The 121,896-nt window shown below is 43.2% G+C and overlaps 4 protein-coding genes and 1 long non-coding RNA gene across 17 annotated transcripts; 2 read left to right on the forward strand and 3 right to left on the reverse strand.

Moving 5' to 3' along the window:
- Positions 1 to 7,007: 7,007 nt before the first annotated feature.
- LOC131828799 (uncharacterized) lies at positions 7,008 to 14,867 on the reverse strand. 2 transcript variants are annotated; one of them, XR_009352579.1, is made up of 4 exons: positions 14,739 to 14,867; positions 13,978 to 14,088; positions 12,207 to 12,313; positions 11,100 to 11,473 (listed from the first exon to the last, which is right to left on the reverse strand). It is a non-coding gene; the product is annotated as an uncharacterized LOC131828799 (long non-coding RNA). The 2 variants fall into 2 exon arrangements; XR_009352580.1 differs by lacking the exons at positions 11,100 to 11,473; positions 12,207 to 12,313 and adding an exon at positions 7,008 to 7,798.
- Positions 14,635 to 22,315, forward strand: COMTD1 (catechol-O-methyltransferase domain containing 1). Of its 2 annotated transcripts, none has more exons than XM_059169821.1 (7): positions 14,635 to 14,846; positions 15,002 to 15,129; positions 15,391 to 15,496; positions 15,586 to 15,704; positions 15,798 to 15,852; positions 16,126 to 16,259; positions 17,195 to 22,315. In XM_059169821.1, exons 1-7 carry the CDS (start codon positions 14,753 to 14,755, stop codon positions 17,264 to 17,266), a joined length of 708 nt encoding a protein of 235 aa, XP_059025804.1. In that variant the 5' UTR covers positions 14,635 to 14,752; the 3' UTR covers positions 17,267 to 22,315. The 2 variants fall into 2 exon arrangements, with proteins under 2 accessions (XP_059025804.1, XP_059025803.1); XM_059169820.1 differs by lacking the exon at positions 17,195 to 22,315 and adding an exon at positions 16,485 to 16,737 and having other exon boundaries at positions 14,637 to 14,846.
- Positions 18,923 to 31,451, reverse strand: VDAC2 (voltage dependent anion channel 2). The gene is given in 11 exon segments (XM_059169819.1): positions 18,923 to 19,246; positions 19,248 to 19,309; positions 20,813 to 20,870; positions 23,206 to 23,356; positions 24,033 to 24,260; positions 24,864 to 24,916; positions 25,010 to 25,162; positions 29,025 to 29,074; positions 29,869 to 29,934; positions 31,045 to 31,099; positions 31,299 to 31,451. Coding segments are annotated over 10 exon segments (1,026 nt in total). The 5' UTR covers positions 31,076 to 31,099; positions 31,299 to 31,451; the 3' UTR covers positions 18,923 to 19,072.
- Positions 31,452 to 50,988: 19,537 nt separating this feature from the next.
- Positions 50,989 to 102,846, reverse strand: SAMD8 (sterile alpha motif domain containing 8). 6 transcript variants are annotated; one of them, XM_059169824.1, is made up of 7 exons: positions 102,592 to 102,721; positions 83,975 to 84,027; positions 75,208 to 75,800; positions 64,257 to 64,352; positions 62,148 to 62,265; positions 56,063 to 56,213; positions 50,989 to 55,666 (listed from the first exon to the last, which is right to left on the reverse strand). In XM_059169824.1, the coding sequence occupies exons 3-7, from the start codon at positions 75,783 to 75,785 to the stop codon at positions 55,362 to 55,364; spliced, it is 1,248 nt and encodes a 415-aa protein (XP_059025807.1). In that variant the 5' UTR covers positions 75,786 to 75,800; positions 83,975 to 84,027; positions 102,592 to 102,721; the 3' UTR covers positions 50,989 to 55,361. The 6 variants fall into 6 exon arrangements, with proteins under 6 accessions (XP_059025807.1, XP_059025806.1, XP_059025805.1 ...); XM_059169823.1 differs by lacking the exon at positions 83,975 to 84,027 and having other exon boundaries at positions 102,625 to 102,835; XM_059169822.1 differs by lacking the exon at positions 83,975 to 84,027 and having other exon boundaries at positions 102,592 to 102,834.
- A 1,794-nt stretch (positions 102,847 to 104,640) lies between these two features.
- LOC131828801 (dual specificity protein phosphatase 13) lies at positions 104,641 to 117,653 on the forward strand. 6 transcript variants are annotated; one of them, XM_059169829.1, is made up of 8 exons: positions 104,641 to 104,837; positions 106,838 to 107,045; positions 108,982 to 109,185; positions 110,194 to 110,288; positions 113,795 to 113,968; positions 115,669 to 115,889; positions 116,583 to 116,789; positions 117,293 to 117,653. In XM_059169829.1, exons 1-7 carry the CDS (start codon positions 104,692 to 104,694, stop codon positions 116,783 to 116,785), a joined length of 1,251 nt encoding a protein of 416 aa, XP_059025812.1. In that variant the 5' UTR covers positions 104,641 to 104,691; the 3' UTR covers positions 116,786 to 116,789; positions 117,293 to 117,653. The 6 variants fall into 6 exon arrangements, with proteins under 6 accessions (XP_059025812.1, XP_059025811.1, XP_059025813.1 ...); XM_059169828.1 differs by having other exon boundaries at positions 116,583 to 117,653; XM_059169830.1 differs by having other exon boundaries at positions 108,982 to 109,086; positions 116,583 to 117,653.
- Positions 117,654 to 121,896: the final 4,243 nt, after the last annotated feature.

Genomic DNA, 121,896 nt, shown 5'->3' on the forward strand with positions numbered 1-121,896 from the left:
TGAGCTCAAGACCTGAGCTGAGATCAAGAATTGGATGCTTAACTGACTAAGTCACCCAGGTGTCCTTTAACTTTCAATAAGAGTGTCAAGACCATTCAATAGTCTTTTCAATAAATGATACCAAGATAATGGATACCCACACGCCAAAGAGAAAAATGTTGAATCCCTACCTCACACCATATACAAAAATTAATTCAAGATAGATCAAAGACTTAAATGTAAAATATTAAACTATAAAACTCTTAGAAGAAAACAAAGGAGTGAATTTTCATTACCTAGCATTTGGGAAAGCATTTTCAGATATGAAAAGACAACCCAAGGCATAGGAGAAAATATTTGCAAACCATGTATCTGACAAGAGACTTACATTATCAGATATCTATAAATTTAGAATTACTATTTTCTCCTGGTGAACCTAAATCTTACATATTGACCTTTTTTTTTTTTTTTGAAACATTTTATTTAGAGAAAGAGAAAGAGAGAGTGCAGGGGGAAGGCGCAGGAGGGCAAAAGAGAAATTTAAGCAGACTCTAGACTGAGCCCCGAGCCTGACACAGGGCTCAAAGTCATGACCTGAGATCACAACCAGAGCTGACCCCTAACTGACGGCACCACACAGGAACCCCATATTGACCTTTGTATCACTATACCTTCTATAGCCTTTTTGCCTTCAATGTATTCTGTCTGATAGTAATATAACTATGCCAATTTTCTTTTGGTTACCTATTTTTCTGATGTTCCTTCACTGTTTTGCCTAATTTTTTTTTTTTTAAATCTGTCCTCATGTTCTAGAGTTATCTCATCCAAGCAGCATTTGGCTATTCTTTTGAAAATCCAATCTGATAGTCTATGCATATTAACCAAAAAGTTCAGTCTATTTAAATCTATAAAGATTACAAATATATTTTGCTTTATTCCTATGATCTTGTTTTGTGTGTATGACTATGTTGTTGTTCTGTCCTGCTTCCTAAGGATTTTTTTCATCTTCTTTGTTGGTTTGGAATTGAGGTTTTTGACCCACTCCATTTTCTCCCCATCTGCTAGTGTGGAAGATAGGCATTCTACTTCTTCTTTCTTTTCTTTTCTTTTTCTTTTTTTTTTTTTTTAAAGATTTAATTTTTAAGCAAACTGTTCACTCAGTGTGGGATTTGAACTTACAACCCTAAGATAAAGAGTCACATTCTCCACTGACTGAGCCAGCCAACTACCCTACTACTTCTTTTTTTTTTTTTTAAGATTTTTAATTTATTTATTTGACATACAAAGACAGAACAAGCAGGGAGCGTGACAAGCAGAGGGAGAGGGAGAAACAGTCTCTTGCTGAACAAGGAGCCCGAAGTAGGGCTCCATCCCAGGACCCTTAGATCATGACCTGAGCTGAAGGCAGCCGCTTAACCAACTGAGCCACCCAGTCGCCCTCATTTAAGAAAATATTTCAGGGGGTGCATGGGTGGCTCAGGGGGTTAAGCCTCTGCCTTCAGCTCAGGTCAAGATCTCAGGGTCCTGGGGTCAAGCCCCACATAAGGCTTTTTGCTCAGCAGGGAGCCTGCTTACCCCTCTCTCTCTGCTTGCCTCTCTGCCTACTTGTGATCTCTCTCTCTCTGTGTTAAATAAATAAATAAATAATTTTAAAAGAGAGAGAGAGAGAGAGAAAATATTTCAGGGGCACCTGGATGGCTCAGTCAGTTAAGCATCTGCCTGTGGGTCATTTCATGATCTCTGGGTCTTGGGATCGAACACTACATCCAGCTCCTTGCTCAGCAGAGAGCCTGCTTCTCCCTCTCCTTCTGCCTGCTCATCCTCTCCCTCTCCCTCTCTCTCTCAGTGCTCTCTCTCAAATACATAAGTAAGATCTTTAAAACAAAAAAAAACAAAAAAAAAAAAAAAAAAAGAAGAAGAAGAAGGAGAAGAAGAAGAAGAAGAAGAAGAAGAAGAAACTATTTCAGTCTTACTGGGAATTGAGGCATACAGTTTTTGGTTGGTATGACTTTTTCAAAGTCCTTTAAATCTACTCCTCTTCTTTCATTGCTACAACATTTACGAACAACAAAAACTTTTTCTTGCTGTCTTTTAAAGATCTTTTCCTTATCCTCGTCTTCCTTCAATTTGACTCTGATGTATCTATGTATGGACTTATTTTTATGTATCCTGTTTGGGATTCACTGGAATTCTTGAATTTGAGGATTCACAGAAGGTTTTTTTATTTTTTATTTTTTTACAAATATTTTTGCTTGTTTTAATGAAGGTGGTACAGACAATATCCATTTAAGACATATCCCAGGCCAAAAAGTACAAATAAAATTTAAAAAAGAGCAAGGTTCTGCTGAATATACTTCTGCATGAATAACTTTATTAACTGCTAATGAAAATTAGAACTTTTCTAGATCTCCTGACAAGACTTTTCTTTAATCTTAAAAACGCTTTCTCTTCAGTGAAGCCATCTTTGGAACCAGTCATTACTCTTACCATCTGTCATCTCGACTCCAGGCTGGTATTTCTCATCTTTTAGTCCAGACCCTTAAATTTTAAAAGTAGCTTCAAGTTAAGGAGAGGTCATTTTCTCACAGTTCAGTTCCCTGAAAAACTTCCATCTCCCTCTGGAAGTCATACTCCCAGAGGGAAGCAAACATGCCCAAGAACTTCAGGGTCAATGGGAAAGTCATTGTGGACACTTGTGTTGGTCAGTCTTATTAGAAACTTGAAAATACAATCCTGGAAAACGTGGCCTCTCTGTGCACACATGTAATTTTTTAAAAAGAAGAGGGTGATATGAAGGCGGCTGAGGTTTGACCATCAAAAATCAGCACAATGAAAACAAGGGATAATGAACAATGGGCACAAGAATTCAAATTACTAGATGTTTTAAGGAGAAGGGGGGGCCAATTTTCAATTCCATATTGAACACCACATTACAAAATAACTATTTTTAAAAATAAAAAAGGATTGAGGGTGAAGAAAAAGATAAAAATAAAATCTAAATCATTTATGACCCCCTTTCTATTCCTGATAAACTTCAATCACATCTTCTTCCTCCATTCCCAGTCCTTTGTGTGATTATCAGCAATTCTCTGACCTTCAAAGAGAAACCTGAGTAAATTCATTGAAACTCCCTGTCTTCGGTGGTACAATTCTTTTTTTTTTTCTTTAAGATTTTATTTATTTCTTTGTCAGAGAGAGAGAAAGCACAAGCAGGGGGAGCAGCAGGCAGAGGGAGAAGCAGGCTCCCTGCTGAGCAAGGAGCCTGATGAGGGACTCGATCCAAGGACCCTGGGATCATGACCTGAGCCCAAAGCAGATACTGAACCAACTGAGTCATCCAGGCATCCTGACATTTCAATCCTTTGAGTTTCTTGAGATGTGTTATCATTTTCACTTGGAAGTGAATCTCACTGCTATCCTGTCCAATGACTTTGAGTTCAATGTATTCTCCTTCCTTCTTATCCCCGAAGTCCTAAGTGGAAGGTTTTGCCTACTGGTGATGGTGGCTTCACCCAGAGTCTCCGCATGGCAGCAGGCTTGGATAGACAGAACCTCGCTCCCGGGTTGACAAATCCACCTGCCTTGTATAACACCATGGCCACAGGGATTTCTGGGCTGCCTCACTTCCCGAGGACTCATTTTTTAAATAATCATGACAAATTCTCAGCTACTATCTCTTGAAGCATCTCTCTCCCATTATCCTTGCTTTCCAAATGCTGACTAGACAGATCTTCGAGCTTTGCATTGCATCTTCCATGTCTCTTCACCTCTCTTCCATTTTTCGTTCTGTGCTGAATGATGTGTAGTATTTTCAGATTTGTCTTCCAGTATGCTAATTCCCTCTCCAGCTGTGTCTAGTATGTGCCGGGCAGGAATGCCCACTTGCTAAGCATCTGTTACGTCAGTACTGCACCCTCTGTCCTTGCCAACCTCCGTACAAGGGAGATGTTCCCGTCTACTCAGTCACAGGATGAAGAAGCTGAAGTTGGAGGAGGAGGGAACATTCTAGTCTGTGCCCGAGCTGAGGTTCATCATCACGTTTGTCTGAACATTTATCTCTGAAACCTACATCCTTGTTGTCTCCCTTCCTCCTACCCTCCTCTTACCCTCCTTCCACCTCTCTCACCCTCTTCTTCCCCACCTCTATTTTTTGTGTCTCTAGGCTCCTCCCTCTCTTTTGCTGTAACACTTCCACAAGGGTCTAGGACTGTTTAAAAGTTAGAATTATCTCCAAAATGGGTTTGACCTTCTCTCCAGTCTTTGGCCCCCAAATTTGGCCACACTCGTTAGGGAAACTCCAGGAAGGAAGGAATGGTGGCTACCCGCCAACTCCTTCTCCCCATCCCACTTTTCCCAGGTCTCTAAGCTAATACCCAGGGTGGGATGGATGGAGGAGGGAATGACCAAAGACCAGAATGGCAAGGAAGGGGGCTTATTCCCTGGGGTCAGACTACAATCGGACACACAGGGCAGAGAACACAAAAATTAAAACTCTTACTAATAATTGAAGTTCCTCCAAACTTGAAAGGTCCAGGTCAAAAGAAAGCTGTCATTTGCCAGCTATGTGACCGTTATTATGTCACTTAACCTCTCTGAGCTAATAGTCATCCCTAATTTACAGGATTGTTATTATAATATAGTGTTGATTTGTTTGGAATGTTTTGGGCAGCAAATAACAGAAAAGTCAACCAAGACGTCCTTGAGCAATCAAGATAATTCTTCCATACACTGAGATTTTAGAGGTAGATATTTTCAGGTTTTATGCAATAATTGAGGACGTTACTGGAAACCAGTTTCTATATTTCTGTTCACCATCCTTATTACCTTGCTCTTTATATTTCATGCTGTTTCTTCATGGTTCAAAGATAGCTGCTGCAGCTCCAGACATCACATACCACATCCAAATGGCCAACAGACACATGAAAAAGTGCTCCACATCACTCAGCATCAGGGAAATATAACTCAAAACCACAGTGAGATACTACCTCACACCAGTCAGAATGGCTAAAATTAACAAGTCAGAAAATGACAGAGGTTGGTGAGGATGAGGAGAAAGGGGAACCTTCCTATACTGTTGGTGGGAATGCAAGCTGGTGCAGCCACTCTGGAAAACAGTATGGAGGTTCCTCAAAAAGTTAAAAATAGGGCTACCCTACCACCCAGCAATTGCACTACTGGGTATTTACCCTAAAGACACAAATGTAGTGATCCAAAGGGGCATGTGCACCCCAAGTTTATAGCAGCAATGTCCACAATAGCCAAACTATGGAAAGAGCCCAGATGTCCCTCAACAGATGAATGGATAAAGAAGGGGTGTGTGTGTGTGTGTGTGTGTGTGTGTGTGTAATGGAATACTATGCAACCATTAAAAAACCCGAAATCTTGCCATTTGCAATGACATGGGTGGAACTAGAGGGTATTATGCTGAGTGAATTAAGTCAATCAGAGAAAGACAATTATCATATGATCTCAATGATATGAGGAATATGAGAAACAAGACAGAGGATCATAGGGGAAGGGAGGGAAAAATGAAACAAGATGAAACCAGAGAGGGAGACAAACCATAAGAGACTCTTAATCTCAGGAAACAAACCAAGGGCTGCTGGAGGGGAGGGGTGGAGGGCTGGGGTGGCTGGGGGATGGACACTGGGGAGGGCATGTGCTATGGGGAGTGCTGTGAATTGTGTAAGACTGATGAGTCACAGACCTGTACCCCTGAAATAAATACATTGTATGGTAATAATAATATTTTTTTAAAAGGATGGGGGAGGGGGTATTACTACTAATAAACACCCTTTCAGGCCCCGGATTCCATTGCAGATGATCTAAGGATCCACCTTGAGAGACTCTGACCAGCCTGACCTCCTAATGTGAAACTCATCCTCGTCTCAAGATGCTTTAGCATCTTAAAAGTCCTGAGAAAAGGCGATGCCCCAGTAGTAGGGCTCCATGCACGTGTGGGGATAGGTACGGGCAGGAGAGGGCTTCTTGGCATCTCAGGTTAGATCATAGACCTTCAGAGCTGGGAGGGACCAGAGGGAGCTTCCCCTGACCCCAAACATGTAAATGGGTAAACCGAGGCCCAGGGCACAGAAGTGATTTCTTCATCGTCACACAGCAGAGCCTAGCTAAAGGGCCAAACATTCCTGGCTCTGAACCCCTCTTAGCACTCTGGGAGAAGTCTTCAGAAGGGAGGGTTTGGACCAGGAAATGCAGGGTGTCTTACATGGGTTCCCCAGAAGCACAGCCTGAATCCAGGATCCCTATTCAGAGGGTTTACTGGGAGAGGCTCTGAGGAAAGGAGGGGAATCACCCTAGGGCAAGGGGAAAAGCTAATGATGAATGTGGTCTCAGCTGGGGTGTAGCCGCAGTCTGGTCCCACTGAGGGTTCTGGAGCATGGACGACATCACAGAGCTAGTCCTACCTTGAGGCGTGGGGTGGCTGGCTGTACCGCATCAGCCCGCCGTGGGCCACAGTCCACCCAGCTTGTGTGAGCCGGTGTGCAGCCTTCTGGGTGGCGCTGCCCTCGGCTGCCCTGGAATCACCTCCCGGGAAGGGGCAGCTGTGAGCCATTAGCAGCAATGCTCCAGCAGCTGGGGGAAGCGCCCACCAGCGGTCTAGAAGGAAAACAAGCAGGTCTCGTCCCCAGAGCCCTAAGTCATCCCCGCATTCCCAGCCACAGGGCTCAGGGTGGAGAGAACGGGCTCACCCCTCCACCGCCTCAGTTTCCCTGGTCATAAAACGGGCGTGCGAGACCAAGGGCTACTGATCTCCTGGCCAGCTCTTCCTTCCCAGCTTCTTCGGTTCCACTTCTGCCTCGCCGCGAAGTTCCAGCCGGGCAGCCTTGGCCCCCAGACTGGCCCCGGGCAGTGGAAGCCAGCGAGAGCCAAACAGGGTCTCCACTGAATCGGGCTTGAACCCCACGAGGCGGGCAGAGGCAACCGTTTCTTGGCATCTGTACGTCTCCCGCCTGCTGAGCCGGCTTGGGGAGTCAGTATTTCTTGAAATGTAAGTACCGAGACCACACTGGGTTGTCAGTAAATTCATTATCCCATTACGCTTGCCTGAATTATTCAGCGCTCTTGAGGCCGCCTCAGGAACGTGCCTGAGCACAGTCGATGCCGGCATTAGTGGGATGGATGGAGTCAGGCCCGGGGCATGGTTGGTGCCAGGATGACGGATCTGGGCCCGGAGAGGCTGCCAGTGCTTGAAGGCACAAGGGAGTGTCTGGAGAGCAGGACTTGGGCCCTGGGTGTTTCTGGGGCCTAGGAAGGGGAGAATGCACATATCCACAGTCTTCCTCACCATCACCCACCCCAGGAAATTGGCAGTGTGTGTCTTTGGAGCCCCATTGGTTCCACAGGGGCCAGGGACAGAAGGTCCAGGCTTCACCTTTTCCTGGCTGTGTAACCTGGTTGTTTGTCTCTCTGAGCCTCGGTTTCTTTATCTGTAAAATGCAGCTCAGTGTTCCCAGTACCCATTCTCCCTTTCAAGTTTAATGATAGAACTGATTTTTCTCTGAGAATATAATGATCTAGAATAAAGACAATTTCTAAACTGAAGTGCGGCCATATGACTAAGTGCTGACCAAATAATACAAGGAGTATCCTTCAGGAAGTATCGTTAAAGGAAAGCCGTGAGTCCTATTTTGTCCTTTTCTTTCTTCTGAAAATTAAGGTGAAGATGTGATGGCTGGAGCTCAAGCAGCCAACTTGTTCAATGAGGTGAAGCCACATGATGAGGATGGCAGCACAACAAGAGTAGAAGCTTGTGTCCCTGTTGGTCCTGGAGCCTCCTTACTACCTCCAAGTTGCAACTCTATAAAATAGAAATCAAATTCTCTCTTGGTTAAGTTGCTATTCTTTTGCATTTTTCTGTCACTCACACCCAAACCTAACCTTATCTTTTTGCACAAGTCTCAGGGTGAAATAAGACATTACAGGAAAAGTAGCCACCTCAGTAGGAATTTCCTTTAGGACACCTCAGTGATTAAGAACTGTAAGCCCTGAAACCTTAGGATCAAAGATGAAATCCTATCCCCTCTACCACTTATATGTTGTGCAACTTTGGGCAGGTTGCTTAACCTCTCTGTGCTTCAGCTTTCTCATCTGCAGATGGAGATAAAAAATTACACCTTGTCCCTCAGAGGATTAGTGTGGACTAAGTGAGTTAATATGAAGTTACAAGAAGTAGCTGGAGCACCATATGCATTATGTAAGTATCAGTCAGTATCCCATTTTACACATTACAGGGATTCCCTGTGTAGCTCAGGGACCTGGGTCCCCATAGCATCTGCCAAAGCATCATCTCAGCTTGGCTTTTTGCCTCAAGGTGACTGTGTTCTAAGGGCAGTGAGGCCAATGGTGTTCTGAGCTTCAGCATGATGTGAACAGCTTTGCCCCAAGGGAGAGGACCCCAAACTGAGGCCATAGCACCAGGCAGCACTGGACTGCTGTCCCCTAGAAGGAGGACTGCTCTCCAGGATGCAGATGAAGTTCTTACTCGGGAAGAGAGAGAAAAAGGCTCCCTTCCTGGCTACGTACCGTGCACAGATGCCCCTCCTCTCTGGGCCTCCAGAGAACCATTAAATCAGAAGTCACACAGCTCATGAGCTAGCAGGACAGAGAGCAGTAAGAGATACAGGTGAAATGTGCTGGGTTTGAGGCAACAGGGAGTGGTGTAGACCAGGGCCAGGGCCCCAAACCACCGGGGACCAGCATGGCCCAGCGCCAGCTAACCTGTCCAAATGGGCTACCGTTGTCAGGCCTTCTGCCTTTTCAAAAGAAATGGAAATCAAATCTGAACTCCTTGTGACAATTTCTGATTGTTTAGTGTTGGCTCCATGCCAACAAACAAAACACCGATAAAGGTAGTGTCCCTGGACCAGCTTCCGGCCGCCAAAGCAGTGTCCTGTGCAACGAGTCTGAATCCTCAGGTCCCAGGCTGCCCCTCCTAGAGCCCTGGAGGAGGACGCGCTGCCACTGAGCACCGGGCAGCTGGGCGGGGAGACAGCTGCAGGACACTGTCCTTCCCAGGGAGGCAGGTGCTGTGGGGGCTGTCCAGGTTCAGAGGGGCAGGGATCGTGGGCAGAGGTGGGGGGTCACCTGCTGCCTCAAGAAACACTCTGACCCCCAGAGCTTCATGTGTTTCCTCTAAGAAGCAGAGGAACCCAGCTCCAGCAGGAAGCAAAACACAGCCCACCTGCCTGCTGAGGCCCTACCTGAGGCACAGCCCCTGCGCCTACAGCTTTGGGAACACCCCAAGAGGAGTCCCCATGGGGGGGGTACCCACAGGGGTCCCACAGGGCCACTTGGGACTTATGTGTAGATGGGACCACTGATCCTGACTCTTCCTTTTGCCACCGTAACAGGATCGCACCCCCACACCCTTTGCCACGTGACCCCACAGAGCCACTCCCCAGAAGGGGCAGACTGCACGCCCTCTCCCCGGACTCAGGCCTGGCCAAGTGGCTTGCTGTGGACCCTGGAACATCCACAATCCTGACCAAGGCAGAGGCTTGAAAACCACTGTGTGGTCGGTATCTTGCCCCTGTCCCCTCCACTGGGTGCGAGCCTCCTTAGGCAGCCACTGGCCTCCAAAAGCTCTGAACCCACAACCCGAAGCAGAGGCCTTGCAGGTAAGCTGTTGACCCAGGAGAGGGAAGCGCATGGTTATTCTGGAAGCCACGGACACTTGGGACTGCTACACAGTACTTCGGCAGCAGAAACCTATTACACCAGGAGAACAAAGGCTTCCCCAACCCCATCCCCGGCTCACTGCACAAAATCTCCCACCCGGTCTGGCCATCATGCATTGTCACAGAAGCCGCTGTGCCCCTGCCCCTGAGGCAAATATAAAGACTCCCTCTGGAGTGGGGAGGTTCCCCAGGTTGTGCACCAGGAGGCCTTGGAAGAGTCATTTCCCCTAAGAGTCACCTATAGGGCATGGGTAAGCACACCTACCTCACCAGGGATCAGGAGGTGTCAGTGGGATACCACAGGTCTGTGAGGGGACGCGGAGTAGGGGATGGCCAGTGCTGGTATTTGCACTCATCAGGACAGGGGTGGGCTGGGCCTGGACATGGGAGATGGGGCAGCTCCTCTGAGGAAGCTCACCCCTGTGGAAAATGAGGCCTCAGATTTGGAGAGCATGATTTTGAGGAAAGTAGGGAATCTGGCACTCTAGACTGAAGAAAAAGCAAACAGGGTTATCTGAGTACCAACTCTACACCACTCCTGTGGATACAGGTCACACTGTTTGGAGGCCTGTATCCAGAATGCTTTTGAACTTTAAGTGAAAGAACATAAGCTAATCATGGCTTAAATACAAAGGGTTCCTTTTTCTCTTGTAACAAGGAATCTGGAGGGAAATGGTGGGTGGTGTTGGTTCAGTGGCTAAACAATACCTTCAAGGACCAACATCTCATCTTTTCCTCTTGCCATCTTTACTGTTTGGGTTTTTTAATCCTGAACATTATTACCTCACAGTCGCGAGAGGGCTGCTACGGTTCCAAGCATTTCATCTTTATACAACCTTACCTTTCAAGGTAAGAAGCAGCTAAACAAGAAAAAGGAGAAAAAAGTCCTAGGCAGCACCCCTTTTATCCCAGACCAGAAATTCGCTGAGGGTGAGAAAGCAAGTTATCTTCAAAAAAGGACTATGTTGGTCATGACCATCTGAGCTGGCTACATTGCCCAAACAACAACAGGTTCCTGTTAGCAAGGCAGAAAGAAGCAGAACAGCTCCGAGGTCGATCAGATAGCCTGTTAGCAGGGCCCGCTGGAGGTGGGAGAGTCAGTCTCGTAGAAGAATGGTACCAGGCCAGACTCTTAACTGCAAACCTTCTAAGCTGTTCTGTGACAAATAGCAGATTTCACTTTGTTGCAAACAACAGAATCCACTCTGTTGCAAATAGTGAATTCCACTCTGAGGCATCGCCCACCTCAGCTCTGCAGCATCTCAGCACATGGAGACCAGAGCAGGCCATGGCTCTCCGTCCTCCCAGCTTGCCTGAGGAGCCCCAGAAGCCCCTAACTCATGGTCTATCTGCATCCACCCGCTCAGCCTGAAGCACCCCCCCCCACCGCCCCCAGAACCCTTGGAGTCAGGGCACTCCCCCGCCTCCACCTGGAAGGCATAGGTTAACAGGTACCATCCTCTCTGGGGAGCTTGGCAAACCTCCCCCACATGTGGTCAGACTTCAGGCTGCAAGCTTCTGTGTGGAGAGGCCTACAGAAGGCAAGACCTGGAGAGAGGGTCAAAGGTGCCTCCGGAGAGCCCACTGAGGGTGGGAAAGGGATGGAGGGCCCAGAGGTAGGAAGAGGATTCCTGAGGTGGGAGCAGGGCGGAAGCGGAAGCGTCAGGCAGCCCCAACGGATTCCACTTCTATGTCTTAACTTCTCTGATCCATGCTCACAGTCAGAGGAAACAGTGGTCCCTTGGGCCAGATCAGACACAGAGATCAAAGAGCTATTCAGTTTGGCTGATGAAGTGCTAAAAAAAAAAAAAAGTCTATTCCAAATGCTTAAAATTATAAGGTTTCACATTACCGGCCAAATTTCAACCTTTCTTGAAAAATCAGCAGCTCTGGCCATACTGCACCCATCATCCCATACAATGGCTTACGCTACAGCCTAGTGGCGGTCATGTCTTCAGATGGGGCTGGAGCGCTACAATCCTCACTGCCCCCTACTGCCTCCTCTCACCTACCCTTGCAGCCTGGGAACACTTCCCCATTCCAATCCTTTAGGCCTGACTTGAATCTATATCCCTACTCTTCTGCCCCTGCCCTGCGCAGTCCTGGGGACCTCTGGGGGAGAAGACCCAGCCTGTGTGATCTTAGCAGGAAGGAGAAGTAGAAGTTGGGGGGGAGGTCCCATGATAGAAATTCTGGGGCCTCTTCTAGACCCATTTCTGTGACCAGCTGCTTCCAGTGGCCTAGTTTGGCTAAGAATTTGTGGGGGGTCACAGCCCTCCCTTCCTGGCATGGATGGAAAGGCACGCCTGGACTCCCACTGTCTCCGCTCTCCTGAGCCTGAGCGTTCCTTCCTTGATGCCTAGTGGGGCATTTGACCTACATTTGACCAAAAAGGCAACTGAGAGGGGTAGAAATGGTCTCCCCCTCCCCAGCCCCTCCTGCGGGCAGCTGCCCACATCCTCACGCTCTCTGGGGAGGCTGAGCCCCCCCCCCCCGCCCCCCACCACCACCACAACCACCACAGGGCACCTCTGGGAAAAAGACGCAGAACAGACTGTTTTCAGCTGCCTGGAAAAGGCGCTGTAGGATCCTGGGGCGACACTTTGCTCCCTCCATTGTGAGCTGAGACACGGCCACTACAGCACAAGAGACAAGAAATGAGTAGCAAACGGGGGAGGGAGGTGGAAAAATTAAATTTTGCGTGATCAGCAAGGTTTCAAACAATCGCTCGCCAACTGAAGTGGGTGCCACGTCTATAAGTCATTCTGTTTTATAGACCATTAGGATCTCCAGAGAGAACCTGCATGGAGACCACTGCTTTTTGTTGAAATTAAAATGTCAGAGAAAAAGAAATAGAACAAAACAGGGAATCTGCAATTAATTACCAGGCCATAAAAATTCAATAATCAGGAGGCAGAGCGGCCGCGGGCCCAGAGGTATCAGAGCCAGCGTAACAAGAATGGAATACATTAATCTTTTCAAATTAGTTTTTTAATCTGACGGGGATATATGGTGACATGCCTCCCCTCCCTGCCGGCTCCACCCCCAACCCCCTCTCCGGAGCTCTCGAAGCGGGGCTCTCCGAGAGGGAGGTTCGGGTATGAGCTGGGGGCCTGCCCAAATCCGGACCCCCAGACAGGGGACAAAGTGCTGGTCTGCGGCCCAGACTGAGCCCAGGGCCCCAGGCCGGTGGCGGGTGGAGGAAGGCCCGCGGAACTGCCAGAAAAGCGCTTCTTGGGAGTCTGGATCCCGCGGGGGCCCAGTGCACCCAGTCAGCGCGGACAGGGCGCCTCTCTGAGCTTCGGTTTCCTTCTCTGCAAAATGGGAATCCTAACCCCGCCTCACAGGCAGGCTGGATGCAGAAAGCCGGGCGCTCTGCAGAAGGCCCCTCCGGTTACTGTGTTGACTGGACTGGCAGCTCAGGCAGCAAGGAGCCCGACGACGCAGGCTCCACCACAATATTCAGAGAGCAATTATTTAGCATTTGCTGTGTGCTCAGCGCTGGGAGAGACCCGCAGCCTCAGCTGTTATTCCGGGGAATGAGACCCCAAGTCAGAGAAGCATGCACTGGGCCGCCCGGTAAGGGGGAAGGCGCTTCTTCTCCGGGCAGGGAGCCAGCGGGGCCCACGGGGAGCTGGGCGGGCGGCCACATGGCAGCACCCTAGCCCAACCCTGCCCCTGCGTCTGCAGCGTCTCCCGGACACTTGATCGGAACTGGGCGGCCTCCCAGCGGGGGTGGGCGCCGTGCACGCAGTTTCTGCCCAGCTCTCGGCGATCCTCCGCCCCCCGCCGCCGCCGCTCCCGCACGGACCGCCCCCCTCCAAAAACCTCACAAACCCGCCTTCAGGTATCGGAGTCTGGGGGCCTCGCGCCTGCTGAGCCTCCCCTGGGCAGCCCCGGGTGGAGCTGTGGTCCGGACACTAAACGGGCTGGGGGAGCAGCCACCGGGTGGAGGGGATGACCTTGAGCAGCAGGTCATCGGATGACCTGTCCTTTGCACTCTGTAATTGTAACAGGTAGAGACCGCTCGGGCCGGCCCTGTGTAAGTCCTTCACCTGGATTTTCTCATTTCCTCCCCTGTGAGGGGGTAAGGGGGACTATTAATAACCCCATTTTGCAGAAGAGGAAATTGTGAAAGTGGAGTTGCCCCCCATTTGTGTGTGTGCTCTGCTCCCCGAATGCAGCTTCCCTAAGAATACGGCCCGCGCGGCTTCTGTCCCCTTCCCCACTTCCCCACGCCGCGTCACAGTGAGCGCTCCACCTGTGCTCGCCGGATAGGGTCCCTGCGAGCCGACCTCACCTGCCATCACTTTCCTCCCCAAAGGTCTCCACTCCAACAGCGGCCATTTCTTGAGCACCTACTGTGTGCCAGCTCGTGGGATCTGATGCCATTTGCATAAGACTGCGGTTCCTGTTATACACAAAGGAAACAGGCTGAGAATGATGGCCCCCATGGTGGTCCACGTCTGTCTGGCGCTCAAGGGGAGGATTCTAAGAACCCTGCCTCAGAGCCCCATCAACGAGAGTCTCAGGACTCGCAAGCCCCACCTCTGGGTTTGTCCCCAAACCAGGTCCTTCACTCCTTCAACCGGATACCCCTACTCTCCTGCCCCCAGGATCCTCCGCTAATTCTCTCACTCCCTCTCAAGCTCCTGTCATTTCTAGCACCTCGTACTCATTGCTACCCTGTTACACCCAGGGCCCACCCACCCACATAGGCCGCAGGGTCCCAGCAGAAACAGCAGCGATAAGCAGCAGCCTACCCAGAAGGGCCATCCCATTCTTCCTCCCTGACCCAGGATGGTAGACCTGAGGGGCGCGCAGGGAAAACCGAGACGCCACACGCAGGGTTTGCGCCCTTCTCCGGGCGCAGTTCCCAGTACAGCCACCAGATGGCGCCCGGCTCGCTCCAGCGGGGCTTGCAGTAACGCTGTGCGGTCGCCAGATGGCGGTCGAGACCGCAGCTCCGCGGGCAGTGCCGGAACAGGGCGGAGACTGGAGGGCAGGCGGGTCTCAGTGCGGGCCCAGGAGCCCCAGCCAAGTGACCCCGTACTTCGCTACCTCCTGGCCGCATCATGATCCATCCCGCACCCCGGCTCTCGGTGCCCGCCGCGCTGGCCCTGGCCTCCGCCGCACTGGGCGCCGCTTTCGCCACCGGCCTTTTCCTGGGTGAGTAGGGCGGGGCCTGCGGTACCCCCAGCAGAGCCCCCGCAGGCGGGGCAGGTGCGGGAGCCGAGCCCGTGACTCCGCGAGGCGGGCTGCGGGTGAAGCTCCGCCCTAGCGCCCCGGAGTCCCAGGCCCTGACCGGGACCCCTCCGCGGCAGGAAGACGGTGCCATCCCTGGCGATCCCGGCGAGAGAAGCGCCTGCTGCCCCCTGAAGACGACCCCCTGTGGCAGTATCTGCTGAGCCGCTCCATGCGGGAGCACCCGGCGCTGCGGAGCCTGCGGCTGGTCAGCAGGGCCAGGGGCGGAAACAGGCGCCCACCTCAGACCCAGCGGGTCCCACGTGCTTGTGTGACCTTGGGCTGGGCCATGGCGCTCTCAGGGCTTCCGGGACTCCTTGGGCTGGGCGCGGTGGGCGTTTCCTGAGAGCGGGTCCCCACCACCACCACGCCCACGGCCGCGCACCTGGAGGGGTTTGTGGGCCGGGGGAGGCGCTGGGTGACTGGCAGTGCTGGCGCGACCCTTTTCCCTCCCACCACCGCGACACAGCTGACCCTGGAGCAGCCGCAGGGAGATTCGATGATGACCTGTGAGCAGGCCCAGCTTCTGGCCAACCTGGCGCGACTCATCAAGGCCAAGAAGGCACTGGACCTGGGTAGGGCTCACAGCCAGAATCCCTGGGGGCCGAAGTCACGGGGATGTCTCCCCCAACTCTGGCCCGAGTCCATATCTCTTGCCCCCCAGGTACTTTCACAGGCTACTCAGCCCTAGCATTGGCCTTAGCGCTGCCCCCGGCCGGACGCGTGGTCACCTGTGAGGTAAATCCGGGGCCCCCGGAGCTGGGGCGGCCCCTATGGAGGCAGGTGAGTGTCCCACACATTTGAGGCCCTTGGAGCCTGGCCACTCCCAGCTCCAGGATAAAAGACTTGCTGGCTCTGACCCCACTCCTTTCGCAGGCTGAGGAGGAGCACAAGATCGACCTTCGGCTGAAGCCTGCCCTGGAGACACTGGGTGAGCAAACGGAGTGGAAAGGGCCTTGGCACCATTTTCCAAGTGGGGCCACTGGGCGCGCGCTAGTGACCAGGTCCACAGGGGGGACCTTGAGGCAGTGACAGCTCCCCTGCCTCCTGGCTTCGCAGCTGCCATGTGGCCACATGCTGGGTGGCACAGTGCCCCTCCAGGCAAAAGTCCCTTGAATGGTCACAGCGCCTAGTGAGGCTTGGGCAGGGGCTTCTGACCGCTGGGGCTGCGGACTCAGCCACATCTGCCCCCCCCCCCCCCCAGATGAGCTTCTGGCCTCTGGGGAGGCCGGCACCTTCGACATGGCGGTGGTGGATGCGGACAAGGAGAACTGCACTGCCTACTATGAGGGATGCCTGCAGCTGCTGCGCCCCGGAGGCATCCTTGCGATCCTCAGTGTAAGGGAACCCCACACTGTCTCCGTCTTTTCACTTGGCTACTCCCTGTGCCTCGCCCCAAGCCACAAAGCTGCACCCAGTGCACGCCTGTAGGCTGCCCCTTCTGGTCCCCTAGGCTTGCCCCACCTGCGGTCTGCAGTTGCCACCTCTTGCCCTGCTCGCTTAGGCACCTTCCCTCTCCCCTCTGCTACTATCCCCTCGCCCCCATGTCCCACCCCTCCGCAGGTCCTGTGGCGCGGAGAGGTGTTACAGCCTCAACCACGGGACAACGAGGCCCAGTGTGTGCGAAACCTGAATGAACGCATCTTGCGGGACGCCAGGGTCCACATCAGCCTCCTGCCTCTGGGCGACGGCCTCACCTTAGCCTTCAAGATCTAGGGACGGCCCCCAGGGCATGGTCTCAAGGGAAGGGATGTGGGAACCCCAGACATCAACCCTGACTTTTAAATTCGACAATAAAGTGGGGTCTGGGACACGATCTTCTGAGCCTCCATATTTGGCGCTAAAGTGGGTAGGGAGGAGGCCCAGCACTGGCAGGTTCTAAACCAAAAGGGGGCCCTGAGGGCACAGATGTCATCCCTTCCTTGGCACAGTCCTGAGCGCCACCTGGCACCAGGTCTATTGCCAGCTAACTGGAGGCAGGATATAAAGTTCTGACTGACCTGGCCACATACATACAGGACCCCAGCTCCTCAGGTCTGCCGCCACGCCACAGGATCTGAGGGCTAGCTGCAGGGTAGAGCCCCCACCCGTTGGTCTCCCTCCTACTTCACTTCCTAGGAGGGGCAAGTGAATGAAGGTCTTGTTTGGTGCAGCTGGGACTGGCTAGGAAACCCTATCTGGAGTTTAACAGGAAACAGGCCTTGCAGCCAACCAGGTTCGCCACTGGGCGCTTTCATAGGTTATGCCAGTTCTATTTGCCCATGTCTTCACAGAACTCCGCTCGACCTCACCTCTGCAGTGGAGGCTCTGCTCAGTGGACATCACCTCACAACCAGGCCACTTGACCTAGACCTGAGGACCTCAAGGTTGGAGTATATATCCTGTCCTCCCCCTGAAGTCCTGGAGGAAGGTGAGGGACTGGGTGGGATCACTGGCCAGAAAGGAGTGAAACAGACTGGCCTATAGGTAGGAGACTATCAAGTATGGCAGTTTTTAAAAGTTTCCCACAGGAAGATGAAGTTAGGCTTTCCCACACCAACACCTATGAGAGGAGGTGGACAGGGAGCCAGGCCCTTCACTCCTCTCATTTGGACTTCCCTAATCCCAGTCCCACAGAAGTCCTACAGGAAGATCTTATCTCCACGTCACAGGTGAAGGTCAAGGCAGATATTAAGTATTCTTCCACTAACTGCCTCAGCCTAGAATACAGTTAGGTTTTGCAACCAGGGTTAGGCCTGGGTCCTCTAAGGCTGGAGACTGTTAGAAACAAGGCCACAGGAGCGCCTGGGTGGCTCAGTGGGTTAAAGCCTCTGCCTTCGGCTCAGGTCATGATCTCAGGGTCCTGGGATAGAGCCCTGTATCAGGCTCTCTGCTCATCGGGGAGCCTGAAGTTTCCTCCTCTCTCTCTGCCTGCTTCTCTACTTGTGATATCTGTCAAATAAACAAAATCTTTAAAAAAAAAAAAAAAAAAAAAAGAGAGAGAAAGAAAAGAAAACAAGGCCACAGGGGCCACAAGGGCCCACAGGTGTCAACTTCCATCATCCTCCATCTTCTTGGACGTACCTAGAATTTTATGCAACCCTCAGGGCCATGGGTGTGATCCAGCCTTCGCTCTCCCGCATGTTAAAATGCTGTTAAGATGCACCTGGGTAAATATGTCCAAATTACTCTTCAATGTATCTTTGACCAAATGGCAATTCACTTGTGCCACACCCCAGTCCTGAGTCCGGGACCAAGTAATGTCCAGCCATAGCTGAGGGAAGGCCACCTGTTAGCTCTGAGGCAGTAGGCAACCAGGGGCCACAGCAGCTACCAACCTATGACCTCCCCACAAAGCGGAGTTGCAGAAATGTCTGCTGCTCTACTTCACACCTCTCTTGAGTATCCCAAAAGCAGATGTGCTTTCACACCCAACCTGCAGACATCTTTTCCTGTTTGTTTGACCTAGCAAAAGATCCAGACTCCAGCAAATTGGCTCAAATTCCAGCTGTCTGCCATTAAATCATGTGTCTTATTCACACAGGCCATTCCTGCCAGTCTCAAAGCACTGTACACACTGGTGAGTATGTACAGCCTTTCTTTGCCTGGGGTCAACAACAATCCAATGGATCTCTGGACAGACTTACAAACTGAAGATAAAAAGGCATATATCCTCTTATTTTATTGTAGTCCAAAAAGGTCATGGAGTTACTTTAGGGACACAGAGGACTTTGACACAGATTTAGGTAAAAAGCAAAACACTCCCCAGAAAAATAATGTGCTAGCTAGATACAAGGGAGATCTGACCCTGGCAAGTATTTAAACTCTGCAAATACTTGGAGTCATTAATTATGTATACTTCTTTTTATTCATAATCTGTAATGTTTAGGGATACCAAAAGTAATTCTAAGGATGGCTGAATTTAACAAAAAATCTTTAACCTCATCTTAAAACTTCCACTGATCCATCTCGTTCAATGGCAATTTTCAGTAATAGGAACATAAAAACAAACATGCACACAATTGCACAGTTTTCATAAAGGTCTATTTCATTATTGGTGGGTAGCGCATTTAACAGTTAAATACATTTAAATAATGTATAGGTGACTGCACCACTGCAGCATTGGTAACTAGATAACCAATTCAACTAGGAACCAGCTAACAAGTGACTGTCTAAATATTTAAAATACAGCTCTTGTTTAGATCATCCTTTGTTTTGATCACCTTCTTGGGGGGAGGGAAAGCCTGCTGGTCACACTGGAAATATATTAAGGCCAAATCTTCTGATATCCATTCCCAGAGGTTTCTTTCAATTGGATTAAGCCTCCAACTCCAGGGCAAGCCCAAGTTTGTGGCCTCCAGCATTAATGCTCTTCCCGTCTACCAGAGCAGACAGTGTAAGCTTGACACCTGTAAACAGAAGCAGGTAACCATGATTTGCCTGAAACACCTCAAGAGTCTGCAGTCTTTAATAATCAGCCCAGAGCCTGCCTGTCCCTCCCTTAGCCTGTGAGATGACCTACTAGTGCCAGCCACCAGAGGGCACTTGGGAGTTCCAGAGATACTGGAGAGAATTCAGGTGGCCCTATCCTAGGTTAAGGATCAAATAACAGCACTAAAAATGTTAATTAAGTTCAAAGTGCTCTAGAAAATACAGTAACATTCAAAACACTATTCAGACTGTAAGACATTAAAAGACAATTGTATTTGCACCAGGACAACTATAATAAAGAGATAAGTGGGGAAAATTGAATGTAGACTATGTATTATGTATTGCTCAACTAACAGTAATTTCCTTAGCTGCGACAGTGGTATTGTAGTTATGAAGAAAAATGTCTTACTCTGGGAGATGCATGTTAGGGAGATGTGTCTGCATGTCCGCAAAACACACATTTAAATAACTGAAAAGGGGATGTGGAAAAAAAGGAGTATGTATGCAGATATGCAAGAGAGAACAGATGTAGATGTTAATTAGTGAATATGGGAAAGGGTATGCAGGTGTTTTTCATAAAGAAGGCTTTTCATAAAGAACCTAAATTCTTTAGGTTTCAAAAAGGCCAAATATGGAAAGTTTGGGGAAATATCCCTATTTGAAGGGAGAAAAAGTTCCAAGTGCTTTAGAACTTGCTATTCAAGTGTTGGCAAGAACCAGTGATGCTGGGGCACCTGGGTGGCTCAGTTGTTAAACAGCTGCCTTCAGCTCAGATCATAATCCCAGGGTCCTGGGATCAAGACCCACATCAGGCTCCCTGCTCAGCAGGAAGCCTGCTTCTCCCTCTCCTACTCCCCCATTTGTATTCCCTCTCTCGCTGTGTCTCTGTCAAATAAATAAACTATCTTAAAAAAAAAATACAAAAAAACTAGTGATGCTGGCATCACCTAAGAGCTTGTTAGAAAGACAAACCCTTCACCCCAAGATGTACTGGATCAGAATGTACATTTTATAGCAAGAGTCCCCAGGTGACTCAGGCACACTGAAGTCTGGTAAGTACTGTTCTAGAAAACACAGCAAGCCTCCAAACACCAGATAAAAGAGACTACAGAGACCAAGCAATGAGTGAACCCTGATTAGAGAAATAAACATCACTAGAAGGCATTTCAGGTACAAGTGAGGAAAGTGACTACAGAATGGACAGTATGGACTATTAACTTTCTTAGGTGTGATAATGGTATTATGGTTATGCAAGAGACCAGACCTTCTTATTTCAAAGTAGACGCATGCTGAAGCATTTAGGGAGGTGTCAAGATAGCCACGACTTCCCAAGAGCCCAGCAAAAGAAAGGGAAAAAAAGGAGTAACAAAAAACTGTGGCAAAAGGTAAATGTGTTCACTGTACTTTGAAAGGTTTACGAAGAAGCTGAGAAATGAAAAATAATTTTTAAAACACCAATCCTACTTGTCAGGAATACTTACCAGGCCTCAGAGTCTGAGTGTAGCCCACTCCAATTAAACTAGAGTTGTTGACTTTTGCCTAAAATAAAACACAAAAACAGCTGTAAAAAAAATTTCTGAATGGAGAGAGGAGAGACAGCCCCTGCAGGTTTCCCTATTATGCAAATTATGAACTATTCCGCTTTTTTTATTCACATGTGAGATAATAAAATTCACACAAACCAAGAGAAACTCTGGACTCTGGAAACTGAGGGTTGCAGAACGGAAGGTGGCTGGGAGATGGGGGAACTCGGTGACAGCACTGAGGACACACGATGTGATGGGCACTGGGTATTATACGCAACTAATGAATGAATGAACACTACATCTAAAACTAATGATGTACTGTTACACTGGCTAACTGAATTAATTTTTTTTAAAGACTTGTATAAAATAAAGATTTCGTAACATTTGGGAAAAAGTACAATTTAATACTATTAAAATTTAACACTGTTACTAAGCCCAACAAAACCCAGGTGCCACTTAATTCTTATCCATTAAACTCCAAGTCAAACTGTCAGTACGACACAATATTCTTGGTAGTAAAAAGGTTGACAACTTCTGACATCAGAACAGATTTGGAAATTATTTGATGTCTTCACTCTTTTATAATGTGTAACATCGAAATAGTCCAGAGAGAGAAATCATATAACAGACAGAAATCACAGGAACGGCACTTGGGTTCACACGGCAGTAGAGCCAAGTCTTCTGAAGCTACCAAGGACCAAGTAAGCTATAAATCTAAGGAAGAAATGAACCCCCAGTGACCACTCTGTGCCCAACAAATTAAGAGCCTCAGACTATTGGACACAAGTTTCTCCTATTTTAGAACAGAAGTAAACGATGAAACTGTGATAGGACATTAAGCAATACTTCAGGGTGATGCTTAATTGGGGGCACAGAGCACTACTTAGGTGGGAAATGCTGGATACATCTCCAAACAAATCCCCAGAAGTCACTCAAAGTCACTTTGGGCACACGGACCCAAAGCTGCCTTCCCATTTTAGACTATGAGACCACTACACTGGCTGGCACGAAAGCCATGCTGCTGCTGTAGACGAACATTTGAAAAGAACAGCAATGCAGCTACCAGGGAGTAGCATGCTGTGTGAATCCTAAGGTTTTCAGTGCCACAGTGCAATCAGAAACAGAGAAGGGAAAAATAATAAATGAATCACTGCCTTACCAACCAATGGGAAAGCATTCCAGATGCTTCTTACACTCCCTGATTACAGCTGCTAACATAAGAATGGGGCTAAAGCTTAACTGCCCAAATTATCAAAAACATGTTCCCACTTTATGTAACAGAAATAACTCCTGTGGAAAGTTTAACTTTCTTTAATTCCCAGTACGTACAGTACAGGCCGTGCCTGACATGCAGGAACAGCTGCTGACCTGCCTGAAATCAGAGCCGGCATCTCTACACTGTCAGACACTGCACTCCCTCCTGCCCCAAAACTCACTAGGGCTGAAAGAGGAAGTAGCGGGGCGCCTGGGTGGCTCAGTGGGCTGGGCCGCTGCCTTCGGCTCGGGTCATGGTCTCGGGGTCCTGGGATCGAGTCCCATATCGGGCTCTCTGCTCAGCAGGGAGCCTGCTTCCCTCTCTCTCTGCCTGCCTCTCCATCTACTTGTGATTTCTCTCTGTCAAATAAATAAATAAAATCTTTAAAAAAAAAAAAAAGAGGAAGTAGCAAAAAAGCCCAAGGACATGAGTAGGGTGGCCATCCACCCCCTACAAACCCATGATAGGCGGGAGGGAGTCCTTAGGGTGCAAGACTTTTAATGTTAAGGCCGGAACAGTCCCAGGCAAAGCAGGATGAGCTAGCTGGTCACCCTAGACAGGAGGGAAATCAAGACACGCAAGCCCGATCCTGGCTCTACCTCCTTTCTTCTCACTCTCCTTCCCTGGCAGTGATCTAAGTCCTTTCTCTTCCAAGCTTTATCTCCACCTGCAAAATGGCATTTGTACCACTGACCCCTAAGATCAAATCTAAAAGAGATTTTGTAAGCCCTAAAGACAAAGTAACAAAGTATTATTATTCCACAAAGAAAGACAAAGTAACAATTAAAACACTATTACTCCTGGCCCAGGCCGAAACACTGGCTTCCCTGGGCTTAGACAGGCTTGGAGCTCAGGGTTATTATCTACACTAACTGAGCAGCTTTAAACAAACTCCTGTGACCTGGATATCAAAGTTCTAACATTGCCTCCACAGAAAATGCATGCAGCATTACAAATTCTAATCCCATTCTGTGAGTAAACTAGGGATTGTGGGAACCACAGCTCAAATTTTCAGCACAATTCAAAATACCCAAAGATGAATTCCCACAACCAAAGACCCCATTCTAAGCCCACAGTAATAGCCAGTACTCACAGAAATGGAAGCAGTGGGATCCAACTGATATTTGGCTGCAATGCCAAAGCGAGTGCTGTTGGTACCTGATGTCCAAGCAAGGTTTACTGAAGTGTCAAGATCTTCACATACTTTTTGATAAATTGATCCTCCAAATTCTGTCCCATCATTGCTGTAAAATATTATAAATTTGTAAATCTAAAACAGACAATGTAATGACGGCGGAACTAGGTCGATACTGTAGCAGTATAGTTAAATAAAAAGCACTGCTCACATGGGAGTGTAGTATTCCACTGAAAACGTGAAGTTTTAAAAGGGTCTTTATCCCAACCTATGCCCCCAAATAAAGGGTCATATAAATCATGATACATCCATCCAGTAGAATTCCCAAACAGCCACTAATAATCATGTTGTAGAATACATAGCTATAGTAAGATAATTAAAATGTACTAAGGAAGGAAGGAAAGAATTATAAGCCAGCCTTTCTGATATGTATTTTATACACATACACATATATAAAAAAGATGAAACTCCCAAACATGAACTAACAAAGATTAATTATCTAGGTGGTAGGATCCTAAGAAATTGTGGTTTTCTTCTTTGTCCTTCTGTTATTTACCAATGCTTTATTTTATGGGAAAAAAATTCTTAAGTCCTTTTCACATGTAAAAACACCAGACATTTTAGGCAATCCCACCAACTCAGTACCTCACGTTATCAAAATTAAGAATGATAATCTTTTTGTGTTAAGAGAAATTGACTGTACTCAGATTAGTAAGAGATGACAGGTGACATCAATATCATTCCCAGGTCCTACATCACAATAATCCCAAAAAATAAATACTCACACATTAGTGTGTAGTTGGAAGTCCCCAGTCCTGTAGCCCACTGCAAAGTTATTTCTTGTCAGCTTCGATTTGGCACTGTCAAAAGTCATCTGGTACCCAGCAAGCCAGCCTTCGTAACCAAAGACAGCTGAACCATGGATTGCAGGTCCAGCAAAATCAAAGTCAACATCACAACCAAGGTTTATACATTCCCTCTTGTAAGAAGACTTGATTTTACCACTTTTCTTTCTGGAAAAAGAACAAACTGACTTAAAAGTGATGCCACTGAGAAAGACTTACATACATAACTTCTGGACGAAGGACACAAAACAGATTTATGAACTGCAGTAAAACAGGAGTAAAAGCAGTAGCAGGATAATCCTAAGAGGTAAAGAAAATATAGCTCAATGAGCTAAAAAACAAGGGTACTTGGGGTTAATGGACTTCCACCACCATGAGAAGACTGCTTTTGCAGGACTGACCATCAGTCACAAAAGCCCATTAGAAATATGTTAATTACCCAAGTTAGTCCCACAATGAAAAGAGGCAAATATTTGAAGGGAAGCCAACAAGAACAACCACAGTACTCCTCTCCAAGGCAGAAATAGAAATTCACCGCAAGGTAGTTAGGTAAGCTATCAAACAGTAAATGTGCATCTTTCCTGAAGAAACAGAGAGAAAGGCTTTTAAATTTAAAGCAGATAAAGGGGCCCCTGGCAGGCTCAAGTTTGTACAGCATGCAACTCTTGATCATGAGTTGATCTTGGTCATAGGTTCGAGCCCCATATTGGGTGCAGAGATTACTTAAAGATAAAAATCAAATTTAAAGCAAACAAAAAAGTCCACGCTTACCCCGTGTTTGGTGAAAAGGTGGTATCAAATGTCAGTTTCAAACCTTGACAAATCTATTTTGAAAGAAAAAGAATTTGTTTTCGGCTGTATTCTCCTTTTGAAATACAAAAATAAATTAATACTAAAACGCATGTTCAAAATGTTACCTGGTCTTCAATTGCGATTTCTGTTCCCAGAGTGTTATCAGTGTTCCATTTTTCTGTGAAAGTCAGACCATACTCACACCATTTATATTTGGTCTCCAAGGTTCCAGTAACTTTACCAGTGTCTGTATTAGATGAACCAGACGTTGAGAACTCCTAAGACAATAAATGACTTCATGAGCTTTCTTGTAAACCCAGAAGAATCACTGCCTAACTTACCCACCGAAACACAGTAATTTCACTAACCCTTTTTATCCCATTTCCCAAATACTTCTACAGTCTGCTACTGAATATACAAATGAACTGCCTGTCAGTTACTAACTGCCACCTTACTTACACTTACATTTTCAACCAAACAATGACAAGTTAACTTGTATGTAATTCTCAACGACAAACTGTACACCTCTTAAGGAAACTTCCGCAAGGTGATTATTTTGGAATTCAAGAATCAGTGTAATAGGAAGGAATGAAAGGCGAGGAATTAATGTTTCAGCACTGTATCCAATCTGCCTAATATTAAATAAAACACTATAAAGGTCAGTATGGTTAATCACAGAGCCTCATCACTAAAATGGGCATTCAACAGTAACTGAAACACTATTCGGAAATGTTCCCTGAAAATTCCTTTTCTTTTTTTTTTTTTAAAGATTTTATTCATTTATTTGAGAGTAACAGACAGCAAGAGAACACAAGTGAGGGGCAAGGAGAGAGAAAAACAGGCTCCATTCTAGGGCCCAAGGATCATGACCTGAGCCAAAGGCAGATGCTCAACGGACTAAGCCACCCAGGTACCCCTGCCTCCTGAAAATTCTTAAAAGGGAAAGCACCCCACTGCAGGAATTCATGCCATGAGAAAAGATTTAAAAATCTTTGGTAACCCCAATACTGTTTTTCTGAGATAAAGACTCTTCACCAGATTTCATACCTTCCCAACCATCTTTTACATTCTCGTTTAAAAAGAAAAAAAGGGGACGCCTGGGTGGCTCAGTTGGTTAAGCAGCTGCCTTCGGCTCAGGTCATGATCCCAGCGTCCTGGGATCGAGTCCCACATCGGGCTCCTTGCCCTCTGCAGGGAGCCTGCTTCTCCCTTTGACTCTGCCTGCCATTCTGTCTGCCTATGCTCGCTCTCGCTCACTCTCTCTCTGACAAATAAATAAATAAAATCTTTTTTAAAAAATAAATAAATAAATAAAAAATAAAAAGAAAAAAAGTAGGGAAAAGTAATTATAGCAGATTTACTCTACAGCTGGTTTATATCGTACATAATGTAAACTATATTAAGTACAACAGATAATATCAGTAGAAAAAACAATCTAATACAAGTATCAACTTGAAGTGCATTATATAATCTTATGTTTATACCAAATACAAGTAACTTGCCAATCCCTAATTGCATACCAAGTGAAAAGACGTAATAAGAAGGCCTTATTAAAATTTAAAATCTGCTACAAAACAGCTAAAACTCTACTAACCTTTCAAAGCTTGGCAGATAGCCAAACCGCCAAGACAAAAGAGTTTAAATACCCTCTGAGCATTCTGATTCACAATTTGTCTGCTAATGATGGTTACATACTTTGGCCACTGAAAGCCAAATCTAAAGATAGCTGATCTGAACTAATAGAGAACTTGACCTGAAATTGTGATGCCTACAAGAGTGAGAAAGTATCAAAAACTGTATCAACAGGAGAAAAAGCCAATCAACCTTCACTTAGAAAATAGAACATTTCTACAACTATTGCTCTGCAATGAGACAGACTCAGTATCTTGAAATAAGACACTTTAACAGGAATTTCAAGTCAAAGCTTGGCATTCAATGACAATATTAAAAAGAGCACAGAATTATGTCAGGAAAAAAACACCGGATATAAAATTAAGAGTCCTGGCATCCAGTCCTGGCTATCGTTTGCTAATTGAGTAACACTGAGAAAGACGTTGGAACTCTCCTGGGTCTCAGTTCCCTCAAGTGTAATAAAAAAAATCTACCTCTGGAGGATTAAGTTGGAGAGACATGAAAGCTTTGCACATTTTCCAACGCTTTATACAAAAGAAAAGCATTATTAAACCAATATATACAGAGCATATTCTTCTAGCAGGTACCTGGAATGGGGAATGTGTAGAAGTAGGTAATTTTTAATCCTGAGTGACAATGATTAATGACTCTGGAGGCCCCAACCCCTGCTACCCAACAGCCTATAGATAATGAGCTAGCCTATATACACTCAAGACACAAAATCAAGACACAAGAACCCTCAAGACACAAAATCAAGATCACACAGTGGAACCAGAACTAGACCAGATGACAAGACTGGCCAAGCTTACACCCTTCACTCCATCACCAACTACTCTGTCTTCTACATTGTGGAATGAACTGGACACCTCTGCAGTTTAGATGAGAAAACGGAACTAGCTGTTAAAAGGACTTATTTGGGACCAGGTACATATATAAGATCAATACCACGTTGAGATATACATTAAATAGAAACCAAAAAAACCATATGGAATCCAGATCATATACTTCCTTCATAATCTCAAACCTAATTCCATGAAACCTTAACCCTGTCCACAAAAAGCCTTTCCTCTTCAACAAAGGTTTTGATTAAACAATCTAGTACTAGATATACTTCTCTGAGTGTTCTCCAGTTTAAAATTTATTTTTTATCTCCAACCAGCAAGTAATAAGCTTTTTAAACACAAGGGCTGAGTCTTCCCTTTTTTGGGGAAGGCCTTTTGTGTCTCAACTGGTGCACAGCAAGAGGTTAAGAGTGGGAACACAAAAAAACAAACACAAGTCACTGCTCTGTACCTGGAGCAAGTAAGTTGCTCAACCACAGTGAATATACTCAGGCTTTCTTCCAGACCAAAGAAGCCAAATGGCAGATACAACTACAGGAGTTAACAATTACAGCAAGAATTTATCAAAAAACAAACAAATAAACAAACAAACAAACAAAAAAAAAAACCCAGCAAAATTCAATATTCACACACTATACCCATACTCAAAACAGTCTCAAAAGAAAAAATTTTTGAAGGAAAAAAAAAAAAAATCCCACGAAATTAAGTTTTATTCTACTTTGAGTGAGTTAGGCAGAATCAAGGCATCCAAATACCAACTTCTTTAAAAATACTCAAATCAGGGGCGCCTGGATGGCTCAGTTGGTTGAGCGACTGCCTTCAGCTCAGGTCATGATCCCGAAGTACCGGGATCGGGTCCCACATTGGGCTCCCAGCTTCTATGGGGAGTCTGCTTCTCCCTCTGACCTTCTCCCATCTCATGCTCTCTCTCACTCTTTCTCTCTCAAATAAAAAAATAAAATCTTAAAAAAAAAAAAAAAAAAAAAACCTCAAATCAGGACTCTATAAATTCACAAAATTAACATGAAACTCTTCCAGAGCAGGCTGCTAGAATACAACCTTTATATAAATGGTTAGTACACTCAAATTAAGAGTTACTGAGTACTGAGGCACCTGTGTGGCTCAGTGGGTTAAAACTCTGCCTTCGGCTCTGGTTATGATCCCAGGGTCCTGGGATTGAGCCCCACACTGGGCTCTCTGCTCAGCAGGGAGCCTGCTTCCCCCACTCTCTCTGCTTTCCTCTGCCTACCTGTGATCTGTCAAGTAAATAAATAAAATCTTAAAAAACAAAAAAAGTTACTGAGTATTTTTATGCTCAGAACTCACAGTGCTTTTAAATAGGCATAATAGGCATAAGAAGGATCATAAAAATGTTTAACAGGTTCCCTGATTTCAAGCTTGTAATCTTACTGAGTAAACAGTCCCAAATAACCAGTCTTTTCTGAGTTTCTTGTGCATACACAGTAATATGGCAAAAGACCACCTGAAAATCAGAAATCATATCCAAAGCCCAAGTAAATCAAGTTTCATGCAAATTCCTTAAGGCAAAATTAACTTTGCCTCTTCTTCAAGATAAAATGGGTAGACATTTTTCAGTGGTGACTATTTCATGGGCTGAAAAGTTATATAAAGGCTCATCAGAATTTAGTAGATATCTAACACTCACCACACCACTGCATGACTTTGTTTTCACATCCAGTTTCACCAAACCAAAACCTTCAAGTAGAGAGCAAAAGATAACAAAATGAATTTCTTGTATAAGAAGCAGCATACCAATAGCTGACAACACATAAAAAAAACTAAGGGCTTCAAACATTCAGAGGGGCATAAAAATGTGGCTTGATACACCATATTTAAATGAAAAAATTTTAACTATTTTATAGAAACTAATATACACAGCACAGAACATCTCTATGCAGCTTTGCCTAGTGTTCAGGTGTACATGTGGCCCAAAAAAATTTGCTTTCAAACCATTTTAAAACCTAAAAATCAGATCAGAAAATCAACTCAAATCTCAGAATAGCCAACAGTTTATTATAATAGTCATTTAAAACAATTATCCCAAAAAGATATCTTCCTTTGGGATTAATAATCTGAGTAACGAGGAAAATAATCTAAAGTAGAGGGAGTTTATGTGGAATAAAACCCGCAAGAAGAAAACGCAAATTCATTTTAGAAAATTCACTGACCCACTAGGAGTCACCACAAAAGCAAAAGAATAATACATCAGAATTCTAGCCAACCGATGCATAAGCTATGTATGAAAGAAATGAACACAGGTGTTTTTTTCTTACAGGTAAATCGTTGAAGTAGTTTGAAAAAAACTGGAAAACGCTGGGCCAGAGGAAGATGTGGATTATTACGGTAATATTTTAACAAAAGTTTTATACAAAATCTATCTAATAAATTACAGAGCAAGGTATTTGCAACTTGAAAAAGTTGTTAACCTCCCCCAAGCAATCCAAACACATTTTCACTTCTGATCTGAAAGGAAAAAAAAAAATTCTTACCAAATCCTTTGTTGAAAATATCTCTGGCAGCTTTGCCAAGGTCAGCATATGATGGAGGAATACACACTGCTGGTGGGAAGAAACATTCCAGTATTAACCTTCCAGTTCTCCCACTTTCTTCTGTCGAGGAACTAGAATATGATCCACTACTACCTTTAAATTCAAGAGCTCCAACTTGAAGAGGTTTCTGATACTAGGAGGAGCTACAGTAAAACTAGACTTTAATGATCCCTATAATATCACCAATAAAGATTTATTTCTAAAATGGATAACCACCATAGGTGACTACACAAACTTGGGAGAGTGCTTCCAAAACACAAAAACACACTTTCTATCCCTAAATTTACACAGTACCTACAGCCTTTCACCTCTTAGGACCCAACCAGTACAAAGAATCAAACACATGCACGTAAATATATCTATACTGTGCACCCAGAGAGATCACAGATATATCCAAATGTCACTGGAATGGGCTGATTTAACCAAATGACATAAAACCAAAACCTAAGACAAGGTCCTCTTCCCTAACAGATCTCTTCGTATCCTCATTGAGTTCTTAAACCAACATTCTGGAGTGGGAAGAGAAAGATAATTAACACTTGGGGTCATTTAAATGTTGGAACTTAGAAAAAAACACGACCATCTAGGTTTCACTAGTGTCTACATCAACTAAATATCAAAGAGCACTTTGTTAATACGACATTCAAGTCCTCGGCCAATGCTCTGCGGCATAAGGGCAAACAATCTGGGTGGTAACACCAGCTCATTCATTCTACAGAACACGTCCACGCCCTTAGGAGCACATGTAATGACCTTGCGCTCTCCCAAGGGGAGTTACTACTTCCTCTAAAAAAGTGATCCAATCCTCCAAAGGCCGAATCCAAAAGTTACAAACTTTTGGCTTCTGAGTTCGTCAAAGGCACGTCCAAGAACTAAAGGCGAATGCGGCCAAAGACCAACTCCCCTAGCCTAGACCCTCCATCCGAAATCCCGCAGCCCAGCCCCTCCTCCGCAGAGCGAGGGGGAGGGTGGGCAGACCATAGAGTGCCTACCTAAAGGGGAGAACTTCCAAGTCTTTGGAGAGATCAGGGAAAAGAAGTTGCGGTTTTCTGGTCGACAGGCTTCGACTGTCCAGCCAACCCCGCCCCATCCCGCAGAGATCGCGGGTCTACTTACGCCGCGCGCAGCTCTGTCCGTAGGTCGCCATGGCGAGGCCACAGGAAGAGGTGATCTGCGGAGTGACAAGAAGTGCGGTCAGCGGGGGTCAGAGGCAGGTCAAAGGGCCAGAAAGGGGGTCTCAAACACACGCAGGCGAGAAGCCGCGGGGGCAGCGCGGCCATCTTAGGGAGCCAGGGCCGACCCCGAGTCTGGTTCGGGCGTCCTGCTTGGCCACCGGGGCCTAGACAGCCAAGTGACGCGCCGCAGCGTACCTGGTGGTCTCCTGAGAGGGGCCGCTACCGCCGCTCCGCTCGCAGCTGAGGCCGCTAGGCTCGCTCAGGGCCAGGGTGCAACTACCCCAGCTGGAGGGCGAAGTGAAGGAGACACCGTTCCGCCCGCCGCAACCCTGTCCTCCCCCCGCCAGGACCCCGCCGATGCCCCCGCGGCTGTCCGCCGCGCCGGCCCCCGCAACGCCGCCTGCTGCCCACCCCAGCCTGCTCCAGAACGGCCACGAGGACAGAAGGCACCCTCGCCCCCGAGGTGAGCTGCGTCTCTCCGTCGGCGGGGGCCAGAAAGATAGAAGCTGCTGGACCTCGGGTCAGGCAGCGACGAGGGCAGCCCCAGAGGCGAGGGGGGCGGGGAACGGCGGAGCAGCGCGGTAGGGACTGCGCGTGCGGGGGGATGGGACGGAGGCCCCGCGCGCGCTCCTCGGGGGCGGGGTGGGGCGTCAGGCGCGTGCCCGCGCGGAGCCGGGCGCCACTAGGCGCGGCTGCGCACTACGGGGGTCACGTACTACTCCTGCGGTGGCTCCCGTACTCTGCTTAATCAGTCTCGGTACGGTGTGTGCGGAACGAGTCAGCTGAGCGTTACCCGGTCTACCCTGAGCAAGTGCAGCGTGCACTTCTGAAAGACTCTCTGCCAGGCCCAGGGAGAGCGAATGCGGCCGTGGGGCGCCACCTCCAGCCCCACGTGCACTGGTTTCCTTCGTCCACCTCCCATCGTAATGGCCATGCTGGGCCGGGCTCGGCGGGAGAGGCTCACCTGAAGAGGCTGCCCCTCCCTGAACAAACCTGAGCCTGCCTCAGGGTACCCCGCCCCTTCCCGCTCCATGCCTTAGGGTTCCTCTTCGGCCGCTTTCTCCGGGGTTAGGGGATTGGACTGCTTTGCACACGCACCCAGACCGAGCTGTCTTGATGAATCAAGCCTGATAGAAAATTGAGGAATCTTGCTGACCGGGCATTAGAATGTTGCACTCGAGTTCCCGAGTGTGCACTAAGAGTGAGGAAGCTAAGGGAACAAGAAAAAAATGAGCCGTCCTAATGAGAAATAGGGTCAGTTGAAGCTCTGGAATCAATCGCCAATCTCGGCATTTTATTCTTACTGTAATCGCAGTTTCCTCATCAGTAAAACGACATATTTAAATGAGACGCGGTGGTCTCAGCCACACGAAAAGAGCAAAACTTCTCCCAACCCCCATCTCTTCCAGCTCTGAAAGCCTTCTCAGCTCAAACGCTGCTGAGGTTCTCAGAAAGCCTTCTCTGCTCAAACGCACCTTCCTCCTAAACCAGACGAAAACTAGGTAAGATTTCCACAAGGCAAACCCAGATGAGAGGTGCATCGTGGTGGACTCCCTCCCCTGTGCAAACCCAGCCGGTAACCTTGTCTGGCCATGGTTGGAATTACCCCTGTAGCAGATTAGCAAAGTAAGGGTCTTTGCTCAGGCACCAGAAACACTGATTAATTCTTCCTTCAAGCTCAGACAGGTGGAGCTGAAATCAGCCTGGCTGCGCTGGAACTTTTTTCTCTGGCCTTTTGTGAAGCTAATGGCAGAGACTGACGTCTTATCTCAGATGCAGTATAACACAACCACCTTCCTGGAAAAACCTAGACTATGCTCAGTTACCTACATTACCTGCAGTAGGGCTTATCCACTCTGAGAAATACCTGTAGCATTTTTAACCCCCAGAGAATTTCACTTTGCCACAAAACACAGACCTAAGGCTTTAGCCTCTAGGAACACAAGGAATGTACACAATACCCAATAACCAGGAGAAGAATGATGGTGATTTATTTAAAAGTTGGATTCAGGGGGCGCTCAGGTCATGATCTCAGGGTCCTGGGATGGAGCCCCGCCCGCATCGAGCCCCGCCCGCATTGAGCCCCACATCGAGCCGCATAGAGCCCTCGGCAGGGAGACTGCTTCCCCCTCTCTCTCTGCCTGCCTCTCTGCCTACTTGTGATCTCTTTCTTTCAAATAAATAAATAAAATCTTAAAAAAAAAAAGTTGGATTCAGTAAATATATTCTAGTGCTTTCATTCAAAGCCCTTTTGGGGTGCCTAGGTGGCTCAGTCAGTGAAGCAGCCTTTTGGGGGCACCTGGGTGGCTCACTCGGTTAAGCGTCAGACTCTTGATTTTGGCTCCGGTCATGATCTCAGGGTGGTGAGATCGAGCCCCACTTTGGACTCTGGACACTTGAGTTGGGCAAGCAGCCTGTTTAGGATTCTCTCTCTCTCCCTCTGCCCCTGCCCTGCTCCTGTGTGTGCTTTCCCACTCTCTCAAAAACAAATACAAAAACAAAAACAACAAAACCCCCAAACATCAAAGTCTTTTAGACCAAAGCAGCATTAGTAGCAGCCCTCACTTACAGAGCAACTACTTGTGTCACCCACAGGGGAAGCAGAATCCACTCAGCTGTACTTCCTGCTCTTAAGGCACTTCCAGTCCAGTGTGTGTGGAGGTGTGAAGAACTATGAAGGCTCCAAGATTTTGCCATTCTTGCAAGTTAATCTAACAAATTAGTCTGCCTTAGTTTCACAGGTTCATAAATGTTGGCAGAAGACTCGAGACTCGAAGGCCAGAGACAAAGGACTTTATTATTTGTAGCACAGCAGGTAACATATGATTCACGGTTGACTTAGTACCCCTTGCCCTCTCTGTCCCCAGGAGTAATTCAGAACACCCTACATAGAAGCTGTGCACACTATGTGTATGTGTATGAGACATACTTCTCAGGAAATAAAATCTGCTCTCTGCCTCAGAGAGACACACTACCTCTACCTTCCAAGGCTGTTTGCTATGCAGACATCTTGAAAAGATAGTTTGGCATAAAAGCAGTCGCAAGACATGTCGAAACTCCATGGAAAACTGTCTCATGGCAAAGGATGAGGAATTCAGGAATTGCAAATACAGGGCTAAATGCAAGCACAGAGATTTGTGGGCATTGTCAGACTGAGAAGACACTTGCCCTAAAGTCTGAAAGGAGAGGTTATAAATATTAAAAAGCTTATTTAATATTTAATATAAATTTAATTTAATATAAATTAATATTTAATATAAATGTTAAACAGATCAAGGACTGGAAAAGCAAAATTCTAGAAAGAGGCATGTGCAAACCCATACATGTTTCAAGTGGCAAGAATTCTTTGGAAACTACAAGTAATTAAGTAAAGATGGAAAAACATGCAGGAAAGGTTGAGAGATTAGTCTAAAGATGTTGGGTGGAGTCAGATTCTAAAGGTCCTAAAAGCGGCACGTGAAGAGGAATCTGGGATGCCTGGGAGCAACATTTCTGACCTGAGCAACTGGAAGGACAAAGATTCCACTCAGTGTTGTAAGGGCTACAGGAAGAGGGACAGGTGTGAGGATGGAAGATGAGGGAATCAAAGGAAAGAGATTGATTCCATTTCAGATAAGGATGGGGAGCCAGGGGCCACATCAACATGGAGTTGTCCGGTGGACAATTATGAAGCCTAGGAGAAAGGATAGGAGACACTGCCATGAAAATTTTAGTTTTAATTATGACTATCCATGGGTGTGATTAAAGTCAATAAGAGATAGGATAGCAATGAAGATAGCAGAAGCTTTTAGGAGTATTGCTATTCCAAGTGCACAGTGAATGGCCAGGAGACTAAAAGAAAATTCCGGAGGGAGTAATTTCCTGGAAGCCGAAGGTGAGTGGAAGCCAAAGAGCAGTGAGTGGAATGTTGTAATATCTTAAAACAACAAAACATTTTATGATCTGAAAGTTTCTGTGGGTTAAAAATTGGCCTCGCTGGATGGCTCTAGCTCAGGGTCTCCCATCGAAGTTGCGGTCAAGATATTAGCTGGGGCTCCAGTCATCTGGAAGCGATCTGCTTCCAAGACGGCTCCCTCATGTGCCTCTGGCAAGAGGCCTCAGTTCTTCACCATGTGCATTTCTCCCTAGGGCTGCTTGAGTGTCCTCATGAGATGGCAGGGGGCTTCTCCCAGAGCAGGTGATCCAATAGAGAAGATCAAAGCCTCAGTTTCTTCCTTTTTTTTTCTTTTAAAGATTTTATTTATTTATTTATTTATTTATTTATTTATTTATTTAACAGAGATCACAAGTAGGAAGAGAGGCAGGCAGAGAGAGAGGGGGCAGCAGGCTCCCCACCAAGCAGAGAGCCCAATGTGGGGCTCAATCCCAGGACCCTGGGATCATGACGTGAGCCGAAGGCAGAGGCTTAACCCACTGAGCCACCCAGGTGCCCCAAAGCCTCAATTTCTCATGTGATCCATTGTCAGAAATCACACTGTCATTTCTGCCTTATTCTGTTTGTTAGGAGTTATTCAGACCAGTCCATGCTCAAGAGGAAAAAAATTAGGCTCCATGTTTTGAAAGGAGTGTCAAAGAATCTGTGGATATATTTTAAATAAATAAATACACACACACATATGTGTGTATATATATATACATATATGCATATGTGTATACATATATACATGTATATACACACATATATGTATTGTGTATGTACATATATACATATGTATATATGTGTGTATATGTATGCATGTATATATGCATGTATATGTATATACATATACGTATATGTATATGTATATATGTGTGTATATGTGTATGTGCATGTGTGTATATGCATATACATGCATACATGTGTATATGTATACATACATGTATGTGCAAACATATATACGCATGTGTGTATACATGTATATACACACGTGTATATATGTGTGTATACACACATATGTGTGTATATGTGTGTACGTGTGTGTGTATATATATGTATATATGGATATATATCCAAAGTCTGGTCACATTATTTACATTTCTCCTACATGGAAAATATATTAACTCCCTCCCAAGACCTCCCCCAAACCTTTGCAGCCTTTACAGCACCAGCAAGAGGCTTCTCAGGTATATTTCCTTAAGTACAGCAACTTCAGCACACTTCCTCTTGACTTAAAGACCTATGAACTAAAGAGACAAGCTGTCTGCCCCCCAACACATACATACATCTAACACACATGGGGTAGGATAGGTACAGGATAACTGCTAAAGATACCCCTGGTCAAAAAGGGGGAAATCGGGCATACACAGGAGTCCATAACAGTTCTGAAATCCAGCCAGGCAAATTTCAAAGGTTTCCTTATTAGGAGTCAGTCCTGTTGCTGCCTGTACCAGATGAGGTCACATAGGGAGAGACAGCCTGAGATTCACAGTCTTTCTTTTCCTGCCCCAGCACACAATGTGAGGGGTACACCCCAACCCACACATCCATCCCCCCTCACATACACACAATCCTTGACCACTTTGTGGACTTAAGGGTGTGTCACTAGCAGTTCAGTTCATGCTCAAGAGAAAGGACTCTGGGAAAGAAATCCATGCAGGCCCGGAGCAAGCTCAGGACTGTTCCAGTGGGAAAGACAAAGCTTCTGTATCCAGAGTCTGGTCCAGCTACGGAGAGGGTGATCATGTGGGCATGTTTCTTTGGCCCTGCAGACTCCTCAACCCATAAGAATAGGCAGAGTCTGAGAAGGTTTTGAGTGGGGCCCTCTAAAGTAGGAGGCCCATGGGGTGCCTGGGTGGCTCAGTGGGTTAAGCCTCTGCCTTCAGCTCAGGTCATGATCTCAGGGTCCTGGATCGAGCCCCTCATCGGGCTCTCTGCTCAGCAGGGAGCCTGCTTCCCCCACCCCCTTCTCTCTCTGCCTGCTTGTGACTTCTTTCTCTGTCAAATAAACAAATAAAATCTTTAAAAAAAAAAAAAAAAAAGTAGGAAGCCCAGGGTGGGAGAGCCCTTTTGCCCAGGTCTAAGGACAGTGTTGGGGCTAAGAACTGGGAATCTTCATGTGATTGAAACAAACACATACTGAGATGAGAGAGAGTGGGGGAGGATTGAAAGCTGTGGTTATGGTTAGAATGTGGGATATTGAGATGGAAGGTTTAGCAGTTGAGCATTTGGGGTGGCGAGTAGCCATGGAAGGGTGGAGTGCAAGGGAGATTCACTGGAGTTGAAGAGGTTAAAGATGACAGGTGAGTCTAGGTTGTTGGAGCTAACTGCCCCACACACAGTCAATACACAATGGTGGGATAGGCACAAGTTACCGGCAGGGATACTGAAGTCACCGGGATGTTGCTACGATAAAAGGTAGAGAGGAAAACTGGGAGTCAGGTGCTAAAGTCCTCAGGGAACACAGGGGAGTAACCAGGAAGCTGGTCATAAAGGATAAAGAGTAGAGGATGGTAGAACTGATGATGGAAGTAATTTCATAGGAGGGTGATTTTATAGGAGGGCAGAGGAGTAAAACAAAGTGGCCACCCTGGGGCGCCTGGGTGGCTAAGTGGGTTAAGCCTCTGCCTTCAGCTCAGGTCATGATCTCAGGGTCCTGGGATCGAGCCCCGCATCATTGGGCTCTCTGCTCAGTGGGGAACCTGCTTCCTCCCCCAACCTGCCCATTTGTGATCTCTGTCTGTTAAAAAAAAAAAAGGGGGGGGGGCCACCCCTCTCAACCCTATGTCCAGCCCTTGAGTGCAAGAGGGCATGGGAGAATGAGCAGGCTTCCCTCTGGGAAGATGGAACATCTGTGGGTAAATGTCCTTTTTTGCTAAGGTGAGAAGAGTGAAAGCATTCAGCAGTGAAGCTGAAGACTTAGGGTAGTTTATTTACATTAGAACAAGGTTCTAGAGGGCATCAAGGGAGAGGGTAGCAGGGAGGCCAGCAGTGAGAGGACAAAACAGAAAGAAGGAAGCACAGCTAGTACCAGGGTGAAAACTAAGGAGGGTAAAAGTGAATAGAGGAACTTAAAATATTTGGGGGAATTAGGGCCCATTGCTGGAGGTGAGGGGCATGCTGGGAGTAACTGGGCTCAGGAAAGTCAAGCCAATACCTGTGAAAAATCCCTGAAATTGTGCATAAAGGACAGTGTGTCTGGTTTTGTGCACACAACTTTGGGCTATTATTCTCAGGTATACCAAAGCATGAAAATCACTGATCTAGACTGCCTGTTAAAGCCCAGCAGTGACTAGGGGAAGGAGAAGCATTCTACAGCTCTCCAGATCACATGCATATGCTTTTAACCACCATTCCCATTGCCTCCCCATGGTCAAAGCCTTACCCACTGAGGAAAATTAATCATTTTTGCAGAAAATTCAGAGACTCCACTGCTTTGGACCATCCTTGTCATAGTGCATTAACAGAGATAGTTGGCTTCAAAAATTTCCCTGGTAAATTTATAGTAGGGGTATGAACTTCCAGTGAAGGGAGAGGAGACCTGGCTTCTCCACAGACTTGTCACTGGGTCACTGCTGAGAATGTCTCATGACTCAGATCTCACGGCTGCCTGCATCCACTGTGTGTTTGCCCTGTATCTCTTGGGCTGGTGTGGGAGGCAGTGGAAGGAGGGTGAAGAGTTCTGAAGCCTGGGAAAGTCACAAGGACAGCTTGGCTGGCAGCCACCTGGACACTCAGTACAGAGGGAAGCTGGTGAGGAAGCCAGAGGCACAATAGGCCATTATTTCTGGCCGTAGGAGGTTGGTCAGTTTGCTACTGGGTGACCCACCATTCCTCCCACCAGTTGAGTTCTCCTAGACTCTTGGTTGGAAATAGCAATCATATTTCAAGAGATTTAAAGGGGACATCCTGAGGCTCATATGGCTGTGAGTACTCAGGGATTAACTCTGAGGACCACCCTCTTGCTCCAGTCATCACTACACATCACCACCAGATACCACAACTGAATGCATGACTCCCCTCTTCAGAACCCCTCCATAAAGCCACCAATGCACCGGGTTAAACAGGCTACAGCCCTCCCAAGTATGGCCTAACCTAACTTTCTAAACAAGCACGGAGTTCTCAGAGGTTTTTTTTGGCCACTATTTATCCAGCGCAGTAACAGAATTACATACATAGAAAGAACTATAGAATTTACATATACAGGAAGAACTCTGTGATCAAACAGATTTGGGAGCTGTTGGATTAATGAACCCATTCTTCAGGTGGAACTTCTCAGAGCTTCAAATTAATGTGCATGATAAGAAAGGAGAATGTAATATGTTCCCAGTCTAGTTTTCTCAAAAAGTATCTCAAGAGACTAGTGGTTCTATAGAAAGCGTTCTGTCTCAACTGTCATTCTCAGCCTAGCTATTCCCAAAATTTAACCAATTCTTCTAAGCCTCTCATGGCAGCCATGAAAACGCCCTATTCAGATCTGCTGTGTGCAGAGCACAGCAGACTCGCCCTTCTGGATCCAGTAAGGTCACACAGGTTCTGCCCAGCTGGTGAAGCAGGGATCCTCATACAGATCCATCCCTGTACAACGTGGGACTCCTGGCTTCAGGATGTCCCTTTGGCCTGGCTGAAACTTTCTGGGAACAGTGTTGTCATCTGTGATGCTTCCTACCCACTCTTCTTTCCTGTGTTGAAATCCAAAGCTTCTGTTTTTTCTCCTTTGTCTGTCATCAGGCATAACCCTCAATGGATCTCTTGCACATTTAATTCTACCCCAGGAGCTGCTGCTCAGGAGATGTAGACAAGCCCACCTACCTCAAATGTGTTTCCAGAAACTTCCCAGGTTCAGCTCCTCCTTGGAAGCTCACATCACTGTTACGGCATCTGCCTTTGTGATCTGCAGAAGGAGGTCTCCTGACACAGTAGTGTAGCTCACAGAAGACACTCTTGGAGATGTTGACCCAGGTCTGAATCCCAGCTCTGTACTTACTAGCAGTATAACCTTAAGGAAATTCCTTGACAGGCTATAAATGGGGGGATGATACCACTATTTTACAAGGTTTGCAAGGATCAAATAGAACATTATATTTAAAGCACCAACATATAACAGGTGCTCAAAAATGGAATAATGATCGTTTACAGTCATTTTGTGTTTTTTTTTTTCTACTTTCCCCTATCAAATTATAAGGACTTGAGGGTGGGCAGTGTGATTTGCATCTCTCACTCCCCCAAAGGACCTGAGATATAGGTGTTGTTCATAGTGGATCACCAAACAGCTGTTAAACGAAGTGGGAAGAAATGCAGAAGGAGAGGGGCATCTCAGAGAAGAGGGGCAGAAGAGCCAGTTGGGAGTGTCAGCCAATGATATAGGAAAGCAAACATGCAAAAGCAGAAATGTTTTTATATGTGCTTATATACACATATATGGTGCTATATATGTTTTAACATACATTTATATTTAAATATATAGAAGAACCATGATTTCAGAATTCACTGCTTAGAAAAGGGCTAGGAAGACTAAAGTTGTGCTCCCAGACCCGTTTGCAGAGGGTTGCACTCTAAGCCCTGTAAACGTAACCTGGAAGGGCAGGTTAGCCCTGAAATCTTCATACCTAAGCTCAGTGCGATTAGGAAAAAAATGGCAGGAATGCAAAGGAAGGACATTGCAAAGATGAATGAAAAACAGTGTGTCAATGAAGAGACACAATTGGAATATACAGAACCAGGGGGTTCCATCCAAGTTCAGAATATTGCCTTCTTGTTCAGTTCAGGGTATCAAGCCACCTTGGTTTTAGTTTGGCTTGGAGGGGGAACCACAGCCGTGGTGGCCCCCAGAATAATCTGCTGGGCTACTGGGGAAAGGAGAAAGGAGGAAGCTCCTGGAATTCCTAGATCTTATGTCACATGCCCAGCTATGGCTCCACCTCTGAAGCTCAGGAAAGGACATAATCTGTCTCAGGAGCCCAACATTGCTTTCTGATGGGAGAGGAGGGCTTCATACTCACCTCAGCTTTCCCCAAAGCCTCCCATACTTCCTTCTGTGTTGATTCTTTAAAACCCCAGCTCCAGGACATTTTTAGTAAAGTACAAAAATCATAGCTGGAAGAAATGTCTAAGGCCCTGTTTGTGGAGCACCACCCAGCATTAATCGCCTCTTTGCTTTCCCAAAAGACATGTGTTCATGTGTAGCAAGATCCTCTCCCCAGGTAACCACCTTCTGTTCTAACAGGATGACCTTCCATGACTGGCCTTTTATTTTCTTCATTTAAATCCCTTATGCCACAGGAAAGGTCTGTGGGTATATGTGTATACAAGTTGGCTTTCTATTACCTTTTTCTTTCCATCCTTCTTTCTTTTCTTTCTTTCTTTCTTTTTAGGACAAGGAGGAGGGGCAAGTGTCTGTTAAATGTCAGGGCTGTTGCTACAGCTCCCCTACAACTAGTATGTCACCAAGCTCATTAAGCTTCAAATCTAGAGGCCAAAGTATATCAGGGACATCTCCTTTATCTCGTTCAAAACGGCATTAGGTTTCTCTGTGTTTCCAGTAATTTTATGAGACAAGCTACAAAGACACACCATTTGAATGAATCACTCTGCTCTTGATCTGTAATGCTAAGACTTCAAATATAGTTAATTCAAATTAACTAGGTCCCACTGACAAGTGTTGGCTTGACTGAATCATAAAGCATATTAAAAGAAATTCAGTTTTATTGCCTTCAGGAATCTAGTGGAACTATGCTAATAAATTGCTCCTCAGTACAGATCTTCAGGGAAATCTGTTTTAATGAACAGACGAGAGTATTTTCTAATTTAGTCCATCAATCGTTTATATGGAAAGGGTTACTTGTCAAGTGTATAATGGTTACCTGAAATGCTTGGTCTTCTTTGTATCACAGTATTTAAGTTGAACAAACTCTGTTGATCAATGCTATAAAATAGAAGATCCAATTTGTTATTCCTTCAAAATTAGCAAAGTCCCAATTAATGCCGCCATGGCTCTGTTAGCCATGATATCAAGCTAGTGTTTTCATCACTCAGAAGGAACACTCAGCTTTTGCATGAGCTCACCCTCTAGCCCTGTGGACATCCCTATCCTTTCAGATTCTGTGATACACGTTCCTTCCTCCCATACTTCCTTCTGTGTTTATTAAGCAACTAGTGTGTGTCAGACACTGCAGTGGAGACTAATCTCAGTCTAGAAAGGGAGACAAACATGAATGAGTATTGTGAAGCGCTGTAGGCACAAGGACTGCTGTATCAACAAAGGACCATGGATTATGGAGTCAACTCACTCTGAGAGCATCAAGAAGGTTTCAGATCTAAACAGAGTCTTTAAAATGGAGGCCGTGTTTACGTTGGCTAGCTAGGAGGGAAAGGGCAGCACCTAAGGAAAGATGCCGAGGCATGATAGATCGTGGAATGTGCAACAAACTGCAAATAATATGGCAAGAAAGGTGCAACAGATGGATGTCAGAGGAGGAAATAGTAGGAGGAAGGGTTACTTAACGAGGGAAGGCTAGAGAGGTCAGCAGAGGCCAGATCAAGGGGAGTATGGGCTGGCTGTCCTCAGTACATCACTTCTGGAGTATCACATCTGGAGTATATTTAGCATGATGGTGGCAAACTAGGGGACAATGATGAAGTGAGAGGGTAAATCTGGTCCCTATACTCTACCTTGGCCACAGGCAAAAGTCTAAGATCACAAGTCTGTGATTTCTTAATAAAAAAAAATTCTAAAAGCCTATGTGTTGATCCATTTAATTCCAGGCAAAGCCAAGTAGGAATGCATCAGTGACTCACCAATGAGATTGCATTTAAGATATACAGCCTCAGAGCCAACATGAGCCCTGTGAAAATAGACTTCAGGACAATACGGAACTGAATATTGGCCGAGGCGGCTGGAAAAACACATTCTGACCTCATAAAAAAGGCAGGCCTTTCGAAATATAGAAGACCAGTGGGAAGGAGGATTAGGAAAAAAAAAAGTTAGGTATATGAGTTATTTATTGCAATCTAACAAGTACATTAAAACTTCGTAGTTTAAAATGGTTTATGTCTATGATTCTGCACGACTGGACAGTTCTGATGTCTGTTGGGCTTACTCATGCAGCTGTCTCAGCTAATGGGTCAGCTAGAGGCTGGGCTCAGCTGGGTAGTTGGATCTGCTGGGCCTCTCTCTCCTTACAAGATATTTCATGCCAAGTTCCTTTATGGCACAGCCTTTCGGGCCAGCATCCCAAGAGGGTGAAAACGGTATCCTCATGTCAGCACTTCCTCCGCATTTTATTAGTCGGCTCCTATAAAAGGGGTGGGGAAAAAGACTTTGCCTCTTGGTGGAAGGAGCGGTAAAGTCATATTACAAAAGAGTAGGAGTCTACCCCAGAGGGCTTGAGCCCTACTGCTAAAACATCTGTATGATGCGGGTGAATGCTGAAGGGCTGAAAAGCAGAGAGCGCCTTCCCCCATTTCCTGACCATGCAGAGACAGAACGCTGGAAAAGCTGAGTGGCCATGCCCAAACTTCAACCAAAGCCTTCAGTGAGTACAGCTTAGAGGGCCATCTAGCAGAAGCAGCTAATCAGGGGAAACATAAAGGCTATCAAGAGAACCCTGTATCAAAAGAGGGCATACTGTTTACCCTCACACCCTGACTCTCCCACAGAACTCAACTTTTAGGGAGGTTTGGTTCAGGTATGGTAATTCACCTAGTATGACCTTATACTCCAATAATACCTTTTCTCTTTCATATCTGGGTCTATTACCTCACTGTCTTCTTTCAAGCACCTTGTGAAGTCAGAACAGAACTCCTCTTCTTCTTTTAGAGATAAGGAAACTAGGGCCTGGAGGGACTATTCCTCCAGTCCTCCAGAAGTTTGGCACAAGAGTCGGGCTTCTCATGATTCCCTCTCAGTTCTCTACCCTATGCCAGGGCATGTCCTTTTCCCTGATGCCTATTGAGGTCTCTCTCCCCAAAACCCCTCCCCCTCTATAATGAGGACCTCAGTCCTTCATGCCAGTTTGTGGACAGAGCAGTCACCCAGACAAGGGCAGCTACAACTCAGATACCTGACCCACAAAGGAACTCCTGGCTTAGAGTGGCAGGACTGTGCTAAAGGCTAGATTCTTCCCACTCCTGGCTACAACCTAATCTCCCCACTGTAGGAAGGCAGGGTTCTACTCTCTAGCTCTGGCCAATAAAAACTATTTCAAGGCTAGGTCTCTCACATCTTAGGGCCAACACACTTCTCATTATTTCAGATGTCTTTCCCCTAAGCATCCTCAGTGGTCACCTAGAACTCAGAATACTGTCAATTGCTTTGTGACTTGGTGTGTTAACTGCTCTTGAATATCATGACAGAATGGGGGTCAGTAGATCTAGTTCTGGCTACCAGAGAAACAAGAATTCAAGTTTGAATGGGGGAAGGATAAAATGGTCACTACTCATGGATGGATGAGATTGTCTAGGACTATGCGCAAAATCCTAAGAAATCTACAAAAGAACCTCTAGAACTAATACAGTACATGAGCTTGTCAGGGTCACAGGATAAAACGTTAACAGCCAAAAGTCAATTGATTTCTGTACACTTGTAATGTACAACTGGAAACCAAAATTAAAAGATGGAATGAGAGAACAAAAAAAGCTAAGCGTGACGCTTATGGCAACTATTTTGTATAGAGCTTCATGGACAGGCTAAGAGGAAGGAGGACGGAACTAATGCAGGAACATTAATCTTTTTTTACAACTGTCTGAGAGGGAGGGAGGGAGGAACTAAAGCAGGAACACTTGCCTTCTCACTCCACCCCATTCTGAAATGCCCTTAGGAGAGGGCACCTCAGATTGTTGAAAGGCTCTTCAGGGGATTCCTATCACCTCCAGAAAGAGAAACTGACTGGGAACATCAGCATCTAAAATCTTCTGCATCTAACCTGGGAACCTGTTAGAAACAGAGGAAGGGGGGAAGGGAAAGCCAGGTGATTCCGATGCACACACTATGTTCAAAACAGCAACTTTCAGACTTCATTCCGTGCCTGAGACCTAAGGCATCCAGGCTGTTCAGGTTTATAGCACCCTCTGCTGGTGCCCATCTGCAAAGGCCAACCTCTGAACCAAAAATAAGGCTCTCATAACTAATTTGCCAAACTGAATTTTTTATTCAAGTGAAGAGACGTTAAGAAAAATCCGGTTTCCTATTACATCCACTGATGCTTCATTCTACACAGGATTTCTGAGATTATGGTGCATTCTCCTTTGGTTCTTCTGTGGCTTTCATTTCCTTGTGCATCTTTCCTTCTTCCAGACTTCTAATAAAGGACCCAGAAGAGTTTGATGAAATTTTCAGAGACAACTGTCTCCAAGGCCAGGCCAGTCACCCACGTAGGTCTTCTCTGCCTTAGCCTAAGGGCAGTGTCACTTTGGCTAAAATGGAGATGTCACTCTCATACACACAAACCCAAAATCTCTCAATGGCTTCCTATGACTTGAGGCAAAATCAATCTTCTTCACCAAGACCTTTGAGGCTTGCATGCTTAGAGCCCCGGCTACTTCTAAGTTCACTTCCAATCATTCTTCCCCTTGCTCACTCTTTTTTTATTTTAAGATTTTATTTATTTATTTGACAGACAGAGATCACAAGTAGGCAGAGAGGCAGGCAGAGAGAGAGGGGGAAGCAGGCTCCCCGCTGAGCAGAGAGCCTCGATCCCAGGACCCTGGGATCATGACCTGAGCTGAAGGCAGATGCTTAACCCACTGAGCCACCCAGGCACCCCCAGGCGCCCCCCACCCCCACCACCTTGCTCACTCTTAAGCTAAACTGGCCTCTTAATTGTTTGGAGAACATGCCAAGCCTATTATAGAGGTCAGTCTGTGCACTTACTTTTCCCTCAACCCCTAGATATCCACATGGTTCCTTTCCCATTCAGGCCTCTACTCTAATGTCTGAGTAGAAGGCCTTAAAAGCGCTGTCAGATAGCAAGTGCTCCCTATCACTCTCTATCCTTTTATCTGTTTCCGTGTGTGTCTGTGTGTGTGTGAGTGTGTGTTGTATTTGTGTATCCACTTTTGGCTACCAAGAACCAATTCCCACCAAGCAAAGATCATGGGGTAGGAAGGGGCACACATTAGTCACAGTTTTTTTTGTTTGTTTTTTGTTTTTTTAAAATTCACATAAGCAAGAGAGACAAAACACTATTGAAAAGAATAGGAAAATTCAGTAAGAGGGTGTCAGGAGCAGCTTGCACAGGATTTGGGCTTGAGTTAGGAGTTGCTGCAGAGGGTTCCAGGAAACAAGGAGGTGAGATGCTATTCTGGATTGAATGTTTTTAGAAAACTGGGACAATTCAGTATTTTAGTTACTCATATTAATAGGGAGATGGGGTATCTGGTTATTTTTTGTGTTGAATATGTCTACCCAGCTTTGTTTATGAGTGAAGATGGTCCATCACAATCATGCAGAGCCCTCACCTGATGTGATATTCTATAATACTGTCTATGTTCAGTAATGGAACACCACTGCCAGTTACTAGTTGACACCTGTCAGGGATGCTTTTCTTTTTCATATATTACTGTCTAGAAGGTGAGGTTCCTGAAGGCAAGGACTTTATTTCTTCTACCACTGAAGCACCAATGCTTAAATAGTGCCTGGTGGGGCGCCTGGGTGGCTCAGTGGTTTAAGCCTCTGCCTTCGGCTCAGGTCATGATCTCCGGTTCCTGGGATCAAGCCCGAATCGGACTCTGCTCAGCAGGCAGCCTGCTTACCCCTCTCTCTCTGCCTGCCTCTCTGCCTACTTGTGATCTCTGTCTGATAAATAAATTAAAAAAAATAGTGCCTGCCATATGATAGGTGCTCAATAAATGCTTGATAAATATTCTTTCAAAACATCTTCCATGCTTCAGGCCATACATATCTAAAATGGAGCCCTGTATCTGGGACAGGGTAAATTCAGATCCTTGGAATGTCTCATAGGCCATGGCAGAGCTGCTGGTGGGCAGGCAGGTATTAACATCCACCCTTTACAAAACTTGAAATGGAAAGCAACTGAGTTCACCAGACTCTCCCTTAGACTGAACAGGACTTAGCTTCCTTTGGGTGCTTGGGAAGACAATTATCAACATCCTCACCCCCGCCCCTGACTCAGCAGTGGCAGGAGATGGTAAAGACAACACTATAAAAAGTGGGAGAGACCCTTCTCAATCTGTTAAATCATCTTTGTTTTTTTTTTAAGATTTTATTTGTTTATTTGACAGATTAAAAAAAAAAAAAAAAAAAAAAGAACACCAACATATGACAAGGAGACCTGTGACCATGATAGACCAAGATAAAAACAAGGCTATCAATAATCATGTCTGAACACAGATTAAAAACATGAACATTACTAAACCACAAAACCCACTAAACGTCCTTCTATCCCAAGTGATTTCTGTTTCTTTACTAATTATAACATTAAGCCTCAATCTATTCCTTCTGTCTTAACATTTATTAAGGCACCCAATTATAAAATTGGTCCAGCATCCTGAAAATATCCAATCCAGAGCTTCCTTAAAACTTTCCTCCCAGGGCACCTGGGTGGCTCAGTGGGTTAAGCCGCTGCCTTCGGCTCAGGTCATGATCTCAGGGTCCTGGGATCGAGTCCCACATCGGGCTCTCTGCTCAGCGGGGAGCCTGCTTCCCCCTCTCTCTCTCTCTGCCTCTCCAACTACTTGTGATTTCTCTCTGTCAAATAAATAAATAAAATCTAAAAAAAAAAAAAAAAAAAAAAAACAACAAAACTTTCCTCCCAACCACCTAATCCAAACGCAATCCTGTAAGTCCTTTCCCAACACCCTCCAGCTGAGATGCTCTGTAATTGACCATGGTGTGCATTCTCCCTCACTGCAATGAACAATAAATCTAACTTATTTAACTAACGTGTGTTCTTGGAGGGAAGGCATTGGTACATGTTAAGTGAAATAAATGAGGTGCAAAACCTTATCTATATATGCTACAATTTGTTTAAATAATATAAACAGAAATAGAAAAAATATGTATTTGTTTGAATATGCATGGAATGCTTCTGGGAAAACATACTATTTAAAAATGATAGTCACTTGGAAAAAGAACTAAAGACTGGGCACAGGAATGGGAAGAAAAGTTTTCAGTTTATACAGTCTGCTACCATGTTCATTAATTACTCACAATTAATAACTTTTTTAAAAAGATACTAAGAGTCATGGGTACCTGGGTGGCTCAGATGGTTTTCACCATGTTGGAGTCCCTCAAATCACATCACCTACACTGCCAACTGCTCTCCAGCTAGGCCTCCAAAACAGTCTTTGAGGAAAAACAGGATCAAATTTCAGATACACTGACAACTTATTGATGAAGGCTGATTAGTCTGTATTGAAAAACCATTAGGGGGCATCTGCCTTTGGCTCAGGTCATGATCCTGGGGTCATGGGATCGAGCCCCACATTGGGGTCCCTGCTTGTCAGGGAACCTGCTTCTCCCTCTCCCTCTGCCTGCTACTTCGCTTGTACACACTCTCTCTCAAATAAATAAATAAAATCTTAAAGAAAAGAAAAAGATAAACTATTACATACATGTGTTTTCTTTAGAGTGGGATCCAAGACCCTTAAGGCTAGAATATGAATGGTTCATGGTGGTTTCATACTTGTAGCTCTCCTAGGGGGCCCTTTAAGCTGAGAACATACAGCATTTAAATATCCATGCTGCTCTAACAGAGGCCTTACAGCTATCAAGTGGTCTTCTTCCAAGTTACTGCTGATGGTGGTAACTGAGCTCCTCTGAGGCATTCTCCTGCCCCAGCACTCTTCTCAAGTCTCTGACAGAGCTGTTCCCACTCCACATTATGCCTGGCAGCCCAGCACTTACCTTGGACAGGTAAGTGAACTGTTTGACCATAAAATAGACAATTTTGGATAAAGGGTATATTATATCCTACAGTCACATTACATAATCCAGTAGCACTTGGCAGGTCATTTTGGAATGTCTTGATCTTCCTTGGTTAGGTGTAGAGGCTTCCTACAAGCTGTGCCCAGGCGTGGGTTCCATGACCTACTGACTTAGCCTGTAGCCTTTCCTTCATCTCCCATTTGATCTTTTGTGTACTTTCCATCATCCTACCTCTCTCTTTTTGACTTACACTTGTGCCCTTTACTAACTCCTGATTTATAAAACTACTTATACGTGTCCTAACAATTTAGACCCTGGCAACAGGTATTCCAATGGTTGTATTAAAAACATATACCCTGTCAGAGGTGCCTGGATGGCTCAGTGGGTTAAAGCCTCTGCCTTCGCCTTGGGTCATGATCCCAGGGTCATGGGATTGAGCCCCGCATCAGGTTCTCTGCTCAGTGGGGAACCTGCTTCCTCCTCCTCTCTCTGCCTGCCTCTCTGCTTACTTGTGATCTCTGTCTTTCAAATAAATAAATAAATAAAATCTTAAAAACAACAACAACAAAAACAAAAAAACATATAACCTGTGAACATGCCTGGGTGGCCCAGTCAGCTAAGAATCTGACTCTTGATTTCAGCTGAGCTCATGATCTCAGGGTTGTGAGATCAAGCCCCCTGTTGGACTCCTTGCTCAGCAGGAGTCTGCTTAAGAGTCTCTTTCCTTCTGCTCTTGCCCCAACTCCTACTCTCCCCCTCTCTCTCAAACAAATCTTAAAAAACAAACAAACAAAAAAACCCACATACCCTGACATCAGTTCTCTAACACATACACAAATCCAATTTTTTACATTAGTCTTCTAAAGCTTTCATCATGTTCTTATGAATTTTTTTCTTCAGGGAAGGCTCAGTTCAAGTTTTACATGCTTAGTAAATTCTGCATGGACCCTCAGTCCCCACTGAGCCCTTCCTCTCCCAAGCTACCATTAAATGAAGACAGTAAAATTTCTATTGACTCATTTATTTCCAAACATTTCCTTCTCCTATCCTCAACTCTTTTTTCAAAGGGAAAACCTATAAGGAAAATCAAATATGTAAAACAGTAACTTTGTATGAAAATGGTACAAATTCCCCCACTTCCCTTTCCCCATCCCTGAAGATATTCAACCAGGCAGTTTTTTTTAAAACTGTGGGTTGATTTCCCCAATGAATGTTTCATGTCAACTTCCCTGCTAGATTATTAATTTCCTGGGGGCATCGGCCATTTTATTGACCTAAATTCAACTAGTATTTCAGCATTATGTACCAGCTACTAAGACAGCAAGGGTAGAGTACTTTCGTATCTGGCCTTTAATACAGGAGAAAGGCATTTTTTTGCACCCCTTTTTAAACATAAAGTTAGGTGGAGCTGGAAGAAAAGACCTAATTTAATCAGTGGCAGAGATGCAACACCCAGGCCTTCAGAGTCTAAACCCAGTGCATTTTCTATTCCACCATGTAGCCTCTAGGTCCATTCTAGACTATTCTTTCCCAGAGTTCCCGAGACAGAGACTAGCTGGAGCCACCAACAGATTAGGAGTGGTCATGAAAGTTAAGTTCAGTCACGGATTAAATTCAGATGGTCCTACAACAATGCTTAGTGTTTCAATTACTCCATGGTTTTGGGCTACTGTGCTACCCACTAACAGCTGTTTTCCCTTCTTTCCCTGTTCATCATTTTTTTCCAAAGCTGACTTGCCAGGATTATGGCATCTTCCCATATAATTCACAATTAAATGAAAACCAACCAACCGAACAAAAACTTTAATGTGTTTTTTGCATCTTTTCCCTCCCTTTCATCTTAATCCATAATTATTCTAATACCCCAGGAAGATTACTTTTCTTTCCTAGTTTACACAAAAGAAAGGAGAAAGGGCAAATGGCTTATCTAAGAGACAACTAAGCATTAGTAAGAGCCAGGAACTAGATACTATATTAAAATTTAAAGTTGCTGGGCCCAATCATTTGCAAAAATAAAAATTTCCTGTAAAAAAAATAGACAAGCTGCAGTAGTAATGCAAAGACATTCAAATAAAAGACTGCAATTCAACTTTGAAATGTTTTATTTTTAGTGTTTTTAAACATTTTAATACAACAAAGATATAAAATAATATATTAATTAAATCTGGATTTAATTTAGAATCAAGATATTTACTTATATACAACACTGTGCTTCAAGGTATGGCTACCACAAGAACATTCACATCTTCAAGTAATACTAGTTTCTCTGTGGACAGAGTTACATTTAGGTAGAGTTCTTAAAACAAAACATGCCCACTTTAGTCCAAGCTAAATTTGCTTCCCCCACTAAGTACCAGTTTCCACTTCCTTTGTTCCATATCAGAAATACTTCAATTGTCCTAATAATCCATAGATTCTCTGAATAAAAAATTATTAAAATTAAGCATTTTTAAGATGACATTAATAACATGGCCTGGCTACCATTCAGACAACTCAGTAGTTCATATTGAAAGAGACTTGAAATAATAATGAGATTATCATAGTATTCCCTCTTCCTTCCTATCAGACACAAATCTTCCTTATGCTTAAATATGGAATACACTGAACAAAAAGTCTATTGGCTAATTTAGAGTAGAACATATTCTAAAACCAACCTTACTGGTCGCTGAATTATGGTTTACAGATTTCATAGATACTTTTATTGAACTTGACGTAAAGTAATAGGCCACATTTTAGTTACTTGAAATTGGTGGCATTCACTAGGTGTGAGCAGTAGGTGCGAGGGAGACCAAAACCTACTTTCATAGTAATTTCAGTCATTCAGAGCCACTCAAACACAAAGAGGGAAAAACCCTCAACTTCTTTCCTTTCTCACTGGTCACCTGAAGCAGCCTGACTTTTGACTTACTAACAAGTCTCTACAGAGGTGTAGGGGTAATTCAGGCTCACTTTTTACAAATGCAAACCACCTTAACTGCCAAGTGAAGATGGCATTGAAACTGACATGCTTTGTTGGCTTTGAAACTATCTAAAAGAAACCAATACTGTTTAAGAAAACTATTGGACTATTCTAAAAGAGAACTTTCTTATCGCAAATGCCTGAATACCTTAAAGAACTGACACATGACTATTACTGCTAGTTACTCTTAGTAAGGGATAACTTAAGTCTACAAAAAGACTATCAAAGAATTAAGTTTATTAGATCACAGAGTTTAAAACAAGAATATGGTTAACGTTCTCAAGCATTTTGGACCAAGAATGTTTAAAAAATGTTTACTATAAAACTCATGATGAAATTACCTTTTGCGGAATACACTCCAAGCAAGTTAGTGTTATGAATATGACTTTGAATATATAAGTAACACTTTCCAAACAGATGTCTCTAAAACAGACTGTTTCATATAAACTATAAAAGAGTTTGGCTTCTCTGTTCTCTGTTTGTAAATTATAAGATTTTTGGAATTCTGAGTAACAATACTTCAGCAAGTACAGGGCAAGAAAGAACACCACTTGCGGTGTCAGAGTTATAAAACCAGCAGGTCTTCACTCAATAGATTCTTTCTTGTGAACAGCCCACATTTCTTTGGCTGACTGGTTCTAAGGCTACTCTCATTGCTTTCTGATTAAAAAAAAAAAAAAACAGTAACAACTAAAAAACAGACCCAGCATGTGGAAGTTGTATTTTTACTCTAGCAATTCTGGCCACTGAGAATGATGGAGAGGACAGCCATTTGAAAATTCTGCAGCATAGCCAAAAAGTTTCTCCCAAATTATTCAGTGATAATAGCTTATTTGCCATCTTCAAAACCTCCTTACTCCCTATGAACTTCAATACCCTTCAGTAACAATGCCCTGCACAGACATTAAAAAAAAAAAAAAAGAAAGAAAGGAAGGAAAGAAAAAAAAAAAGGCTACACTGCCACCAGAATTATAGAGAAAGGCATCAAGAACTTTCAATGTAACTTCTAGTTTGTATCCCCAAACCAAAAACCTTCTTGGTTCCTTCTATACTAAGGTCTCAGTATTTAAGAATATAAGCCTCTCCTAAGTCTTCAACTGTAGAAAGGAGAAAAAAATACATATGTAGCTTCTCCACCTAGGCCCATTCACCCCCAAAATGTGAATATAAATACTACTCTTCCAATGGCTTACATTTTAACAAGAAAAAAAAAAAAAAAAAAAAGACAAAATCTGGAAATTTCTGGACAAAACAACAACAAAAAAAAACAACTAAAATACAGGTTTCATATTAAAAAAAGAAATGGAAAAGAATTTTGTATCAACACTTTCCAAGAGACTTGGAGATGATGAATTTATGTAAACACTGCCTTGTATTAGTTATGACAATAAATTATAAATCTAGCTTACCTTTTCCTCAAATCAGATATGATAAATGCGAGGCTGAAAACTTATTTTACAATCCTCATTGCAGATTGCTGTTAGGCACTCTCGATGTCAACAGCTCTGCAAAATTACTTGAAATTTTTTTCTATTTTGTTCTAGAATAGAATCCATATGAAGGAAAGAAGACTGATGTTAGCAAGTTTACCATTAAGCAGCTATCTAACATTCCTGACTTAATGTTGCCACAGATTTTTTTCAAACATTTTTCCAAAAGCCAACACTCGATCGTCCCTAGCTAAATATGGTCTTGCTCTGTCACTTGTAAAGAATGGCAGTTACACGGCTTTGACCTCAAGGGTCAAAGTACTTTAAGTAGTATAGGAAACATCCCTCACCCTTCATGATCATGCAGTTTCCTTAGATGAAATCTTGACATTTTTGTCCCAGGCATGTATTAGAATCAATAATTTAAGATATTATAAGATTCTGAAGTATGAGATTTACAAGCATAATAAAACTTGAATTGCCTTGTGCCATTTCTCAGGTGAGAAAAAAAATAATATTCAGAGTCGACTCAAATTGAGATCATTCAGCACGGGCTGGAATTTGTTTGCATAATATTCTTCTCCTGCCCAATCCATTCAGGCTCCTCTGTAGCTTATACAGGGGTGGGAATATGACTTAAAGTGCAAAAATAAAATATTTCACCCACATTAGGAGTGGGTCTCTGCTAAGTGGCCTAATTTTAGACCTCAATATGCCAGCACTTTTTCTAACTCCTTGCTTTAAAATGGAATGTAAAAACCATGCAATTAATATTCCAAGTAACTAAGTTCAATCAGTTGGGGCTCAAAAGCCAATTCCATAACCATTCTGTCATAACTACTAACCAGAATCATTAAAAGTAAAGTGACAAATGTTACCACAAAGGTCAAATTACTTAAGGTACTAAATTTCTAGTGTTGTAAATGGCAACTAACTATATCACTTCCTGACTGCCAAATTAAGACTAAGTAGAAAGAATGTATGTACACAACTGTATTTAAAAAAGAAAAACAACAAAACCTTTTTTCCACATCCGAATATATCTGAGACTGTTTACTTTTGATGGCCAAGAATGACAAATTTCAAAAACCAAAAAGTTGTATTATGCCCGCAACCGTTATAAATTTCTTTTCAAAAACAGAAAAAATATTCTTTGCATGCATACCTCCCTACTTATAGACATAAGAACTTTATCTGACATTTGGTAACACACTCCACTATTTAGCTAATTAAGTAACATCATTTAAAGGCATAAAATTGGGCTGTCATATGTCTAAATAACAACTGTAGCACAAAGTTGTTCCAGGTACCTATCTCACTAAAATTAAGCCAATTTTATTTTTATGGATGCAGCCATTTTTCCCTTATAAACACTAATGACAGTCATACTGAACCCTCAGAACAAAAGAGGAACTGCATCTTTTGTTGCCTCTTTGGTGAAAAATGCCAATACTATATTTGTACTTTTGTCACCTCATGGCCCCTTCCATTCTCGTCTTGTTTCAGGCATCCTGGTAATGTTCAGTATACTTTTCTTAAAGTTGTTTCAGAGGCAGAAATTATTTGTTAGTGACACAGATCACTTTCTAGAGTTGCATTTTTTTAAAAGACAGAAATTAGTTCAAAGAACAAGTACTGCTCATTTGGTAGGGGTTTTTCCTTTAAGATAATAAGGACCTAGAAAAAATTATTTCTTGACTAGAGTCCTAATGAAGTTAGAAAAAAAAAAAAAAAAAAACATTCAATCACCAAATTACTTAAATTCAATAAGCAAGTTCTCAACAGGTGAGGGTAACAGCCTGACTTCAATCACAACATTAAGTCTGCTGAAAGAGAAGGGTCAGAAACATCTACTTAAGCTTCCTACTCACACGGATATGTAAGGACTCTTCATTGCTCTTTCTGGATTTCTACAATCATAGCCTTGCTCAGAACATGGAACTTCACTTTGTCAACATATAAGCCAAAATGCAAGGCATCCGGGAACAGCTTAGGGGGAGAAAGCAAACGTTATTCACTTTCAACAACTACAGCATATTTAACCATGAACCCATTACAAAGATAGACTTTAGCCAATCAATCTTTTCATTATTGCTGGTTTTGAAAATGGCCAACAATATTCATTAGGTACTGTACCATTCACATTGCATTCAAAAAAAGAAAACATGGGAAACCAAATTCTTGCTCTCCTACTCTGCTGATATGCTCTGGTATTGGCTAGAGTATGGTAGTACAAAAAGAGTCTTGTCGTGATATAAAAGGCAATAAACACATCAATGGAATAATGTTCATGAGCAGCCAAAATGAAGAAGATTCCAAAGAGGTTGAGAACCCAGGATAAAGTATGTAAGAAATTCCAGCTTCTTGGTGTATCTGGGAAAAGGACAGAAAGATCATTTTATTTTATTTTATTTTTTTTTTTTAAAGATTTTATTTATTTATTTGACAGAGAGAAATCACAAGTAGACAGAGAGGCAGGCAGAGAGAGAGAGGAAGGGAAGCAGGCTCCCTGCTGAGCAGAGAGCCCGATGCGGGACTCGATCCCAGGATCCCGAGATCATGACCTGAGCCGAAGGCAGCGGCTTAACCCACTGAGCCACCCAGGCGCCCAGAAAGATCATTTTAAAACCACATTCTTTCCAATGCTTCTAAGTCACATGTTTCTTAAGTCAGTCTGCTACTTTCATTCTTCATAGAACTTGACACCCTTCCCTCAGCCTACCCTGTAGCCAGTCATCTAATACATGGAAGCACTAAAGAGATACTTACATTCAGTGACAAAGAAATTCAGCATAGTTAGGACGACTGTGTGGCCACTGAACATGTAATCTCCACAAGTGTGAACACCAGTTAGGGTCATACCAAAGCCACTCCAAATGGCAAAGGCCCGGTGTAGTTTCTCCCATACACTGCCATATATCTATAAAGAAAGCTACAAATTAGTGCTTTTAATGTCTAGAGAGGTAGGGGCTTCCAAACATCCCTCACATTGAAATTCAAATGCCGAATGACTTAGAAATAAGATCTGAACAAATGCAACCAGCCTCGCAGTCTAATTAATTCATTCTAGACATCAAGAAAGTGTGGTCAACTTGTAATTACCAGAATATTACCAGAAATATTACCTTTACAATGAAAAGGTCACTATTACACAAAATATTTTCAAGTTTTTCATCCAATAATGCAATAGTATTTGCTGGTTGTTCTTGCCATTAAGAAAGAGGCTATGACAGTATCTATTCTTCCCTTCTTCACTGGTAACAGAATGTCTACTTTATTTGACACAGCGATGAACTCAACCAAAACACTGCATTTCCTAGCCTCCCTTGCAGGTGTGGTTTTGTGACTAAGTTCTATAAAATAAGATGTAAATGAAAGTGTAAAAGAGTTGTGGGAAGGCTATTTATAAAGGAAAAAAACAACTAGGAGGAAGTCTTTTTCACCTTTCCTTCTTTGAGCCTACAACTCAGACATGATAGCTGAAGCTCTAGCAGCCATCTTGGACTACTAAGTGGCCTTGAGGATGCAAGCCAAGTGTGAGGACAGGAAAGTACAAAGAAGAATCATGGGTTTTTGAGAACTCCATATAGAAGTGTTAGGATAGGAGAGGATAAAGACAGAAGAATCGTGGGTTTTTAATAAGTCCATATGGGTTCACATGACCTAATTTCATATTTCTCTTATGAGGTAGAATAAACCACTATTTATTAAACCATGCCATCTTGAATTTCCTATTAACAGCCAAACCCAATGCCAACTCCCATATATAAGCTTAAAAAAGCCATCCATTTGGAGGAAGAGTTTGAGTAATGGTCCTTCTTTCAAAAAAAAAAAAAAAAAAAAAAAAAAAAGCAAGCATTTAACACATAGTAACAGTACAAAGAATTCCTAAAATTTTACATGTTTTTACTATGTGAAAGACATGCTGCTAAGTGCTTTATGTATTACTGTATTTAATTTCCACAACAATCCCATGAAGTGATTCAATTATGCAGCTGAGGAAATTGGTTTAGAGAGGTCATACAGCTGGTAAGTAACATAACCAAGATGTGAATCCAGGAAGTCTAATTCCAAAGTCCTATGTCTTAGAGGGCCTCTCTACTTCCTAGGGGTGCTACCCAATTCATGAATCGTTCAATAAAGTCAATTAGAGCTTTAAAGAAAATAACCTTACAAAACAAAACAAACAACCAAACAAAAAAACAAAGGCCTATGTTTTATTTAATTGATTTATTTTTTAAGATTTTATTTATTTATTTGACAGACACAGATCAGAAGCAGGCAGAGAGAGAGAAAGGAGGAAGCAGGCTCCCTGCTGAGCAGAGAGCCTGGTGTGGGGCTCGATCCCAGGACCCAGGACCCAGGATCCTGGGATCATGACCCAAGCCAAAGGCAGAGGTTTTAATCCACTGAGCCACCCAGGCGCCCCTAAAGGCCTACGTTTTGAAGTTTCTACTATGGCTAATTAACAACAGAAACAACCTCATAACACAATTTCATTAGAAATCTCACTTGCTGATTATGTACTACCCAGCTTTCCCTTTCTGCCTTATTGAAGGGCAAGATAGGAAAAGGGATCTATTATTAGAGAAAAGAAAAGAGATGTTGCTAAAATACATACAGTTTGGTTCTTAGAGCTGGAGATGGTACTCTTGTGAAAATAATAAATCAGGCAGTGAAGAACAGAGACTGCTAGGAAAATACCTCTCAGACAAGGGCAGGAAACAAGTGATGCCAGTCAAAAGAAAACAATAATTGCTCAGATACCCAGTCTCCTTGTCCCTTCCAATTTTAAATGTCCCAAATATTCTGTATTTTCTTTCCTTAAGGTGGGTCCATTGCTACATTTCAAAAACAGGTAGGTTCTTGGTTTTGTCCCTAAACCTCCTACTTCTGGGAATGAGATTTCAAGCAATTACTTTATTTCAATGAAAATGCCCTACGGAGTTTGCTGTAAGGGACTTGATTGCTAGTTACTATCACCTTAACTTTCTATTTTTAACAACTGCTACAAATGATACAGGTCAATAAGTAGGTTATATTATAATATAAAAACAATTAACAGTATTTAGGGCATATTTGAATAGAAATGTCCATATATAACTAACTGATAATGAAACACAGTCATCAGAGACAGAAAGAGGGCTATCCATACTGTAGAGGAATGGTATCTAATTTATTTTTGCAGCACACATTAGAGCCCAATGCACATATAACATTCTCGTTAGTGGCTGACCCACAATTAAATCCCTCTGCTACAGAAAATTCTCTTTTCAGTATAATAAGCTTATATTTTTATTCTTTAAAATATCTTCTAATCCATTACCATACTAGCCGGGGAAAACTATTCTATCTCTACTTCACATCATGTGCAGAAATAAATTCAAATGTTAAGAAATTTATATATAAGAAATTTATATATATAAGAAATATAGAACATTAAGACTGTAGGGGCACCTGGCTGGCTCAGTGGCATAAGTGTCGACCTTCGCCTAAGCTCATGATCTCAGGGTTCTGGGATCAAGCCCAGAGGTGGGCTCCCTGCCCAGCAGGCAGCCTGCTTCTCTCTTTCCCTCTTTCACTCTGTCTCTCTCTCTCTCCCTCAGCCCCTCCCCCTGCTCATGGTCTCTAAGAAATAAATAATAACCTTTAAAACATAAAACTGTAAAAGTCTCATATCACCATCTTTCATCAATCAGAATGGCAATGACTCCAATAATTGATAGTTGAGTAGTGCTGGCACAGGAGTGGGAAAACTGACATGAATACAGTATTGGTAGTAGTGATAAATCTACTTTTTCTGCTGGGTATTTGTGCAGTATGTATTTAATGTACATATTCTTTGATTTCATAATTCTACTTACAGGAATTTATCTTAAGTAGATGATTAAATAACAGAAAATGCATAAGTGCACAAGAACATTTACGATAGCATGATTTATAAATAGTAAGATTTGGAAAAAACATAAATGTACATGATTTAGAAACTGGTAAATCATACAATGGACACTGAAGCTATTAAAAAGATGAAATATAGGGATGCCTGGATGGCTCAGTGGGTTAAAGTCTCTGCCTTTGGCTCCAGTCATGATCCCAGGGTCCTGGGATAGAAACTTGCATTGGGCTCTCTGCTCAGCGGTGAGCCTGCTTCCCCCCCACACCTCTCTCTCTGCCTGCCTCTCTGCCTACTTGTAATCTCTGTCTGTCAAATAAATAAATAAAATCTTAAGGAAAAAAAAAAGATGAGATATAGTCATATGTATTTCTTTAGGAAGAAAGTAAACAACATACTATTAAATAAATATAAACCGAAGAACAGTGTCTGCAATATAATCTTATCTTTTATTTAAAAAGTATCTACTATATAAACTTATATGAATGTGTGAATATGCTTAAAAACAGTCTATGTGGAGGCGCCAAGGTGGCTCAGTCAGTTGGGTGGCTGCCTTTGACTCACGTCATGATCTCGGTAAGGGTCCTGGGATCGAGACCTGCACTGGGTTCCCTGCTCAGCCGGGAGTCTGCCTTTCCCTCTCCCCCTGACCCTCCTCCTTGGCTTGTGCTCTCTCTTGCAAATAAAATATATATTTTTAAAGATTTTATTTACTTATTTGTCAGAGAGAGAGTGAGAGAGAGCACAAGCAGGCAGAGTGGCAGGCAGAGGGAAACACAGGCTTCCTGATGTGGGACTCAAACCTAGGAGCCTGGGATCGTGACCTGAGCCAAAAGCAGATGCTTAATCAACTGAGCCACTCAGAAATTCCTCAAATAAAATCTTAAAAAAAAAAAAAAAAAAATCTATGTGGCTATATACCCAACTGTTAACAGGATTATTTATGGGATGGGTGAAAAGAGAGGGAATATGATGTTTTTTCTTTTTAATTTATATATTTTCAGAAAAATAAAACACTGTCTTCACAATAAATCCTAAGTGTCATATTAACCCTTCTCCTTTGCTTACTGGTCAGTCTCCTAATACGGAGAAAGTTATGTCACCCTTAAGCTCAGGGCTGTAGTTTTAGTTATTGATCCTTTGGCTGCTTAATCTTCCTTGTTAGCATTTCACCTATTTATATTGTAACAGAAGAGCTGACACATAATTTTGTTTTACACATATACAAACAACATTAAAATTACAACAAAGGCGCCAACACAGATATCTGAGTATTTGGCAATAAATAGCTAAAGCACGGAGGCTTAGAGAAATAGGATAATAAATTCTTTTGTCCAAATTTAATGAATCACGAAGGCCAATTTTGTATGTAAAATACAGATGATTTTCAGGTTTTAAAATTTTTTTTTTGTTCCCATCTGCATAATCTCTCCTCTCGCAATTTAATCAGAAGAGAAGATATTGTCTATAATGTACCAAAACAAGCTACAAAATTTAAAACAAAAACAAGTTGGCCATTATTTAGTATATCCCAGCAAAAAGTGAGGTTTAGAATAGTGTGTACTTTAAGTGGAATATAGTCAAATGGAAAACTTTTTAAAAAGAAGTGATAAGGACATCAAAGGGACCACTGTCATGTTATATTTATATGGAGAACAAAGGCAAAAGAAAAAAATTAAATTTCCTTACAACTTACAGCCCACTGACAGACAAGTCCTTGAGCCATGCAGAGTGACCCTCCTCTAGGAACTCAGGGGCCTCGATGTTAATACTTTGCTAAGGGCAAAAGGCAATTTTAGCTTAACATTATCCTGACCTCCAAGATCCTATAAGTCTCCTTTAACATATAAAAATTCCTTCAGAGGGGCATCTGGGTGGCTCAGTGGGTTAAAGCCTCTGCCTTCGGCTTAGGTCATGATCCCAGGGTCCTAGGATAGAGCCCTGCATCGGGCTCTCTGCTCAGCCCTGCATCGGACTCTCTGCTCAGTGGGGAAGAGCCTGCTTCCCCACTGCCTCTCTCTCTGCCTGCCTCTCTGCCTACTTGTGATCTCTGTCAAATAAATTAAAAAAAAAAAAAAAAAATCCTTTGGAAACTTCCTTTATCTCTATCCCCCAAGATATGGCAGTAGCCATCCTCCAAGATAATGGACCCCTGATATACATCTGAAGGGTGTCATGACTAAGGTTTTACTAGACAGTAATAAATGACCTTGTCCTAACAATAGCTAACCCCCTCAAGGCCCTGGAAACCTTGTTTCCACAATTCCCTAGAGACTTAACGCTAGTCCCTAAGCCCTTCTCAGTTTGAACGTTATAATCAGTCACCTGTGACAACCCCAGTGCAGATCTCTCCGCTCATGGGTCCTGTCCCTGTGCTTTAATAAAACCACCTTTTTGCAGCAAAGTGTCTCAAGAATTCTTCCTCTGCTCTGAATCTGAACATTTCCACATCAATATGAGGAACTAAAGATGCTCATGATGGTGAGAAAGGGAAAATGATAATTGAAAGAAACTTGTTTTCCATAGCTCCACAGCAAAGAACCAGTATCAATGGACATATGTAAAAAGGAGGTAGATTCTGGCTTAAGGATTCTACCGAATTATTTCTAGAGGTTTATTACAGATATTAAAAATGCTAAAAAGGACATTTCAAACATTTTATCTATCTATCTATTTATTTATTTATTCTTTAGAAAGGAGAGACAGGCAGAGAGAGAGGGAGAGAGAGACAATCTTAAGCAGGCTCCATGGCCAGCATAAGCAGATGCTGGGGGCTCAAACTCACAGCCCTGAGATCATAACATGAGCTGAAATCAAGAGTTGGACACTGAGCCAAATGATCCACGCATGCACCCCTAAAAAGCATTTTAACACTAAAAGCAAAGTTTTAGCCCTGTTACAAATATGGTGCCATCAACCCACCAAGAATAAGCAAGAATGATAAAGAAGGTAGCAGGCTACCTTTCCAGTACACTGCAGGTGCTGTCCTGGCACGGAGAGGGAGGTCACAAACATGGTAAAGCAGCGAAGCAAGAATACCGTGCCCATCAGACTACAGAGCCTTCGGAGAAGTATTGACCTGTGAACAGAGTGACCAAAAAGAGAGAAAGATCAGAAGAAAGCAAACCAAAAATCTCCAGGAATCAAGTGTTTACTTAAAGGGAGAGCAGGCAGGAAAACTACCAGAACTAGATTCTTTGAAGAAGACAGAATTCTTAAAGAATCTTAGATCTGAAATATCACTGTCTAATAGAACTTTCTGTAATGACAGAAATGTTCTATAACTGCACTGCCCAATAAGGTTATCTACATGTGGCTCTTGAGCACTCCTTTACCAAGGAGGTAAATTTTGACTTCATTTCATTTTCATTAATTTAAGTAGCCACCTGTGGCTAGTATCTGCCATGTTAGACAGTGCTCACCTAAGAGCATCATTTCATTGATAAGAAGATATGGCTAAGAGAAAGTAAAGGAACTATCCAGGAAAAGAAGGACTAGTACCTACCCTGACTCTTGGCTTAAAGTTAATGCTGTTATTCATATATTGTTCTTTAATTATTTACTTCATGAAAGGTAAAATTAAATAGGGTTTTAGGGAATTTTTGCTGAATAATAAAATTGTAAATTGGTTACTGATAGTAGCTATCTTAAACATTCTCTAACTTTTTAAAACTTAAAGTATAAAAATACTAAATTTTTTAAATACTAAGTTTTATATTAAATATACCTAGCAAAAATTTTGAACTGCATTGTGATTTCACTTGTGCTGTCATATTATTTTTTAAAATGTCCAAACCAAAACAGACTATAATAATGTAAAGCACAGGGACTATGATTTACATGGTTTCAAAATGCTCTTCTCACCCTCAAGGAAGCAATGAACACAAGAGATCTCAAATTTTAGTGTGTACATGGATGTGTGGAACCTAGGAAACCACATTTTAACAAAAGCGAGGTGATTCTAATGAAAGCAGTACAAAGGCCAAACATTGGAGAGGAACACTTTCTTTGACCAATTAAAGACCAAAACTTGTAATTAACTGGCCACTGCTGTGCTTTGCTAAACCTACCAAAATTTCCTATATGGTAAATTCTTTCTTGTTTAGAAGAATGGAAAATTCAAATTCATAGGGTCTTGTGAGCCAAAGTTAAACCACAAAGCAGCAGTGATACTACACATTTTTAAGCCACCTCTGTTTTTAAGCAATCCAGAGTTAAAAAATATTGCTGGAAAATGGAAACGAAGCAAATGATAGCCTACCAGTATGACAATAGCAATGATCAACCTTTCTTTTCAACGTCAAAGCAATGAAATAACTGCTGCTTGGGACCTAAAGCCCATCACTGGTTTACCTCAGATCCTTCCTGGTGAGGAGGAGAGGATAAAAAATTCAATAAAGTGTCCCTGTTCTTCATCAGTGTTCACAGACAATGGAAACCAGATCTATAAACTACATAGTTTGTAAAATTTTTTCATTATGCCTTATTTTTTTACTTAATCAAGTAATTTCCCTGCATTAAAGTAGAAAAGAAGCTTCCCCTTACACTTCATTTTAATAAAAAAAATTCTCTCCTTTATATTTCTTAGTGAAAGTGCCAAAGAAGCCCTTTCCCTATTCAGCAATTTCCTGTATCATCTTAAGCAAACCACACTGACTAGATGTACAGGGTATGCAAAATAATCTCTTTTCTAATAGGCCTCCTCCAAGCAGAGAATTTCTTTCATCCAAACACTGTCCATGACCAAAGACTGTCCTTGGAGGAGTTTCTATTCTTCCACAAAAACATTTCTGATTTTTTTTCAAAGAAAGTTACAGCTAGACTATCAGCGGTTGATTGGCTCATGGCTGAACATCACCATCTCTGATCTTTGCCTGCAGAATATATTCAGAATACAACTAAATATGTAGATATTACCTCACAGTGACTTTTTTGTTGATCAAACCCGAAACATTTTCCATAACGACTAAATGAAATTAACAAGGAAACTTCAAAGGGAGAAACAAGGTTTGATGAACTTTATCCAAGACAGTCGAAATATTTTGTCTTTTAATGGCATAACTGAGGTACCTGTGTTTGTGAAGAAGAAGAACCAGGAGCCAAATATAGCACAAAATCATGCCACATACTTCTGTCATGGCAAAGGCCCATGGGATTCTAGGAACACTGGAACAGAAAAAAAATTACATTTTGGACTGACAAGAAGTGTATGTATGTAATTGACACCCTTTGCAATAAGATACTCTTCTCATTGCTTCCTAGTAACTTTTATCTCTTTTAGGAGATGGTATTCAAAGAAATTGGGGGGGAAAACCTGTTTCATGAAGTATTCCATTTACCAAAACCTCTTTGCTGTCTGTGATTCCCAATTAATGGTTCTCTGTGAAGAGGTTAAAAACCCTTTTCTTCTTCTCTGTAGCATGTTGACCTGGATACAGAATTGTCCACAAACATCAATGGGAAAAGTTTCACTTCATGCATGATGTGCTAACTGAAGAATCAGGGCTTGAACTTGACTCTTTTTTTTTTTTTTCTTAGAACAAATTTGGTTTTGTTTTAGAGGCAATAGAGTTTTTGTTTTGTTTTACTCCTTTATTTCTCTGTGCCCTCCTTTGTTTTATATCCCTATTTTCTTCTCTCTTTTCAATTGATTTCTCTTTCTTCACCAAATCCACAGCTCCCGTGATTATTCATTAGTGAAGTATATGTCACATTTCTAAATTTAAAAAGAAAGAGAGAGGGCACCTGGCAGGCTCAGGCAGTTGAACATGCGATTCTTGATCTCAGGGTTTTAAGTCTGAGCCCCAGACTGGGTATAGAGATTACTTAAAAATAAAATCTTAGGGACGCCTGGGTGGCTCAGTGGGTTAAGCCACTGCCTTCGGCTCAGGTCATGATCCCAGCGTCCTGGGATCGAGTCCCACATCGGGCTCCTTGCTTGGCAGGGAGCCTGCTTCTCCCTCTGCCTCTGTCTGCCATTCTGTCCGCCTGTGCTCGCTCTCTCTCCCTCTCTCTCTGACAAATTAAAAAATAAAAAAAAATAAAATAAAATAAAATAAAATCTTAATAAATAAAAACATACATAATAAGAGGAGGAGGAGGAGAAAAAGACGACACAGGAAGGAATAGGGTAAATGTGAAAATGAGTTAGTGCAAACAGGTCATCTGGTAGGATTATTGTCTTATTTTTATTCTTTGTACATTTCCACTAAGAATTCTTGTACAATAATGTGTTCATTTTATAAGAAAATAAAGGTATTTATTAAAAAGAAAACATGAAATCTGAATGAAAGATATTAATAGTCCATTGCAAACCTTATTCAGAGTTAGTGAAGAGAGTCAATCATCTTTAGTCAGGGACTTACCTTTTATTTGTTACCTCAGAAAAAAGACTTCTCTTTTTTTTTTTTTTTTTTTTTAAGATTTTATTTATTTATTTGTCAGAGAGAGAGCAAGCGAGAGCGAGCACAGGCAGACAGAGTGGCAGGCAGAGTCAGAGGGAGAAGCAGGCTCCCTGCGGAGCAAGGAGCCCGATGTGGGACTCGATCCCAGGACGCTGGGATCATGACCTGAGCTGAAGGCAGCTGCTTAACCAACTGAGCCACCCAGGCATCCCCTCTTCTGTATTTTTAATCTATTACGGCCTTATTTATCTGGCATTACTGGGGAATGGGTTATTGTATCATATTGTATTGCATCATATATTGTACTGTTTCATGTATTGTATTGTATCACATATCAGAAATTTTCAGATAAAAGAAAGATTCCTGAGGTGCCTTGGTGGCTCAGTCAGTTGAGCATCTGACTCTTGGTTTCAACTCGGGTCATGGTCATGGTATCGGGCTCTGTGCTTAATTAACATGGAGTTTGCTTGAGATTTTCTCTCTTTCTCCCTCTGCTCCTCCCCCCTCAAAAAATACATCTTTAAAAGAAAGATTCCTTTAAGTGACTTTTAACCATATAAACATTTAAAATGAACATTTTAAAAAACCGTATTTGTACCTATACATATACATGCATGTCCAAAAATATGTGTGTGTGTATACATATATATATATAAAAATGTATGTAAAACAGTTTTACAATGTTTAGGATGAAATTAAGTTTTCTGTCCCACCCCCTACCTAATTCTTGCTCCCCAGAGGTAATCACTTTCATCCTCATGTCTTATTTAGCATTGTATATTTTAGTTAGCCCCCCTCCTACCACCCACTCCCATTTTCTCTTCCCTATTCTCAATATTGTTGCACAATTTTTTTAAAAATAAATTTTGCGGGGCGCCCAGGTAACTCAGTGGGTTAAAGCCTCTGCCTTCGGCTCAGGTCGTGATCCCAGGGTCCTGGGATGGAGCCCCACATCGGGCTCTCTGCTCAGCAGGGAGCCTGCTTCTCTTCCCTTCTCTCTGTCTGCCTCTGCCTACTTGTGATCTCTGTCAAATAAATAAATACAAATCTTTAAAAAAATAAATAAATAAATTTTGGCTTTTACTTAACGTAAGTTTGTAAATATCATTTACAACTGAGTCAGTAAAGAATAATCCCTTTCTTTTTTTTTTTTTTTTTTTTAAGATTTTATTTATTTATTTGACAGAGAGAAATCACAAGTAGATGGAGAGGCAGGCAGAGAGAGAGAGGGAAGCAGGCTCCCCGCTGAGCAGAGAGCCCGATGCGGGCCTCGATCCCAGGACCCTGAGATCATGACCTGAGCCGAAGGCAGCAGCTTAACCCACTGAGCCACCCAGGCGCCCTGAATAATCCCTTTCTTATAGCAGAAATTCTTAGAACTCTCTAGAGCTAAAATACAGCTTTTTTTGGTTTGCTCTGTTTCTTATATGCCTATCACCATTCATCTTCAAACTATTCTATCAATTTCAATTTTTTCTTTTGGGGATATTTCTTCTAGAGCTCCCCCCCACCCCCCAATTTAGTATGGTTGCATTTTCTAGTCCTCCTGTATGGCTCTTTTTTGAAATAAAACTTGACCTTCGTCTTGGAAATTCACCTTTTCTGTATTAGATTCTTTGGCTCCTGAATCCATGTTCTCCTCTTTTTCAATTTATTCCTCAGTCTTGATGATGTATATCCTCCAGTCATTTTCTAAGAAACATAGGCGAAGGATAAACTTGGTTGTTGTTGTTGTTTTTAAGGGGTGGGCAGAGAGAGAATCTTAAGCAGGCTCCGCACCCAGTTTAGAGCCTCATGCAGTGTTCCCAAACAACCCTGAGATCATAACATAAGCAGAAGCCAACAGTCAGGATGCTCAAATGACTGAGCCACACAGGTACCCCCTTAACTTGTTTTTAATGTTAATTTTACTGAGGCTTAATTAACAACCAGAAGAGAATCATCTCTGTTGGGTGTACAGTTCAATGAGTTTTGACAAACATATTCAGTCATATAACCGCCACCACAATAAAGATAAAATATTTTCATCACTCCAAAAAGCTCCCCTGTGCCCCTTTATAATCAATCCCCTCTCTCATTTCTAGCCATGGGGCAACCACTCAACTGATTTCTGTCCTATATAGGTTTACCTTTCCTAGAATGGCATATAAATGGAATTGCACAGTATTTATCTACATACCTTTTGTATCTGGCTATTTTCACTTGTCATAATATATTTCAGATTTACCCATGTTATTTCATGTGTAAGTCTTTATCCACTCTTTATATGATTTCTTTATCCATTCACTGGTGGATGTATATTTTGGATATATGATGGATATTTGGATATATCCCGTTTTGGGTGGTTTTGAATAAAAACCACTATACATCTTTGTATGAACATATGTTTTCATTTCTCTTAGGCAAACACTTAGCAGTGAAACTGTTTTGTCCTATGTTAAGAGTATGTTTAGCTTTTTAAGAAACTGTCAAACAGTTTTAAAAGCAGTTCTGTCATTCTGCATCCCTACCAGCAATATATGAAAGAGTAGGAGGTGCTCTAAATTCTCATCAGGTTATTATACATTTTTTTTTCATTTTAGCAATTTTAGTTAGATGTGGGGTTGGAAAGTTTGCAATATTTAAAGACTTACAAACTTAAGAATTTCCTTGGTTCTAGCCTTATAATTAACTGGTAGTTTGCCTGGACAGAGAATTCTACGTTAGACCTTATTTCTCTTAGAAAGTTAAAGATAACTGCTCTCGTTTTCTAGCTTCCACACTTGCAAAGAAGTTTGATTCTATCTGGATTTCTAATCTTTGTATGTTACTTGATCGGTCTCTTAAGAAGCTTTTAGGATTTTCAGCCTAAATCCAGTGTTTTGAAATTCTCCATTTCTTGTACTGAGTGCTCAGTGGGCCCTTTCAATCTGGAAAGCCACATCCTTTGAATTTGGGTAATTTCCTTACATCCTAAATAATCTTCCCTTTTTCTCTATGTTTTTTGTTTACTGTTTTTGTCTGCTATTGGGTCAACTGGATGATCTTACCTTTTCTCCTCTTTTTTTTTTTTTTTTTAAAGTAATCTCTACGCCCAATGGGGGGCCTCAAACCCACAACTCCAAGTTCAAGAGTGGCATGCTCCACTGACTGACCTCTCCACTACTTTTCATTTGTTCTACATACTGGGCAATTTCTTCAAATCTGTGTTCCAACTAGTCTACTGGATTTTAAATTTCTACTTCCATTTTTTATTTTCCAAAAGCTTTTCTTTCCTCTGAATTTCTTTTTATAGAAATTCTGTTACTGTCTCGTAAAATGCAACATCTCTTATCTGTGAGAACATGCTTATTTTTTTTTTGAAGTGTTCTTCTGCTCTCCATTTTGTATTTCCTACTTTGCTTTTTTCCTGTTTGCATTGTTCTGTTTTACTTAAATGTCTGGTCATTCTTGATTGACCATTCATACTTGATAGTGAAGTACTAAAAAAATAATAATTTGATGCTCTGTATACATGGACTGGGCTTGTCATGTTGTGGGTTTCACTGCAGAGTGATAGAGCAGAGGTCTGGTTGAGGAGATAGAGATATCTCCCCTACCACAATATCTAGAGTCCTCTTCTCCTGTGCAGGTTTTCTAAGGAGAGAAATCTGTTTTCTGCTTAGAGAACTGGCTCCGGGTAGGAGTAGGGATGGGAAGTCTGGCTACTTAAGGATGGGAGCTGGAAGTCTCAGTGATCAGTATATAAATTTATAGTAACCACCTTGAAAACATACTGAAAACACCATCTGGGCATGGTATCCCAGAGTCCCTCACATTTAACTGGTCTGGAGAATATTCCACCTATCTTCTGTTGGAATAGAGGTCTAAAAGCTTTGAAAGTTGCTTTTCAACCAATTCTCCCATATTTATCTGTACATGGTTATGAAAGATGCCTGGTGCCACCTGTTTTAAGAGTTTTTCTGGAGCTCTGAAATACAAATAAACTCACCTCTTGGACACTGCTAGTCTCCATCCCCAATTTTACAATAGAGACTCAGCGTTCTACTTTCCAAACTTTCAGCATTATCACTGTTTTTGCCTTCATGGGATTGTAGGGTTCCCCCTTATCTCCTTTTACTCTCATTTTAGTGAAGTGTTGTAAGGAAATGTTTATTCAATATCTCATATTTATTTATTTTATTTATTTATTTTTTAAAGATTTTATTTATTTATTTGACAGACAGAGATCACCGGTAGGCAGAGAGGCAGCCAGAGAGAGGGGAAGGGAAGCAGACTCCCTGCTGAGCAGAGAGCCTGATGTGGGGCTTGATCCCAGGACCCTGGGATCATGACCTGCACCAAAGGCAGAGGCTTTAACCCACTGAGCCACCCAGGCGCCCCCTCATATTTATTTTGATGCAAAGTTTTCTAAAATGCATTACACATGGATATGCCTCTTTTTTCAGGATAAAAATTTAACTTTCTTTGGCAATTTAGTCATGATTGTGAACACTGATTATTGCACTGAACGTGGGAATGACTTCAGGGACTACGGAGGAATGAAGGCTAAGCTCCAGACTAGAGTAGTTTTTCCTTTAGTTATGTTTGCTTTTGAGTGCTTCTGGTTCTTCCCTTGTTATTATGGCTATCAGCTAACCCCTCTCACTGCTGTTAAGTGGGCCTGCCTACAGAGGCATCCCTTTCTCCTTCTAAATTTCTATTTATGATGTGCTAAGGTTCTTGGGATTGTTGACATAAGCTTTAGATGCAGACTTTGAAACAAAGATCAGTGTGAAAGTGAACAGGAGTGTTCCCAAGAGAAACCTTAGTGTAGTAAGGAAATGAGATCAGGAAGGCAAGTAAGCAAGGCAAGGGTGAGACATAAAACAAAGCCTTGTGGAGTAACTATGGCAAGGGTTAAATATGGCTCAATCCTGTGTGGAATTTGAAAGACAGTATAGGTCTGACCAAAAAGTTGTTCCAGGGGCGCCTGGGTGGCTCAGTGGGTTAAGCCGCTGCCTTCGGCTCAGGTCATGATCTCAGGGTCCTGGGATCGAGTTCCGCGTCGGGCTCTCTGCTCAGCAGGGAGCCTGCTTCCTTCTCTCTCTCTCTGCCTGCCTCTCAGTGTACTTGTAATTTCTCTCTGTCAAATAAATAAATAAAATCTTTAACAAAAAAAAAAAAAAAAAGTTGTTCCAATTAGAGTGAAGAGAAACAAAATATGTATACCCAATCTCATCAGTCATTGGCTAAGGGTTGTTGCTGGTGGGATATAAAGTCCTAAGCATGTTTACCTCGATTTCCAAGCATATAAAACGTGTTCAAGAGCTCAGAAGCAGCTCTTCAACAAAGACACATTTGCTGGATGTTGGGAGTATCCATGTGCAAGAAAATGAAAAAGAGATCTGAAAGTACATAAGGAAGAACACTGACACTACCTGCTACCATTCTCCTAAGAGTAAAGCTTACATGCTTAAGAGCATAAAGATTTGTAGTAGGAGGCACTACAAAAAGGCAAAATTTGTCTTCAAATCCCCACTGCAAACTGAAAATCACATATAGGTCTAAACAAAATTTTGTACATACATGTTCATAAGCAACATTATTCATAGTAACCAAAAAATGACAACCATTCATCAACTGATGAACAGATAAACAAATGTAGTATATCCATACAATGGAGTATTATTCTGTAATAAAGAGGATACATATTACTGTATGGATGAATCTTAAAGACATTATGCTAAATCAAAGAAGCCAATCAGGGGCACCTGGGTGGCTCAGCAGGTTAAGCCTCTGCCTTCAGCTCAGGTCATGATCTCAGGGTACTGGGATCAAGCCCCGCATCGGGCTCTCTGCTTGGCAGGGAGCCGGCTTTCTCTCCTCTCTTGGCCTGACTCTCTGCCTACTTGTGACCTCTCTCTGTCAAATAAATAAATAAAATCTTTAAAAAAAATGTTTAAAAACAAAACAAAAAAACAAAGAAGCCAATCATAAGAAAAGGCCACCTTTTCTTTTATAATTCCAGTTACATGAAATGTCCAGAACAGACAAATCCACAGATACAGAAAATAGATTAGTGGTTGCCAGGGAATGGAGGGAGGAGGGAATGGAATGGGACTGATAATGGGACAGGGATTTCTCTCTGGGGTGATGAAAATGTCCTGGAATTAGTGGTGATGGTTGCACAATTGTAAATATACTAAAAACCACTGAACTGTAAACTTTAAAAATAAGATCCTCATTTTTCTTCCAGGCCAGTCTTCCTCCTTGCTCCCACTATGCCTTGGTTATATAGTCTATATAGAACCTCAGCCTCAGAACTATTCCATGTTCTGGATTTGTCTGATAAATTCCTCATGATTAGATTCAGGTTATATTTTGGGAGGGGCAAGATTTTAGATGATGAACATCACATCCAATGCACATAATATCACTCTGTCCCACAGTAAGGCTGTATTTGTTCATTTGATTAAAACGATGCATATCAGATCATGCCATCATCAAGGTACCTTATTCTCCCTATAATTAATACGTGAGATATTTTCAGACTATGTGAACATCCTTGACCTTTCACCTAATGATTTTAGCATCAACTGATGACTTGCCTGAATCAAATAATAGGTTGGATATTGCAAAATAGGCCATCTACATTTATTCATATTATTCTTGAAGAATATCTCCTCTCACCCCACCATTTTTTATCACTATGGATTCACAGACTCTCTTACTCAATATATTAGAATCATTATCATAATTATGTTTTTTTTTAATTTTATTTATTTATTTGTCATAGAGAGAGAAGCGAGAGCAAACACAGGCAGACAGAGTGGCAGGCAGAGGCAGAGGGAGAAGCAGGCTCCCTGCTGAGCAAGGAGCCCGATGTGGGACTCGATCCCAGGACGCTGGGATCATGACCTGAGCCGAAGGCAGCCGCCCAACCAACTGAGCCACCCAGGCGTCCCATAATTATGTTTTTGATGTTCCAATTGTTCCAGTTTGCTCAGTGCAAGCCCCTTCAACCTGACTCGTACACTCTTTTGACATGCTTTCATTGGTTTTATGCACTCCCATGGTTTACGGAACAAGAGCCGTTTTACTCATTTTATACTTTCCTTGCCCCACACTTAAAACCAGTTCATATCAGTTCTTAGAAATCTTCCTCACTCTTCTTTGATTAAATAGTACTCTGCTACATAGACGTACCATAGTATATTCGATCGGTTTTCCATGGATAAGCATTTAAATTTCCCATATTTACAATTACTACAAATAATGTCACATGAATAAATCTGTACATATGTTGTTTCATATTTGTGGAGATATATCTTTAGCTAAGTTCCAGAAAGTCTCCTATTCTCTTCTGAATCCTAACAATTAGCTTTTGTTCCTACTGACTCTTGTAAAGGTCACAGATGACCAACACTTTGCTAAATCCAGTCATCAATTATCCACTTTACTTGATCCCTCAGCAGAACTTGACACAGTTAACTATTAATTATTCCTGCCCTCTTACTCTTTTTTTTTTTTTTTTAAGTTTGCTTCCAGAATACTACTTTTTTTCTGCCCTAACATTTTCAGTTGTCTTTGCAGGTTTTGCCTTACTTCTAAGACTTCCATTACACTGTTCTTGGGCTCCATCTTTAATCTTCTTTCCTCTTCCAAACTCATTCCCTAAATACTTTATCTCACATCATGGCTTTACCTTCATCTTTCTGTCTCTTATGTCACATCTGATCTTGTGTAAAAGATATCTCAAATTTGACATGTCCAAAACCAAATCCTTATTTTTGCTCTCCAAATCAGCTTCTTCCATAGTCTTCCCATCTCTGTAAAGGGCAACTCCAACCCAGATGCTCAGGTCAAAAATCTCAAGAGTAATCCTTGACTTTTTTTCTTTTTCTTACACCTTACATACAAATCCACCAGCAAATCTTGTCACAGTGCTTTCTAAATATATGAATAGAACTTGACTCTTTCACACATCTCTCCCACTATTATTCTCATCCAATTCACCTCATTTCTGTCTAGATGAATTCAATTAATTTAATCCCTACTTTCCCACACCTAGGCTATTCTCAAAACAACAACCATAGTTACCTTTTATTTATTTATTTTTAAAGATTTTATTTCTTTATTTAACGGAGAGATACACAGCGGAGAAGGAACACAAGCAAGGGGAGTGGGAAAGGGAAAAGCAAGCTTCCTGCAGAGCAGGGAGCCTGATTCGGGGCTTGATCCCAGGACCCTGGGATCATGACCCGAGCTGAAGGCAGAAGCCTACGACTGAGTCACCCAGGCGCCTCATAGGTACCTTTTAAAATGGAAGTTAGATCATTGTACTCTTCTAAAAACTTTCTAATGGCTTCCCTTTTCATTCAGAATGAAAGCTAAAGTCCAGAAAACAGTCTACAAGTCACTATACAATCTAGATTCCTGTCTCCTCTCAGACTTCATCTCCAACAGTTCTCTCCATCTCTCACTTGCTGTTTCTTGAACATGCTAAGGATACTAACAATTCAAGATTTTTTGCACCTTGTTTTCTCTGCCCAGAATACTCTTTCCCCAGATATCCACATGGCTTTCTTCCTTACTTCCTTAGGTTCTTTTGTTTATAGTTGGGAAAACTGTAGGGAATAGAGGAGGAGATATAGGGATCTAACAGCTTCTTAAACAGTTTCCCTAGATTCTTTGTATTTAGCACCACCCTTTTACCTGCAATATCCAGAACTTTGAGAAATCTGCAACACAGACTGGGTTGGTTCTGTTTTCCTAACTGCTGTTTAAGAATTAAGTTATTTTAGGTCTGTTAGTTGCCACTCAAACATCTATTTTCAAACTTCCAAAAATGTATGACTGTTTTTTCCTCTCTTATCTGCCCTATCTTTGTAGGCTTTCCACTTAAACAAACAAAAACCTCTTTACTATATTTTTAGTCAGGGTTTGAGAGAAACAAAATGTGGTATGTATGTCATTCTGACATTGTAGTATGGATACACTGATTCATTTCATTTTAAAAAACACATACTACAAGGTAGTTTCAGAAAGGTAAAACGGTTTATAAAAACAAACAAGAAAGCTCTACAAACTATAAAAGCTTTAAAAATCACAAACATAAAAGCTAACAGTTTCGAAATTTGTTCTATTCTTATTTTTCATATGCATATACTATATTCTTTATTATTCACTCAGCATTTCATAAAAACAAGATACTATCAATGAATCAGTATTTTTCAGTACTATTTGTGGTAATTCCAATTTATGTGGTAATATAGGAGTCCTCCCCCTACTTCTGGAAAAGCTGAACCCTGTTCATCATTAAAAAAAAAGGTAACCAAATTTCATTTATTACAGACAACATTCCATGAAACCCTTTTATAATCTCAAGTGCCCAACAAGCTATGATGTAGCTACAAAAAAAAAAAAAAAAAAAAAAAAAAAAAAGCAGTGCCCTGTCCCACTCACACAGGCTTAATGTCTAATTTACTCCAGGACAAAAAGGCAATTTCAAAGTATATCTGCATATATTACCAGATAAAGCAAACAAAGTGTGCATCAACCAAAATAATAATAAAAAACACAATTATTATAAGTACATTATTATCACCGTGTTATAGCAACTTTCTACAAACTTGGCAACTAGAAATAAAACTTACCTGTCTAAGAAGATATCTGGGAGTGGTGGGTAGGTCTGCATATCAGGCACTCGCTCGTGGACTATAACCATAATGAAAGATGTAAACCCAAATACTATAAAAACATATATACAACTCAATATGGTCTTCCAGTACTCTGGGTCCAATCTTCGAATAGAATGTTTGCTTTTACCATTCATGTATTGGTACTGATCAGAATTCAAATCAGTGATGGGACCATCACAGTCATGTGAAGGCTCCCCATTACAGAGCCACTCTGCGCTCTGAAGAGCACTAATGAAAGGTGTCATGGAACCCATGGGACTGTCACTGTTGTATCCCATTTCTTCTAAAACATCAATATGTATTTTCTGCAATTTTCGGACTGAAAGCATTAACCTTTTAATGTCCCCTAAGATTTTGATCTCCAGAGGAGGAGACCGGAGATCATATTCAGTCAATGTTAATAATGTGATTCCATCAAGTCGATGCTTATTACATAAAATGTCCACATATTCAAAAAAGCCTTCATCCTTCAGCCAAACAGCTACATGCTTGGTTGTCCAGCGACGAATGCAAAGGTGATTAGGAAGAGCCATTTCTTCCTCCACTGCCTGTCCAGGGAAAATAGGAAAACAAAACAAAATCTTCAGTGTGTCCTAACAACTCCGTTAAGACCAAAAACATGCAAACATACCAGAAACAACAATTTATTTACATTGATCTATTAACTTCTAGAAGAGAATAAAAGGAATGAAAATTACTCAGTGATTGGTTTTCAGTAGATTAACATTCTAATAATTTTATGCATATAAACCCACAGCAAAAGGAAGACTAATGACTAAACATTTTTACAAAAAGTTACTTTACAAATGGCCTTTCCACACCATAGCAACCATAACTTAATTAGAAAAAGCCTACTGTTGAGAATAATTGAGAAAAATCCTGTATTAATGCTTTTCATAAAATGAGATAAAGATATGTAATACATAAAAATAAACCAAATTTCAGAAATCTTCATGTCTGATTAAGTATCTCCCACTTCTCCAAAATGAGAAAACAAAAACAAAAATAAAACACAAAGGCAGACAGATAACTAGTTTTAGGAAACTCCTTAAACATATTTCTATCTACTATAAAAATAACGATTTCTACAACAGATATAAAGCCTGTAAACGAGATATAAATATCTTTTTTTTTTTTTTAAGATTTTATTTATTTATTTGACAGAGAGAGATCACAAGCAGGCAGAGAGGCAAGCAGGGAGAGAGAGAGGAGGAAGCAAGCTCCCTGCTGAGCAGAGAGCCCGATGCGGGACTCTATCCCAGGACCCTGAGATCATGACCTGAGCCGAAGGCAGCGGCTTAACCCACTGAGCCACCCAGGCGCCCAGATATAAATATCTTTAAGTATCTTAATAGCTCAGTTCCTTCTTTCCACACCTTGAATATACCATTTTAGAACTGATTAAGCAATTTCCATCTTAAACTACCACTGAGATTTCAGTGACAAAATTTTTAAAAGAAAACTGTCATTTTGATGTACTCACAAATTTGAAGACCCAAACTTTATGCTGGCTTATAGAAGGCCAATAATGTACTGTTTCAAAAAGTACTAATAATTTTTACTACTTTGATCCATACAGTTCTTTTTATATTCTTTTTCCATTTTAAAACTTTCAGTAACTTGGATCTGTATAAGGTTTATAAGATACACAGGAGACAAAGGCCTACATTAAAAAAAAACCCTATTTCCCTAAAGTACTTTTCTCAATTACTAAAGCATGTGGGTTTTTCTGGCATTTCCCAGATTTCTAAAGATCCTCTTTCCTTCTGAAAGGATTCTTTAAAAAACACAGTAGGCAAACTTCAAAGCATAACAACAACAACAACAGCAAAGAAAGATGCAAGAAATACCCATGTGCCCATTACCCTGCTTGAAAAAATATAAAATAATTCCAATAATTCCAATTAAACAGATGCTCTGTTTCTTTCTTTCTTTCCTTTTTTTTTTTTTTTTTTTAAAGATTTATTTATTTGAGAGAGAGTGCGAGAAAGCATGAGAGGGGAGAAGGTCAGAGGGAGAAGCAGACTTCCCACAGAGCTGGGAGCCTGATGTGGGACTCAATCCCAGGACTCCAGGATTGTGACCTGAGCCGAAGGCAGTGGTTTAACCAACTGAGCTACCGAGGTGCCCCTAGATGCTCTGTTTCTTAATCTGGGTATCAGTATATAGGTATGTTCACTTTGTAAAAATTCAAGAAGCTGTATACTTATGGTCTACACTTTTCTCTATGTATGTTAAACTATATTTTAAATGTTTGTTTTAAAAAGCCAAAAACAAAACATCAATACAAGCGAATGTCCCTCTCTGGTATCATCCCCTTCCTTTCCTTCCCAGATGAAATAACTCTTGATTTTGGTGTTTATCATTTCCTTATAACATGCATATTTGGCTATGAAAAACTTTCTATGCTTATTTATGCTGAGAAAAGTAAAAACTGCTACTGTCCTATTCTTCCCCTATCCACACAAACTCTTGCCATGAAGACTCATAATGTTACTTAACTACATGAGCACCACTTACACCATCAGAAATATTCAGCCAGCAAGAAATACTCACTAAATATTCCTTAATTCCTAAAAAACAGTATCCTAGTTTTTGGAAGCCTTAAATCATATTTTGTTTCCAAACAGAGTTTTTCATATTATCAATCCACAACGGCTTTTCAGTTTTAGGAAATTTAACAGCACATCCACCTCTAAGTACCTGTACGTTTTAAAAGGCTAATTCTTATATACTACAGAGCTATAAGAACTCTCTCTTACTCAGCTCTTTTTAGCTACAACACCATCCCTAAGGCCAAGGAATTACACATTTTATACAGGTTAACACGGAATTTTATACACATTAATGTATATTATTTAGAATAAGTTATTACATGTATATAAAATTCCATTAAAATATCATTTTGCTATTTTAGTTCATATATATACCCCAGATGGTTTCATCCCACCCACTACATGCATCTTTTTTCCAAGATATGCTCTGAATAAATTACTTCATCTTTGAATATCCAACAAGCACATGCTACAAACTCTGTAGCAGTTACAATGTAGCACATTTGGGAAGCTCATCCCACACACAAAAAGGCCAGATTTCTTCTGTCATTTTATTTTCTATTCTGCTGGCTTCCTCCTTTCTTAAACAGCTTACCACCAATGGGTTCCAAGTCACTCCCATCCTTGTAGCATGATCCTTCAGTAGGGTTTTGTCTCATACATTGCTCAAAATGATCTTCTCTCTCATAGCTTTTTTTCCCATCTTATATCACCAGTTCTCTATACCCTCAATCAGGCTAATAGGCTTTGAAACTGGTGTTTTAGCTGTTAGAAAATATGAGTTACACAAGGAAGCCTTCTGGAAGTCTTTGAGCCTGCTGTGGCAATGCCCTAAAAACATGACACACTCCACTAATGTGTTTCATCAAGTCAGGACATGTCCTTTAATTGTATGCTACTACATATAGTTAGAGACCCATATTTAGGTAACACTGTGAAACCTGCTCTAAAGAGGTATATTAAAAATATGATAAAAGGCTTTAGGGCCAATTTAATATTTATGTTGTGCCATAGAAACTACATGAAACAAGAGACTTTGAACAAACATATGGCAGCTGTAAGTTTCATACAAATAAAAAAAATGAAGAAATTAGGTTAATAAGATTTTAAGACCATTTTCATCTTTTTTTTTTTTTTTTGAGGGGGAGGGGCAGAGGGAGCGGGAAAGAGAAAATCCCAAGCAAGTGCCAGGCCAGCGTAGAGCCTGATGCAGGACTTTATCTCAAGACCCTGAGATTATGACCTCAGCCAAAATCAAGAGCCAGACGCTTAACCAACTGAGCCACCCAGGCACCACAGAACACTCTCAACTTTAATCAATAATTAATATGAATAAATTATCAGTTAAAGAGACTCTGTTTCTGACCAAGATATAGTAAGAGGGACCAATTTACTCTCCTACCTCAAACAACCAAATAATAGACAAAATATATGGGGGTGAAAATCTAGCTTCAAGACACTGGCATTAGATCAAAAGTTCCCTGAGAGATGCAAAACAAAGTGAGCCCTACTGCCCCAGCTTACTGCCTTGAGAGTTTCCAAGTGATGTGTGACACAGGACTCAAATGGGTGAGGCCTGGCAGACTTGCTGAGCTGAGGAGATGGAGCTGACAGTCTGGATAGATCTAGGTGGCTAGTGTTCATGAAACAGAATACTGGAGAGAAGAAAGGTGCACAGAGAGAACTTGTTATGGACTGAATGTCTCCCCAAAATTCATATATTAAAATCCTAGCCCACAATTAGGAGATGATTAGGTCATGAGGCAGAACCCCCATAAATGGGATGAGTTCCCTTATAAGAGATATCTCAGAGAGTTCATCACCCCTTCCATCATTTAAAGACAAAGGTAGAAGATGACTGATTATGAAGCAGGAGGCAGGCCCTCATCAGACACCAAATCTTCTACGCTTTGATCTTGGACTTCTCAACCTCCAGAACTGTGTTTTGTTTAAGACACTCAGTCTACAGTCATTTTGTTATAGTAACCCAAAAAGACTAAAACAGACCTCGGAGATCTGCAGACTTGTAGTTGAATACTGATCGTCACATATACATGAGGAAACAAAACAGTACAGAAAAAAGAACCACCCAGAATGATTAGGAGGAACAACATACAGTATATACACAAGACTGATAAAAGTGCCTACCCCAAACAGCCAGACCAAAAACAAAAACAAGGGGGCACCTGGGTGGCTCAGTGGGTTAAGCCTCTGCCTTCGGCTCAGGTCATGATCTCGGGTCCTGGGATCGAGCCCCACATCAGGCTCTCTTGCTCAGCAGGGAGCTGGCTTTCCTCCCCCCACCCCTCTCTGCCTGCCTCTCTGCCTACTTGTGATCTCTGTCTGTCAAATGAATAAATAAAATCTTTAAAAACAAAAACAAAAACAAAACACAAAAAACTCAGAATCCATGGGGCATTGGGTAAAGCAAACAGGAAGATCTTGCCATAATATTGAGACAAAATTAATCCTAAAGTAGTAGTTATTCAACTGGGAGCTATTAGCCACTCCTCCCCACATTTGGCAATTTCTGGAAACATTTTTGGTTGTCATGACTGGGGGGTGGGGGAGGGCACCTAAAAGGTAAAGGCTAGGGATGTTAAACATTTTACAAAGCACAATATAGCCCTTCACTACAAAAAATAAACTGATCCAAAATATTATAGTGTTGATATTGAGAAACCCTGCATTAGAATGAATGTGCCTCTGGTCCAGCCAAACAAATCTTAAAGGCAAGATCCAAAAGGATCAAATTGTTTTCCAGTAATTTAACTATCTCCCACAATAAAACTCAAGAATATTATTAGGAGTACAAAAGTATTCAGTACCCAACAGATAAAATCCATAATGTCTGGCATCCAATCAAAGACTACCAGACATGTAAAGTAAGAAAATTCACCTACAATGAATAGCAACAATCAGCCAAAATTGACCCCAAACTGATACAGATAATAGAATTAGCAAAGAAATTAACTAAGTTATAAGAATTCTATTACCTATGTTCAAAAAGTTAGAGACATGGACACAAAGAACACTCAATTCAACCTTCTAAAAATGAAATTAAAATATAGGTAATGAAAAATATGCTAGGTGCATGGGTGGCTCAGTCACTGAACGTCTGCCTTCAGCTCAGGTCATGATCCCAGCCAGAGTCCTGGGATCGAGGCCCAGGTCAGGCTCCACTGGAAGCCTGCTTCTCCCTTTCCCACTCCCCCTGCTAGTGTTCTCTCTCTCTCTCTGTCAAATATATAAATTAAAATTAAAAAAGAAAAAAGAAAAATATGCTGGACGGAATTAACAGCTAGCTGATTCTTATCTGTAAGAAGAATAACTTGAAGATACACAACAGGAATTATGCAAAATGAAACACAAGAAAAGATCATTTTTTCCTTTCTTCCAAAAAAGAAGAGAACCAATCTTTCTTTCTTTCTTCCTTTCTTTCTTTGAGGAAGGGGAAGTGGGCAGAGGTTGAGGGAAAGAGAATCCTAACATGGGGATTGATCTTACCACCCTGAGATCATGACATAAGCCAAAATCAAGAGTCAGATTTTTAACTGACTGAGTCACTCAAGTGCCCCAAGGAGAGAATATTTCTGAATTAATTCCATGAGGCCAGTATCACCTTGATACCAAAGTCAGGCAACAGCCCAAGAAAATAAAACTACAGCCTGATAATTCTTTAAAAACAGATGTAAAAATTTAAAACAAATCTTCTGCAATCAAATCCAACAATATTTAAAGAAGAACTAATACATCATAACCAAGTGGTATTTATCCCAGGAATGCAAAGTTAGTTTAACACTTGAAAATTGAAATAATTCACATATAAGTAAGCTAAAACAGGGAAACCACAAGGTTATCTCAAAAGACACTTAAAAAGTTGGGGTGCCCAGCTGGCTCAGTTGGAAGAACATGTGACTCTGGATCTCATGGTCAGGGTTAGAGCTCCACAATGGGGGCAGAGATGACTTAAAAATACAGTCTTTTAAAAAAAAAAAAGGGACACTAAAAAAGCATTTGACAAAATCCAATATTCATTACTGATAAAAACTCATCAAGGAGCACCTGGGTGGCTCAGTGGGTTAAGCCTCTGCTTAAGTTAGGTCATGATCTCAGGGTCCTGGGATCAAGCCCCACATCGGGCTCTCTGCTCACCAGGGAGCCTATGTCCCCCTCTCTCTCTGTTTGTCTCTCTGCCTTCTTGTGATCTCTCTCTCTCTGTCAAATAAATAAATAAAATCTTAAAAAAAAAAATAAAAACCTCTCACCAAACTAAAAATAGAGAGAAGCTTCATCAACTTGATAAAGGGCACCTTTGAAAAACCTATAGCTAACATTGTACTTAATGATGAAAGACTGCTTTCCTCTACTATCAGTCACCAGGCAAGACTATCCACCCTTACTATTACTATAAAGCAATGGACATTCTGCTCAGTAGAACAAGGCAAGAAAAAGAAAAGCCATACAGATTAGAAAGTAAGAAATAAAATTCACAATTTGCAGAATTTACAAACAATATGATTATTTATGTAGGAAATTCAATGGAATTCACACATACACAAAAAAACTGACTCAAACTAGTAAGTTAGTTTAGCAAGATTGCTGTATATAAAATCAACATACAAAAATCAACTGTATTTCTATATACTAGTAATAAAAAATCAAAAACTGAAATTTATAAAATACCATTTATAAAAGCATCAAAAACTATCAAATATTCAAGGATAAATCTGACCAAACATGGGAAAGATGTGTATACTTAAACCTATAAAATATTACTAAGAGAAATTAAAGATCTAAATAAACAGTGAGAGAGAGAGAGAGAGAGAGAGAGAGGGAAGCAGGCTCCCTGCCGAGCAGAGAGCCTGACAAGATGTCAATTCTTCTTTAATTTGATCTATAGAGTCAATGCAATTCCAATAAAAATCCTGGCATTTTTGTAGATACTCATAAACTGATTTCACAAAAGCTCATTTGGAAATGCAAAAGATCCAGAATAACACAAAACAGCTTTGATAAAAGAAAAAAATTGGGGGCATCTGGGTGGCTCAGTCTTATTAAGTGCCTGACTCTTGATTTCAGCTCTAGTCGTGATCGCAAGGTCATGAGATTGAGCCCCAAGTCAGCTTTGCTCAGTGGGCAATCTGCTTGAGATTCTTTCTCTCTCTCTCCCCCTCTCCCTCTGCCCCTCTTCCTGAGTAGATGCATGCACAGGTTCTCTGTCTCTCTCAAATAAATGAATCTAAAAAAAACAAAAAACACCCCCCCCAAAACCAAAATCAGCTAATTTCATTATCATACAATAATTATTTTCTACTGCTATGTAGTAAATTACCATAAACTTAGTGGCACCTGCATTTCTTGCAATGTGGCCTCTTCTAATTTTGAAAACCAGCAGCTTCTCCTGTACTGAATTCCCCTTGTGCCTGGAATCTCTCCAGAAAAAGCACATTCCTTCTGTTAAGGGCTTGCCTGATTAAGTCGGGTCCACCAAGAATAATCTGTTTCTCAGTCAACTACACCATATAACATAATCTAATTACAGCACTGATAGCCCATCATATTTACAGGTCCCTTCCATTATTACACAACAGTCATTAAAGGTCATTTTAGAATTCCGTCTATCATACTACATTAAATCAAGACAAAGTGGTAGTGGCATAAAGATAAACAAAAGGAACAGAATGGGAAATCTGGAAACAGACTTACACAGATAACTGATTTTCTGCAAATGTGCAAAGGCAATTTAATGAAGAACAGCCTTCATCAAATAGTATTGGAAAAAAATGGATATCCATATGCAAAAAAAAAAAAAAAATCCGTATCTCTCACCACATACAAAAATTAACTCCAAATGGATCACAGATCAAATATAAACTCTAAAACTAGAAAACATCTAGAAGAAAACACATGAGAAAGTCCTTCTGATCTTAGGTTAGGTCAAGATTTCTTAGCTATGGTACCAAAAGCAAAATCCATAAAAGAAGAAGCTGATAAATTGGACCTTATTTGTCTAGGCAGGAGACTGAAGACTTTTATGGTTTTTAGTCTGCAAATTTCTGCACTGTTTAAATCTTTTATAACAATATATTTCTATAATAAAAAGAGAAAATACATAAAACCAACATAGTCACTGAAGAACATTTAAAATAAAATTTTAAAATTACCTTTGAGAACTATTGCTTGTAATTTGTTATATACCTCTTTCACACAGAATTTTCTGTAAAGAGAAATCATACCGCAGATAAATCTGTCTCATTTTACTTAACATTATTACAAGAATCCGACCTAATATTATTAAATTATCTTTTGAAAAGGACATTCTATTCTATGGCTATACAATAGACATTTTTGGCGATTGTTCACAATTTTATTACTGTTACAAATAGTACTGCAGAGTCTCACATAAGATTTCTAGCAGTGCAGGGGTGCCTGGGTGGCTCAGTCATTAAGCGTCTGCCTTTGGCTCAGGTCATGATCCCAGGGTCCTGGGATCAAGCCCCACATTGGGCTCCTTGCTCAGCGGGAAGCCTGCTTCCCCTTCTTCCACTCTCCCTGCCTGTGTTCCCTCTCTTGTTGCAACTCTCTCTGTCAAATAAATAAATAAAATCTTAAAAAAATCTGGTGTTTACGTACTAATATCATTAAAGCTTGATTCACATTAAAAAGCACTGCACGCAAAACTCATACTTATCCAAAATGTTAAGTAGTATGTATAAAGGAAACATTCCAATTTGAGATAAAATTTTAAAGTTTATTCTGAAATCATGAGCTATTAAGAAATTAATTATCGAAGTACTTTACTATCAAGGCACTGAGAATAAATAGTCCACTCCTGCAGAATCTCACTATCAATAAGCATTAGTCAAACAGTTTCAAGTCCTAGATAACAGATAAACAAAAAGAGCTGATTGTTCTTTATAAAGTGGAAAAAAAGATATCTTATGGGTGGACTCTGGTTAGAAATTTTTGAAAACTATAAAAAAATGCACTTTTCAGCACCCCACCTCTTTTATGTTTCTTTATTTTATGTTTATGTTATGTTTATTTATGTTTCTTTATGTTTCTTTTCTCTCCAAATTTAGTTCATACTGGAGATTTCACCAGCCTGAGAGTAAAAGAGCTCAGTACATTTCCTATGATGGCCTTATCTCCATACTTAAGAAAATGAGAAAAGCTTATCATAAGAACTTTAAATCTGCTATTTCTTAATAGTAGCATAACTATTCTTTAATTAATGAGCTTTTAAGGCATCCCATTAGAGTGGCCCAAATCTCTCCACAATAATAACTCAGTTGTGTTCTACTATATTAAAATGGCAAATACTGCATGTTAGTTCTGACAAACTGAGTATAACCAGTCCAGAACAGCAAAAGGAGATAATGAATATCAATAAACTCTTTCCCTACTCCTCCTTGTTGATACCATTTGTTGTGCTCCACCCTACTTTGTACCAGCAGCTGCAGGACAATCTGGCCACCACTGAAAACGACTTAACCAACGCTCCTTTTAGAGCATTATATTCTGTGAATCACCAGTGACTCAATATCCACGACAAATATGTACTTGGCACTATCTTTTCTAATCTCCCTCTAGTTGTTTTCTGCTACTACAGAGTTTGAAAAGCTAAGAATTATTCCCCAGGATCTCTTGCAACTGGGATTCTAAATGTGAATTAGGTTCAGCCAAGTAGAAGCTCTGATGTGCTTCTGATACAGAAAACAGAAAGTGAAGTGGGAGCCATTTCCCTGAAGTTTTGGCTATTCACAAGACAGACTACATAAATGTTGTGTTGTGTGTGTGCGTGCGCGCACACACACACATAATTCTCCAGCTTTTAGTCACTAACTGTTGAGTGCAAGGAAGCAGTTGCAGCTGTGAAACAGCAATATTGGCTTTCTAACACCTAGATCACAGATATGATGGTATGTTGTTTTGTTTGTGTTTGTTTTTTTTTTTTTTAAGATTTTATTTATTTATTTGACAGAGAGAGATCACAAGTAGGCAGAGAGGCAGGCAGAGAGAGAGAGAGGAGGAAGCAGGCTCCCTGCTGAGCAGAGAGCCTGATGCGGGACTCGATCCCAGGACCCTGAGATCATGACCCGAGCCAAAGGCAGCGGCCCAACCCACTGAGCCACCCAGGCGCCCCTGTGTTTGTTAAATTATACATAAAACTTATGATTTTAACCATTTTTAAGTAGACAGTTCATGGTATTGAGTTCATTCACATGAAGTGCAACCACCATCACCATCCACTTCCAGAACTTTTCATCATACTAAAAGAGACCTCTGTGTTCATTAAACAGTAACTCCCACCATCCCCTCTTCCCTCACCCTGCAACAACCACCAGTCTACTTTCTGTTTCTACAGATTAGGTTATACTAGGTAGCTCATATAAGTGGAATCATACAACATTCGTCTTTTTGTATCTGGCTTCTTTTCCTTAGCATAATGTCTCTGAGGTTTACCCATGTTGTAACGTGACAGAATTTCCTTCCTTTTTGAAGGTTGAATAGTATTTCATTGTTATGCATATATCACATTTTGTTGATCCACTCATCCATCAACAGACATGGGTTGCTTTCAACTTTCGGCTATACTGAATAACGCTCCTATAAAAGTGGGTGTACAGATATCTGTTAAAGTCCTATTTTCACTTCTTTTGGGTATATACCCAGAAGCAGAATTGCTGGGCCATTTGGTAATTCTGCTTACTTTTTTCAGGAAATCACCGCAACATTCTGCAAAACAGCTGTACCATTTTACATTTCCACCAGCAATGTACGAGTGTTCCAGTTCTTCTATAGTCTTGCCAACACTTGCTCTTTTGTTTCTTTTTTAACAATAATCATCCTAGGATGTAAAGTGATAGCTCATTGTGGTTTGTTTGTTTCTTTGAAAGATCTTATTTATTTGTGAGAGAGAGAGAGTGCGAGCGAACGAGCACAAGCAGAGTGGCAGGTAGAGAGAGAAGCAGGCTCCCTGCCAAGCAAGACCCCTGATGTGGGACTCGATCCCACCACTCCGGGATTATGACCTGAGTGGAAGGCAGTCGATGAACCAACTGAGCCACCCAGGCATCCCTCATTGTGGTTTTTTCATCCGATTTCCATAATGATTGGTGATGTTGAGCATTTTTTTATGTGCTTAATCTGTATATCTTCTTTAGAGAAATGTCTATACATGTCCTTTGCCCATATTTTTTTTAAATATTTTATTTATTTATTTAACAGACAGAGATCACAGGTAGGCAGAGAAGCAGGCAGAGAGAGAGAGAGGAAGGGAAGCAGGCTCCCTGTTGAGCAGAGAGCCGGATGCGGGGCTCCATCCCAGGACCCTGAGATCATGACCTGAGCCAAAGGCAGAGGCTTTAACCCCCTGAGCCACCCAGGCACCCCCTTTGCCCATTTTTGAATCGAGTTGTTTTTGTTGTTGAAATGGTATGTTCCTAAAACTAACAGTTCCACTCTGGCCTCCCAATTCTAATACCTTTGTTGACTGTGACAAAGGTAGCGCTTTTGGCACACCAGTTCAAATCTTGTTACAGAAGTCATTCCTAGCAGCCCAACCCGGAGACTGGAGTATTTTCTATCTCTTGCAACGGAAGGCTGACTGAATGCGCCACTATGGGCCCTTCAGTCTTCCAAGTTATCATCCCTCAAAGCAAGTGAAGTACCCAAGGTTAAAGGCTTCAAGCTCTCTTCTAAGTTCCACATTTTTGCTCAATTCTAGGTAAGGCAGATAAATTTATGCTATTTCCTTTAATTTCCTGGGAAATTAATTAAGCAGGATATGGTTTCATTTGCACTTTTCAGCAAATGCATATACTCTTGCATTATCTTTGGAATTAATGACATGTTTTATTTCAATAAGCTGTATGACTTATTTTCTTCCTCAAACAAGCACACTGTGCCAGTGGAAAAAGACTAAGCAGTACAATGTTCCTTTAATAATATAAATACAGCAAAGACCCTGATCTGGCCATTTCATCTATTAAGTGGGCTCAATTCAATCAAGAATAAGAAAGTAGACAGGTGCCCCTTGGCTTCCAGTCAGCTGTAGGTCTCACAGAAGCACAGGGAAAATGAGGGCGCTGTGGACCCAGGTGTACCAGGCTGCCATTGGGGGTGGGGGTGGAATAAAGTAGACAAATAGCACACTACAAACTTAAGAAAGGGGGAGAAAAAGGAAAAAAGTATCTAGCACTTAGGGCAGCAGGGCAGCATAATACATTTTTATTTGCAAAGCTATTTTAATTTTATTTTTAGAGAAGATAGTAGGGATTATTAACACCATTACAAAGGCCTGTATAATTAGCACATAATAGGTTCCTAAACATTATTAAATAAATGTGAAAAAACAGTGGTGCTTGGGTGGCTCAGTCAGTTAAGAATCTGCCTTCAGCTAGGGTAATGATCCTGGGGTCCTTGGATCAGCAGGGAGCCTGCTTCTTCCTCTCCTTCTGCCCCTCCCCCTGCTCATGCTCACGCTCTCTCTCTCTCTCTCTCCCAAATAAATAAAATTTATTTTAAAAATAATGTTTTTAATAACAAATAAATGTGAGAAAACAAAGTAGCAATCAAAATAACTCAATGCCCTAATGCCCCTCCAAAGAGAATTATTAAAAACAAAACAAAAACCCCTGCCTTTACACTATTATTTCATTCTTAAGAGTGTACTCTTGGGGCACCTGGCTGGCTCAGTCAGCAGGAGCTCGTGACTCTTGATCTCAGAATTGTGTTGGAGCCCCATGTTGGGTGTAGACATTGCTTAAAAATAAGATCTTTAAAAAAAGTATATTCTTAAATAGATTTTACATTTTCCCTTTATTGAAGCATGTTTTAAATTATACAATAATGTCTAACTACCAAGAGATAAACCCTATATACAATGGTTCTTTCAACCTGACTACACATTAGAGTAATCTGAACTTTAAAAACATGCCTGTTTCACTGTCCATGTCCCACCCTAGAACAACCGGATCAAAATCTCTGAGGGGACAGATCCTTGACATCTGCATTTTTTAAAAGCTCCCCAATGATTCCCCAAGTGATTCTGAAGTACTATATTGGACCATCCAATCTAATTCTACTTGTTCTTCTATTTCTGTCTTGGCTAACATTTAATCTTCCACGTCCCTTCAGAGACATCTTATTTCATCCATTATATATGTTGATTTTGTGTTGAGTAGCTGTCTGATATTAAAATCTACATGATACAACTGAATAAAACAGTTAAACACATACACAGAACTGCCAGTAAAGAAGTATCATACCCTAGGGTTGACTGCTGATATGTATTAGAAAAACTGCATTCTTTAGAGTCTGTTTATAATACCAAAATCTAATATCCAAGAAAACATAATTTTTATTATTTTTTAAAAGATTTATTTATTTGAGGAAGAGAGCCCAAAAAAGCCAATGAAGGAGCAGCAGAGGGAAAAGAATCTTTAAGCAGACTCCTCGCTGAGCAGGAAGCTCCCAGAGCTTGATCTCATAACCCGTAAGATCATTACCTGAGCCAAAACCAAGAGTCAGATGCTTAACCACTGAGCCATCCAGATGACCTGAAAATTTTTAATATTTTAAAATAAATGATCAAATTTATCCACAATTTATATATTTCTTTTTTTTTAAGGTTTTATTTATTTATTTGACAGACAGAGACAGAGATCACAAACAGGCAGAGAGGCAGGCAGAGAGAGAGGGGGAAGCAGGCTCCCTATTGAGCAGAGAGCCCGATGCAGGGCTCAGTCCCAGGCCCCTGAGATCATGACCTGAGCCAAAGGCAGAGGCTTAACCCACAGAGCCACTCAGGCACCCAATTTACATATTTCTGATAATTGTAAGAATAAGGAAATAAATAAATCTTCAAAATATAGTAAGAATGTTAAAAAAAATCTGTAATAAATACTTTAAAATCTTTAAGTCCCCAGTAGGATTTAATAGCTTTATTTCCAACCTATCCTTTAGCTTTAAGGAAAAGCAGCATGATATGGTGAAGAACAGTGAATTGGCTGTCAAAATTCTTGGAGCTTAATTCCAGTTATATTAACACTTTAGGAGACTTAAAACAATCTAAACTATATGGCATCTAAATATCTTATCTGAAAAATGAGGAGGGAAAGAGCAAGCTAATAGAAGGAAACTAACATTTATGAACATCTATTACAGGTCAGACACTTTGCAGAGTTATTTCACATGTGATTTCATTTAATAATAATAACAACAATGATAATAATAGCAATAATAATTCCTGCTTGATCTTTGCTTAGTTGCTTTGGGAACTCTGCCTGACTGGACCTGTTTTATCTTTTATTTATTTTTTTTAAGACTTTATTTTTAAGCAATCTCTGTATCTTTATCCTAAATCACACATTTTATTTTATTTTTTTTTTAAAAGATTTTATTTATTTATTTGACAGAGAGAGATCACAGGTAGGTAGAGAGGCTGGCAGAGAGAGAGAGAGAGAGAGAGACGCAGGCTCGCCGCCGAACAGAGAGCCCGATGCGGGACTCGATCCCAGGACCCTGAGATTATGACCTGAGCCGAAGGCAGCGGCTCAACCCACCGAGCCACCTAGGCGCCCCTAAATCACACATTTTAAATTGTGACCTGTGCTCAATGCATTTTTCGGGAAAACAAGAGGCAATAATTAGATTAGCTAAAATCTTAAAACATTTACAAAGTGCCAGGAAATGTTCTGTTTTTACTTGTATGCTCAAATAATTCTCACAACCGTATAAAGCAGGTATTATTATCTTTCTCATTTTACAGATGACATAACTGAAGGAAACGGATTAAATAACTTGCCAAGATAAATGTGCCCTAGCAACTACCGCAAGTTTTCAATCCAGGCAATCTCATTTCAAAGTCCATGTTCTTACTCACTACACCACACCATCTCACATAAGCTGAAGGCTCTTGTACTTCTGTAGGGATTGAATCTCATAAATATTAAATATTTTCTAGTTATCAGCAGAGGAATTTGTCAAAGGTTTTCAGTTACATTACATAAAGATTACATAAATGAGATGCCTCATGATGAAAGCTTTTTTTCTTTTTTTGATGGAAGCTTTCTGAATCACAAATTTTGCATTGTTCAGTCTGAAACATTTACTGTCTGCTATATGCAGATGGCAGGTACTAAGGCATTGGGGATAGAGACAGTATTAAAATGCCCTCATGTTATGTTTGTTCGCCTATTAAATATTTATTGTGCACACTCCATTTGAAGGGTATTACACTAGGTAAATGGCACTTACATAGATGAATCTGAAACAGAACCTGCCCTCAATGATTTTAATCTAGAAAGGGATATTAAAGAAAGTTTTTTTTTTAAAAAAAGGTAAAATGAATTACAGCTGTTGTTCTTTATCTACATTAGCTCACTTAATCCATAAAACACTAACAAAGCAGTATACTTATGAAACATGTTTAAAAATTGGAAAGTTAATTAAGGAAGTTGGGAAAGGGAAATTATTTCCAGTGGTGAGATCAGAAGAGTTCTTGGAAGTGACATCTGAGCTGAGCCTTTGAGACATGAAACTGTGGATAGAGATGGAGAAAAAAAAGTACACTAGTTGAGGTAAACTGCATGAGCAAGGCTATGAAAATAGAAAACAAGGGAGAACCACTAATAGTTCACAAGACATAAGGGAATACTGGGATAGCAGGTTTAAAATACAAACTGGGGGCTTTTGGGTGGCTCAGCTGGTTAAGCAACTGCCTTCAGCTCAGGTCATGATCCTGGAGTCCTGGGATCAAGTCCCATCCATACCAGGCTTCCCCTCCTCTGCAGGGAGCCTGGAGGAAGCCTGCTTCTCCTTCTGCCCGCCACTGCCCCTACTTGCATGCTCTCTCTGTCAAACAAATAAATAAAATCTTTAAAAAAAAAAAAGAAAGAAAGAAAATATAAATTGGGGCTAGATCATGGAAATCTTTAACTGTCAAGTTCAGGATATTCTATAGACAACAGGGAGCCACTAGAGATTTTTGAACAAGAGGATGACATAATGAGTGTGCTTTAAAGAGACTAATTGTCAGAAAAGTGTAAGACTGTGAGGACTGCAGCTAGCTTAAAGTATTTAACAGACTGACTGAAGGAAACAGCTTCTAAGAAACAGAGGCAAGAGGTGAAGGAAATATTATAGGAGATGAAAAAATGGCAGTGATTGCACTCTTCCTGACAAATACATTTTTAAAAGCAGCATATGTGGACTTCTGCTTGTGGGAAGACAAAGTAGATATACTTTTCCCTATTACTCCCTGGATAAACCACATACCTAAGAAGGGACCCATATCTAGAACATATAAAAAACTCCCAAAATTCAACAGTAAAAAAGACAAAAATCCAAAGAAAAAAATGGGCAAAAGACATAAATAGGCTTGTCATCAAAGTCGATACATGAGGGACGCCTGGGAGGCTCAGTTAGTTAAGAGTCTGCCTTTGGCTCAGGTCATGATCCCTGGGATCAAGTTCCCCATTAAGCTCCCTGCTCAGTGCGGAGCCTACTTCTCCCTCTCCCTGCCTTCCCTTGCTTGTGTGCGCTCGCATGTGCATGCTCTCTCTCGAACTGACAAATAAATAAATAAAATATTTTTAAAAAATGAAAGAGGATATATGAATGGCAGGGGGAAGTACCTGAGAAGATGTTCAGCATCAGAAGCTGCTAGGGAAATGAAAATTAAGACCATGGTGAGGTTTCACTACATACCTGTTGAACAGCTGAAAAAACTGTGCCAATATGGAATGCTACCAAGGATGCAGAGAAACTGGACCTCTCACATACTGCTGGGGGAAAGCAAAATTGTACAGCCATGCTGGATGATAGTTTGGCAATTTCTTTAAAAGCAGGATAGACTGGGAGCACTTGAGTGGCTCAGTCGTTAAGCGTCTGACTGCGGCTCAGGTCATGACCCATGGTCCTGGAATCTTCTTCTCCCTCTCCCTCTGCTGTGTTCCGTTTCTCAGTGTGTCTCTCAAATAAATAAATAAAATCTTAAAAAAAAAAAAAAAAAAAAAACTAGCATAGACTTCCCATATAGCCTAGCAACTATACTCCTACTCCTGGGCCTAAGGTTCCTAAGGTTCACACAAAAACCTGTATACAAATGTCCCTACCTTCACTACTGTCATAACTGAAATGTGTATAAAATCAAAATATCTCACAATATGTGAAACTGTGGTACATCCACACCATAGAATATTACTCGGCAATAAAAAGTAATAAACTATGGATACACATAATCAGTGGGTCTCAAGGACATTGTGCTAAATGAACAAAGTCAATCTCAAATTGTCACATAAGGTATGATTCCCTTTATAATATTCTCAAATGATAAAATTATACAGGCAGAGAACAGATTAGAGGTTGCCAAAAGTTAGAAAGAGTATGTATCTAGAGTGTAGAGGTTAACCCAAGGGAGATCCTTATAGTGATAGAATAATTCTACACGTTTAAAAAAATTTTTTAGGCTTTTTAAGTTTTTAAATTCATTTATTTAAGTAATCTCTACACCTGAGGTGGGACGCAAACTCAGAACCCGGAGATCAAGAGTCACATGCTCTTCCAACTGAACCAGCCACGCACCCTTCTATATCGTGACTGGTGCAATGGTTAAACAAATCTACTCATGATAAAATGACACAAACTATGGACACATTCTGAACCAATGTCAATTTCCTGATCTTGATACTATACTATAACTATGTAAGATATAACTAGTGAGGCAACTTGATAAGTGGGATCTCTGAGTACTATCTACACAATTTCCTATGAACCTAATTATTTTAAAATTAAACTTAAAAAAAAAACTAAAGGAGCAAAATGTCTTAAAAAATAGCACATGTAGCCTAGGTATATATCTTTAAATAAGTAAAATGTCAAACTATTAATAGTTACTCCTCCAGTGAACTCTTTCACTCTCTACCTTAAGTATTTCTAAAATTCCTAAATTTTATACAATGAGCATGTAATACTTGATAACCAAAGGGAAAAGACTCTTTTTTGGGGGAGGGGGGTAAGGATGCCAAAGACTCTTGAGAAAATGACAAGGGGTTACTTGGGTGGCTTGGTCAGTTGGGCATCTGCTTTCTGCATTGGTCATGATCCTGAAGTCCTGGGATGGAGCCCTGCACTGGGCTCCCTGCTCAGCTAGGAGTCTGCTTCTTCCTGTCCCTCCCCCTCTGCTCCCCCCCAACCCCCACTAATACACTCTCTCTCTTACTCTCTCAAATACATAAATAAAATCTTTTAAAAAACCCACAAAAACAGTATTACTTCTCATTGTTTAAAGCACACCACACAAATAGATATGAACAGAAAATTTAAAAACCAACTAAATTCAACTATTAACCCATGTATGCATACACACACTAAATAAAGGTAAAAAAACAGTGAGCCAACTAACAAGATCAAGAAGTCCAAAAGAACATCTGATTATAGACCCAGTTTGATCACCCATTAACAGTGTGACTTTAGAAAATGACTTAACCTTTATACTTTGAGACCAAGAGATTACAAACAGAAACTAATTAGAAATACTAAACATGGGCGCCTGGGTGGCTCAGTGGGTTAAGCCGCTGCCTTCGGCTCAGGTCATGATCTCAGGGTCCTGGGATCGAGTCCCGCATCGGGCTCTCTGCTCAGCAGGGAGCCTGCTTCCCTCTCTCTCTCTCTGCCTGCCTCTCTGTGTACTGTGATCTCTCTCTGTCAAATAAATAAATAAGATCTTTAAAAAAAAAGAAATACTAAACATATGTTTTGTAAATCAGGATGACAGAATTAAAATGGTGGAACTGTGATCTGAAAGATCTAGTGTAATTCTTCAACTAAGCTGAAGGAACAAAGGCTTGAAAGTTTAATTTCGGACAGCTATTCTACAACAGAATTTGATATAAAACCTAGAAAGCATAGCATTTAAGAATGCTGGCTCTGGAATCAAACCGCCTAGGTTCAAATTGTGGATTTACCACTCACATCTATGTGACCTTGCATTAGTTACTTAATCTTCTTGGGCCTCAGTATTTTTAATCTGCAAAATGAAGAGAAGATTGGTTCTTACTCCATAGCCTTGTTAAGATTACATGGAATAATACATGTAATGCACTTGTAATAATGCTTATTAGCAAATACAAACTTCTCAGTAAATGTAAGGTGGTACTGCCATCCTCATCAACTCCCTTCCGCTAGCATTGCCCCAGGCCTGAAATTAAATCATTAGGATAGTCATCTATAATTAATAATCAAACCACTCAACTCTTGAAATCTTTGGGTTAATATGAAATAATTTTGAGTATTTGAAAACAACTGTAAAATCTTATAAAAGTTTTGCTCAAGGTGGATTACCTTTTGGGGAAACAACTGTGTAGTTAAATAACATAAACCAAAAAACAAAATAACAATAGTGATTTCAGTTAATCAGAGTAGAATTCAACTCAACAGCAGTTCCTCATATAAAGACTTATTTAAGAACAAGTTTAACTTCGAGCCCCAGACTGGGTGTAAAGATTACTTAAAAATAAAATCTTAGGGATGCCTGGGTGGCTCAGTCAGTTAAGCGTCTGCCTTTGGCTTACATCATGCTCCTAGGGTCCTGGGATCGAGTACTACATCAGGCTCTCTGCCTTTGGCATAGGTCATGATCCTGGGATCCTGGGATCAAGTCCCACATCAGGCTTCTTGCTCAGCAGGGGGGCGTGCTTCTCCTTCTGACTGCGGCTCCCCCGTTTATGCGCTCTCTGACAAATAAAATCTTTTAAAAAATAAATAAATAAAATCTTTAAAAAGTACTCTATACTTTAACAATCTGGGAAGAAACTGGGAAAATCTCCTAAAGTGACAGGTTCTAGTAACTGGAAAGACACAAACTATCCTGCTGGTTTTAATTATGCAAACACATAAAAGACCAAAATGGTTTCTAGTTTATCATTATGCAATCTTTAGAATACAAAGCATACATCAACAGGGGCACCCAGGTGGCTCAGCTGGTTAAGTGTCCAACTCTTAATTTCAGCTCAGATCTCAGGGCCATGGGATCAAGTCCCTCCTGCACTCAGTGCTCAGTGAAGAGTCTGCTTGAGATTTTCTCTCTCCCCTTGCCTCTGCCCCTCTGTGCACACACAACTGCTCTAAATTAAATAAATCTTAAAAAAAAAAAAAAAAAAAACACACAAAGGATATATCAGCAAAATGAAAACTTTATTTTCTGTGTGTCTTATAGAACCAATGTCTAGGTTCATATACTGACAGTGATTTAAATATGCTGGATTTTCCTTGCAGTTTCACTTGATCATGTATATTCTAAAATACTAGAGTATAGTTTGAAGCAATTGTCTTCTTTAAAAACCATACTTGGGGGCACCTGGGTGGCTCAGTGGGTTAAAGCCTCTGCTTTCGGCTCAGGTCATGGTACCAGGGTCCTGGGATCAAGCCCCGCATCGGGCTCTCTGCTCAGGGGGGAGCCTGCTTCCCTCTCTCTCTATCTGCCTTTCTGCCTATGTGTGATCTCTGTCAAATAAATAAAATCTTAAAATAAATAAATAAATAAATAAATAAAAACCATACTTGTCTTTAAAAATCATACATTAAAGTGCCCCTAAAGGAATTTAGAACAATGGATGAAACTTGATTCATAAATACAAATGTGCTGTTTTTTAAAGTTATTACTGATTGCATACACAATAAAATTTTTATGTATTTTTTTTTTTAAAGATTTTATTTTTTGGGGGGTAGAGAGCACAAGTCTGGGGAGCGGCAGAGGGACAAGCAGCCTCCTCACTGTGAGTGTGGAGCCCAATGTGGGGCCAATCCCAGGAACCAGAGATCATGAAGTCAGATGCTTAACCGAATGAGCCACCCAGGCACCCCTACAATATAATTTTTTAGTGATGTATAAAACCTAAAAAATAATATCTGTAAATCAAGAGAAAAAAAAGGGGAAGAAATTTTTTAAAATTATATGAAGTTAATGTTAATATATTCCCCTTTAGGCAACTATACATTATAGTTCAACTTACACTAAAATAAAGTCTAAATTTACCTAATAAAGCTTAATTATTGTGCACACAATAGAGACAAATCATACCAGTCTACAGATCCATAAACCAGAGCATAAAATTAATTTTTATGAAAGTAGAAAGCCTAAATTATAACGTAGAAGGATGAAGTTTACTTTGGGCATTAAGCTCTGCAGTTTGTTAGTATTTAGGACTATGCAGCTTTTTTTTTCTAATCTCATTTTTATTTTTTTAATTCTAAATTAAAATCTTTCTGTTAAACACAAAACTATTATTTTCTTTATATTTATCAAAAAATAGTTTACTTTTCTTAATAAGCACAGAGCATTGTTTCCAAAACATCTATGAAATCTTCTATAATTACAAGATGATTACAAAGACCAAGAACCAATTTCTACCATCAATTTTTGAAACTCTAGCAGTGATTCTCTACTGTTTTATTATGTTCCACTGTAAAGCAGTAGAGTTTAGGGCAGCACATTTGAAGAAATCCTGTACTTCAGTTCTCACATATTTTTTGCTGCCTCAGCCATGCACTCTTAGATACTATTAAAAAAAAAAAAAAAGTTGTCATATATACCAAAGAACACAAAACTTTTTCTGGTTCCAACTTGCCTTTAGACTAAGACTTCCACTAGCAGGTTGCACCAAATTCTATACCACATCCAGAACGTCACAGCTCAGCGAGTAAGAATCTAACAGGTAACACTGTCCAGTTTAAATCCTCAGTTACAGTAAAAGTTTTTACGCAACGATGAAAATTTAGTAGTAAACGTGATGATGGGTTCTTGATCTGGCTGTATGTCAGTACAAAGAAATACACCAGCAAAGAAGCATATAAAATTCTAACTCTTATTCTAATCACTAAAATGATACTTAGAAGGGCACCTGGGTGGCTCAATGGGTTAAGCTTCCGCCTTCAGCTCAGGTCAGGATCCCAGGGTCCAGGGATCGAGCCCCACATCGGGCTCTCTGCTTACCAGGTAGCCTCCTTCCCCCTTTCTCTGCCTACCTCCCTGCCTACTTGTGATCTCTTTCTCTCTCTCTGTAAAATAAATAAATTTAAATAAACAAACAAATAAATAAATAAATACAATCTTTAAAAAATTTTTAAAATGGTATTTAGAAAGGCTAGTGGTCTGAGATATTTATTAGTAAAATCTTTATTTTTATTTTATTTTTTTTTTTTAAAGATTTTTTATTAATTTATTTGACAGAGAGAAAGATCACAAGTAGGCGGAGAGTCAGGCAGAGAGAGAGGAGGAAGCAGGCTCCCGCTGAGCAGAGAGCCCGATGCGGGGCTCGATCCCAGGACCCTGAGATCATGACCTGAGCCGAAGGCAGCGGCTCAATCCACTGAGCCACCCAGGCGCCCCTAAAATCTTTATTTTTAAATATGCTACACCTCCAAATCAAATCAGCATAATGGAAAATTAGAAACTAGCTCAAGGTTTCAAAATCTATTATAATATTGCAAAAATATATTGGACTTGAACCCCAAATTTAATGTATGGTTTTGGCAAGCTTTAGTTTTATGACAATATTGTACTGATGAAATTGACATCAATTTAGTCTCAAAGTTCCAAACTAAAACCAATTTGCAGGCATTTTCAGTAACTCAGTGATACAGTTTCACTTATAAGAAGACCTTATAGTAGAATTCATGGTTCTCATTTCTTATCTCCTACTAGAATGTCCTACCTGTCAAGAATTTTAAGAGAGCAAAGGGTCAAGATAATAGATATATTACTGCCTCTCTTGACACTGCCACAATTCAAATGCTTAATTAAACCGACAATATAAATTTGAGACAAATATAAATATAGGTCACTGACTTCAAAACACGCCTTTGAGGTACATATGATAAAAACCATTCTATGGTGAAACACTGCAATTAAACTACTGTAACCAAGCTTTCCCAGTTTCTACTATCCTAAGCAAGAGCCAAGAGAGATTCATGTAACATTCCATACTGAAATGATTTTATCACTGGGAGGACCCAGTGTGCAGTAAAGTAACAGAACATTTCAACAGAGAGACATGAAGTCTAGAGTTAGCTAGTAGGGGTCAGGCTTAAGATTCAGTGATGATGGTGCTGTGTATCTGGGGGGAGGAACACAGACACAACAAGCCTGTCACAAATCCATACCCCATACTCAAACGACAAATTATGAACCAGTGACAGAGGCATCATGTAAACACTGCATAGATCTCCAAGCGAGTCTGGTTCACGCTCTCCAATTTTTGTTAACTTCTGGATTTCTCAAAGCTAAGAGGACAGTAAGACCTAAAGTAAGAATTACTATTAACATCATGTATTACATTAGGGCTGTAGGTAAGAACTTTCAAAGAATATCTAATTAACATGGTCATTTTTTTTTTAAACCCAAGTTCACATTTCTTTTCTTTTCTTTAACATGGTCATTTTTATAAGACAAAATGACAATATTCATTAGAACATCAGTGATAGAAAAACTTCTCAAAAACAATGTTCAAATTTCAATTCTCAAAAAAAGCCATAAAAATGTCTCTAAATCAGCTATGGCAAAGTTTTGAAAAAGCAGTGAAAATTTGATGGTTAACAAAAAAAGAATGTTTACAAGTAGCTGTGCACTGTGAATTAAAGTCTTTACAGAATGGAAAGTACTACTGAAATAAAAACTGATTTATCTAAGTATATCTGCACGTTCTGCCATTGTGGTCATGATGGCTTCTCCTTGTCTAGGGAAATTGCTCAAGCATGAAACGGAATTTTTTTTACAACTAAGTGTGAGAACTGTCAAAGGGAAACAAAAATAACTATTAGGCATGCTAATCTATTAATTGCACAACTCCATTTAATGGTTTAATTTCATAGTAATATTAAGATGTAACCTTAATAGAGAGTTCTATTTCAGTTCAACTCCATAAATTTTTAATTGCTTTTATTTAATTTATTTGTTTATTTGAGAGAGAATGAGAGAAACAGAGAGAGCATGAGAGGGGGGAGGGTGGGAGGCAGAAGCAGAAGCAGACTCCCCACTAAGCAGGGAGCCCGATGCGATGCAGGATTCGATACCGGGACTCCAGGATCATGACCGGAGTTGAAGGTAGTTGCTTAACCAACTGAGCCACTCACGTTCTGGCTGACTTTTATTTAGAGCTAAGTATGAAGACATAGTCTTTTTTTTTTTTTTTTTTTTTAAGATTTTTTTTTTTTTTTATTTGACAGAGAGAGATCACAAGTAGGCAGAGAGGCAGGCAGAGAGAGAGAGAGAGGAGGAAGCAGGCTCCCTGCTAAGCAGAGAGCCCGATGCCGGACTCGATCCCAGGACCCTGAGATCATGACCGGAGCCGAAGGCAGCGGCCTAACCCACTGAGCCACCCAGGCGCCCTGAAGACATAGTCTTTAGAGAGTCTCAGTCTGGTGTCCTTAAGCAGAAACATAAACAATAGTAATATTATGTAACTTCCAGCTAAAGATCATTTGTATTAAGTTGAAGAAAAGGGAGTTTAATCTTTTGACAACAGTTAATGAAAAGAGAATTTATCTTTCCTTTCAAGAAATAATTACCAGTCCCCTGAGCATCCGAATATAGGACACAGTCTATACACATTAACTAATATTTGAAAGTTTTTGCAATCAGTACATTTTCCCTGCATGAAGATTAAACAGTAAATACCCATTTAGAGAAGAAACACTTGATTAAAAGTTTGTTTTGAAATGGCCAACAAATTTGCAAAATGTATAACCAAATAAAAAGTTGTAAAAGTAATCTTATAAAACACAGATCAAGTTAAAGACTTCCTGAAGCCATGTTATAATTTAACAATTACAAAAGGAAATTAACTTTTTTTCTACTAAAGTGAATATAAGTATTGCAATCATCATTTTTCTGGCACAATTACTGTTTTGGTACTACGTCTTCCACAAAAACTATCTATATAGGGGCGCCTGGGTGGCTCAGTGGGTTAAGTCTCTGCCTTTGGCTCAGGTCATGATCTCAGGGTCCTGGGATCGTGCCCCACATCTGGCTCTCTGCTCAGCAGGAAGCCTGCTTCCCACCTCCCCCACATCCTCCCCACCCTACTTGTGATCTGTCAAATAAATAAATAAAATCTTAAAAAAAAAATTAAAAGTATCTATGTACCCACCTATCCCAGTTCTGTTTCCTGCCTACTACAGCATCCTCTATTCTTATTTTTCTAGATCTCTATTTAAAATATTCACACAATATATGCAAAGTTGCATTAATATTGGTTCTGCAAATTTGTCAGAAGTACCCCTCCAATTTTCAAGAGATCCCAATCCTGGAGTTATGAATGAGAGAAGAGCTGGTACACCTGGACTGTGGTGATTTCACATAGACAGCTGACTCTTGAACACCAGGGTTTGAATTGTATGGGTCCACTTGTATGCATTTTTTTTTTTTTCAATAAATGCAGTACAGTCCTGTAAACTTATTTTCTCTTCCATATGATTTTCTTAACATCTTCTTTGCTGGTAGGTTACTTTATTATAAGAATATAAAACATAATACACATAACATATAAACTATGTTAACTGTTTATGTTATCAGTAAGGCTCCTGGTCAACAGGCTATTAGCCAAGTTTCTGAAGAGTCTAAAGTTAAAAGGGATTACGACTGCATGCTTCTAAACCCCTGTTGTTCAAGGGCTAACTGTAGTTTTATAAACTCTTTAACCCAGACACCTGCACTGACCATATTTTTACCCTGTAGTAAATGTGTCAACTCTAGTTGGCAAAGTGTAACCAGTCAATACGGAGTATCTGTAAACCCTAAGTGTCCAAATTCTTGTTTTGATTTTTTTTAATTTAAAGGTAGCGTATTAAATCTTTTCTTTCTTAAAGATCTAACTTAAAGTAAACTTTAAGAAAACAAAACAAAAGAAAAGAAAAACCCACACCACTACTGTTAGAAGAAACCCAAATGGTATCTTTATTGTCAGAATCACCCCTTTCACTATCTTTTCCGAACATCACTTCCTTTTTACTACTTCCCCTAGCCGTTCCGGCAAATCAGTGTTCAACACCGCCCCAGATTCTTAAAAGGATCCACTGTCCACAAACGAGAAAGCCCCACAATCCAAGCGTATTACCCTAGCGATCCTCGGCGCTTTCAAAGACACCTGTGAAAATGCCAAAGCCTTGAATTAGATCCCCAAGGGCTCCTTTTCTTTCCTGACCCCATTTCTCTTTTTCTGGCCCTTCAGGTCAGACGACTTCCTATCCGACAGCCCCTCCCTCTTCCAATCAAACCTAAATCCTTCTGATTAGCAAGCCAACCCACCCACCCTGAGGTCAGCCACCTCGTCTGTCACAACCCCGTCCCGTCTCCCTCGCCAAGCTGTAATAACCCACCTGGTGGCTCCCGATCCCTCGCCCCCAACGCCAAATCCCAGAGCATCCCTTCCTCCGGCCCCGCATTCCCGCGGGAGCCCTTGAATCGGCTTCCCCCACTACTCGGCTTCCAAAACCCTCCAAGCCCTTGCCTCTTCAAAGCCACCCCTCCCTCAGGTCTTCCACTACCCTCGCTCCTCAGTCTCCAGCCATCGTCAACCCCCTCAAGGCCCTCGGCTCAACAGCCTCCATTTTCCACAGATTCCATTTTAGAGCAGACCCTCCCGGGTCCCTCAACCGTCTCCTGTGGCCCCTTCGGACCCCAGTCCTCGGCAGCCCGGCTCCGCCCCTGACTCCCAACTCATCCTCCGCGGCGGGCGCCCCGCAAACTCCCCTCTCCTCAGGCATTGCTTCCGCTCACCTCCGCGGTGCGAGTCGGGATCCCCTGACTCACCTCCGAGTCGGCGTCCGAATCGCCGTCGGAGTCCCGGGCCCTCCGGGCCTCGCCGGAGTGAAGCGCCTCGAGCGGCGGAGGCGGAGCCCGGGGCGGTGAGCTAGAGTGGAGGCGGGGGCGGTGGCGGCTGCGCGCAGGCATCGCTTCGGCTAGTCTTCTGCCTCTCCCGCAGCCGCTGGAGTCCGAACCGGAACTGCTTCGGGAGGAGGAGCCCTACGGGCGTGAGGCGGGGCCCTACGGGCGGGGGCGGGGCCCAAACCGGAAGGGTCGCGGGATTCAAGATGGGCGAGGGAAGCAAAACCGCAGCAAAGAAGCCCGAGAGCGCATGCGTCAGCCCCAAGGCCAAAATGGGAGAATGTAAGGGGTTGGTGAAGGAGCGGAGGCGCTTATGAGATTAGTAGATGAAGTTTGGGAGCAAGAAGAGCTTGCCTAATTCCTTTGGAGGGAGCCAGCATCTCCCCAAGTGTCAGCATCCAGTAATCATTGTTACTATTTATTACCCCTTTACTTTCTGACAGTCCTTATTCCACATGCCAGATAAATCTCACTTAAAATCTTTGTGCCAACTCTGCAGGGTGTTAAAACACAGAGGGGCTGGGGCACCTGGGTGGCTCAGTGGATCTCTGCCTTCAGCTCAGGTCATGATCTCAGGGTCCTGGGATCGAGTCCCGCATGGGGCTCTCTGCTCAGCAGGGAGCCTGCTTCCCCCTCTTTCTGCCTGCTTGTGATCTCTGTCAAATAAATAAATAAAATCTTAAAAAAAAAAAAAAAAACCACACACACAGAGGGGCTGAGTAACCCATTTGAGGTACTGCAATTAATATGTTCTAAAGCCAGTATTCCTACTTAAATCTGTCTACCTTCGGAACCTGTGCTCCTCTTCATTATCGGAAAGTCCCTAACCCAGGCCTAGAATTGACATACGCCAAATCCCAAACCACCTGTGACCTGGGCTCCAACCCCTCCTTGACCTTCTTTCTTATCAAGTGCAGAGCAGACTTTGGTGGCTCTGAAGGGGTGGAGACAGGTTCTAGGGTGAACATGACTGCATACTTCTCCCACGGGATCCCCTGGTGTAGCCTTTACCCTCAAGCTGGGCTCAAGACCAGGGGCGGCTGGAAGCCTTCCCACTGCAGCCCATATGCCTTCCATCCCGTCAGGGCCTTCACCAAGTCACCTGAGAGCAGGCACGTTTTCTTACCGCTTCTGCCGGTAACTGGCTCTGACAAAAGGCCAGATATATAGACCTTTCGCAGTTTCTTTTGTGGGGACAAAAGCCCTTGTAAGCAGGAGAATCTCCCTCCCACCCGAAAAATGTTTCTGATGACAGCCCTTTTGGCTCCTCAGGTTTAAGGCAACATTCACTTCCCTTCTTCCCACTTTGATATACACGGCCCATTTCAACCTTCTCTTTTGAGAAATCTTTTCATTATAGAACCATTGTTCAAACCTTCCCCCACAAACCCCGTGAGCACCCTTTAGATGAAGGGTGCTCCTCTCCACATTTCTCTGACCCTACAATGTAGGAAACTTCCCCTCAGTCTCATAATCCTGAAGCTCACTCAGCAGTGAGTGGTTTCCACTCACTTTTTGGCCCACCCAGACCTGCAGAGCTTTTTTTAAAAATCCATTCATTGTTGAAACCAACCACCCTATCTCCATCCTGGATCTCCATTTTAACTCAGTTCTCCGAACTAAATAGCCTTATTCTGGGCCCTAAGGCTATTAGTTCAACAAATGTTTCTTGGGCATCTACTATGTGTTAAACAGAATATCCTTTGTTTCATTTAATCCTCATGAAACTGAGGAAACTGAGGATGAGAAACTGAGGAAGAAATTTAAGTGACTTGCCTAGATATGACTGATTCCATGTTGTCACAGGGTTTGAGGTTAAGGGGGTGACTTAGGGGGAAAAATGTCCTGTTGTTTCTGGAGGCCTCTGTGACTTGCTGAGTCACTTGCTTCTGTCCCACCTGTCCCTGCCAATCTCCGGGAAGGAGAAATGACACTGGAGAGGCAGAGAGGAGTAACCGCAGACACAGAGGGGTGGGTGGGCTGGCCTGGCCCATGGCTGAAGCCTCCGTCCCAGTGCTGAGGGGAGAGGAAGCCACGCCTTGCCCCAGCGTTCTGGAACTGGAGGAGCTCCTGAGGGCAGGGAAGGTTTCTTGCAGCCACGTGGATGAAGTTTGGCCCAACCTTTACATAGGAGATGCGTGAGTGGTAGCTGGTTGAAGTGATGTGGGGAAGGGGACAAGGAGAGACAGTTCTTGGGCTCTTTATCAGCAATGGGAGCTGGGTGGAAGAAGGAGAAATAGTTCTGCTCCGCAAATCCCAGGCCAGGGACTTAGTCCAGGACCCCAGGGTGCTGGGAACAATGCAGTGATCAGATGTGACCACTAGGGGGGGCAGGGCTTTTGCCTGCCTGGATGACTGGAGCTCCCAGAGGATCCTGAAGTCTTTTGATATTTCCAGGACAATTGGTGTGTCAGGGGGCAGAGGCCTGGGGAATGGTGCTTTCGGGTATGACATGGGATAAACAGAGAGTTCCCCTTCCTGGTCCCAGCCTCCCTCCTCTGGACACAGAGTGGGTGAGAAAGGTGAATCAGGGAAGATGTCACCACTGAATTTGCAAATTAGAAACAGGTATGAGGTAGTGGCCAGGAGAGGCCAGATGTGGGTGGGGAGACATGGGGCAGGAAAGGAGGGGCAGCTGGATTCCAGGGCTGAAGCAATTCTTTCCTTCCTGTCTTGGCAAAAGCAGGAGCAGATGGCCTCAGGAAGCACAGAGGGTCTAAAGATAACCCTGTATGCCACCAACTCTTCCACCAGAAAGCTCTGAGGATGGGGCTCAAGCCTACTGGGTTCCTTGTGGCTCCCTTTGGACCTTTATGACTCTGTCCCTCTGAAGCAGAGGGCCAGAAAAAACCTCCTTCCTGGACCCCGTGGCTTACCCAGGATCCAGCCCTATTCCTCCCCTTCCTAGGGCCACGGCAAATAACCGCTTTGAGCTATGGAAGCTGGGCATTACCCATGTGCTGAACGCAGCCCACGGGGGCCTCTACTGTCAGGGTAGCCCTGACTTCTACGGCAGCAGTGTGAGCTACCTGGGGGTACCGGCCCACGACCTCCCCAGTTTCGACATCAGTGCCTACTTCTCTTCAGCCGCTGACTTCATCCACCGTGCTCTCAGCACACCTGGGGGTAGGACTTGGGTCTGAACCCATATCCCATCCTGCTTTCTCATGGGGGGGTGATGTCCAGTTTCCTCTCAAATATCAGTGCCTATAATCCCTGCCCCCCGGTTAGCCAGTATCCCTCTCTGAATGTCAGTTTCTCATCTGCCTGACGGGAAAGACAAAACTATGTCTCACTGCACTTTTTTTTGATACCCAGAGCGCTCTGACATTCATTTGTTCGACATCCTATTCATATCCCCTCTGTTTATTATCTATTCTGTGCCAGGCGCTGAGCTAGATACTTGAATCCACACTTAGACAAGGCAGAGTTCCTGCTCTTATGGAACTTGTCATTATGCTTTGTGGAAAGACAGTCAAAATTATGAGTACTATTCATATGAATGGGTAAATGTGAAGAGATCTAGGAGAACAGGAACAAGGCAAGGGCGTTCAATCCAGGGGACCAGGGAGGTGAGGGGCCTATCCTCTACAACAGGATTCACTGGGCCACGTGTAAAAAGGTTGAGCTGCTCTGTGATTCAAGTGATGCCATGAATGGTCAGGAAAGACTACACAGGGAAACATGTCTTAGCCGAAACCGGTCAGATGAGTAATCGACACTAGTCAGACCAGGAACAGGAGAAGTTTTAGAGGTAGCTGGCATAACGTGTGCTAAGGCTGGAGGCCAGAGACCAGCACAGCTTTGAGGAACTGAAGGTGACTCAGTGTTCCTCAGGGTAAAGGTCGTAGTGAGGCAGCTGGAGGTGAAGCTCTAGGGTCAGCAGGGGCCACTCCAGCTCATGGAGGGTCTTGTAAGCCACGTTAAAGAATTTGGACCCTATCCCCAAGGTATGCTAATTAGGTATTGGTATACCCATTGGACAGATCAGGAAACTGAGAACTATAAAGGCTGAACAGTTTGCCCAGGGTTACAGATGTACCCAAGGCGAGCAGGGGAAGGCATGTGAGTCCCTACCCCTGCTTCTGGGTGGGCCAGCAGGTGGGAAAAGCGTCTTTCACCAGGATGTCTTCCTCAGCCAAGGTCCTGGTGCACTGTGTGGTTGGGGTGAGCCGCTCGGCCACGCTGGTCCTGGCCTACCTCATGCTGCGCCAGCAGCTGTCCCTGCGCCAGGCAGTGATCACCGTGAGGCAACACCGATGGGTCTTCCCCAACCGAGGCTTCCTCCACCAGCTCTGCCAGCTGGACCAGCAGCTGCGGGGCACAGGCCGGAACTGAGGGGCCAGGTGAGGGCTGAGCAGGACATGAGGTGGGGGGCAGGATGGGTGCAATTAGAAGTGAGAGGTCAGGTAAGGGCTGCACAAGGCACATGGCAGGGAAGGCCAGAGGGGGCTGGCAGGGGTCCGGACCCAACTACAGCTCTGGGGGGCCAGTGCAGCCCAGCTGTCACTCTATGCTTGTTATTTTCAGGCCAGCCCTGCATCTCCTTCTCACAGTGGGGAGGGAGAACTGGGGCTCCTGCCACTAGCCGTGGCCTCCTCACATGAGCCCTGCTTGATACACAGTTCTGCTGTCATCTCGCCCTTCCCTTCCCCTCCTTTCCCTGTCTTGGACCCAGTACCCCACTCCCTACCTGCCCTCCCCCAATCAGTCTGATCTCAGAGATCCATAGAAGGAGCCTCCCAACCTTTGCTCCCTCTCTGGTTCTCGGGACCCCTGTGGGACATAAAGGTCTTCCAGAAAGTCTATCCAGCTCCTTTCTGCTTCCGTTGACCTCCCTGCCCGGCAGCTATGTGTGCAAAAGCATTGGGAGAATTAGCAGTCAGTCCTTAAGTTGCGTATGAGGAACAGATCGTCAACACCTCCTCCCCCCAGGTTTCCCCATTCCTGTTGGAGGCTCCAGTGTCCCCAGCTGCCTAGGAGAAGGAGTTGGGCCCCCCCCTGTAGCCACGCTGCTTCTCAGGCTTCCAGACCACAAATGTACACCGAGTGCTGCTTCAATCTCCTTGCCACCAGCCCTGTGAAAAGTTCTCCTCCAGCTCAGCTGGGAGGAGACAGGGGTGTTTCTTCCTGCAGTAATTCATGGTGCAGGGAGCAGCATTGTGAGGAAGCCACAGTGTCCAGAGCCCTTCCTCTCCAACCGTGCCCAGGCTGGGTCTGTTCCTGTCTGTCTCCAATAGCCCACCTTCCTCTCATTCACATCCCTGCTGAGGGCCATGGGCTGGGGAGTTAAGCCCCAAGGCTGCTTTCCACTGGCCCTAGCCCACCTCTAGCTCCTACCCATGCTGTTCCTTCCCTCATCTATCCTCAGCCCTGAGTTGGGCTGGTACTCCACCACCCCTCTGGCTCAGAGGGTCTGCTGGCTGGGGGTGGGTGACTGGCCAAGGCTCCCTTGGGAGTTGGGAAAGTGGCAGGTTTCTCCTGCCAGGTGTGGATTGAATTTCCCCCTGCCGGGCCCCCCACCAAAAGCTGTTTTTGTCTCTGAATGCATAATCAGCACCACTAAGGGGGAGCACTTTAGCACTCCGCCCCCTTCCTGACACTGGCAGGAGGGTGAGCACCTCGGGGGTGGGGATTTGGGCAGGATGGAGAGCTAGGTTTAGAGTTTGGGGATGAGTGTAATGGGAGAAATCAGGGTTATAGCTGGGTTTGGGATTAGACCCAGGGCTGAGCTGGGTGGGAAACTGTTGTGGGGAGCTCTGCAGGTATGGGGAGCCAAGAGAAAGACAGGAATGGCATCCTGCTCTCTCCTCTGAACCGGTTTCAGGGAACTGGTAGAACAGCACATCTCTGATTATGCCCAGTTGCCCCACTTCCTTGGCCTGGAGCCCTTAAATACCCTGACCTCAAGCCTCAGCTTCTTTCCCTTCAGGCAGCTGGCTTTGGGGAAATCAGTCAGGCTGCAGCATTGCACAGTTCCTGGAGGTGCCATCCACTAAATAGCTGGTGCAACTGGAGCCCCAGGAGTTATGCAGTGTGCAGCCTATGCAGCCGTACACTGCAGACCTAGGGACTCTGAAAGATGATGGGGAGAGGTCATGTCTCTCCATGATCCCTGGGCCCCAAACCTGGTTTTTCTCTCTTGGCACCCATAACCACCTGACCTTACACAGAGGGCTCAAGGCAGAGACAGGTTAGGTGGCAGGTCTTGTCCCTTCCAAGTCCCAGCCGATCTAGGCCTTGGGTTGCCAACCTATAACATGGAGCTCATCTCTCCCCCAGAGCTGGTCCCTTCTCCCTGCCACAGGGCTGGGCCACTTTGTTTCCCTGGCACTGGCCCTGTTGGTGCTGCTGGAGGCTCTGGCCCAGGCGGAGACCAGGAAGATGGTAAGAGCCCAGTGTGCGGTCTGCCCTAGAGCATGCTACCCCATCTGCTTCCTCCTGCTGCCTGCGCTCCACGTTGGCTACTGTCTTCAGTCCCCTCAGGTGGGAATTCTCTGCCTTCTCAGCCAACCCCTGAGGCTTCTCTGTTTGGGACTCCAAGTTCCCTGGGCTATGAGGCTGGGAGGAGAACGGGAGGGGGTTCTAGGTGTTTGTGATAGTCTGTGGCCACAGCTGCCTCCACCAGCTCTCCCCAGGACTCCGGAAACCCCAGCAGGGGCTGAGCCCTAGCTCCCTGGAGTTCAGACTTCAGAGACCCCTTGTAGGTGTGGCTGCAGGTAGGTAGACGTCTGTGTGTGTCTCAGGCATCTGGGAGTGTGAGTGAAGACGAGTACTGAAGTATATGAGTGTATGGGGAGGGTCTCTGGAGAGCAGGAAGGGATCTTAACAGGCCCAAATCCAAGGTCCCTAACTGACCCCAGTGGCCTTGGAAAGGACCTAACGGACCATCTGGCTGGCCTCAAGAGACAGTGAGGTCTGGGTTAGGGAGGAGCCTGGCAGAGGGCACAGTGGCTTCTAGACATACAGCGTCTGACTTCAGGCCGGGGCAGATCTAAAGGCCTGCTCTGAACCTCACCTTCACCTTTGTAAGGGTACACCCCATTTTCCTCAGCCTGAGTCTTCTAGTTCTGAATCCTGGGCTAGTCCTATAGTTCTCAGCTCCCAGCTAAGCACCCCCAGACCTGGGTTCTAATGTTGGCATGGCTGCCTGTTTGTGTGTGGTTTTGGCTAGTCTTTTTTCTGTCCTCCTCCATGGAAGATCCTTCCCTCTCTAATCTTCTGCCCATGCTTCCCACCACCCTTGAAGGTTAAGGGAGCTTTGAAAATGGCTTGGTGGGTCTTCCTTCTCCCTGTCCCACAATCAACATATGCATACACCCAGACCACAAGCAGACCCCTGCGGGCTGCCTCTGCCCCTGGCAAGGCCAGGTGCCTGGCTGGGCTTGGCACTGACCATGCCAGGGACCAGTGGGTGAGTTGGAAGTGTCGGGGGAGGCCAGAAGAGGGGAGCAGCACATCATGCTTTATAATTAAACTCAAATCAAAAAATAGCAACAGCATCAAGTGTGCGGAGACAGGGAGCTGGAAGCAGACAGCACAAAGTGCCCGTCAGAGAAGAACACAGCCTGGGCCAGATACCCCCACAGGTGGGTGAGTGCCCCTATCTCGGGGCCACGGAGCATGCTGGGTCATGAGGGCCAGGGCACCTGGGCTTGTGGGTGTTGTGGAGGGACTGGGTTAGATTGGAGCACAGACTGGGTTAGAGACAGAGGCACAGACAAAGCAAGGTAGAATCAGAAAGATGTGGTCTTGGATCCCAGATCCCATGCTAATTGGCTGTATGACCTTGAACATATTGCTTAACCGCTCTGAGCCTCAGTTTCCTCATCTGTAAAATGGGGATGATAATATTAGCTGCTTCATAAGGGCACTGTGAAGATCCGGTGAGAAAATGTAAGCATTTAGCTCTGTCTGGTACCTTATTGTAGCTTAGTAGATCCTTAGTAAGTGGTGAAAATAATTACAATTATTGCTGGACAGAGAAACAAACCTCAAGAGACACAAAGAGACAGAGACTAAGCCTCACTGTCCTGTGGGGAGATATGGCTAAGGCTCGAAGAAATAATAATAATAATTATGATTATTATTATACTAAAAAGGGTAGTAATAATAGTAATGATAATAATAGTAAGCTGTACCCTTTGTATCCTAAGATAGGCCTGTGAAAGGGGCCTTCCTTTTAGTATCTCATGAAATTCTTACAGTAGCCTGTGAAGGAACTGGTTCAGCGAGAACCACAAATACCACGCCTGAGAACTCTGCCCAGATCTGCCCTCCCAGGACAGAGTCCCACTGGCTGGTCACTATCGGCTGCTCACCTGCCACTTGCCCCGAGGTGTCCTTTGCCAGACTCCTCATGTCCTGCCCTGAGATGCCTGGCCTCCACTGTCCTTGGCCTCCACTGGTCCCTGCTTGGGGAGGAGACGGGAGAAGCAGAGAGACTGGCTAGGAGGGAAGGCCAGTGGGAACATCTGGAGGTTCAGCTGAGGAGGTGGCTGGCCTTGGATGCCCCCTTCCCCTGAGGAGGTCTGGGCCTTGGCCTGAGGCCACAGGCATGCAGAGCGGTGTGGTGAGCACTGTGGCAGAGCAGGAGCTCCTGTGAGAGGCTGGGGAGAGCCACATGGAGAGGAGGGACACACACAAAGACAGAAAACAAGTGCCTAACCTCGTAAACAGCGGCAGCCCAGGAGCCAAGAAGCCACTGCCTAGGGAGGCAGCTGTTAGGCTCAGGGAGAAAGCGCAGGAAGGAGGCAGAATGAGGGCCAGAGAGGAGGAGGAGAAGAGCCAGGCCTGGCCTGTCCCTACGAAATGCTGGGCCCCGTGCTTCGCTCTGCGGTGGCTGGTGGCGGGGATGTGGGGGGAGGAGTCAGGCCAGCTCTGGGGGCAGCAGAAACCAGGGGAGCTGCTGCAGCCACAGACCTCCCTTCTCTGGCTATGTCTGGAACTTGGAGGATGAATCCTGGGGCAGGGGGCTGGGCCCCAGCGGGACAAAGCAGACAGGTGTGGGGGTACATCCGTGAGCTTCAAGTGTGCAACTCTAGGTGGAACCAAACAAAGAATACCCCTAAGTCCAAGGAAAAGGCCCCATTCTCCAGACTTGGACCTAAGGCCCCTCAGAAGTTGAAACATGGGCTGTGGCCCAGCAGCCCCCAATCTTTGGTGCCTATGCTGTGTCTTTCTCTTCCCAGGAGACCCCTGAGACCCCCTGTGTCTCAGCCAGACCCAGGCGGCCAGCTGCCCGGGCACAGCTGGGCTGCTATGCGTCCACTGGCCACAGGGTGGCGGCCACACCCCACGCCAAGCTCAGAGGCTGGGGTACATCTCCCCCGCTTCCCAGAGCTCCATCCTAGCCCACCTCTGCTCATTCACCCCCAGCCTTTGGCTACACAGGAGTGTGGCTGTTGGACAAGCCTGGAGCCTGGGCTTTCCCCAGTCCCAACACACTTCGCTGCTCCCTACCCTGTGGTTACCACAAACCCAGCCTCTGCTCTCCCTCTCAGGTCAGACACCCCCCTCCCCACCCAGGGAATCCTAAAAGGGCAAGGCCAGGATCTCGCACAAGAAAAAGACAGGCCATGGCCCAGACAGGAGCAAAGACTTGCTGGAGGCCACAGAGTGAGTTACGGCCACTCTCTCTTCCCTCCCTCTGAAGTTCTCTTTCCACCACTTCAGTTAGCCTCCCATGTCCAAGGGGAGTTCCAGGGCCAAGGGCCTTCGTCCCAGAGATGCCAAGCAGAGAGGGGCCTGGGAGTTTGGAAGGATTGCACTTCAGTCCACAGCGGCCTAGGTCTGCACTCAGACCCCACCCCCACCAGCTCCAAGGGAAGGACTTGGAATTCTAGCCACTTCACAGCATTTGTGTTCTGGGCGGAACCCGGCGGGTTCCGCTTGGGTGCTGAGTCCCGTCCCTGTATCCACTCCCCCATTCCCGGCCCCAGGTCATGCCCTAGGTAGGTGGCAGGCCACTCTGCCTGCCCTGAGAGGTGACAGTGGGAGATGAGGGGGAAAGCCGGCTCTTCACTTCCACCCTGCCCACCAGCTGCCCACTGGGTGAGCTTGGCCAAGCCGGTGGCCTCCTGGGTGCCCATTTCTCTTCCCGGTCCTGTCACTGCCAACCCAAGAGAAAAGATGTTCTTCCCAGTTTGTACCTTCCCTAGTTACTGGCTGAGGGGGCCAGGGACGATTAGCCGAGATAGGCACTCCTTCCCAGCTCCGCACCAGCCCCAGGTTCTGGTGCCACTGACATCCCAGCTCTGCAGGGGCCCGGACACCCTCAGACAACCGACTCCTGACACAAGCCATCCCACCTGGGTGAGGCCTGACCTGCAGCACTGGCCTGAGTCATGGGGGTAAGGAGGAACGTCCCAGGGCCTAGAGGTAGAGGTGCGACAGCAGCACCAGGCTCCTCTGGAGAGACAGATGGAGTAGTGACCCTCTCTGGAGTTCCCAGAGGTGGCAGCCGGAAGGCTTGGGGCACAACCGGACTGAAACCCCAGCCTTGCTCCCTATCAGCCACAACAGCTTTGGGCATCACTTAAAACATTCGTCTGAGTGAGGCCTCAGGCTCTTACGAGGCATCAGCTTACTCCGTATGGAGATGCTAACAAATGCCATTTCATGAGATGGGCTCTCTCCTTCAAGCACCCAAAGCTGGGAGGGACTAGGGACTCGGGAGCGGAGTTGGAAATAACAGAGGAGGGGGCCTGAGGTGAGCTGCCAGGTGTGAGGGTCTTCCTAAGTGCACCTCTGAGGTCCCCATCCCTACAAAGTCCCAAGTATCAGTGACTTAAGGGGGAGTTGCTACCCACAAGGAACTCCAGTGGCTCTTTGGGCAAAGCTTCCAACATCCAGGACCTCTGGAAAGGACAGGAGAGACCTTCCCAGCTCCACAGCAGTTACAATGGATTGATTCCCTTGTTCCCTGGAGAAAAGGAACTAGGTCTCAGCCCCAGCTGAGCTGGTTAATAGCTAAGGCCCTTCCTGCCACATCCCAGTGGCCCCTGGGCCCTGCACCGTGCCTGGGCCTCCCCTTCAGCTGGACCCACTGGTGGGGATCCTGCCCCCAACTACCACAGTGTCCACTCTGTTTCAGTATGGACTCGCTGCAGAAGCAAGATCTCCGGAGGCCTAAGATCCACGGGGCGGTCCGGGGGTCCCCCTACCAGCCGCCCACATTGGCCTACCTCCAGCGCTTGCTGTGGGTCCGTCGGGCCGCCATGCTGAGCCACATCAACGAGGTCTGGCCCAACCTCTTCCTAGGAGATGCGTAAGTACAACCCACGGCAGGAGGTGGAGGGAATAGAAGGGAAGCCTCTCCCCGAGATTTGCAGGGGCAGAGGGGGTACTGTCTTTGCCTCCCTCCATCTCTTTCCACACGTCTCTATCCTTTTATGTTATTAATTTTAATGTGGAAATAGAACACACATAAGAAAAGTACATATAGGGGCGTCTGGGTGGCTCAGTGGGTTGAGCCACTGCCTTCGGCTCGGGTCATGGTCTCGGGGTCCTGGGATCGAGTCCCGCATGGGGCTCTCTGCTCAGCGGGGAACCTGCTTCTCTCTCTCTCTCTCTGCCTGCCTCTACATCTGCTTGTGATATCTCTCTGTCAAATAAATAGATAGAAGATCTTTAAAGAAAAAAAAAAAAGAAAAGTACATATAGGACATACGAACTGTTTCACCATCCATGTTAAGAAACAGGACATTCCTAATGCCTCAAAAGTAACTGACCCTTCTCAGCATAACCCCCTTCCCTGTAGATGACTACTAAGTATTGGAATAATCTCCTTGCTTTTCTTTATAGTTTCAACATCCATATACCTAACAATGTGGTTTTGCTTGTCTTTTAAAGCTATATGAATAGAATCATATTGTGTGCATTTTGTGTCTGATTTTATTTGCTCAATATTGTCAGATTCACCCATGTTCTATGCAGCTGTGGCTCTCTCATTTTTCATTGCTGTATACTATTCATCTGTATGACTATACCATAGTTTATCCATTTGGTCGTATATGGACATTTGAGTTGTTTTGACTTTTTGGCTATTGTGAACAGTGATCCTAGGAACGGTCTAGTACATGGGTTCTGGGGGCACACACACACAGGTTTCTCTAGGGTGTACAGTTATAAAGAAAGAATTGTGAGTCATTTTTCCAAAAGTTTTCCTAACATTTGAAACCTATGGATCAATATATGGCTTTTAGAAATTATCCTTAGTATTTAGAAAATATGTTCAGTATCTTGTTAATAATATGGCAAGTATGCTATATCCCCCACCAGGTAACCAGTAATAAAATCCTTATTGACTTTTAAAAAATGCATACACATCTATGTACATAAATGCCTTTTCACTTTTTTTTTTTTTTTACAAAAATGATACGTCTTTCTAGTCCCATTTTGTAATCTGCTTTAGATAGAAAGCTTTTGAAATGGAACCACAGAACATCTTTTGAAAATATTTTTAAACAGTGTTCTGTATGGTATCCTGCATTTTCCACACGTTCTCAATATAGCACAGACACCTTTCCTCCTTTACCTGCAACTGTAACATTTTAAGGGTTGCAAAGCATTTCATTTAGCTATACCACACTCAGTCTCCTGTTACAGGGTATTTAGTGATTTCTTCCAACTTTTCACTATCTTGAATGTCAATAGATCCACTTTTGGGGACACATTTTGGATCTTTTTTCCTCTAAGTTCCTAGAAGGGGACTTGCTGAGGGAAAGTACGTATATATTTCTTGTATTTTTAAGGCTTTTGATGCATGGGGCCAAACTGCACTTGACCAGAGTGAAAAAGAGCCTTGAACTTCAACTAGAGGAGCCCCTTCACTCAGGCCTATTCACTCTTTCCAGTCTCACACTTGGACGAGGATGGCAGAGGAGGGAAGGGGATAAGTTCTAGCCCAGCCAGAGGGGACCCAATGAGACCTGCCCCCCTCTCAACTCCCCCATGCCTTCCCTCTAGGTATGCAGCCAGGGACAAGAGCAAGCTGGTCCAGCTGGGCATCACCCATGTCGTGAATGTCGCTGCAGGCAAGTTTCAGGTGGACACAGGTGCCAAGTTTTACCGTGGAATGCCCTTGGAGTACTATGGCATTGAGGCTGATGACAACCCCTTCTTCGACCTCAGTGTCTACTTTCTACCTGTTGCTCAATACATCCGAACTGCCCTCAGTGTTCCCCAGGGTGAGCTGCTGGGAAAGGCATGGGGGGTGGGGGATGGGGTGGTGATGGTTGTGGTGGTTGGCGGGGGTGGAATCTGGGGCTCTTTTTCCAGTAGCATTGCTGGGTTGGGTGTCCAGAGTTATAAACCACTTCAACAACCTTCCCACCGCACGGAACAATAAGCTACTACCATTTAGTGAGTGTCTCCTTCAGGGGACCAACAATCACAGACGGAGCTAAGGTCCAATGTGGTTGTCCCTGTAACCATATCCCTCAATCAGTGTATTGGGCAGAAGGTACAGGGTCTAGCAAAGGCTGAGCAGGCCCTTCTAAGACGAGGCCTTAGCCAAAGGTTACAAGGACAGGGAAAGAACTGGGGGGACAGGGAGGTAGGTGGACACCCCTGTCATCTGCTACAAATCCGGGGTACTCCAGAAATACAGTATCCCCTCACACCCTGCCAGAGTTGCAAAGGATTCCAGAGGAAGCACGTTGGACCTGGAGAAGGGAACACCCCCTGTTAACTTGTTGTGTGACCTTGAGCCAGTCCCTTTCCCTGTCTAGGCCTCAGCTGCCCCATCTGACTGTGGGGACACTGTCAGTATTCCGGGGTGTTGTGACAGGTGGGCTGAGGCTGGCAGAAGGATCTTCAGTGCCCAGTGGGGTGGTCAGTGCAAGGGCAGGTAGCTGACACTAGGCGGTGTCTTCCTGCAGGCCGTGTGCTGGTACACTGTGCTATGGGGGTGAGCCGCTCTGCTACAGTTGTCCTGGCCTTCCTCATGATCTGCGAGAACATGACCCTGGTGGAGGCCATCCGGACGGTGCAGGCCCACCGTGATATCTGCCCCAACTCGGGCTTCCTCCGGCAGCTCCAGGTTCTGGACAACCGACTGGGGCGGGAGACAGGGCGACTCTGACTTGGTGAGCAGCCGGGAGCCCTGACCCTCTAGCCAGCATGGCCTAACCCAGCCAGCCTGGCCCTGGGGACAGCAGCCTCTGCTGTTTCCAAAGACCTTGAGGTATAAATAGCAAGTGGGGGCTTAGCTGAGGCAGAAGCAGGGAGAACTGAGTGGTGACCTTTAGCAGGTGGATTTCCCTGACCCAATCCAGAGATTCTTTATACAAAAGAGAGTTCAGTCTGTCTCTATAATAAAAGGTTCATCATAATAAAGACAGGAGATCTTCTGGTGGTTTGTGGGGTGTGTCTTACTCCCAAGATGGTCATGAGAGTCCAGAAGACTTGCCTTCCCTGAGTCAGCATGAGGGCAACCTACAGAAAGGGTTTGAGTCTGTGTCAAGTCTCCGTAGAGACGGAGGGCAAGTGAAGGTTAATCAGTGGTATCTGCCTCGGGTGCAAAAGGGAGGAAGAGGGTACAGGTGCTGAGAATTAGCTGGTCCTTTCTTCATTTTGTCCTCCACTGTAGCATCAGCCAAGAGCTAGGTTGTCGGAATCAAGACCGATGTTCAGTGCATCAGCATCCTCTCCATGCCCACCCTAGCAAAAAGCAATCATCAGAACTTTTGCTGTGCAAGTAGCATCTCTTGAATATTTTCATCTATGTTTTACTTTAAAAAGGACTGACTCAAGCAAGAGGCATCTGGAAAACACAAGTGTTAACTGAGACGATAGGGTCTGGGGAGGAGACAGCCCAGAAATCCCAGACGAAGGATGGTTATATGATGGAGCAAAACGTTTCACTCTGAGTTTCTTAGTATTCGTGCCCTAATAAAACAAAGTAAAGGGGTGCCTGGGTGGCTCAGTGGGTTAAAGCCTCTGCCTTCAGCTCAGGTCATGATCTCAGGGTCCTGGAATTGAGCCCCACATCAGGCTCTCTGCTCAGCGGGGAGCCTGCTTCCTCCTCTCTCTCTCTCTCTGCCTGCCTCTCTGCCTACTTATGATCTCTCCCTCTCTGTGTCAAATAAATAAATAAAATCTTTTAAAAAATAAAATAAAACAATGTAAAAAGCTCCCAGTCTTCTCGCTGCTACCTCTTCACTCCTGAAGAGTTCCCACCCTGCTGGGGGCGGGGGGGTTCTCTTACCCCCACAGCCTCAGTTCACATCTCCAGGTCAATGACTCCTAGACCCCCAGCCGGATTCTCTCCCCTGAGTTTCAAACCTCTGTATCCCATTGCCCACCTCTATTTGAATATTGCACTTGAACTTCAAACTCAGCTGCACTTTTCATCAGCCCCATCCCACTGGCTGAATTCTTCCTACTTCTTCATTTTAATGAAGAGTTCTGACAGCCATTATTGTTCAAGTCAGTGACAGGTGGTGCCTTGGACCCCTGCCTCTCAGACAGGGGTGATTCTATGTGATTCTACCTCCTCAGTACCCCTTGGGTCTGCTCACCCCAGCTTCATCTTTGTTGTGAGTACCCAGCTTCGAGACACCCTCACCTCTCCCCTGAACCTTGGATCACCAATAGCAGCCCACTGTTGGCCTCTCTGCCTTCAGCCTTGCCCATCCAGGTCTCCATGCAGACGTCTTACCAAAACGAAAATCCAATCACGTCACTACACTGCTTACAACTCCCTAAGTACAAACACCTTGATGAAGTATAAAGATGCTTCATTATCTGAGAACCTTCTTGTATCTGTAGCCTTATCTCTTGTAATTCTGTTCCCATGCACACCGTGTAATTAAGAAATGGTAAATTCCCTTGCAGTTTCCAGAATGTACCACGTTCTCTTACCTCTGGTATTTTGCATATGTTTCAGATCCTACTGCCCGAACGTACCACCCTCATCCATTCTCACCGGGGTCTCTGTGAGTCTCAGTTTAGCTCTCACTTCTGGGAAGTCCTTCTGGACCCTCTAAACCTGAGAGAAGGGGTCCTCCTCGGGCTGCCAAAATGTCTATCCACCTTTTGTGATGTCACCCGTCACTCTGAATCATAATTTACTGGTGCCTTGTCATTATCTTTCAAGTGGCTGTCTCTGATCAGGCTTCCCATAGTCTTAAGGTCCCTGTGGCTCCCACATGACCCTGCCCTCAGGCACAGCTCTGGGGTCGTGGGAACCACAGCTGCAGGTCGGCCCCCCACTGCCATGGGCTTTCTCTACAGAGTTCACTGGGGGACTGGATCCCTGCTGGCCCCAAGAGTGGGCCTGCCCCCAGAAGGCACCTCCTCTTCCCCGAGCTCCACCTGCATGCTTACCCCTTGGGCACCCCAACACCCTCTTCCCAGTCCATCTCATTCTTCCCTGGCCACCTTTGACACTTCCTCCTCACTCCACACCAGTGCTCTCTGGCGCCAGCTCTGCCTTCTGTGCAGACGGTCCTTGCCCTTCTCTGCCATCTGGTCTGTTTCCAGAAGACAGGTGCTTTTCCTTTGCATGAATCAAAAAAGGTGCCTCCTTGGAACACATCAGTCTTTCAGGCTTAATCACTGCTGGGCTTGGTGCAGGAAAAGGTGTCTCTTTCTCCCAAGCAGATGCAGCTCCAAGTCAGGATGCCCATCTGAGTGAGCTGAGCCCAGGCTGTGCCCCCATTCCTCCTTCCACAGTTCATAAGCTATGCACACAGCCGCTGCCTTGTTTGATATGTAGGGATGAACATTCCTGTTTTATCATCTAATGACCCAAGGCTCAGAGAAGATCAAATGAGGATGGAATGTGCCTCAGGGATACAGGATCTCTGGGCTCTGGCCTCAAAGGGAGAGTTCTGTCCAGTCAGCTCCCTGCTCTCCTTCCTACAGCACTTGGTCTTAATCCCAGCTGGTTGTTGGCTACCTGAAGTTCTCTCTAAGCCTTTTCCAAGGGTAAACATACAGGGTAGCTGGAGGACTGCAAAAGGGCTGGTGTTGCAGTGCCCAAACAGGCAGGGCTGCTCTCTAAGCTAGGGATGGAAAACTGTTCTCAATTCATCCTCAGGTTGGGGGCGTCTAGTCTCCAGGATAGACAAAGCTAGTCCCTGCCCAATAGACCCGACTGCCCACCTCCAATTCCTCTGGATCCCCCCAGTGCTTGACAATTCGGCCCTTGTTGCTATTTTTTGCTCATGCACTGTCAGCGGGACCCAAAATAGTGGTTCCAGAAATTGGTCTCTAAATCAACATCCGGGTCTATGAATGTGGGCAGCCTGTCCCTGCTGGCTGGGCTGGAGTGCTCAGAATCTAGGACAGAGCCACACCCTGGGGCTTGAGTTTCAGCAGGTCACCTTCTTGGAGCTTTGAGGTTTGGGCTGCAGGGAGAAGAGGAAAGGAAACCTAAGAAGGCATGTGGTAGGAAGGCCAAACATTCTCCAGAGCGTCTGAGGAAACAGAGTTTGAGCTCGAGACTGGCATCTCCATCCGGAAGACTTCTTGCCTGTCCTGCTTGCCCTGGGAAGTCTGCGATGGGGCATCTGCTCCTGTCTTCTCTAGAGCAGCCTCGCGAAAGAAGCGGGGGTATTGTTAAGAGCATGACTTTGGAGCCAGATTACCTGGATTCAAATTTATCTCTGCCCTTGACCTGAGGTGTGTGACCTTGGTGAGTCTCTCCATAACCCAGTTTCCTCATCTGTAACATGAGACTCACGAGAGCCAACATTCAAGATTATTGTAAGGATTACATAGGGATTACAGGAAGAGCTTTGTGCAACACGTGGAGAGTTTCCCGAGAGGAGAGCTGTGACTATTGCCACAAGTCAATAGGCCCAGGCATCATCTGTGGCACAGAACCCCATCTCAGATAAAAAGTTGACGGTGCTCTCAGAGTGTGGAACAAATTATTAAAAATTAGCTGACCTGGGGCACCTGGGTGGCTCAGTGGGTTAAAGCCTCTGCCTTCAGCTCAGGCCATGATCCCAGGGTCCTGGGATCGAGCCCTGCATCAAGCTCTCTGCTCAGCAGGGAGCCTGCTTCCTCCTCTTCTCTCTCTGCCTGCCTCTCTGCCTACTTGTTATCTCTGTCTGTCAAATAAAAAAATAATAAAATCTTTAAAAATAAATAAATAAAAATTAACTGACCTAAATCCGACATCGTATTTTAGATTAGATTCTGAAACAGAAGAAGGATAGAAATAGGAAAACTGGTGAAATCTGGAAAAAAAAAAAAAAGCTTGTGGTTTGGTTAATAGTGTGACACCAGTTTTGATCTCTTTGATATATACGCTATAGTTATGTAAGAGGCTAATGTTAGAGGCAGCTGGGTGGTGGGTATACAAGAAATGTCTCTGTTAGTGTTATAACTCTGTAAATGTAAAATTATTTCAAAATAAAATGTTAAAAAACACTTGCTGATAATTACAGACTGCCTTAAAAATGCCAAGCATTATGCTAAGTGTTTTAGAAACTACCCCCCACCCTGTTTTATTTCTTGAGGAAAAAAACCAAATCAAATATAGCAAAATGTTAAGATTTTACCGTACTGAGTTGTGGGAATACAGGTTCTTGTTACATCTTTTCTTTTCTTTTTTTTTTTTTTTTTTTTTAGATTTATTTATTTGAGAGAAAGGGAGTGTGAAAACAGGGCAGAGGGGCAGAGGGAGAGGGAGAATCTCTAGTAGATTCCCCACTGAGCACAGAGCCTACCACAGGGCTTGATCTTATGACCCTGAGATCATGATCTGAGCTGAAACCAAGAGTTGGACGCTCAAGTGACCGAGCCCCTAGGTACTCTTCCTAAAATATTTCCTAATTTAAAAAATCAAAAATAAATGGACTATCTTCTAAAATTAGAAACATCCTATTCTATATATTTAAGTTTTGAAATCCATATCAAATGGATTTTAGGAAATATTCTGAATTTAGATGATACCATTTTCATTGGTTTCTGGCCTATAATACCGCAAATTCACATGTTATTCTTTTAAAACCTTCAAGAGGCTTTATTATAGGTAATTTTGTTTTAAGAAAAATGTGATGATGACCTGGTTTATAATACATTGTGTTTAGATGAAATAACTGTGATCAAAGAGGATCTAAGACATTAAGTCAAACTACATATTATTTCATCCCATCTTCACAATCCTATGGAATAAGTTGATAATAGCACCCTCATTTTATCGATGAGAACACAAGTGTAGAGAGGTTAGGCCAGAGA

This window comes from Mustela lutreola, chromosome 4 (genome assembly GCF_030435805.1).
Source record: "Mustela lutreola isolate mMusLut2 chromosome 4, mMusLut2.pri, whole genome shotgun sequence".
Lineage (NCBI taxonomy): Eukaryota > Metazoa > Chordata > Mammalia > Carnivora > Mustelidae > Mustela > Mustela lutreola.

What these genes read in the sequence shown, in the direction of transcription:
- COMTD1 (XM_059169820.1), top strand. Translation starts at nt 14,753, where the DNA reads ATGATCCATCCCGCACCCCGGCTCTCGGTGCCCGCCGCGCTGGCCCTG. An exon ending in CGCCACCGGCCTTTTCCTGG is followed by an intron (nt 14,847 to 15,001) that starts GTGAGTAGGGCG and finishes CCTCCGCGGCAG; the next exon opens with GAAGACGGTGCCATCCCTGG. An exon ending in GCATCCTTGCGATCCTCAGT is followed by an intron (nt 16,260 to 16,484) that starts GTAAGGGAACCC and finishes ACCCCTCCGCAG; the next exon opens with GTCCTGTGGCGCGGAGAGGT.
- LOC131828801 (XM_059169828.1), top strand. Translation starts at nt 104,692, where the DNA reads ATGGCTGAAGCCTCCGTCCCAGTGCTGAGGGGAGAGGAAGCCACGCCT. An exon ending in ACTGTCTTCAGTCCCCTCAG is followed by an intron (nt 109,186 to 110,193) that starts GTGGGAATTCTC and finishes ATCAAAAAATAG; the next exon opens with CAACAGCATCAAGTGTGCGG. An exon ending in AACCTCTTCCTAGGAGATGC is followed by an intron (nt 113,969 to 115,668) that starts GTAAGTACAACC and finishes CCTTCCCTCTAG; the next exon opens with GTATGCAGCCAGGGACAAGA.
- SAMD8 (XM_059169822.1), bottom strand. Translation starts at nt 102,765, where the DNA reads ATGCCTGCGCGCAGCCGCCACCGCCCCCGCCTCCACTCTAGCTCACCG. An exon ending in CCAGATATCTTCTTAGACAG is followed by an intron (nt 64,353 to 75,207) that starts GTAAGTTTTATT and finishes TTTCTGTTCCAG; the next exon opens with TGTTCCTAGAATCCCATGGG. An exon ending in ACCTGCAGTGTACTGGAAAG is followed by an intron (nt 56,214 to 62,147) that starts GTAGCCTGCTAC and finishes CTTTCTTTATAG; the next exon opens with ATATATGGCAGTGTATGGGA.